Below are 120309 nucleotides of genomic sequence, written 5' to 3'. Positions count from 1 at the left end.
ACTGTGGTGATGTGAGTCCAAATACTCTTGGTACGTTTTGCATTGACACTGGACTGCCTTGTGATTTCAATCACAGTACCTGCAATGGACAAAACGAATTATGCTATGGCCGTGGTCCGGGGTATATACTATAGTACTGCTTCTTGATTTTTTTACGTTTTCTATGTGTCTTATTCTATCTATTGCACATTTTGATTAGCGTTTCTGTACTTTTTTTTTTTGGTAGCTACCCTGATGAATTTGAGAGTACACGTATCATTGGAGAAAAGCAATTCAAAATGGCAGTAGGACTTTTTAACAAAGCTACAGAGAAGCTACAGGGCAAAATTGGTTACCAACATGCGTATCTAGATTTCTCAAACCTTGATGTCACAGTTCCTAAAGCAGGCGGCGGTTCTGAGACGGTTAAAACATGTCCGGCTGCAATGGGGTTTGGAAGGAGAGAGACATTACGCTTTCTGTTTGTTTTCAAAACATAATCTTCCTTAAATCCTATGATATCGAGAGTGTTTGTTTAGACAGCGAGCATAATAGAAGTAAACTACTTCATTGTTCGATCTCTTCTTTTGCTTGCTACTACTAATTAAGAGTTCATTTAGTTGGGGTTGACACCAAAATGTGCATCAGGATGGATCTATAACAAAAATTAACAATACCCTTGTTGAGTTGTCTTCAAAAGCTTTTGAGCCTTTCAATTTGTAGCTCAGAACTTCAACCTGACTGACTCTTGTTTATCCTTCTTGACTTGCTAGCTTTTGTTTGTAAATTTTTCTTTCTTGTAGGAGGAATAGGATGCTCTTCTTGCACTTGCAGTAATCAGTACTCTGATGAATATTTCAAATGATTTCTCTCTTATTTTGTTCTAAAAATGACAGGTCTACTACGGCGGTGGTTCCTTTGAGAGATCGTCGTTCAAGAGTACCCGGCAAAGGAAACTTTATCTGATACGTCTGCTGATGAAGCAATTCATTGCGGTGGAAGAATTGATCAATGATTTCACATTTGCGCATCCCGAGGCCGAGTTATCTGCAAAGGAGACTTGTTCATGTGGCAGTGCAAGAAGAAGAACCTCTCCTTAGCTTGGATGATTATAAATGAGATTGTCAGCGAAGAGGAGCTAGCCGAGCTAAAAAAGATGGTGTTTCGTCTTCGACTTGGAGAATTGGCCATGCACAGACTGCGCTAGAACGATGAATCAAACAGAAAATTTTAAAAATGTAATACAGATATTATTAGATCATATGCATTTAAGGAAGATTATGTTTTGAAAACAAACAGAAAGCGTAATGTCTCTCTCCTTCCATTATTAGTTCGTGTTCTACTTCTTCATGTGTTTTAGGATCTCTTCCTCTCTTTTTTTTTTGTAAACAAACAGAAAGTATAAAGTCTGCCGAATTGGAGAATCTCTCGGTAAGACACAGAAACTTTGGGCGATTGGGGATTATGGAGTTTAGTCTTGACGGCCCAGGTGAGAATGAGTATTCAAAGTCTAAAAACCCTGATTAAAATAGTAAATGTTAAATATTAAATAATTAAATAAATCAAAGTCTAAAAACCAAACAATAAAAATCTATTAAATATTAAATAAATCAAATTTCAGTAATAATACTAATATTACTTTTAATGTATATATAATGAATTTTACATTTGATTGTAAATAAAATTTGTACATTAAATTTTAGATATTTCATATTAAATATTAATAATTAATATTAACATAAAATAAAATTTTAAGAGTAATTTAAAATATTTTTGGTTTTTATTTACGATATAAACATGAGTCTTTTAAATTTATTTTACTATTCATAGAGTTTTCAAATAGAGACTTAAGATTAGTTTAACATGAAATTCATATAAAAAAAAATTTCCTGTCAATACATTGTGAAAATATGAAAAATTTTATATTAAAAAAATTTATATTATTAATAAAAATTTATTTTTATTAATTTTAAAATTAAAAAAAACTTTAATATTTGTACCTTTTTTTGTTCCATTTGTTATTCATCAATTTTGGGGAGGAACATTTTTGTTCTATTATTCCTTATTTTTTGAAGAATGTAGGAAAAAATATTATTTTCAAATAGTACAAAATTTGTGGAAAAATGAAGAATATCACATTTCTCCTCATTCTTTTCCTAAATTGTGGTTACCAATTGAAGCCTAAGTCGATCACTTGTATCTCCCCTTCTTCTAGTTGTCTCATCGCTTCAGCCCATTCTTCACTCCGTTGTCTATCTACTTCATGCATTTCTCCAAGTTCTCTCGCTCACTCTGCCATACTCACCACCTCTTCCATAAATCTTTGTGCTGATACGATATATTCCTTTGCCTTTGCGATAGTCGTCCTTTCTAGGCTTGTCTCGCTGTTGGAAACAACATGTAATTGAATATGAGTATCACTATGATTCACAGATCTGCAGTAGGAGAGCTTTTTTTTTGCGTGATTCAGTCACACAATCTCTTGCCCTTTTCAACATCACACATGCCATCAAAACTAGAGAATTGGAAATTTTGCCAAGAATGCCACATTTGTAAAAAAAGTTTTCTACAATGCCACAATTGTAAAACTTTATTAGAAATGCCACAAACTTATTAAAGTGGTCACTTGAGTTGACCATTTTGCCCTAAAAAAATAATGGCGAGAATCTGAATTAATTTTGGAGAGAGATGATGTGACGTGTCAACAATATTAATATGGGAATTAATTGTGTTTGTGGACAACATTTCAGTTATTCATATTTTAACGATAATTGTCCACCAGTTATTAAAATATTTTTAACTTTTAGAAGTAGTGGATATGATGTGTTTTCATGTAATTAAAAAGAAGTCTACGTGAAATTTTGATTTAGAAGTTGTCCATACATTATAGTGATCTTGTGTATCGTAAACAAAAATGTAAATACGTTGTGGACATGTTTCGAATTATAACACTTTGTCCTTTGTCCACACAAATTGATCACATTTCATTCACATGAACCATATTGATCATAGACAACCTTTTTTATCCATGTATAAATGTAGTGGACAACTTTAAAATTTGGTAAGTTGTCCACATGACTTCAAAGTTGTCCACAAAAATAAAGATTAAGTTGTCCACAAAATGAAAATTAGGTTGTCCACAAAAACAAACATAAAGTTGTCCACAAACGTTGGCTAAATACTCGTCTCTTGCCTAATAAGCACCATCATTAGGTATTCTGTAAACCAAAACGAAACTTTTGTGGTCCACCTACAAAACATCTATAACACAACAACAAGACAAATCGAATAAGAACAGAGCCGACAAACCCAGATTTGCGAGTCACAAAACATAATCAGAAAAATTCAACCTCTAAGACCAGAGCGAAGAAGAAAAACAGATTCACCATGAAATATATCTGAATGTGAGCACCACATATCCTAGTAAAACCATCAGAGTCTGCCAATCGAAGAAGATGATGCTTTGACGGCTAGGGCGAACAAGAGAAGAGAGAGCATTTTTTGTTTTGTTTGGAAAACATCATTTTTATTAATAAATTATGGAGAGAGAAAGTGAGATAGAAAAAAGATAAATGAAAGAAAAATATAAATTGAAGAAAGAAAATAAAAAGGTTAGTTTAGTCAATCTACCAAACATATATGGCATCGGAGAAAAGGTTTTGCGAATGTGGCATTCTCGAAAAAAAAATCACGGTAAATGGCATTCCTGTTAATAAATTCTAGAGAATACCCTAGAAAAAACTGTACAACTAGAATGTCGTTCTGTCCACAATTCCTAGTAATGAGGAGATTGGCATCGAGATTGTCAACAAGCCCATAGATGTAAACCTCTGAAACGCTGCTCTGTTGTTTTCTCAACAACAATGGCGGTCGACTGGTCCGTAACTCTCAAGCGAGCTATCAAAGCTTTCAACAACATTTCACTGTACAAACATCTCGCATAGAGTCCCGATCTAGGCAAACCAGTCTCCGCCACAATCACCGGAAGATTCTCGTGGCCTGTGACGACTATGTCGAGATTAAAGTTGACTTGATTAATTATAGGTATAACTCTCTGTGTCTTATCGAGATTCTCTAATCGCCCAAATTCTCTCTCAAGACTAGTCTCCATAGTCCCAATCGCCCAAATTCTCTCAAGTTTCTATGTCTAAATGATTCACCATTCGGCCAAACTGTTAAAATAAGAAGACTATTTACACTTTGGGCATGTTCGCTTGTCTGTCGCCAGCGACATCGGCTAAAAGTTGTTTGTTTGCTTGTCGCTAATTCATCGACCAGTCGCCAACGACCGCAATTTTCAGTGATCAGTCACTGGATCTAGCAACAAGCAAACAAACAACATAGCGATAAAAAAAATTAAAAAAAAATTGATAAATTAAATATGATCAAAATTAAACTTAATTAGATTAAAATATAACTACAAATAGTTATGAAAATTAAAATCAATCTAACTAAATAAAATAAAAAATAATAATATGAATATATTTGAATGAATAATATTAAAGTTAATAAATTAAAAATAAAAACTCAAAATTAATTATTCAAAAATATGTAATTTTGTTTTTAATTTATCTTGATAGTGTATATGTAATTTACATTTTATTTAAAAATACAAATTATCAAAATTTAAATTTTATATGTAATTTACATTTGATAGTGTATAATAACATGTTTAAACAAATTTTAAATTTCCAAGAAATACGTTAAGTAAATAATTTTAATTTTGCAACCTAATAAGGCCGTGTTCGGCACCTAATCGTTGCAACATCGATCAGAACAAAAAAGGTAGAAGAAGATAAGAGAGGGAAATTTAGATTTTTTTTCAATTTAATCGCAGCGACTGGTTTTTGTTTTTGGAAAAAGCAACTTATCAGTCGCTATAAATAATATCGGCAGTTTCTCTGGAACTAGCGACGACATTTCTACTTTCAGCGACTGTTTTGTTTCAAAACAACTTGACTTTTGCCTTGATCAATGCCTTTTTTTTTCGATCGCTGTCGCTATTGCAGCGATTAGGTACCGAACAGGGTCTAAGTATGATACATGTTATGTTGTTTTGATTTAATAAGTAGACATCCAATAAACCAAACCTAGGCTTCAAGTATCTCCCCAGGAGATTTAAAAGCTTACTTAAAATTGAAGAAGTTGAAAGTATTAAGCTGAATAAAATTAGGCTGAATATTCATGTTATTCATCTCCAAAAAAGTGGATGAACAAGTTGAACAATTTTGCTATAAAATTACTTTATTTTTCAATTTTTAAGTTGAAAGGCTTAAATAGTTTTTTCCAACTTCTTCAACCCCTTGCATTCAGTGAAAGTTGGTTGAATATTTTTTTTCTAACTCTTTCAACCTTTTCAAATGTGCAACCATTTGCGACCTTTAAGACTAATATTACGCTCTGAGTAACCAGAATAACGTGTTGATTACAATAAGACTAATATTACTTACAAGAAACTGAAACTTCCAAAGTGAAACATGCGATTGCCAAAATATTTCAAAAATAATAAACATTATAGGGTTTTAAATACTCAAGACTAAAATTAAGGGTTTAAAATTAATGTTTTAAATAAAAGTCATGGGTTTAAAATTACAAAAAAAATAGTTTTTTTTTGTCAGCTATCCACTTTCATTGATTAATCCAACATGGGCAGATTACAAGAGAGATACAATGTTAATTTTCGGAGTCCAATAACCCAAATATAAAGCCCAAACATAAACTCATACAAATGATAAACTACCTATAAATTAAATTAAGACTGCTTCTTGACTTGTGTCGGACCTACTAAAATCAGCTTTTTTCGCCCGAGATGATGGATTCATCAGTGGAAGCTTTGGAGAAGATCTTGAACTACAGTTTCGTGAACAAGTCTCTTTTCAAGGAAGCCTTAACTCAAACATCTCCTTTATTCAATCGGCTTGAGTTCCTCGGCGACTCGGTTCTTGAAGTCGCCTTCACTAATGACATCCACCACACTTACCCTAATCTCAAACTCAAGGAGTTGCGTGACTTGCGAACTGCTAATGTAAGTAACGAGAAGTTCGCTCGTTTCGCCGTCAACCACAACCTCTACCAATCCCTTTTACGCCACAATCCTTCTCTTTCTACAAAGGTCATCTTTTTTTTCTTTTTTTTTTTAATTATCGTTTTGTTAGAACAGAGTGTTACTATCTTGAGTTATCGAATGGAACATGTTCTTACTAATAGTAAAGTTTTAATTTTCATGCATGTATCTTAGATTAAAGAGTTCTCAGAAGCAGTAAGCAAAGAAGATGATCCTGTTCCGTATGGTGGATTAGTGAAAGCACCAAAAATTCTTGCTGACATTGTAGAGTCCATAGCTGGAGCTGTGTACATTGATGTGGATTTTGATGTACAAAGACTCTGGGAGGTCTGTTTCTGATCTGTTTGTTGTTCACTAGATTTGTGTTTCTAAGTCTATGTTATATGATTAATAAAGAGAAGAGAGGAGATTTTTTTGCAGATCATCAGGGGACTTTTCGAGCCAATATATACAATGGATGATCTACGGCAGCAACCTAAACCACCGTTTCTTACGCTCTTTCGTTTGGCTGATAAACACTGCAAACGAATCGACTTCAGGTATTCGAAAGATGACAACAGCAAGAAAAAAGTTGCTGAGGTATATCTTGATGATGTATTTATAGCTTCTGGCTGTGCTAAACGTATAGATACCGCGAAGCTGCTTGCTGTCGAGGGAGCGGTGCAGAAGTTGTCAGAATTTATTATGCCCATTGAAAAGATTATTGGTGAGGTTAGTGTACTTGTTGAACCTGAAGATGCCAAAGGGAAGTCGTTTGAGATTTGCTCCACTGCCTGTGAGAGCCCTTTAGCCGATGAAATGGCACAAGAAGAAATGGTTATTGATGAGGATAGTCCACATGTTGAACCTGAAGATTCGAAAGGGAAGTTGTTTGAGATTTGCTCTAGTAGAAAGCTACAGATACAGACTGGATCATCTTCGTTGGCCGATGCCTCTGCCAACTTGTTAACCTATGAACTTACAACAAAACAAATGGTTGTTGATAAGGATTGTTTAAATGTTGAACCGGAAGATGTGAAAGGGAAGTTGCTGGAGATTTGCAACAAGAATATGTGGCCGAAGCCGGTTTATAGGTATATCTTGTTCCTACTTTTTTCTTTGCTTTAGTAGGACTTTTGTTTTACTAAGTACTACACACTACTTGACAAGGACCATGATTCGAAGTCAAACTAATATCTTTGTGTAGTCTAGAGTCTAATGCATTTGCTAATCCGTGGTTAAACTCCAATCTAGGGTAGAGAAGTCACAAATATGCTCTTAAAAACTATACTTGTAAGATCAATGTGAGATGGCTGTTTTTTACTTTTTGTGTTTCAATAAGCATGAGTGTGCCATATTAACTTGAACACTTTTCTTACTGTGTTTAACTCTTTCCAGTGTTGAAGAACAGAAAGGGCCCAAAAATGAGCCGAGATTTGTTTGTTCTGTTAAGATTGAGATTCCAACTATAGAAGCTACGTTTCACATGGAGGGAGATATAAAATCAAAGAAAAAGCAAGCAGAAAACTCCTCAGCGTACCACATGATAAGAGCCTTGGAATCTTCTTTTATGAGTCTTGTCATAAGTAATCTGCATATGTCGAAAAGTTTAGATAAGCAGATTCCATCTCTCGTCAGCTCAGAGATGGATTCTGATTCAGTAGAAGCACTGGAGAAGATCTTGAATTACAGTTTCGTGAACAAGAATCTTCTGCAAGAAGTGCTAACACACAATAATTCACCTTCATTCCAGCGGCTTATATCCGTCGGTGAGCCAGCTCTTTCTCTTGCCTTTATGAAACACATATACCTCACGTACCCTAAGCTCGAACCAAAGGATTTGTCTCTGTTGCGAGATGCGAATACGTGTAACGACAGATACGCTCGTGTCGCTGTTAAAAAAGGCATCAGCCAATTCGTTATAAAGCCAGAAAGAATGGTAAACTAAAATTCCATTTCTTGTGAATTGAGAAGATCTCGCTTCTTATGATATTCTCATCAGTTTTTTTTTTGTGTCATCTCTTAGATTATGGAGTTCATAGAGATGATGGGCAAAGAAGATGATCCTGATCCAGATCCATATAGAACAGTGAAAGCTCCAAAAATTCTTGCTAATCTTGTAGATGCTATAGCTGGAGCTGTTAATATTGATGTGAATTATAATGTAGAAAGACTCTGGGAGGTTTGTTGTGTTTCATTCAGTAGCTTTTGTGTTTCTAATTCTATGTTATATGATTCTCAATATTTTTTCTAAAAAGAAAAGAAATTTTGCAGGTCTTCAGGGGTCTTTTCGAGCCAATATATACACTTGATGATTTACGGCTGCAACCTAAACTACCATTTGTTACACTTTCTCGTTTGGCTGATAAACACGGCAAGCAAATCGACTTTAGGTATTCGAAAGATGTTGACAGCAGAAAAAATATCGCTGAGGTATATCTTGATGATATGTTTATAGCTTCTGGGTGTGCTAAACGTATAGATACTGCAAAGCTGCTTGCTGCTGAGAAAGCGTGGCAGAAGCTGTCAGAGTGTATGGCCGTTAAAAAGATTGTTGATGAGGTTAGTCCACATGTCGAACCAGAAGATGTCAAAAGGCAGTCGTTTGATATTTGCTCTACTGAAGAAGTCCAACTGCAGACTGAATTAGCTTGTTTTCCGGCAGCCTTTGATAACCATTTAACCGATGAAACGACGCAAGAACAAGTGGTTATTAACGAGGATAGTCCTCATGTTGAGCATGATGACGTGAAAGGGAAGTCGTTTGATATTTGCTCCACTGAAAAGCTCCAATTACAGGCTGAATCAACTTCTTTGCCCATCAGCTTTGATAACCATTTAACAGATGAAGTGACACAAGAACAAATGGTTATTGATGAGAATACTCCACATGTTGAATCTGAAGATGCGAAAGGGAAGTTGTTTGAGATATGCTCTACTAGGAAGCTTCAGACACAGACTGGATTATCTTTGTTGCCTACTGCTGCTGAGAACCCGTCAACCTATGGAATAACAACAAAACAAATGGTTGTTAATAAGGATAGTTTACATGTTGAACCCGAAGATTTGATAGGGAAGTTGTTTGATATTTGCGCAAAGAATAAGTGGCCAAACCCGATTTTCAGGTAAACTGTTTTCCAAACTTTTTTCTTTGCTTTAGCTGGAATCTTTCTTATCTAGTTACTAGTTACAAGTGTACCGTATTAACTTAAAACATTTTTTTTTTACTGTGTATAACTCTTTGTAGTGTTGAAGAAGAAAGAGGGCCAAAAAATGAGCAGAAATTTGTTTGTTCAGTTAAGATTGAGATCCCAACTATAGAAGGTTTCTTTCACATGAAGGGAGATGCAAAATCAAAGAAAAAGCAAGCAGAAAATTCATCAGCAGATCACATGATAAGAGCCTTGAAATCTTCTGTAATGAGTCTTGTCATAAGTAATCTGCAAATGCCGAAAAGTTTAGATGAGAAGAAGAAGAATCTGCTAATGCAGGAGGAAAGTTTAGATGAAAACAAGAATCTGCATTCAAGAAGAGGAGAACTGTTTAAGTTTTTTTTTTGGGGGGGGGTAAATTCTCTTTATTCACAGTTTACAACTGCTCATTGCATCTGTTAATATAGTGTGCAATGAGAGAATAGTCTCTAGATTCCAAAATTAGTTCCTCCATTCTCTCACACTTTTGTCATTCTGTGTCTACTTCACATCCTATGCGCTCGATCTTTCTTTTCTTTTCTTGTGCAAATCCATTTCTATTTCTCTAGACTGAAACACCTCTGCCTGTGATCTCTTCAAGTGCTTTTTTCATGTCTGACACGAGATTTTTTCTCTACCGATCGAGCGAAAGAAGGCATCATCTCTCGCTTGATATCATCTGTTAATTTATCGTTTTGTTGATGGAAACAATACATCGACTTCACAGTGTGTTAATTAAAAAATTTGGTCAATTAGTGGAGACGACTGCAGGATAAGTGGTGCTATTTTAATAGTAATCCTAACAAAAACATGTATGTGTGCGGTGTACTATTAAAATCGTCTTGCACACGGTGAGTTACCAATAAAATAGTTTATTACCCACAATATAATATTACCAATCGAATCTAATATTATTTTTATCATAAAAAATTCGAAAGTAATCCATAATCTCTGTTTCTTTTTTTGAACAATGTAATCCATAATCTCCTAGAAAGAGCCAAAAAAAGAAAAAAATCATTTTTTTTGTTAAGAAAAAAAAAGCAAAAAAGAGACACAAACTCGAGAAAGAGAAACAAGCAAAGCTTCGTATATTATTTTTTCTCGCTGCTGTTTAGGCGGTTCTATTGTCTCTTCTTCTTCTTCCTTCTCAATCTCTAATTCGGCTGCTACAGTGAAGTTCATACAAAACAGAACGATCGAATTTTGTAATTGACCTAAGAATCGGTAAGAAAAAAGAAAAAAAAAAAAATCCCCAAAGTAGTTTCCTTACTTGCTGATTTGCATGTGTGAGAAAGGCTTCGCAACATCATTCGAAAAGTTTTTGGATTTTTTCTAATGACGTTTTTAGGGTTTTGGTAGATCCGTCGAAGTTGGGAAAGCTATGGGGGAAAACGATGATGGTTGCTCGACTCAGCTAATCGATGGGGATGGTGAATTTAACGTCAAGGGTTTGGATAATTTCGTGAAGAAGACGAAGCTTTCTGATTGTGGTCTTTCTTATGCTGTTGTTGCAATCATGGGTCCTCAGAGTAGTGGTGAGTTTGCCTTTGTTCTTCTTTCTTTGATTTGATCTTCTTATTAGTAGTAATCAAAGTTACAGTTTTTTTTGGGGATAATAATGGAATCTGGGTATATGAATCTCTCAACGTGACTTAGATTATACTTTTTTCTTTACTTCAGCTTGAGACATTTGCAGAGTCTTTTGATTTGTTGAGATATTCAAATGCTTATTGTTGTATGCCATTTCAGGGAAGAGTACACTTTTGAATCATCTTTTTAAAACCAATTTTAGGGAAATGGATGCTTTTGCTGGAAGGTTAGCAAAAAATTGTCAATTGTTTTTTATCTGTTTGTGGCAATGCTATTTTTAGAGTTGAATTTTGTTTGACTTGGTGAATTGTCTTCTCTTTTTTTTTTTCTTTGCAGGAGTCAAACTACCAAAGGTATTTGGATAGCTAGGTGTCTGGGTATTGAGCCTTTCACACTTGCCATGGATTTGGAGGGTACCGATGGGAGAGAAAGAGGCGAGGTAAGATGACTGCTGGATGACACGGTTAGCTATACATATAGTTGTAAACAAAAATTATGTTTTTGGCTAACTACTATCTAAGAATTTAATCATAAATTTCGAAAACCTATGGATACTTATATCTTGCAGATACTTATATATATACTTGATACTTTTACTTTTCTTATGTGTTTCTATCATTTCTCTTCCTGTTGTCTTTGGTAACTGGTCCTGTAATTTTCAGGATGACACTACATTTGAGAAACAAAGTGCCCTGTTCGCTCTAGCTGTTGCCGACATTGTACTGATAAACATGTGAGTCTATATTTTCTTGGTTCTTCTTTGGATAAATTTTACTGATGTATTTGAAACTTAGGGCAGAAAGTTAAACAGCCATTGTTAGACGTTGACAGATATAATTCTGATTTATCCCTTGATACTCTTAAGGTTTACATCTTTTCTGAATCTTATTTATCGTGTTAGGTTTAAATTCGAATGAACTGTTAAAGATCTACCTACACAGGCATTATTGAATCTTAGGTATTAAAAGGTTTTGGCTGTAGATATACTGTTTATTAGATTACTAACGAAATAATGAACTCCATAGGTGGTGCCATGACATTGGAAGGGAACAGGCTTCAAACAAACCATTACTGAAGACAGTTTTCCAGGTATCACTATCATGATGTGCTTGCTTGCATACGGAACGTTCATGTTCAACTAATAGATTCGATAACTTGGTCATTATTGCTTTCGTAGGTCATGATGCGATTGTTTAGCCCTCGAAAAACAACTCTTCTTTTTGTCATACGTGATAAAACAAGGGTACGGTTTTTGCAATTGAATATGATTCATTGATTCTTGATGCTGAAATTATATTTCTTAGATTGACATATGATTTTCTCCTTAGACTCCGCTAGAGAAGCTTGAACCTCTTTTAAGGGAAGATATTCAAAAGGTAACATGCAGTGTCTCTCTCAAATTCTTTCTTTTAAAGTTTTTCTTCTCTGAAGTTTGGATACTGGTTATGGTTTGTTGCAGATATGGGATTTAGTTCGCAAGCCTGAAGCCCACAAGACTACACCTCTAAGTGAATTCTTCAATGTAAGGATGTCATCTTCCCGCATGGATGATGCTTCATATGATGAATTCCAGTCTGATTACCGCTGTATTATTGCTAAATTGTTCATGAATATACCTGACTATCTTTTCCTTATTTGTGAATCGCACGATATATGCTTTCAGGTAAAGGTTGTTGCATTATCCAGCTATGAAGAGAAAGAAGAAAAGTTCAAGGAAGAGGTATTCTTCTGATATGTAAAATACTTCTCTTTTTGAACCATCAAAGTAAACCTAAGGCCGATTCCCTTGATTCACGCAAACTTCTAAATATGTAGGTTGCTGAGCTGAGGCAGAGATTTTTCAATTCCATTTCACCTGGGGGACTTGCTGGTGATAGACGTGGTGTCGTTCCTGCTTCAGGATTTTCTTTCAGCTCCCAGCAGATTTGGAAAGTGATAAAAGAGAATAGAGACTTGGACCTTCCTGCTCACAAGGTCTTCTATTCATCAAAATCTATGTGGTCAAATCTATGTAGTTTTGATATCTTGTAAACTAATGTTGTTTTGTTTTACGAAGGTGATGGTTGCCACTGTTCGGTGTGAAGAGATAGCCAATGAGAAGCTGCGCGACTTGGCAACCGATGAGGTTTGCTTCCGTGGCCTCCTTACCTACTTCAATTTTTTCTTACTGATTTAAATGTTTTGTGAGACATAATGGGGTAAAATTTATTTAGAGCTGGTTGGAGTTGCAAGAAGCCGTAGAAGGTGGTCTAGTTCCTGGTTTTGGCAAAAAGCTTAGCTCGATCCTTAAAAGATACTTCTCAGAGTAAGCTCTTCCTTTTGGTTCCTGAAGTATATAATTCTCGAGCCAAGCAAATTTGCCTAATCTTTTTTTGCTTACCCCTTATTAGATACGACGCAGAGGCAATATACTTCGAGGAAGGCGTACGAAAAGAAAAGCGTCTACAGCTTAAACTGAAAGCTTTGGATGTAAGGCTTCTTCCGTCTTTGGGTTTGCATTAAATAGTATTGACTCTGGACCTGGTTATGATTATTGTATCTTTTATTTTCAACTTTTTTCTAAATTTCCAGTTCGTGTACTCTGCTTATGCTACCATGTTGGGCCATCTACGGTCCAATGCACTGGAATCCTTTAAGATCCGTTTGGAACAGTCTCTAAATCTAGGAGAAGGATTCGCAAAAGCTGTGCGGGACTCTCAACAGTCTTGTCTGCTTGTTTTTGACAAAGGATGTGAAGGTGAGAGCTCCTATTTCAGTTTGAGCTTAAAATGTAGTGCTTCCTTGTGAGAAACAAAATGTTTTGGCCAGAAAGACAATAGCATTTACATGGGAACACCACCTTTTATTAATTGTGTTCATCTCTTCAGATGCTGCGGTTGAACAAGCAACTTGGGATGCATCAAAAATCAAAGAGAAACTTTGTCGTGACATCGATTCTCACACTTCTTCTGCTCAGGATGCTAAACTATCTGAATTAATTGCCAACTATGAGGTTCGGCTTTGGTTTTCTCTTCATTTAATTTCTTAGATTTATAGGGTTCTTATTAAATATGTTTTTACTTATTGGTGGTTAACAGAAACGGCTATCTCAAGCACTTAGTGAACCTGTCGAGTCTTTGTTCGAAGCTGGCGGAAAGGATACATGGCCTTCCATAAGGAAGCTTCTCAAACGCGAGACTGAAACAGCTGTTACAGATTTTCTGGATGTGGTTACTGGTTTTGAGCTAAATCACGCTAGAATTGATACTATGGTTCAAAATCTAAGGGACTATTCTCAGAGCTTAGTGGAGAAAAAGGCAAGAGAAGAAGCGGCTAAAATTCTAATCAGAATGAAAGATAGGTAAGAAAAATATCAGAGTACACTCCTATTACTATCCTCTTTTTCAATTTTCTTTGCTTGATATTATTCCACACACATTTCAGATTCTCAACAGTCTTCAGTCATGACAAAGACTCAATGCCACGGGTCTGGACTGGAAAAGAGGATATTAGAGCAATCACAAAAGATGCTCGTGCAGAGGTAACTTCTCAATACTAATGGCGGATGGGGCTAAGTGATGTCATGAAACTCTCTTCATCTGTTGCTATCCTGCAGGCTTTAAGTCTTTTATCTGTGATGGCTGCAATACGTTTGGATGAAAGATCAGACGATATTGAGAGTACTCTTTTCTCTTCTCTCATGGATGGAACTGTTTCTGTTGCATCTTCTCACAACAGAAGCGTAGGAACTTCAACGGATCCACTTGCATCTAGCTCTTGGGAAGAGGTAAGCAGTCTAAGCAAGTGGTTTCTAGTATAATCTGATTGAAAAATGTGACAGTTATTAAGACATCATACTAAATTGAATACCAGATTAACCTAATTGGTCCACTTCTCCATAAATTCTTTATCTGTTCCACCAAAATTAGGACATATTTGGCATGTGTGGCTCATGGGATGCCACTTCCAGTTGTTGTCAAATGAGTTACCAATGTTATAATTTTGTGTGTGCAGGTTCCTCCAAAAAATATACTACTGACGCCAGTACAGTGTAAGTCACTGTGGAGACAGTTTAAATCTGAGACCGAGTATACTGTAACCCAAGCTATTTCGGCACAGGTGATTTTGCAAATCTACCTCAGAATTTGTGGCATAAACAGAATTTAGTCAATGATATGTTTTCATCTTTATTCTTCAGGAGGCTCACAAGCGAAATAACAACTGGCTTCCACCAGCTTGGGCGATTGTGTTGATGATTGTCCTTGGTTTTAATGAATTCATGATGCTTTTGAAGTAATATTAGTTTCCTTACATTCCTGTACTATTCTCATTCAAGATTCTACCTAAGTGTTTCAGCTATTTAAGATTCATTGGCATGTTTCATCTTATTGGAACAGGAATCCTTTGTATCTCTTGGGTTTCTTTGTGGCGTTTTTACTCTCCAAAGCCTTATGGGTGCAGCTTGACATTCCGGGGGAATTTCAACACGGCGCAGTAAGCTATTTGCTAAGCTTCCATTGTTCCTAACACAATTAGTTTTAGGGGATATTATCTTAACACAATGTTTCCTGCATCTATGCTAGCTTGCTGGAGTACTCTCTATCACGTCAAAGTTTCTTCCAACTGTTATGAATCTCCTAAGAAAGCTCGCGGAAGAAGCGCAAGGAAAAACAACTCAGGAAGCACCAGAATACTCAGCCTCCCAAAGCTACCGACAGCAATCTCCATCACATTCCATCTCAAGCACAGTATCTGAATCCGTCGCATCAAACGTATCAGCATCTGCTGGTGATGATGCTGAATACTCAAGCCCGGCACAGCTTCGGAGACGAAACACCAGCGATGTACAAGAATCAGAGATCTCTCAAATGTAAACTAACTTGGAAGTGACGATTTACCGTAGAACAAGCCATGTCAGTCCTGACAATGTTTTTCATAAAAATCGTACGATAGTTATATATGCAGATAGTGTCTTTGAGTTGAAATAATATTATCATGTTGAATAAAATGTTCTGGTTGAGGCTAGACTTCAAAAAATACAGATCTCTGAAAATTAGGGACATTAGTTTTGACTTTTGAGTAAGGTTTGTTGGTTTGGGAGAAATATGGATTTGTAACTTGGTAGTGTCTGGTATTTCCACACAAGTTTCCCCCGTCAATTTTTCCACAAAAGAAAGCTGTTTTTTTATGGAAAGAATAAAAAATTGTTTAAAAAATCACTTAAGTCTAATTTTAATGTATTTATTTTTTCAATTTTCAACTACATAAATTTATAAATTTATTTTCATATCCATGGTTATAAACGTATTTGGAGGACATTCAGGCAGATAAAGTGGAGTTCGCTTCTTTTTCTTTAGTTTATGTCCCGCGTTTTCAGAATCGTAAAGCGGATAATTTAGCGCGACGAGTTCGCACAGTCCCGCACTTAGTTACGTATGTAAACAATTTTCCTTGTATTGGCTTGTTTGAACCAATTTTATACTTTGTTGTAAAAAAAAAACATTTATATATTGTTTGTTTAAATTTAATGAAAAAATCTTTTTTTTTTTACAATTTAATATTCTTATTTTTTTAATAGATAGTTTTATATCATTTTTATTCTATAATATCATATTTATAATGTTATATGTTGTGACATCTAAACCACCTAAAATTGTCCACACCCTGACAAAATGTTTAGTGGTTAGGCGTTGTGTTACCACATACTTGCGGCCTTTTTTAAACATTAAAGAACATAGTTAAAAAGTTCGTTTTAAAGTTTATTTACAACTTAAATTGGAAAAATGGAATTTACGGAACATTTCTTGAAAAAACTGTCAAAAGTTCACAACATTAAAACGGAAGTAACAAAATGTTATATAAAAACAGAAATAGTAGTAATCTAATTCGTTTTTCTTTTTCCTTTGTTTGTTCTAAGTTTCTAACCCGATAGTTCGAGTTCAAACTGACGCATATGAAGCTGGACCACTGAGCGAAGACTTTGTTATCATACGGACAATCTCACACAAAACTCCAGTACATAAGAAGGGTTGAAAAAATAACAATTAAGATATATAAACTTAAAACTTCCAAGATTATAGGTTGGACCCTTTTCTAGTCGATACCATCTCTATCACCCATATAAATATCTCAACAATAAAGTATAATAGTATTTTTGAGATAGATTATTTTTTTTGGTAAAAATGTGTAAGTCGATTGTTAAATAACAAGTATAAAATGAATTCCTAATGAGTTTGTCAAATGAGAAACGGTTTCATTAAAAATTTAAAAGAGAGGTCTATATGAAAGACTCACACTAGTCACTAATCCTAAACAAAAGAACCAACCCGAATATACCAAACCAAAATTGATGTACTAACCGAATAGATATTATTAAATTTAGAAACCAAAACCGGATCATTATTAAACCAAGAATCGAATAGATATCCGAAAGATCCAAAATCTATTATATTCTTAAAATATTAATAATTTAGACTAAAAACTAAAAAAAATACCTAAATACCAAAAAATATCTGAAAGCCCAAACAAAAAAAACTCGAAAATTTAAGATATCGGTCTCGTATTCAAATCCTAGATTTAACCTTGATCTAATTTAGTATATATTTATATATTTTTTGTGAATGTGCATTGCAATTGCATAGCGTGGAAACAGGTCTTGAGAATAAATTGATAATATATAAGTAAACAACGACTATAGTATGAAAGCGTATGTTATGGTCATGCTTAATAATATAAACAACAATTTGGTCACTCTTATTAGAAAACATGGGGATGGGGATGGGGATGGTCCATATTTCGGTTATTTCGGATTTCGGATAATATTTGATATTTGATATCTTCTAGGTTTTCGGATAATATTTGATATTTGATATCTTCTAAGTATATAATATTTGATATCTTCTAGGTTTTCGGATATTTCGGTTAACCATTTAATTGTCGGTTCGGTTCGGTTCGGTTTCGGTTAGTTTGGATATAGATTTTTACTAACCATTCGGGTATTTGAAAAATTTCGGTTCGGTTCGGTTTGGTTTTTTTCGGTTCGGTTTCGGTCGGTTATTTGGTTATCGGTTATTTTGCCCAGCCCTAGGGATGGAGATGGGGATGGGGTTGCTTGTTTATTAATATGAACACTCCCATTTAGGAGAAGTGGGAGTGAAAAACAGAAACATGAATCGATCATAAACAAAGCAGCAAAAAGAATGCGCATAGAAAATTAAAGTACCTCCAACTATTCACCTTTTGGATTTGGACCATATCAAAACGGAAACGGCAAAAATATGGTCCAAGAGAAAGTATCTCCACCTCCTCCGCCCCCTCCACCTCCTCTACCTTTTGGGAATGGACGATATCAAAACCAAAACGGCAAAAACATGGACAAGGAAGAAGTAACTCCACCTCGACGAGCTCGAAATGGCAAAAAGATGGACAACGAAGAAGTAGCTACACCTAGACGAGCTCGAAATGGAAAAAAGATAGACAACAAAGAAGTAGCTCCACCTCGACGAGCTCATAAGGGAAACAACAAAAAGATGGAGAAAGAAGAAGTATCTTCATCTCCTCCACCTCTTGGAACTGGACGATATCATAACCAAAACGGCAAAAAGATGAACAAAAAAAAAGTACCTCTACCTTCTCGGCATCTTCAACTCAAAAAGAAAAACCACGAAAAGATGGACAAAGAAGAAGTATCTTCACCTCCTCACTTCCCTCTATTAATGAGAAAAAAAAACTCAAACACTCCCCCTCTCCCTAAAAAAAACCAAGATGTCCGGCGTTTCATCCAGCTTAGCCTCACACCCTCTGCCCTAGATTCGGTGGAAACACCAACTCTGGTTGTTTTTCATGTGGTGGTTATACAACTCTGGTTAATTATGAATCTTATTGCACCACATTTTTGTGTGGCTCCAACACGTCTGATCCTACGAAGTTCGGATCTATCGAATCTGATAAATGAACATGGTGTGGAAAAAGTATCCAATTCAATTGGTTCTATCGTTGCTCTATATGCAACTTTTGTTTAGATCTCCATTGCTCACAAACTATTCATGATGAGATCATGGCCAGCTCAACCAAAATACGTTCACAAAATTATGTTCATCAGTATTATAAAGCACTCAACTACTCAGCCTCAAACACAGTGGTTTGTTCACCTTTAAACGCTTTGATTAGTTTGATTGTATATATTTAATATGTTCCGTTCATTACAAGAAAGCTTCTTGTCAAACCCGATTCATATGTGTACTCTTACACTTTTTGTTTGGGTCGACAGTCCCTCGTACTCTTTTAGAATTAATAGCTCCGGTACACAATAGTAAATGTCAATGGACAAGGTCCAACCATATAACCTAACCGTATTAATTCTTACTTCTTAGGTAATTTTCTCTATATAAAAAACAAATGAAAAGCTTTCAGTTTACTCTTGTTGTTGATAACTAAAAGATGGCCACCACAAATCTCGTCGCCACAAGCAACGGGAGCTCTTATGAAGCTTTCATGAAGAGCAAGTTGATTCCAGTAATTGGAGACATTGGAGAAGACAATCTAGGGATCGAATCTGAAATAGCGGGCATGGTTAGTGATGAGATTGATGTCATTGTCAGTTGTGGTTGTAAAGGTCGTACAACATTCGACGACAGGTGTTTCCTCTGTTTCTTCTTGCTCGTTTTTTCATTTCGTGTAAATTATGACTGTAGTAATGGATGACTTTTCTTTTAATCCAAACAAACGGAAACAGATATGATTCTGCCCTAAATGTCAATGCTTTTGGACCTGATAGGCTCTTAAGCTTCGGAAAAGAATGCAAAAAATTGAAACTTTTCCTCCATTTTTCAATTGGTATGAGTTTTTAAATATTGTTTTGGCCGAGTATAAGGTTTCTGAAGAGAGCGTTATCAGAAACTTTTTTTTTTTTTTTTTTTTTTGGATATGTAGCTTACGTGACTGGGAAGAAAGAGGGGACAGTACTAGAGACTCCTCTCTGTATCGGAGAAAACATAAGTTCTAACTTAAACATCGAATCAGAGCTAAAACTAGCTTCGGAAGCTGTAAAAAAGTTCCATGGCAGCGAAGAAAACAAGAAACTGAAAGAACTCGGCTTTGAAAGGTGACAATACATACACGTGAAATTTTTACTTTCTGCAGCACCTACTATATGCTTTTATCTTATGTACCAAAATCTGAAATAATATGTCTGTTATGTTATGAGAAACAGAGCTCAACACTATGGGTGGGAAAATAGTTACACATTCACAAAAGCCATGGGGGAGACTATAATTCACAGCAGTCGAGGAGATTTGCCTGTGGTGATCATAAGGCCTAGTATTATCGAGAGCTCTTACAAGGAGCCTTCCCCTGGATGGATCCAAGGATGAAGGTTTAAAAATTTTTTTTTACAAGGGACTATAATAAATTAGCTTGTGGTTTTAACTGAAACTAACATTTGGCTTTTAATAACAATAAAAAAAACAGAATGACAGATCCAATCATAGTGGCCTATGCCAAAGGCCAACTTGATGACTTCTGGAGAGATTCTCGAGCTTTATTAGACGTTATACCAGTTGACATGGTTGTGAACGCTGCAATAGCAGCCATGGCAAAGCACGGTTGTGGTGTCTCAGAGCTTAAAGTTTACAATGTCACTTCTTCATCTCATTCGAATCCCATGCGATCGAGTTGGTGAATTGATGGACCTCTCTCATCAACATCTTCGTGACTCTCCACTGGAAGAAACAGTGATAGACTTAGAGCGTATGAAATTCCACAGTTCCTTAGAGGGTTTCACTTCCTCTTTTATCGAACACAATAACAAAACAGGAAAGAGTGATTGACAACGAAGGAAGAGGATTGAGCATGAGAGGAAAGAGGAAGCTAAACTATTTTTGTGTCATTGGCAAGAACATATGAGCCTTACACATTCTTTTGGTTTTGGTGATCCATTCAAAGCTCGACATGTTTCAAGTGATGATACTCATCAATTGTTGAGTATATTAAACCATCACCTTCCAATGACTGAATACCACCCAAAAAAAAAAAAAAAAGCAAACTCATGAACTCAACAACTTTGCAGATGTTATAAGGAGAAAGAGCGCACTAGAGCTTGTTCTTTGAAATCTTCAATTGCCGAACCATTTCATCAATGTGTATCCCCTGTTCTCTTGCACTGCAGTAAGCAAATAACAATAGTTAGGTGCTGCAACAGCCGCGAGTAAACTCAAACTCACGTGCCAGCAGGTTGCTTTAGAAACTCTTAAGTTGTTATTTCGTAGATATAGTGAATTGTTTCTCCTCTCTGGTGATTTGATATTTGTCTCAAAATCCAATTTTTTTTATATATCATTAATCTCTACGCAAAAGTCCAAGTTTAAAGATTTGTGTTGCATACCAAAATCAATCTTGAATGAATTAATAGTGTGAATTTCAAGTCAAAGAGTATATAAATTTTCAATAAACAATACACCCTTATGAGTACCTTAAAATCACCAGCACTATAACAATTGTGAAACCCCTAGCTAGATTAACTAAATTATCACTACTACAATTACACGTCTACAATCACAACAACAAAAATAAAATAATAACAAAAATTGAAACCCTAATTAGACTTCGGACACGAGGATTAACTAAATCATTACAACCACACCCAAAAAAAAAAAAAAACATGTTTTGAAACCCTAACTAGACTCTGTTTCACTCTGTTACGTGTAAACAGGTTGGCGACAGAGAGGGCATGGGTTTTTTTTGTCGATTCAACCACTCGATGACACATTCTTCATGAAAAAGATGCGAGCAATTAGGCATAGGGGTAGAGTCGTTCAACCTCGTATCCCGACTCCAACAAATTCTCCAAACAAATCGCACAAGTCTTCGTTTCTTCTGCTTCGCTCTCTTTGTCCACCAGATCTGTTGTACAAGGCACGACGATGTATTCCTTCTGTGTCAATGTGATGGTGACTATTATGTATAAGTGTTGTTGTGGTGTCAAGTCAGAACTTTGACTTCTGAGTTGTTGGGCTTTAACAAGAATCTGATCGGATATTTGTTTGGACATGACACGATCGTGGAGTTCGCTGAGAACAAGTTGGTAGATGTAGTTTGGTTCGAAGTTTTCAAACTTGAGATAGATGAGTGGGTCGGAAGGAGAAGTATCGTCTGGGTAAGATCTGAAACTCGTTACACTGTCATCGTTCTTGTCTATGATAAGTTCCTCGAATTCTCTGTCTCGACTGATTATTACATCGCTTAAGAACTCTGACAAGAGATGAGACCAACCCGATACATGAACATCAACGTCGACTGGTTTGGTTTCCATTATTATCGGAATGAATTTAGAGAAAGAGAGATGGATGAGACTTGAGAGTCGTAAAAGAGGATTGGAATAAGAGAGAGAGAGAGAGAGATTGTTGTGAAATATGAAATCGTGGAAAAGGGCGGTGTAATGTTATTATGTTTACTAGGGTTAGGGTATTTTGTTTTTTCCGTTCTTGTGTTTGAGTTTAGTGGTTTAATTATTGTGATTAGTAACTAAATTATAGCCGTTGTGGTCAAGTTAACATAGATGATTAGGGTAATACTATAATTACGATTTAGTCCCTATTTGGTATTTCCTTTTTCCGAGAATGAGAAGCGTAAAAGTAGTGAAAAAAAAATTTAGGAAGTTTCTCTTCATCTATATATTGACTCTGAGTAAGCCAGAGGCTTTGCTGGAGTCTGTTACTCTTCATCTACTGTATTTGAGATTTATGCTGGCTGATGAACGTGACGATGAGGTGTTTGTTGAGGTTTCCAAGTTTCATTAGGTCGATTGCAACATTGGAGTTTGATTTTGCTTCGATTCAAGCTAAAATATATCATCTGATGGTAAGCTGGACTTTAATGCCTACCAAGTGTTGGACAAAATGCTTCTGGGAGAAGAAGGAAGCAACACCGTAAGCAGAGAAATCGCCTTGAGGCATGGGGCCATTTAAGTTGGAAACAATCTCACGAATTCGACAACTCCAGGATTCTTGTTCTGCTTCTCACGTTGGATCCAATTGGACAAAGGAACAGAGTGGCTGCGAGCCTGCGATTATAGGACAATCACTATCTGAAACTCTGCAACTCAGCATCTTCTTTTCCTTACGAGTTCTTGAACAGTTGGTGGAATACGTGTGGATCCACCAACAAGGATCACCTTATCAATATCCAAGAGTGCTTCAGGTGTGTTCTGTTCTTGTTGACATCTAATCTTCACGTTTTGTAATAAGAATTTTTCATTGTACTTGGATGAGCTATATCACTAAAATGCTATTTGGCCTCTGATTTCAGGCTGGTGTTCTATCTGGAGATGTGAGGGACATTGTTCTTCTTGATGTGTCACTTGGTTTGGAAACTTTTGGTGGTGTCATGACCAAAGATCATTTTAAGAAACACCACACTTCCAACTTCTAAATCACAAGTCTTCTCAACTGCTGCTTGAGGCTAGACTTAAAAATTACAAATCTATATGAAAATTAAAGGGGTGGGACTTTAGTTTTGAGTAGAGGTTTGTTGATGATGTCGGAAAATTAATCGCACCAGTAGTCCAGTACATTACAAAGAATCAAGTTGTACAAACATGTAGTTATAGATATATATATCAAGTCGAAAACTTCACAAAAAATCTTCGAGAAGTGAGCATAAACTCGACAGTATTTTCCAGATTCTGAACTTTAGACAACTTTCTTGTATGGTTTCTTCAAGTCTTAAATTTGTTCCTAAGTTTAGGGATTGTAAGGTCTGCACCTCCAAACCCATCCATTACGCCTTTTGCTGATGGAAACTCACCTCTTGCAGTTAAACTACAAGCAAAAAGAATGGTAAAGAAACTGAGCAAACGAACAATGCTCCACAGAAGCACCTTTCAGGCTTTTTAACTGAGTAGAATAAGCAACAACAATCCAAAAAGAGACATCACAAACCGAACATCATACCTGCTTCGCATGACTACACACGGCATGCCTATCATCTTTGCAGCAGAAACTCCAGGTTGGCTACCAGCAACAAGTATACAGTTTTTTACAGGTAATCCTATGTGTTCCGCAGCAGCACGCAATGCAACAACAATCTTTTCCAATCTGGAGAAAGTAGAAAAGAAAATGAGAACACAACACTTATCTTGTCAAGGTATGGAATTGGAATTTTTATAGAGAAGAACAGAAAGTCCCACCTCTCAGATGAGGTTGTGTTAATATCAACACTGAGCTTTAGCATCGATGCAACTTCTTCTGCTATCCTCTGTTTCTCAGCGGACGCTAGTCAGACAAAAAATTAAGGGGATCAGATATCTAGTTATCTAGTATCTACTACAGTAACAAGGGGAGATTCTTAGATTTAAAATAAGAATTTGCAAATTTACTCTGAGATCTATACCTGCTTTTTTTACTTCCTTCACTAGTTGCTCCTCTAGACTTGAAGAAACTCCTTTGCCAAGAACAAGTTGTCCATACATACTCTGTTCGACCTCATTGTCTCCAATAACCTTCACATTTGGAAGTCTTTCTTGGCCAAGCATCTCGACAATGGATCTGTTATATAACCGCATCATAAAGATAAGGAACGATCAAACTTGTTTAGAAATAACAGATTAAATATCTACGTAGGATTTTACTTATGTTACTTTCCTCACAAGTACTACTTTTCACCTTGCATTATTTGGTCTTTCTAATATGTGAGATTATACAATCACAAGAAGGAAACAACATGAAACCTCAAGATTCTGAAGCTATTTCCTAGGGATACTGTTGTTTCCAACACATTAATCATTTGAGAATATCACGTCAAAATCATATGCATATGAACCCTAGCGATCACCAGAAGAACTGATATTTGTGCATTTTGAGCAGCCAGAACTAAAGGCTACTTTAACTACTTACAGGGCTACTTTGTCACCACTCTTGCAGTAGGCTGTCACGATAGCAACAGGTACTCTCTCCGTTGATGCATTATCGATAAATCTACATCTCAAAAAAGTAAGACTATGAATTTACAAGTACAAGAAGAAGAAAAAAAAACTCTAGTTCTTTGTTGTAGTCTACAAGAGAGATCCGCAGCCATATATCTAAAAGACTCACTCTTGGACTCCAGATTTCAGAGGTAAACTTTTCGACATTAGAAACTCATCCATTGCATTTTTCTGCCAACAAACAAGTTGGGAGTTAAGAAATCGATGGAGTTATCAGACCTTAACTTCAAAGAGAATAGCATTTTGTTCAAGTATGCATGCAACCTTTTCTCGCAGTACACTTTTTACAAAACTTGCTTTCTCACTGGTTGGCAATGACGAAGGCCAACCAATCTGAAAAGAGGGAGACAAACAAGTGAGAAAAAAAAAGAAGATGCCAGACTTTGATAACTGTGTGGAACTTGGTAATGATGTTTAAGCAAAAAGTTGACAACATACTTGGTTGAAATACAAAAGCAAGATTTTCTCTTCATCAGCAGCACCCTTTCTGGTTAAACAACGAAATGCAATTGTAAAATGAACTCAAACTAAATGTTGTCGAAGTTTGAAGCAAACTTCACAAACTTCAATGAACCAAAAACCAAGCGGAAAACACAAGTCACAAACTTAGATGGCATACCTTAAGAGGTCTGAATAAACTGGTTCAGGCCAATTTGCACAATCAAGCCCAAGTTTTTGAAAAGCTAGTATTCACAATAAGAAGCAACAACATCAGAAAAAACAAAAAAAAATAAAAACAATCTCTGAGCACAGAGCTCGTAGGTTATTCACTTTGTAAAATTCCTCTAAAAGAATGGGTGATTTTAAGACGCACCTACATTGAAAGCTTGGCGATTACTGGACCATGTATCAATCATAACCCTGAAAACAAACAGAACCAAACAAAAGAATCAAAAGTTAACTATCGCTGAACCAAAACCAAGAACTTGCTTCAAACCCATAACAATCTCATCAGAAAGTTTGAAGCTTTTTTGCTTAATCGGAACTTACTTACCCATCAACTTCAAGTATCACGGCGAATTCTTCAGAAGGGTTTACATCTTCTCGGCTCGCTGATAAGCAAACCGAAGAGTATCTCTGCAATCGCAAGCATGTTCCGAGAATCTGGGGTTTTCCTGGGAAATTGGAAAAAGACAAGAAATTGCGTCTTCCAGTGTCGTGTGAGGATCGCTCGCTCAGGTATCGACTGAGAAGAGAAGTCTTTGTGGTACAAGAAAGTTTAAGAATCGAACAAGAAGCAATTTCCATGGCTACTACGTTCTGCTGATTCATACCAAAAACGTCTCCATTGATAATGATCATTTATGCTATTACCATAAAGTAAAGTACCGAGCTTTTAGACTTTTCTCTCTCTCTAGATAGATACTGTAAATTTTTAATTTTTGGGTCCTTACGTAAAGATTTCAACTTTTTGTGGTTATGGTTTCTTATCTCTTCTTCTCGCCCCTTTTGGATTGTTTGATCGAATTATGTTTCTTCACAACTTACACATTTATTCCTATCGCTTTTATCCTCTTTTCAATTCAATGTTACTTCTGAGATGGTATAATTATGGACAAATAAGAACATGACTCATTCGAAAGAAAAATTAAAAAATAACAGAATCTTTAAGAGTTAAAGTACATAATTCACTCAATACCATACAAAGGTTTCTCTTTTACATCGTATGTAACTTTAGACAGACATTGTAATAACAAAATTCTGGAGAAGCCACAAAGAAGTAAAACTCAGTTGAACAATTACTGTAACAAGAAAGAGTTATTATATGAAGCTGATTTAACCACAATCTATACTTCCTATGACCTGACTCTAATCTTACCATAGTAGAGGAAACTTTTTCCCCAATGAGAAAATGGAAGCAAAGTGAAGTATAACGCACACAACAAAAAGATGGAAAGTATTAAGTTGCCTAGAAGAATCAAACCGTTGCCCGGTTTTAGATTAGACAGAGAAAAAAGAGCAGGTGTTAATGCATACTTAGAAGTAACCTAGCATGAAGTAGTTATTAAAGGGAAAACCTAATTATATATGCTTCTCAATATCCTTTTCGGATGATGAGTCCTTGTTCAAGCCGTTGGATAGTGCAAAAATGCCACATATATATATATATAATCAACATAAAATACACTGAGCATTGGTTCCAACGACTGAACCGACCCATGTAGAAGTCAAGTTCACATGGTTGGGCATCAAAGTGCCAAAGGTCTTTAAAAAGACCACAAGATGGAATATAAAGAGTAGCAGTTTTAATAATCATTACCTCTCTTATGAATGGTTATTCTCTTGTGAGTGTCTTCTGTGCTCTCTGTCACCATGGTGACTACTACCTCTGCTCGTCTTGTTGTGGCCTTCTTCACCATTCTCACTATTGTGGCGTCTCTTTCCTTCTGTCTGCTTTTCAGGAGGGCTTCCCATTTTTCTCTTTCTGCTATGCATCATCGGGGACACATCGTTTACCATTTCGCCTTCCTCTGTATGTTTGACTTCTCCTTTAACATCTAGAATCTCACCATGTTCTGTGCCCATGGTATCAGAGTTCTCGACCTTTGGTCTGCTCTGTACTTTCCTTTCCTTCGTCTTTTCATCTTCAACAGCTAGTTCCACATCTTCCAGTTCTCTTTCAATCAGATCATCCTCATCCATCAAATCCTTTTTCCTTGTCCTTTCACCTAGCAACTTCTTAGCTTTCTCTCGTTTAGCCTTCACCTTATCTCGAAGCAATTTCAAGTCTTTTGGCGATTGGCTGATTGGGACATCACCAGCTTCGACATTTCTAGATTTATGAACCGCACCATCATCTTGAAGCTCTCCACCCTCTCTTTCTGAGTTGTCTTTCCCAGGTCCCTGAACTAAAGGTCTAGAGTTATGGGGGGCTTCTCTCGCACTGTCCTTATGGGCGGCTGTATGACTTTCAGAATGTAGGCTGCTTTCTTTTGTTTCTCTCTCTATCACCTCTTTGTTATCGACACTGACGTTGACTGCCTCACCAACCCCATTATCATTGTTCTGATTCAGTACTCCTTTCGATGAACTCCCAGGATTATCAGAATTTGAATGTTCATGGGTTGAACGTACTGATGTTTGCCTAGAACCAACATGCTCATCGGTGGAAACTGCATTTCTGGAGCCTGGCCGCTGAGCTGACCCTCCACCTACACTACTTTCGACTTCGCTCCCTTGAGATGCAGGGACACGATTTTGCTCATAAAGCTCCAGCATTTGGTTGCTAACATCTGAAATCAATCCAAAAAGGGAATGAAAGTCAAACATGGAAGCAAGAGTTGTCAAATCAATTTCATCATGTAACATACCCTCCAATTGTCGGGGAGTGACATCAAATTCTTGCCACCAGACCTTCTCTCCATCTGATGGTAACTTCACTTTAAGGAACTTGGCCGCAAGAAATATTGCACCAGCCGCAATATGGTGAGGCTTAAATTGCAGGCAGAGCGATGTCCGTAGACTGCAAGCCACTTTCATTGTATGAAGACGAAAATACAAGGCACATAGAATTATTGGAAGCTTTAGTAGGAAATAGTACTTGAACGTACCCATCATTAACAAAATTCCATGCAACTTGGGCAAGAGCATTCTGTGCAACCTTAAATTTCTTTATTGCCTCTACAAGGGGTTTATAAGGATGATGAACGTTGAGGTCAAAGCCTAGAGTAGAAAGAACAATTTTTTCTCCGTTTAATATAAGCTCTTTATGTTGCTCATATACTTCCTGCAAAAATGATATACATCAAAATACATTTTTGATATGCTGACCAACAGAAAATAAATCAGGACTAAAGGAGCATGGTTCTACAAAACAACGAAGCAAAATCAGGACTAAAACCTCAATGTCAAATAAAACAGAATACTGTCTATGGGGAAAGAATGATACATTCATCTATAACTAGCTAAATGGAGGCAAGAGATTTGAGAAGGTTCAGTAGTAAGATGGAATACCTTTTGCTTGATTTTCTGCGAAGCACCAGGATCCTTCTTGTTTATAATCTCATAGGAGACAAAAATAACGTCTTTCAAGGGCCGTGGAGTTTCCTCAACCTTTCCAGCAAGGAACATGCATACAGTTGCAATGGTCTGTAGAAATAACATAAAGAGAGAGCTCAGTAAAGATTTAAGTACTTTTTCCACTCTAGAAGAAATAAATCAGTACCAACAATCACAAATCAAAGAAAAACCTCTACCAAAGTGACAGTAAAACTATCAGTGAGAATAGACTAGTGAGCTATCTATAACCACCAAGAAATATGGCAAAGAGATGGAGCCAATATATAAGAGAATACTAAGGAGCCAAGACATTTCAATACCTTGAATTCTATACTAGCCAGACTACAGCAAAGTGGTTCAAACAACACAGACAAAATTCATATTTTTTTTAAAGCATTCAATTTGTTCAGGTGCAAAACAATAAACTCACCCTTCTGTCGTTCTTTGCATGTGACTGGCGAAAGAAGAATCGATGACAGAAGATTATCGCTGTAGCTATTGTAACCTGGGGACTGATTGGAAAACTATATTAGCCACTTTCCAAGATAAGAAAAAAAAACTGAAAGCTTTGAACAATGCAAAAACCATGACTACAACGACATGAAGTAAAATTTAGACAGTGTGGCAGCAATGTCTTCACCACTAATAACTGTCTCTTATTTTGTAATCATGTCAAAGAAAGAAACATTGAGATAACATGAACAAAACTTTAACAACTTTCAGTACAAAGGTATGCCTAAAACCATCAGCAGCAAATCAAATTCCAATTATATAAAACCTACTGTAAATGTAGAGGGGAAACTATTATCAGTAGACAATGTTGATGGGACGGATTGGACAAATGATCATGTCAAGAAAGACAAAGCCAGCATGAAGCAGTTAAAATGGAAAAATGCACAGAAAGGAATCTAGGTTGAGGTTAAAAAAGAACTTACACTTTCAATCTCATGCCCAAGTCCTGCAAAAACGTACAGTAAGATTTGCGGAGGTATGTTTCCTTCTTTAAGTCAATACCATCCAACCTTGACGGCGAATTCTCTTCTATTTCTTTCCTTCCAAAATACCAGCGGGAAACCTCTTCTTGCTTTTCATGAGAATTCCTTGAGTGTGATGAAACTCCACTCTCACTGTAAGAACATTCCCCAGCTAGTACTCCAGCCATTAGTCTCTTCTAAAACCAAAAACTCTCCCAACCTAACAAAAGCAGAGAACCAAAACGTGCATCACTTTACAAAAAGATATAAGCCTGAAACTCAACACTAGAAAAGACACAAATCTAGAAATCACAAAAGACCAGATCGATTCCCCAGGAAACGAAGCTATCATCTTTAAGACAGATACACACTCAAGGACAGGAATCAACTGAGAAATATACTGATTTATGAATAGTGTCATGGCTCCACTTTACAATGTTAAGTAAAGCAGAGAAGCAAAATCTGCTTCACTTTATAACCATCTGCCCAACCTAGCAAAAGCAGAGAACCAAAACAGGGCCTCTCTTTACAATGGGTAATAAGCCTGATACTCGACACTAGATAGGATACAAATAAAAAGATCATAAAACAAAAGTATATAGCTATGATCTTCCTACTTGTATTCGAACTTGAGCTTTTGAATAACAATGTGAAATCTTACGAGCAATTAGAAAAATCTAAGAAGAGGAATCAACTGAGATTTCAAACAGATACACGGAAGGGCCACAAAGGGGGAAGAGACTGATTCGTCAATAGTGACACACAACCACATAGTCTTAACGAGAGTCAAAAGGGGATAAAAGTCTTCTACCAGCTATGAGCATGAATCATGGAAACGATGAAACCTTTACGAATTGCAAATCATGCAATCGAACTTATAGGGACAACTTGATTAGGCAAAAATATCATTGACCATCAGATACATTCGATCAAAAATCCCAAATTTTGCTCAAAACACGAAACGAGACCTAGAAAATTAGTAATTGGACCCGAAAAAAAAACAGATCCAAAGGGTTTGAATAGGAATTAACCGAAAGGTTGGAAATTTCGTTGAGAAATTCAACTGACGGTGGAGAATAAGACAAAAAAAAAACAAATCGAGAGAATAGAGAAATCAACGAGAATCCAAAGACAGTAATCGAACGAGGGGAAAAAAAAAAAAAGATAGATACTTTACCTTACCCTGCAACGAAATTGACTTCTCCAGTCGCGAATTGCAGAAGACGAAGAAGAATAACGCGTGAAATTGAACAAACCCTAACCCTAGAGAGTCTCGCGAGAGAAAAAATCGAAAGACGAAGAAGAAGAAGAAGAAAAAAGGGATATCTCAAGTACTCTAAAGGGAGAGTTCTGATATTATTAAAGCTGAAGACCAGATTCACTTTTTGCCTTTTTCACATTATAAGAATAATTTATTTTTTTCCCCTCATACATTATAAGAATAATAAAATACACAATTTTTCTTCTTCTTTTCATTCGTTTATATTCTTTGTTGACATTTTTAATAAAATAAAAATAATAAAAAAGGAAATGAGATAGGAAATAAAAATCAAGAGGTAAAAATAAATATGAAAATAATATTATATAATATATATGGGCTTGATTGATGTGGTAGGAAAATTTTCTATTGAAAACATAAAATCAATTTTTTTTTTATGAAAATTAGATTTTAATCCTACCCTGACAATATTTTTATATAATAGAATTTTAATTTTTATTTGTTTGTTATATTAAGTTAAATAATAGTTGGATTGTTCATTATTAGTATAAATAATAAAATATAATAAGTAATTTATAAGATAGTATCTGATTAACATACAATTTTGCTAATGATTTAATTATTTTACAGAATTTCATTAAATTACCTTGATTTGATATGTCTAATATTCTAATATTTATAGTGTTGACCAAATAATTAAATGAAAATTTACCTTTTCCCAATATAACCATATTATATAATATTTTAAACTATTTATAAGCAATGATTGTAAGGTTTTAATTGATAAAAGAAAATAGCAATGAAATGAATATATTATAAGGATAATACCCGATTCAAGATATAATTTAGGAATATGATGTTAAATGTACAGATTGTAAAAGTATAAACAAAAGTTGATTTAGAAATATAAAAATTAATTTAGAAGAGATATTTTAGGAATTAAATTGGCTTAACGATTTATTTATAGACATATTAATTGACTACTCGATTTTGAATTGCCATATTTTAGTTATTATTTTGTGTAATTTTGTAGGGATTAACTTTGTAACTAAATTTGTAAATAAATATAACTTAAAGGGTAGAACATAAAATAAACTTCAAAAATATTAATATATATGTGACAATTGTAATAAAGATGTATTTTGTTATATAATGTATTAATTAATATAACAGTGAATAGATCAAACAACTATGATTTTTAATTAAAATAAGTAATCTGAAAATTTCAAATTTGTAAAAAAAAAAAAAAGTAAATTAGAAAAAAAAATATTAGTAAATTATCTGATTAATAAGAATATTGGGGTTAGTTATTTTGAATATTCTTTAAAAATAATAATAATCTAACGCATTGCAATTATTCTTTGTATCTTTTCAATACTTGCCATGATTTTTTTACTTTGGTTCTAAATTAATTGCATTCTGATAACTTTAGTTTCTAGCATTGATAAATTTGATTTTTGCGGCACTGGTTTGAAGTTGAAACACCTTTAATAAACAAACAAACAAACCTGACAAACTGTAAAATCGGGGATTTAAAATAAACAATGTTGTTTGTTAAAAAGAAACACAAACTTGAGTTTTGTCACAATCCTTCATAAATTTAGAAAAAAAAAAAAAAAAAAAAAAAAAAAAAAAAAAAAAAAAACAAATTATAAAGACATGAGATTTTCGAAGTGTTCCGGTGAGAAAAGGACTTGACAAACACATTGCTCTTCACTTGTATGATTGCACCCAAACTCTTCAAATCCTTTAAGTTCAACCCTTCTGAATAACTTCACGCCTCCTATGTTGTAGTAGTAAATGTACAATGGCTCATGCTTGGGAGGAAACTTTAGCGGACCTATAACGACCTCGTAGCTTTTGTTCATCCCTAAGATTTTTAACTCAATATTCCCGGACAAATGCAACAACAAAGGGTGGACAGTTAGTCCTTTCCTATACCAGTGGCGTTTTTTGTCAAAGTCATCTAGAATCCACAAATCAAAACTACCGGGAAGATCACGTGGTAAGGGCCTAACCCCGGCTACCCTCCCATTGAAGTTGATCAATGATCCATGTTTTATGACTGGCCAATATGTGTTGATAGAACCTATGCACTCACCTCTAACGTTAAAACGAAAAATAAACAATCTCTTCTCTTGTCTTCGGGTAGTCGACACACCGTAATACACCATCCCATTGATGCATATTCCATTTGTTACAACTGTATAACGCGGGATTTTTCTACCTTTGATGCTTCTCCATGAAAGATTTCCTCCTCCAATTGTTAAAACCATGTGCTCTTGACAAGGTTGGCCATACCAAGACGTGCTACACAATGCTTTGCATACATTACCAACAGGATCATATCCCAAGAACATATATATGTGCTCTCTTCTACCACTAGAAGCTTTGATATCCGGCAATGTTATGACTTGTCTAGTGCTAGGGTTACATATCGTGAACCGACCTGGATCTGAAGGATTTGACAAACCGAACGAACAATCCATGGATGGAAGAGCAATGAACAAGGTCCACAGGGAAACCGGACAGTGTCATTTCGGGATAGATATGCAAAGAAGTATAACGAATAGGGTTCAGCCGGCAACCGCGTATTGGCATTGGAAGATTGGTAACCAAAGAAGTAGTAGGTACCTCTGTTTCATTGTGTGAAGTCGATAAGAGGATTACACGGTTCTCAGTAATACGAACAGCGACTAGAAACCGTGACCGAGTCTGGTACATTGAGCAGAACGAATCGATGGATACTTGGTTTTGGATGATGGATATCCATTCCTTGGATACACATTGGAACTTCTTAAGAGATTTAGCCGGCAATCTCTTCAGAATCTCAATCGTCAGATCAAGAGGGATATAAAGAGCTAAGTTGCTGATTGACCCGCTACATACACCATCCTCACCTCTCATGTCACTCTCGTCTTGCTTTTTATAAGAAATCTTGTCTGAATATTCCCTGGCTAATACTCCAGCCATTGATAAATCTAGGCTATCTATCCAAAACAGAACCAAATGTGCATCACTTTACGATAGTAAGTTTATTAAACTGATATGTTTTTATTCATACAAACTGCACCGGGAGGAAAATATAAATCGTGATAAGAAATTAATACTTATACCTCATAGAATCCACTTTTCCCAGTCGTGTATAGCAAAAGAAAAATAACCAACCCTAAATATATACTATACAGCAAGAAAGAGTGACAAGGTGATCAAACGAAGAGTCTAATTTGAAGAACAAACGTAAGAGAGATTCACTCCCTTTTTTAAGCCGGAAATAATGTGTTTAACACTTTTTTTCTAATGATGTGAAGGAGGCTACGGCATATATGTATGGAAATATTGAAGAGTCGGTTTTGTGGTCTAAACGGGCTTTTTAGAAAGGAAAAAAATTGTGACCCAATTGGGAGACTACATTATTCGATCCGATTCATTAAAGTCATAGGGTTGAGTTATTGGCTCATGCCGTCCGTCTCCGTCCGAAAAAAACGAAAATAAATTTTTAGTCTTATTTTAAGTGAACGGGAATATAACCGATCTAGTTGAATTACCCGATTATTACATATCTAAAACGAATTTGTCTATCTATACAGGGTACTGGCTTTAAATCTACATGTCAGCTCTAAGTCTAACGATCATAATCCCCCTTTTGTGAAATAACCAAGGAGATTTATCCCGCTTTTAGCTGTTGTTGGAGTTTCACCTGGATAATCACTAAGATCTTCTGCGGATATGAACGTGCTTGCTTCACCATTTATCCTCGTCCTTGCCGCGGAAACAACATTACTAACTTCATCATCAGGTTCATACACCAAACCAAACCCACATTTCACCACTTCACATTGTGCAATCTCTTCACCAGTCCCATCTGTCACAACGAATCTAAGCTTAGCTTTAGCAGGAACACATCCTTTCTTGTACTCTTCTTTTTGTAGCTTCTTGATGTTCAACCAACTTATGTAGCCGATAAAGACATGGTCTGACTCGATCGTACGCGGCTCATTCCCTGGTTCGAACCAACCACCAACAGGAACACTAAACTGGCTGCATGATGCATCTAAGTTTTCAAACTCACAGGTGCATTTAACCAGAAGACGGTTGTTTTGATCTTTGTAGTCATGGAACGAGACAATGGCACATAGATCTAGTCCAAGAAACTTATTGTCACACCAATGTGGAGGTAGCTTTGGTTCTAACACTGAATCAAAGGCTTGGTGACTGAACCATGGAGGTACTTCGTATCCAGGGTAGCATGTCCCGATCAAAGCTCGAAAGACAAAACTCTGCAATGAAATATATTGTCAGAAAATTGCAAAATTTGACACATAATGGAGCAGTTGAGAGTTGAGATGAGAAAGAGTAGAGACCCCATTGTGGTGATCATCTGAGATCAATAGGCATTTTCTCCGTATGTGGGATGCAATATCATTCTTTGCAGCATCACTGAGTTTGCAACAGTTGGTGAAGATGAACATGGAATGAATATCTTCCATTGGCATGAGATGGGCTAACGGACTCATGACCCTTTCCAGGGAGATACAATCGTGTGCATCTAAGCACTGGAGATTCGGTGGAAGTGTTGAAAGAGATATGAGATTCTTGCAATACTTCAAGTCCAGCCATTTGAGATGATACAGTTGACTGATGTCAGATCCTAAGCTGCTGATCACATCATTTCTGCTTAAAGATAGACGCCGCAGAAATAATAGGCTGTTACTACCGTGCATAATCTTTGGCACTTCTCCAATTGACGTTCCATCAAGTAGTAACACCCTGAAATTTTCCATGTTCTCTACAACATTTGGAAAACTCTTGAGATCTGAACAGCCAGAGAGAATCAGTTCTTGAAGAGCTTTAAGCTTTCCAATGCACTCTGGAAGACTCCCAAGCCTTCTACACTCTTTCAGATTCAATAAGATAAGTCTCTGAAGCTTCACAATGTCTGAAGGGAGATCCTCTATTGCAGTTCCATCTAAGTACAAATATTCTAGATTTTCTGAAATTAGCCGAAATTCTTGAAGGTTCGAACACCCGCTGAGGATAAGAGTTCTCAATGAACTCAGATTTATCTTTGGTAGATGCCTGAGACTTGTGCATCCTCTTAGGTTCAAGAAAACAAGACTTTCCATTGTTCCCATCTCTTCAGACAGACAAACTAGACTTGAGCAACCTTCAAGATTCAATCTCAAAAGATTTGGGGCCATCAAAAACCCTGACAATGTCTGCAACATTCTTGAGTTGTTAAGATCGACCCACTTCAGTTTCGGTGTATCCTATTAAAAATCACATAATTTTTTCCACCACCAGTCAGTAATCTACATAACTATAACAAGAAAGAGGAACCAGACATATCTATACTAACCTTGGAAACTTTCCAGACTTGTTTAATGTTGCTGTAAGGGAGCCTGAGATCAACAAGATTTATCGGGTTGAAGTCTGGTGGAAGTTCCTCCAAAGGAAATTTCAGCCAGTCAAGGTATCTGACCTCTTTCAACGGAAATGAAAGTCCATCAGGAAAGTTTAATTTGCAGTCGCTTTTACACTCCCGTGGACAGGTAGAACTGCAGAGTTTAAGGTAGCGGAGATTGCACATTTCTGTAAAGACCAACCTATCTAAAGGCATGTTCGTTACTTCAGACATGTCTAGAGAAATGCCTCTCACAGTTTTGGTTTCCTGAAAAAATAAGTTTAAAGGCAAAACCATAAATTCACTTATAACAAGAAAACTGAAAGCTTAAGCTACGTAATTAGTCTCACCATTTCGCCACGCAGTGCAGCCTTAATGGAGTTTTCATTCAACAGCCTATATTTCTCCTGATTAACTCCACAAGATGTTAATGAACAAATTTCCATGGCGAATGTATGTAGTAAATCATGCATCTCTACGCTTCCGCCAGAGATACTAATAAAAAACTTGTGGGAAAGATCCGTTATCTCCCTCGCAGCTTGGAAGGACTCACTATGGCCAGAATGCAGTAAGCTTCTCGCATAATACTCATCCTCTGATCTGAAGAAACATGCTATATCAAGGAACACATCTTTCTCCTGTTGAGTAAGTTCATTATAACTTATTTTCAAAATATCATGAATACTCTTGTTTGGAGTTTTAGCCAATGTATGAAGCCGCTCTCTCCATTGATCCTCACCTTTCCTTAGAAGATCCCTACCCAATACCCTGAGAGCTAATGGATTCCCTCTAGCGTAATCCACAAACTCTCTTGACATTTTCATATAATTTCCCATCTCGGGGTTGCAGATGTGATCTTCAAAGGCATAAAAGCTGAAGTACATCAACCCATCTCCAAGATTCAATCTTGGAACCACGTAAGGGTTTGGATCTAACTCAGTGATGAATGCCCTATCACGGGTTGTAATAACAATCCTGCTTCCTTGCTTAATCCAGTTTCGGTCACCAAGAAGAACTTCTATTTGTCTTTTGCTACTCACATCATCAAGAACAACAAATACTTTGTTACGGAGAAGTAGATCCGCAAAGCAATCATGCGTAGTCTCATCAGTTATGTCTATACTAGTGTTCTCTAGTAAAGCTTCAAAGAACATCTTCCTCACACGATCAGGACCATACTCCACCCATTTATCACGGATCTTCATAAAAGCCACACAACGAACGAACCGTTGTCGAGAGCTGTGGAACAACTCCGTGGCGAGAGTGGTTTTACCAATGCCAGGCATCCCAACGATTCCAACGATTCGAGTTTCGTCGCGGCGAGAAAAATCCAACTTTTCCTCGACTTGCTTGATCCGATGTTCGAGTCCAAACGGAGTAGCCATCTCAATCCCTTCTCCTTCCAAAGATGGAATGTCGCCGAGCCTTTGCATAACTTCGTTGACGATTGTCTTGACGAAATCGGCCTCGTTGCTGCCATAATTAGAGAAAGAGAGATCTTATCGAATGAGAGAATCGAAATCAAACTATTCAATCATGAACCATCAGGGTCAGAGAGATGATGATCTGAGATTTGGGGTTTAGGGTTTGGAGGATATTGATATTTCAAAGGAATCAAATTGATTAAACCAACTATCGAACCAAACTGAGTCAACCAAACCGAAATCAAAGTCAAGTTACTATTTCCCGGTCAGCTTCATATATCTTTGATTAACCATACCAAAAGTTTTAAACCAAAGAGGCAAATACGAAATCTGTTCCAAATACTCAATTTGAAATATACTATCATGTTATACTAATCACTAACATTAATCTCTTTGCCAAAATGTTGTCTTATTCGTTGTGGTGATTTCTTAATACTAATCAACTAGTAAATATTTCGTGCTATAAAGCACATAACAACATTTTTTCCAAAATTATAATATAATAAAGAATTATTGTTATATTTATTTAAATAATTATTTTGTTTAAGACAGTTTTTACATTTAATGTTACAATTGTTTGGTAAATCTACATATATATTTTTGAATACTAACAAAGAGTGTTTCAACTTGACATCTTCAGTGATTTATGTAAAAATTACAAATCTTATATTATTCAATCATGTATTTTTAAGAATCTACTTTAAAATCTACTGTTATTGAACTAATAATTTAAAAATCTACTTTAAGATCTACTGTTATTCAAAATAATTTTTGAATTTAGATTTTAATGATTTTAAGGATATTTTAGGATTTGTGAGGATGTGTTTAGTTAAAAAAACAAAAATCCAAATCTCATGGTTTTAGGTAGAATTTGAAAGAATTTTACAATAAATCATATCAACCTCTCTAAAATTATCAAAATCATTTAAATTCTCATGAAACCTCAAACCACTTGATATATTAGATTATATACACCCGTAATTACTTTAGATTATTATATTATTTAAATTTGTTTGATGTATATTATATTTTTATATTGTTTGTTTATTGTATTTGCATTATTATTTTGTGAAATATTTTAACGTAATAATTATAATATTATAATTATGAGCAAATTAAATTTATTAATTTATCAACCGCATAAATTTAGTTTTACCAATACGCCGATGTGGAACATTAAAACACAATTTTTTTTCATAGATTGAGTAGTATATCTTTGATTTTAAAAATTTAAAGCACAACATATGTAAAAAATTTACGCATTTATTAATCATATGTATTAATATTACAATTCAAAACAGTTTGTAAATGAAATAAAAGAAAGATGATAGGAGAATCATAATTTAAAATATTCACAAAATCTTGCAAATATAATTATGAAAAATGACAACATTGTATACCTAGATATGAAAACGTAGTTTTTAAAATTTTGATTGGTCTAAAATTTTTAAAAATTAATTAGTAATTTTTGTCCATAATTAAATAGAGAGAGATAATTTTTTTTTTGAAACTAATAATTATTTAAAAAAAAATTATTATCTAATATTAAAATTATATTTTTACCCTAACTGAAAATTAAACATTTTCTTTAAAACCAATGACATGAAACTGTAATTTTTTACACTTTATAAGATTAGTTTCATATTTGTACTTCTCAATTAATATAGTAGGATACTTTGTTTTCTCTTTGGATTGTTAAGAATACAGTATTTGATGTCATATTAGATTTGAGCAATTCTCATTAATACCACTAAAATGAGTTTTCTTCCAAAAATATCACTTTTAGTTTTTTTTTCTTTAAAAAATACCACTAAAATGCTTTTTTTTTTCCAAAAATATCACAAAATTGAACTAAAATTTTTATACTAGAAATGAATCCCTAAATCCTAAACACTAAACCATACCCCTAAAAACTATAACCTAAATCTAAATTTGTCAACCCAAACCTAAAAAAAATTATACCCAATGAAAAACCAATTTTGTGATATTTTTAGGTGAAAAACTTAAGTGTGATATTTTTGGAAATAAAACTTAAATTATAGTATTTAGAAGAATTCCTTTTTCCTCTATTAGATTTTTAACAAACTTAAAAGCGTTTTAAAACTAAAATTTCTCCCAGCCGGATCTCATTGCATCAAAGACTTCTTCCTTTAATCCCCTTTATAATAAAACGGAAGTACACAACATTGTTTTATATACTATATAATAGGTTGGTTAAAAATAGGTTATACATTAATTGATAGATTAATTAGTTACAAATAGGTTATACCAAAAATCTTAAAGAGAATACTCTAAAGAATCATATCATCTAACTTATCGTATTAATTTCCTTTATTAAATTATTCATCAAATAAAATCTTTTGATATCTAACTTAACATATTAATTTGTTAATTATCATTATACTTCACCTCTCATTTTTATATATGAGTCCATTTTGTGAAACAAATAACTTATCATATTATTTACTATAATTAAAAATAGTATTATTTCCAGATATACCATAAGTTGAATTAAAAAAACAAATATAAATTGTTCAATCTATAAAATATTCAAGCTTTAGTAATATTATTCTTTAAAAATAATATCTATTAAATTAAAAAAATTTACTAAGTAACAGGTAAAAATTTGAATATTTAAATTCAATTTCATATTTTTTTTGTTGAATTTTATAATTTTATATGATATGGTAAACTTTAAATAATTTATTTTGAAATATTTTTAATATATTGAAACTTGATATAAAAGTTAGAAACTATAAACACTCTAAATTGATTTGTTATAGCAATTTCAATAATATGTCACTATAGTATGAAAGAATTTCAAGAAACCAAGTATATTAAAACAAAAAAGTATAACAATGTATTAAATTACTCATAATATAATAACTCGCTTTTTAAAAACAAAATTTACAAAATTATGTTTTATAGTGACATTCAAGTCATGATGTAGAATATACATTGTTGAAATAACTTCACATATATAACCTAATACAACATATTAAAATCTTCTATATATCAATAGAGAAGCACTTTCACCAAAAAGTTGAAGTGTCGCGCTCATAGAGCTTCTGTACCTTTTTTAATAAATACTGTTACTTCTCATTATTATTTACATAAATATGTCATTGGAATATTATGAACCAATGTTTTTTCTATTAGGTTTTTAAAATGAAAGATTTAATCAACTATTAAATCCGAAAATGTATTTAATTATGATTTTCATAATCTATTTACTTATTAAAAGTAAACTACATTTCACAAACAAGAAGAAAAATTATTTATTTATTTACCACTTTTATCATTTTTCTCATTGTATTTTTAAACTTAGGATTAGTCTAAAAATCAAATTCACATTTTTTTATTTTTCACATTTTATCTATTTAATGTTTCACATAAAAAAATGTGAATTTGATTTTTAGAAACACAAAAAGACATCAAAACTTTCTACACCACCTTAAAATTCTTTTCCAAGTTCAAATATTTCACAGGTGAAACGTATTTTTACAGAAAATAGTTAAATTTGAATTAACAAAAAAAACTTTACTTACATATTTTGTTTTATACAAACGAATTTTAAATCTCAAATAATAATTTTATTCATAATATTTTATTTAAATCAATTTATCTCGCAAACAGTGCGGGTTGGTACCTAGTTTTATTTTTAAATATAAAATATACAAAATTTTGTATAAAATAAAATTTAATCAGTGTTATAGTACGAATATTTATCTAGAATCATTAATAATATAAAACTTACAAAATAAGTGTCTTTTTTCAAGCCATCATATTTAGCATATGATTTTATTGCATAATGTTTTATCCAAAAAAACTTTTTAAATCAATTTCATCATTTTTTTATATAAAAATTACAATATCAATAAAATGAATTTCAACCCGTGCTCTACCACGGGTCTTAATCTAGTTTTCTCTTTATTATGCTAACCATAACTAGAACATGAGAAACATGACTGTTGTTTGAAGTATATGTTATAAAATTTGGTATGCTTGACTGAAAAAAAATGAAAATAATCTCCATGTTTTAGTCTTAAACTTTTAGAGAGTAGCACGTTATAAGATATAAGGGCATCGAACTAAACTAATACCTCTTGTCCTTCAAGGGAAATCCTGTCTTTGACTTAATACACTCCAACGCCACCTTCCATTTGTTCAGAATGTGAGCTTTATGCAAAATTCCATGACTCTCACATGCTTCATCAAGAAGCCCTTTTAATTCAGTTGGCTTAACCTTAAAGAAAATGGGAATGACCAAAAGTTTCTTCTCATCAGCTCGTTCTTTGATCTTCACCAACTCGTTCAAACACCATATTGATTCCATGTACCTCCTCGAGAACACGACTAATGCGATCTTTGATTCCTCAATCCTACGGAAAAGAGCGGTTAGATCTTCTCCTCTTTTCTCGTTATTATCCACAAACACATTGATCCCAACGGTTTTCAACGCTGGCTCTAGATGGCTGATGAAGTTGTGGCGCAGTTCAGCTCCCCGGAAATTAACAAACACTTGGTGGCACGGAACCAGTGGTTCTTGGACAGCCTGTAGAGGGAAGCCTAGCGCCATTTTAGAGGTTTTTGATTGGATATACTTTGGAGACAGAGAGATAGTGAATGTGGAAGAAAATAAACATTGTCATATATATATATATATATATCATTTCTTGTTAAGTATTATAGGATAACATGACAAGGTAGCAACATGTGTGCTCTTCTCGTTCCAACTCTCAAGACTCCAAGGTCGAAGTAGTTCATTCCACGTACAACCTTTTTCTTAAAGGAATATTCAGACACTACATCTTCATTGTAATCATTTTTATCTGTTATAAGACAATATATCTTATCCTTTACAATTATACAATGGGAGAAGACTTAAAATTTTCGAAGTTACTTTTAATCAAACCCGTACAAAGTGGGGCTTTTCCATTTTTTCTAAGCAATTGGACAATGTAATGGACAAGTGCGTCTTGCAACTAACAATGTAATGGACAAGTGCGTCTTGCAACTAACAATAGCTTAAATTATAGTTTATTCTTTTCCAGGTATTGGCGAAACAGTCGTGAAAACAAAAGTTTGAAAAATGTTTGCTAGTTAATCCCAGACAAAATAACATTTACGTATTAGTTATCCAATCCAGACAGGAAACGTTTTCAAAAGAGACGACATCAGTGAATCTAGTTCTAAAGTTTCTTTACATATGTTTCAAATATTAAATTTATTTGTTTCTATATAATTTTGAATTGATTATTTAAAAATAAAGAAAAATCAATGTTTTAAGCTCAAGAAGAAGTTAAACTGAAGCTAAAGACTCTCGAGGACGCAGATGGTTTCAGCTTGGTCTTTGGAAGTCAAAGTCATGTGATACGCATGCATGTGAGGCTTAATGAGATTAATTAGGCTTGGTTATTATTGAGCCGCTTAGGTCGATCCGTTTAAACAAAACGATTTGTAGCACGAGCGTAATCGATTATAGAGAGGGGCTGAAAACTTGCAAACTTGTGAAACGTGAAACATCATTCGGATCCTAGTTAGTTGACATTTATAAATTATACAAATACAATTTGGTATTGTAAATGGCTAAATAAATGCCTACTAATCTGATATATTTATTTTTATCCATACGACAGTAAGCTGAACAATGGAAGAAATGCATAATCTATCTATATATACATTTTTGCAGCAGTTTATGAAAAAAATCCTGGAGTTCTAACTTATTTACAGGAATACTATTGTGTTAATTTTTGAAATTGATAAATTGGGTTCTACGATTAACAATAAACAACTGAAGGCCGAAACCCATTTCAGTTCTACTATTAATATTAATCCGAATAATTCCTCCCCCCCACAAAAAAAAATTTCAAAAATTTAATATTAAATATACAGAGATTTTATTACCTTCGACGATGATCTTAAGCGAGATTTGTGGCCAAACCTTTTGATTTCCAAATATCTTCTAAATCAATCAAGTGAAACAGAAATAAATGTCAGAATATATCATATCACACAAAGATACCATAACAAACTAATATAGTAATTATCTCCCTAATTACTTGCTTGATCGGATCTTTTTTGGTATCGTAACAGATGTGTTCGTCGACCTAATCGGTTCCCTATAAATAATACTAACCTAAAACTCGAATAATCCTAAGCAATCATATCTGTACAGCTTTCACAAAAATTCTTAAACACTTTTTCTCTTAATTCTCTATGGCTGCTACTTTTGCCTTCTTGAAAGATGTTTGAAAACCACATGGAGGGTCCAAGTGAAGGTCATTCATTCATGGCGTCAATATACCCAAAACACTGGTGAAACGCTAGAGTTGGTTTTCTCAGATTCAATGATAAGAAAATTTTCAAATAAACTTGCATAAATGAAACAAAACAACATATTAGACTTTTCTATTACTAATGAATCTTTTGGGTTTCATTATTTCAGAGTAAAATATTTGCCTAAACCCGTGTTTTCTTGTGGCCAACTTTTGTCTAGGGTTACATCCAAAAAAGGTTTGAGAATACTAATACTAAACAAAGAGGCAAAGATTCAGAAGCAAACAACTATTACTATGTTTAATCAAAAATGCAGGTACCTATTCAATTACAATAAGACCTCTCAATCGAAATCCATGACTCAGCCATATCATTATTGGTTGTAAGGAATAACATAACTCTATATTTTACTGAAAGTGTCTTGATTTTTTTTTTTGGAAAACACAGTTTCTTTACTTTACTACATTTATGTAAAACAGAGAGCCAATTCATTTAATCTGTTTCAAATTTTGTCAAATTTTAAAAGCTGATACAGCAAACACATCTACTACATATACTAACCTGAATATGTAAAGAACTGAAGACAGTTATTGTTGGCACCAGTAGTATGTTACATTTATGAGCTTGAACCTGAGGAAATCAAAAACAATTACCTATATATAACAATAACAATAAATCTTGATTATTAGAACTTTAACACCTTCCTCTATTACTCACCATTTTTTCTTTTCAAATTGCTGAATTATTACTGCCACTTATATTAGCTGTTGTGTAAAAATTATAAGGATTATATACACACCACAACTATATATTCCAAAGTATTTAATTATAAATAGATGAAACAAACAAAATTACAATGTCACAATAGAGTATACTCATATAATTTAAAATACTATTATTTATACATTGCAAACTAAATAGACACATACAAAAAACAGTAGATTTAATACTACATAAAATTTAATTAACACTATGATATCCGAACTTTACTATAACACACTACACCTAAAGCATACTACTTATACACTACATAATATATTGATGTAACATATTGCTAACTTACAATTTAGAAAACATTAATTACATATATACTTAGTATAATAAAAATTACATTTTACACTTTTAAATTAAAAATTAGTCCCGCGGTATACTGCAGGTGAATATCTAGCGTATTTCAATAAGTTTTGCACGATAATAGAAAAGACTTGGCCAATGAAACCTCTTATTTACTTAAGGAAATTTAGACCTGCGTAATTTCACAAGTAAACGTCTTTTATTATGTGCCACCAGTTTATTCTTGTTGTGTTTCTTTTTTTGGTTGTTGGTGGAATGTTATTTTGCATATTATATATTCCTAACTATTTATATAGTTGTTGCATCTATACCAGTATTTTTGTAGAGTCTAGAATTAAAATACTGCGAAACAATTTTTTTTTAAATAATAACATTTTAATTTTTTTTTGTTTTTTATATTTAGTTTGTTTTGTTTAATTAAATAATAATTTTGTTTGGATTGTCAATTATTAGAACAATAATAGGGGAAATACATAAATATGTAATTTACAAGCTATTGTCGGATTAAGTCACAATTTTATTTACCAATAATTTAATTGTTTTACAAATTTTTAGTTAAATTACTCTGATTTAATATGTCTAATATTCTTATATTAGTGGTATTGACCAAATAATTAAATGAAGATTTAACCCGTGTTTCAAAACCGAATTAATAATATTTTATATTTATACTAATGTTAATTCAAATCGTCATTTTAATAACATGTCTCGCTATATAACAATCAACCGTCATATTAGTGGTTTAACCTGTGTTTCAAAACCATCATATTAGAGGTTTTGGTTGTGTCTTGTGTTTCGTTTGTGAAGTTGATATTTATACATGGAAAATGCTTGATGAGAAAGGAGTTTACGATCCGTAGCAATAAAAGAGAGATTTTAGTGTTTTCCTATTTGAGTTGATAACATTATCGCAGAATAATATTCAGTTTCTTAACATGGTATATACTATATTAAATGTTTTTCTTGATGCTAAAGTTAAATATACTCAATTATTGAGTTTCTAAAATTTGGGTTCTCATTTATATGAACTTTATTAACGTTATAGTAAATATTGTGATTGTAATTATTTGTTACTCAAACTCGGCTGTGTCATTTAAATTTAAGAGACCATACAGTCTCTAAAGATTTATTAAAATTGGTTTGGAGATTTTTATGGGATTAAAAATTTAATGCGTAGAGTTGTGTTTGGAAACATCAGAAAGTATAGATGGTGTCAAGCTTATTATGGCTATAAATGTAAATAAATTTGTTCGATTAATATAGTTCCATTAAATGAGTTTCCAGGAATTGTTATTTTAGGAAAATAGTTAGGGGTTAATGTTGTAAATAAAATAAATTAAATAACCAAAACTTTAAGGGCATAACACAAAATGTACTTCAAAAATAATAATCTAGATTTGTTTTGGAAAATATTAGCATTGATTGCTTTAAATCAATATCTAGACAAGTTTAGTTAACTTTCTCTACTATTCTTATAACCAAACACAATTAAAATATTTTAAATATTCATATATTTAATGTTCTACAATTATTATAGATATTTAGAAGATTTTTTCCACATTTAAATTTTTTATTCTCCTATCATCTTTGTTTGAATTTAATTTTTAATAGTTATAAATCATCATATAATACATAAAGTTAATAAAATGTAGCTTTTTCTGCATATATTGTAATTTGAATTTTTTAAAACAGACATATCAATTAATATAAAAAGCTTGTGTTCAACATACATATATAATAAATTTACCGTATATAGTAAATTTTAATTTTTTAAGAAGTTTAAAATGTTTAACTGATATATCTAAACTTTATAAAAAAAGTTTCAAATTATCAATATTTAAAAATTTTAAATAACACAGACGAGTTATATTGCATGACGAGTTATATATATACAACGAGATGATTTTGAATCAATAATAATAACAAAAAACGGGTTAAATGTTCACTTTATATTTTTAACAACACTAGTGTATGTCAAACTTAATTAAGATTGTGTTAAACAAATATAGTTCCACGATATATCACAAGTTTAATTCGAGTTTTTAGTTGAACTGTTTAATTTAACCGTATATAGTAAATTTTGAACTTTTAAGAAGTTTATAATATTATAACTAATATATCTAAATTTGATAAAAAGTTTAAAATCATGAATATTTAAACATATTTAATTTTCAAAATAGCAAAAACGGGTTATATACTTATATTGCAGGACGAGTTATATGACATGACAAGATCGAATTGATAATACTGAAAAAAAAATATCATTAATATGATACTTCAATACAGATTAAATCCCCATTTTACTATTTTAACAACATTAATATAAAATATATTGAATCAAACTTATTTAATTAAGATTGTATTAAACAAAAATTGTTTTGCGATATATTTCAGGTTATATACTAAATCTGATTTAGGGGATTCGTTCATTCAGGTTATATACTAAATCTGATTTAGGGGATTCGTTCATTGTCTGTAACCCACATCGTCTCAATTTGGATCTATAAATTTCATTGTCTATTATCCAAATCAAATACATACCATAAATAATCTTCTTCTCCGTTCATTTTCATTTGCTTGTATTATGTTGATGTAGAAGAAAAAAAAACTTAGACGGGCCTAAATGAACACTATGAAAAACAACAAAGATAAATGGGTAGGAATCTAAACGGGTAGCATATAAACGGGTCTAAAGGGGTATATTATTAAACGGTCGGATTTTAATGGGCAGGGTTTTAATTGGCAAGATAGACTCATTTTAACATCAGTGCTAAATCATTAGAACTAAATACATTTTTGTAAAAAAAAAATAATAATAATAATTCATTAACAAAATTAATATTAAAATAGTATATTAACAAAAAAAATTAAAATAAACTTGTCATGGTATACCCGGCCGTAATCTAGTTGATAATTAAAACTTGAGAAACAAAGTTGCAATAACCGAAACTTCCAACGGAGGCAGTATCCACAATGTTAATATTAAAATGGGTGTTTCACAAGACTTGTTCAAGATGACAGAGTCTTAATCGTTGAAACTAAACACGCACCAATTCAAATCATTCAAATTGCTTTTAAATAATAGTATTATGATTTTGTTATTCGTTTTTTTAATTACTTACATTACATTACCAAGTTGCAGGCTACTCTATTATCACCAAGTTGCCTCAGAAAGACAGAAACACCTCAGAAACAAAGCATTTCCAAGAAGCTACCAAATCTACGATTTACAAGTCATGGCGGGTCAAACCATGGTCAGAATCAGCTTTGATAGGTCAGAAGAGACACTACGGTGGTCCTTTGTCCCCCATCTCTCTGCCGCCCTAGGCCGTAAAGGCATCTTTGTGTCTACGAATATGCATGATGAGTCTGTTGCTTCTGTCTTGGTTTTATCTAAAAACTACTTATCCTCCAAGGAATTGTTGGATGAAGTATTTAAGACTAACCAACGGAGACATGACAAAGGCCATGTGGTGACCACTGTCTTTTATGGAGTTAGCAGATCAAATGTGCAAGAGCTGAAATTGAATTTCGGCAAGACGCTCTTTGAGCATGGGGCTTCAGATCAAGTAACTAAATGGCGCAACGCTCTTACAGAAATATCATTACTTGGCTATGAAGCAAGCAATTGTCAAAGGTTAGAAATACCTTCTTTATTTTTTTCCTTAATACATCATATAACATAGCAAGTGATAAGGGCAATACGGTTTTTGTAGTGAGTACGAAGTTGTAGAAAAAATTGCCAGAGATGTTTATGAGAAGATATTTCCAAAACAAAGAATCGGTATCTACTCTAGGATGCTGCCAGATATAGAAAACTTGCTATGCAAGCAACCATGGGGAGTTAAAAGAATAGGGATTTGTGGTATGCCAGGCATAGGCAAGACAGTGCTTGCTGAAGCAATCTTTGACCAAATGTCTGGTGACTATGAAGTCACTTGCTTCGTCCACAACTTTCATGAAGCTTATCATGAAAGGGGACTTTACGGTTTGCTTCAGGAACATATCAACAACCTTCCAAACAAAACACTTCAACAAAGAGTTCTTGTTGTTCTAGAGTCGTCGTTTCATCATCTTTGTCTTGATTTACGTGTTTGAGTAACTCCTTCAGGAACACCCTCCTCAACTGCTCCAGGCTGTATTTTTTTGACATTGTTAAAAACAAGTGAGTTGGAAACTTCCACCCACGCTTTTCAAACAAAATTCTTGCAAGAGTTGTTTTACCAAAGCCGGGCATTCCAACAACTCCAAGAATGCAAGTTTTTCCTGGTGTCGAGAACAAGGCCTCTTCCATTTGCTTGAGTCGTAGTTCAACTCCAACTAAAGAATGCATTTTAAGCTTCTCTAAACTTCCTGAAGAAGATGTGTTGTCATGATAAGAGCTTACAATGATTTCTCTTCCTGCGTCTTCTTCTTCACTTGGAAGGTCAACTTCCTTGTTTTCAAAACTCTTCTCTAAATTTGGGTTAGCGTCAGATTTTGCTTCACAGAAGAAATTTGCATCCTTTCCCGGACATGGACCAGAGTAAGATTCATATTGGGTATCAACATGACTTCCAGAGTTTCCATAAGATATTGCTTTACCTAGGACGTTCTCAATCCTTTCTGGAATTTCAACAGTCTCCGCATCCCACCTTATATTCTCCCTTCCATTGGTTGCATAAACCAAACTACAGCCACACTACAGCACCTTGCACCCTTTTAACACATCTGTACCATCTGTCACTTGAAATTCAAAAGAAGCCTCAGCTTGACTACATCCCTCTTCATCTGCTTCCCCACCATATTTCTTGATATCTAACGTACTGGTATAGCCAACAAAGATATGAGACGGCTCAATCTTCCCCGGTGTGTTACTAGGTTCCCTCCAACTACCAATAGTGTAGATAAAACGGTTATGAGACCTGTCTTTGTAATTGAACACACAATTACATTTTACTAAGACACGGTTCCTCGGCTTGTGGTAGTCAGGAAATAGGATAACAGCGCACAGAGCTATCCCAGTAAACTGGTTGTCACACCAATGTTGAGGAAGTTTTTGCTTTAACACTGACCCAGAGGCTTGGTGACTAAACCACGCTGGTACTTCCCATCCAGGAAAGCAAGATCCAGTGAAATCTTCCAAAACCGAACCCTACAAAAAAAAAAAGAAAATACCAAACCATATTAGATACCTACAGAAGCTACAAGGAAGACTGGAAAATGACATAGAAACAGGCATACCCCATTGTATCGAGAGAATGCATCTAACACTAACTCACTTCTCCACCGAGTATAAGATATGATACTATCCTTAGCATCTTCATCCAACTTGTTACAGTTAGAAAAATTGAATGTGGCATGGATCTGCTCTGACAGCACTGGAAGAGCCAGAGGATTTGCAACTCTTTCCAGTGAATCACAGCCATGAGCATCAAAGTACTGAAGTCTTGGTGGAAGCATAGGTATAGAAGTCAGCAACTTGCACTGCCTCACGTCCAGCCAATTTAGATTGTAAAGTTTCCCAATATCAGTTTGCAGGCTGACAAAATCATTTCCGCTTAAACATAGACGTCGCAGAGAGCATACTCCATTAACACCACGAGGCCATTGCCTTGGGCCAAAAGGTTGTACGACCATATCTGCAGAAGCTTGGCCTTCTGATATATTTGCACACGATATGTTTGGCATCTCTTTTGCTCCTATCCTGTTGATAAGTAAACTCTGGAGATGTTTCATGTTTTCCCTTAAATCTGAAAGATTCTTAAGCCTTGAACAACCAGAAAGTATTAGCTTTTCAAGAGCTTTCAGCTCTCCTAAACAGTTGGGTAGACACTCCAGCACTGTGCAGTTCTTCAAATTCAATAAGACAAGTCTCTGGAGCTTTTTGATGGCTAGAGGAAGTCTCTTAATTGCGGTGCCATCTAGATGTAATACTTCTAAACTTTCAGAGATAAGCTGAAATTCCTCGAGGTTTGAGCAGTCACTAAGGATGAGAGTATTAAGAGATATTAATTTCATCTTGGGAAGATATGAAAGATGTGTGCATCCTCTCAGGTTCATGAAAACGAGAGATTTCATATTTTGGATTTCCACCGGCAACTCTTCCAAACTCGTGCAGCCTTCTAGATTTAATTTTTGAAGATTTTCAGCTCTTGACAATGCTGACAAGTCGAGCAAATTACTGGAGTGGCTTAGATCTACCCACTTCAAACGTGGTGTATCCTGTGAACCCGTCAGAAGGCAAACCAATTATAAAAAAAACTGCACTAGTTACTTAAGCAATCTAATGTAAAGATAACAGAAAAAAGATGGCATAAGAAGCCACACCTTAACACCTTCCCAAACACGTTCAATGTTGCTGTGTGGCAGCCTAAGGTCAACAAGATTTTTCGGTCTGAAATCGGTTGCAAGTTCCTTTAAAGGGAATTTCAGCCAATGAAGATATCGGACCTCTCCAAAACGGAATTCAAGCCCCTCAGGGAAGTGTACTTTGGATTCAGCTATACATTGCCGAGAACAACAAGAATCGTATATTTTCAGGTACCGAAGATTGTGCATATAAATGAAGGTTGAATCGTCCAAGGAGATGCTCTTCGTTAACTTTGACATGTCTAAGAAAATCCCTCTTACGTTATGGGCATCCTGATAGCAAAGCAGAAGAAAACATGTTAGCAAAGGATTCTGTTTAAAGTTAAATTAAAAAACCTTGTCTAGACCAAAGTATATATATTCTAAGTTTAAACAATTTACTATTGTTGTTCCCTGTTGCTCATATCCATTTCACAGTTCGTGTTTCAGGCAGAGCAACCATTGTTTTCCTTGCTTACTATGAAAAATTATCTGGAAATTTGTTTAGAAAACATGATTGGATTTTTTTCTTTGACATGTAAAAAACTTACCAATAGTTCCCTATTCTTTAGTTTGATGATGATATCTTCGTAGTTCCACAACCTATGCCGCAAAGAGAAATCAAAACCCCTGCTGAACCTATACAGTAGATCATTCATCTCTACTTGCCCGTCAGAGATTGTAATCAGGAACTTGTTAGCAAGATCTCTTAGTTCACTCACAGAGCCAGTGGTGTCAGGATCTCCTGAATCCAGTAAACTCCTAACAAAATACTCATCTTCTGATTTGAAAAAGTAGACAATGTCAAGAAACACATCTTTCTGCCGCTCATTAAGTTGATTGAATCTAAAGGGATCTTGGGTCCATGAATTGTAACGATCTGTCATAATTCCCAGCCTATGTTCCCAGTGAGCCTCATCTTTCCCATAAAGTTCAATACCTAGTAATATGAGAGCTTGTGGGTGACCTCGGGTGTAATCCACAAACTTTCTTGAGAGGCTCATCTGGAAATTCTGTGTGGCACTACAGATTTGATCATCGAAGGCATGAAAAGTAAAGAGTTGAAAAGCCTCTTTGTCGTTCAATAACGGGACAACAAATATATCATCAGCAAAACCCTTGAGCAATGACTGGTCAGACGTAGTAATAATGATCTTACTTCCCTTCTTAATCCAGTCAAGGTCACTGAGGAGAAACTCTAGTTGTTCCTTGTTACTCACATCATCGAGGACAACAAAAACTTTATTCTGAAGAAGTTTATCCTTCACGGATTCATGTGTTGTCGCTGGAAACTTTCCTTCGAGTAAGACTTCCAGGAGGGTCTTTTGTAGCCACACCGGCCCATATTCATCTGACTTCTTACGGATACCCCAAAGAGGCACACAACGTAGAAACTTGCAGTTCCACTTTTCATACAGCAGCATTGCGAGAGTGGTTTTACCAATACCAGGCATCCCTACAACACCAATAATGCGAGTTTCATTGCAATCAAAATCTAACTTCCTCTCGAATTGCTCCATGCGTTGCTCCATTCCAAATAGCTGACATTTGTTAAGATAATGCTTTTCTCCTCTTCCTGTGGGCAAATCAGGCCTTGTGCCTTCACATGTAGAAAGAAAGAGAGATGGAATTTCTCCTTTCTGCAGGATAAGTTTCTCTAGGACTTCCTTGACGGTGAGAGTGATGAACTCGCTCTCAGAACTGCAGAAAAAAAAAAAAAACGAGAGCCATGTAAGCCAAGGAATCAATTGAAGAGCGAAATAAAAAAAAAAAAAAAAAATTGCAATTTATATATATATATATATATATATACCAGTGTTCCTCGTTCAAGTAGATGCCCTTCAAGGACGCAACAGACTTTAAAGCTTCCTTCCATTCAATGATACGGAGATCCCGATTCCTTCTCCAGGAATTCCAAAATCTAACACCGAAGTCTCCCTTCAGTTGTGTAACCTCCGATTGCTCCACTTTGTAGAAAATTGGAATGACTAATAAGAGTTTCCTTTCTTCCATGAGAGCTTTGATCTTCAGCAGCTCGCTTAAGCACCATCTTGATTCTGCGTACTTGCTCGAGAAGATTACGAGTGCCATCCTGGATTCCTCCATCCCCCCGACGTTGACTCCATATTTTTCCAAGGCTCTCACGAGGTGGCCGACAAAACCGTGGCTCAGATCTAGCTTTTTTTCTTCGACAGCTCTCTTGTTCTCCAAACTAATAATAAAGGTCGCATCTGGGTTTGCTTCACCAGGTAAATCGTCATCTCTTCTGGATTTTGCTTCAGCTTGAAAATTGTCAGTGAGAATACCATCTCTTTCAACTTCCAAGTTTTTCATATATGATTTTAAAAAGTATGTATAGGCTTTTTCATCCGGCTCTTTGTAATCTATCTTGGGTGGTTCATATTTGTTTACGCTTACAATATCCGCAAAAGCTACTTTTTTCCTCAGACCGTTAACTATACCGACTATATCGATTCCATCACCAGTCACAACCATATGGTCCCTGTAAACCCCCTTGATTTCCACAGCTGACACGCCTATAAAACATTTGCAATAAACCTTCAGATTCACACAATAATCTTTAGATCTCTAGGGTTTGAATCTCTGTTACCTGCAAACTGTACCACAGTTTCCAGTGCTTTTGATCGGGTTTTGTCGTGTGTCATATCAACTTTCAACACGAAATTTTTCTGTATACAATAAGAAAAACCTCTTAGTATCACACGAGAGTATCCAAGTAAATTACTTGTTCGAGTCCACCATATATACCTTCATCTTCTTGTTTTATCCACGATTGCTGCTGGTTCTCAAGATGTTTTTAAAGATGGTCTTCTTGATTAATCACTCCGAATGTTTTGCTCAGAAATTTCTGTGTTTGCTGTTGTATTTTTGGTTTGGTCTCCATGAGTTGTTGGGTTCGTTGACTCATTTCTTTGTTTCAAGACAGAAGAAACCAAGATGCGCTCAAAGTCTTCGTTTATTTTTATTTTTATTTTTTTTTTGTCGGCAACAAAATTTTATTAAAAAACATTAATTTACATCAGTCCATGATGAACTTGACTTTCTTATTCTAGTATCCTTGGCTAAACTATCAGCAGTAGAGTTTACATTACAAGGAATCTTAACAAAATAAATCTTATCATAGGATCGACTAAGATTCCTTATATCCTTCAGATAAATAGCAAGAAGAGAGTGCTTTTTCTGATACTTCTGTTCATCATTCAAAAAAATAAATAAACTTTCGATATAAGATAAATGCATCTCCACAAAACATCACATTGTTGTATCCAAGCTTGTTAACTTTAGATAACGCTGATCTTAATGCTTCAGCTTCTACTTCAAGAGGTGTGTTCATTGGATTGATGGATGCCCTCCCTTGAAGAATAATCTGATCATTTGTGTTGCAAAGAACCCAGCCAATTCCTGCACATTCAGAAGGCTTGTAGCTCGTCTGGTCTGCAAAGGCACTCTCTAGTGCAAATGTGTGACAAGTTTGATCGATGCCTTGACTAGAGCATCGAGAGAGTCGAAGAAGATAAAGATTAAAAACAAACAAAAAGTCAATATTTGTGTTATAGTAATATTATGTTTGTAGTTTCCAAGAACATATTAGTACACTGACAATACTAGAAGGTGTGTTCCAACTCCATGTATAATTTATTTGAACTCCTTACCCGCATAATTTTGGGCCACTTGGCATTTATTTTTTTAGTTAGAAATATATTATTCTGTCATAACATATTAACATGTCATTTAAAATATCGAATTCAGTTGATTTTGGAATAATTATAATTTGGAACGAAAAACACAAAGAACAAACAATCCAACGAGCATAATTTTGTTGACATTGAGAATTATCAAAAAGAAGAAAACTAGGATTACACAGTATGCAATTGGACCTCATTATGGTCTCAGTAATTGATTGTCTCAGGCTGACTCGGCCATGTCGCTAGACCATGACATCGAATGCTCCCCTAATTCAATTCCCCGGTCCAACTTTACCGATCCATTGCCACAAAAAGCAAATCTGAACTCTTCTGACCAAAAAGTTCTGTCCTAAGATTTCTCTTTCTTCTTATTTCTGCAAGAAAGATCAAAACTTTTGTGCACTAATTAACACATCTCTGCACAAGTTTGAGTTGTCACTTTCAACTTTTCTTCTAAGAATAGAGCATGCTTGAAGTTATCCGATCTTGTTCAAAACGTTGATAGGCTCGTCTAGTTCTCAGAAACAAGACAACACTTGAAGCTAGACCAATCACAGACAAGCATCCCCACCACACAAACGTTAAGAAATAGCAGTCTCGTCCCATACATATAACCGACTCAGTCTTTGACCCAGCCATGCTATGGGATTCATAGACCAAAGCAGCTAAGAAACCATAGACCAACGATCCTATTGGTATGTTTGTGATGAGGATGTTGTGATTAACCCCAACGCTGTTGGGTCCAAAAAGCTCAGATGTTATGGAAACAGCTGCTGCAAATATGAAACCCGAACTCAGACCGATTAGAGCTGTTCCTGCTTGTAACGCTGCCAAGCTTCCTGATGATGCCAACAAGAAAAGAGCAATTGTGGTTGGTAAAAGAGCAACGGCTAGCCACCCGGTTCTAGCAAAATAGACCTTCCTGCATTATTCACATTATTTCAATAACATCATAATCTTCTCATAATGCGAGAATCAGAGAAGTACAAAGGCTTGTGTAAGGGACTTACGCTCTGATATAATCTGGTGTTGCTGAAAGTAATCGACCAAAGAATGAGAAAGACGAATAAAGCGTGACAAGAGTTGTTGTCTCAGAGCTTTGTCCTAAGGATTGTGCAATCTGCCCCAGGTTGTTGCTATAAACAAGTCCAATCGTACCACCGCAAAAATAGGCTATATAGTAAAGCCAGAAATCTGATCTGCATAAGAGCAAAGATAGAGGATGTTCCTCTCCAAGCCTTCCAAGCTGATTTCTTGTAACGAGCTGATTGCAACAACATTTGTCGTCGTCTTCAATGAAACTCTTCTGATCAGGAGTAATGATGGCTCGCGCTACATCATCGTTTAGCAACTGGTACCCTTCGCGGCTGGCTTCACGTGTCACCATTCCTTTATGCATCTCAAGCTCATCGACATCAACAAGAATGAAACCAGAACCTTCTAAACGGAAACTGGAGTGGATATTGTGCAGATACCAATTGCGAGCGTAGATTAGACCAGGAAGGCATAGAGGGAGAATCAAAAGAAGAATTGATCCACCAAAGAGAAGACGAGCCGAGGTTACATCAGAAGTCTTTGAACCAAAGAGAAGCAGATAAACACCATTCAATACCGCTAATATGTTGAGCAAGAGAAACATGAAAGAATCTCTTCGAACTCCATCTGGTGGAAGAGGTTCAAGAGGCGGTTGGCGAAGAATAGGAATAAGAGCAGCAAAGGAGACAACAAGAGGTATAAGGGAGTTTAAGAGAAGGTATTGTTGCGTAGAAACAGGATTAATTGCGTTGTAAGCAAGAGTGTATAAAGCAGCACTTACGCCATTAAAACTCACTGTGAGAGAAAGTGCAAGTGATCTGTTTGCTGGGAAATTTCTGATGCAGAGCACAAAACAGACTGTGTTAAACCAACAGATACTTAGCCCAGCTAACAAACAACACAGAAACACCTGCCATAACATCACAAAACCCATACTTTAGTCGCGCAAGTTCGGTAAATACAATGTTGTGTTTGATCACAATCTTCTCTCCAAGGAAGTAGTTATTATTCATTCTTCCTCAAAAACTCAAAAAAGTAATATTTTTAATTGACTAGGCTCAATGGAAGATGGTTAAAATAATCTCATATACACATAAACACATCTATCTGAAAATTAAATATTATATTAACCACATGACATGATGACAAAGATCCTCTAATGCGCCTACTCGTCCAAAAAGAATAATTCAGAAGAAAGGAACCCAACTGCAAAACTATTTAAATGCGACAAAGAGAAAGTATTTATATACACACAAAACTAAGATCCGATCACAAAGACAACAATAAAGATTCTCGAGACAGTCATCAAACCATGACAAAGCAAAACCAAAACACGTGCAACCAACCAGTCAGATGACTAATTCACTAACTGAACTACTAATCAACCATTCAACCATCACCGACTCTTCTCTCAAACCTCCAAATCTTGATTTCCATATTATTAATCAAGAAAATGTTTATACCAAAAAAAAATAATAATAATACAAACTTTAAAAATATGTCTTGATTCAAGAATCAAAGCAACAGAGACTAAGGAGAACATGTTAAAAAATGTTGAATTTTGTTTTTTTTGGTTTACCAGGATATAAGGCAAAGAGATAACGTTAGTGATGACAAGCCACTGAACACCATAACCAACGAAACCCATAATCGCCGCCGCGAAGAGAACCGTCCAGAGAGGGAAATACAAAAGTGCAAGTCCCGATGACCAACCGAACACTTTTCCGAGATCCGAAGCTACGGCGAGGTAGTTCAATTGCACTTGCGAAATCCCTAGAACCGATTTCAAATTCGACGAGTACGTCGAGAAATCGAAATTTGTACCGGTGAATGCTTGAATCCAGATCGTCGCTACCAGAATCATCCATTTCCGTGATTGTCCCGCCATCGTCTTTTAACAATCTCCGACGTACGGTTCCTGATTCGCCGGAGATTCGTTTTTGTTTTTTTGTGTGCTCTCTCTCTCTCTCTCTTTATCTCTGTCGCTCTCGTGTGAGTTGATGATTCGAGAGCTTCTTCACTGGACTACTAAATAGAGAAACGAATCATGTTGGTTTACGTGGCACCCTTCATGAGTAAACCGAATTCGAATCAATTTTTACCCGGTTTAGCTTTGTGTTCATTATGATTTCTGTTCGGTGTTGAGAACAATGTCAAATAATAAAAAGTAGTGCTATTATTACATGGGAAATTACCTATAATATTACGTAAAAGTTGCCTTATTTACTATATATAACAGTACGTTTCAAATCCTTCTTACTAAAACACTACAAAAAAGTTTATACATTACTTATAACCCAGGCTAACTTTGTTAGAACGAAGCCATGGCAGAAGTTGGACCTATAACTCAGGATTGGGAGCCCGTTGTTATCCGTAAGAAAGCCCCTAACTCCGCCGCCAAGCGTGACGAGAAAACTGTCAACGCCTCTCGTCGATCCGGCGCCGATATCGAGACCGTCAGAAAATGTTCGATTCTTCTTCTTTTTTTTCTTTCTTAATTGATTGTCTTTGTTCTGGTTTGATCCTATCTTAGAGCTTTCTTAGATCTCTCTCTAGATTATTTCCTTGATTGAGCTTCAATAGATGTAACTTAGCTTTCAACGCCTTGGGGTTATTGTGATTTTCAATTGAAATTTCCGATGTTTTTGTATTGCTGATTTGATTGTTGTTCATATTAGTTCGATAGCTTAACTACTTCTTCTGGTTTGATTTTGGTTCTTGAGTCTTTGTTGTTGTTGTTTCTATGTGCAATTTCCAGTTATGGCTTCCATCTGACATTTGATTTTGTGTGTGTGTGTGTTGTTTGGATTTAGTCAATGCTGGAACCAACAAGGCTGCATCAAGTGGCACATCTCTCAACACCAAAAGGCTTGATGATGACACTGAGAACCTTACTCGTAAGTCTTATCTTTAATCACTTGCTTTACTTATGGTGAATTGATTTTCCTAATGGCTGTAAAGATTAGATAGTGGTAGTCTCAGGCTCTGTAATCTGGGAAAATGAGGTTCTATGTTTGTCCTGGAATCATAAGAGTTTAGTTCTTCTGTTGTATTACCTGAGTTTTAGCTATGAGGAACCTTTTATGTATTGATATTTTATCTTGATGATAGAGCTTCATATATTGATTATGCAATTGTGAAATCCAGATTAACGTGTGCCAACTGAGCTAAAGAAAGCCATTATGCAAGCTCGAACAGATAAAAGCTAACCCAGTCCCAACTTGCTCAGGTATTTTATTCTTCCCTCTTGTTAATGCTCTATCAACGTGTGCCAACTGAGCTAATGAACGTGTGCCAACTGAGATAACCCAGTAATCTCCGGGCTTGTTCATGCTCTTAAGGTGAGTTTTTTTTTTAATTCACGATATGATTTGGGTGTTATGAGTCTTGTGACTATATGGATATTGGGTTTTAGGGATTGATTTGATTATAAGAGAACTTTGGTTTTATAGGGATTGTCTCTGCTTCTTAGTTTGATTGGTTTGTAAAGTTTGTGATTTCTTCCAGCAAATTGGAACTGGTGAGTCGACGAGTTTATCAATTGTGAAAGAGGTTTTGCTCAATCATGATAGGAATTATTTCTGATAAAAAATGTTTCTAGAGGAACAAGAGTTCTGACATTTTCTCATCATTTCTTTTGATTTATTTTTTTATTGCATAGTTTATGAGACGTATAGACTGGGAACCCATTTGCCACAGAGCCTGGGAAATCAAATGGAAACAGGCGCTGGAAGGTTATCCTCATCTGGATTTGTTCTGCTTGATTGCCCTCAATCGATGAAGATTGAAAGCAATAACACATTGCTTCTGGGATCTCAGCGATTATTTTCTGTCTTTGTCGCATGGGTGGAATGTGTGAGTAGCTATCTGAAGTCTTTATCAAAAGCGCAAACCAGAAAGAAGGCTCAGGGAGTCCTTGTATGGTAAGTATAAGTTGAGAAATACATATGTTAATTGAGATTAGTATACTTCTACCAAGTGTAGCTGTTGATACTTGTTGCCTTCTATTTCTTATAGGTAGTGTACATAGTATGTCCATTTCCTGAACCTTCAGCAGTTTTAAGGCGATTGTTGAATCGTCTATAGCACTTGGATCAATAATACAGTCAGATAGAGACAGGAGATCGATACTTAACAGTCATGTTGCAAGGGCGTTTGGTAGTTCTGCTGCTGTTGACGAAACATCAATATCTCACATTCTCTCATCCTCCCCTGACAATGGATCTTATAAACCCAGGGATTTTATCATTACACGCATTGGGAATTTTTTCGAGCTTGAATACCTTGGTAAATTGTATTCTTTTATACCTCTCTTTGACCCTTAAATTCTGTTCTTAATCTGATATTTCATCCCTCTCTTATTTCAATTGCGCCTGGGAATAGAATTCTCTAGTATTGTATGTGATACAAATTAACTCACAATCGCACAATCAATCAAGAAATCACCAAACAATTGATTGGGTATTCATAAAACACTAATCGATAAGCCAGCTCCCAGATTGGGAGAAACCCAGCAAATATTTTTAGAGAGTTTTACAATTTTTTGGTAAGATTCAATGATGATAGCAAAATGAAAACAATCACATGGTTTTTATGTTTCCTCCAACGGTTCCTTAGCCGCTTAATCCACACCCTCCACGTGTACCGCTTGAGATAAGCCGACTCCATTTGATTCCTTCTCACGTGCTACTCCACACGTATGGTTCTGTATCAGTATGGTACATAACCCTGGTATTTTTTTTCTTGCTACTGATATAACCGAGTGGCAAAAGGCAATTTATTCAACTGGAGGTCCTGAGATTAAAAAGTGGCCTATTCAACTTCGACGTTCTGCGCCTTCTGGAATAGCCTCCAATAGCAACGGATCTTCCTTGTAACAGCAGGATCTGAGTCTGATTCAAGAGAGAGCCTCATCAACTAGCACACTCTACAGCTCTCATTCAAAACCATCGACCTTTGTGAAAGGTAGTATGGGGCAATGTGCTGGAAGAAAGCAGATAATGGGTGGGCAAACCATTTCTGGTACTCCAAGGGGATTGTTTCAGTGGGTTCACAGCATCAGTTTTGCTGCTTTACTGCTTTTCTTCCACATATGGAATTTGTTTTAATTGTTTGCTTAGCTTTGTTTTGTCTGGTTATTTCGGGTTCCTCCTCTTGGAGTGTAAAAATTTTAATTATTTAAATAATTTCAGTTTACCCAAAAAACAAAAAATTGAGTCTTTGGTTTCCTGAGCAATCAAGACTTGACGAAGAAATTAAGAGTGTTTTATATCTGAAAATTTGGTTTTTTGGGTTTTAACTAAACCTATGATCTTTATAAGTTGAATTTTGAGCTCTAAGATTTGTTTGGTTGTAGTTAATAGAATTTTAGGGTGAATGTGAGGTTTTATGTACAACTAGATCACTTAGGTACAACTGAGAAAATTTTAGTATAATTTGAACTACTTAGTGCAACTGTACTAGAGCTATTAAAATAAATTTAAATATGGATCATGTGAAAACAAAAAAAAAAAAACTTTTGCAGCGGAATATTCATTTAAAATCATCATAAGTGTGGTAAAATGAACCAAAGACAACAGAATATTAGTAAAAATTTATTTGGTATACACATAATTATACATAGTTGTCCAGTTGTACTCTCATATTCATAGTTGAACTTTTGCATTTTTTTCGTATTTCCAGTTGGACTATAATATAAATTATTAATTAGCAGTTGACCACAAGATTTATCACTATTAATTAGCATATACAAGGTTTTCATAACATAATGTTCATAAAAACTTGGGTTTCACCTCTTTTGCTTCATTTGAGGTGATCACTTATTAAGTCTTCCTTATACTATAAAGAGTGTTTTATATGAAAACGATAGTATATATTAGAAAGTGATAAATTCTTGTATTGTTGATTAAACATGGTTCTTTAATAGTTCAATATGTAAAGAAATTCTTGTAAACCTTAATTGTCATTTTCATATTTTAAATATAAATGCAAATCTAAATATATATATAGTTGTACCTAGTTGAACTGAGTAATACAATTCGACAAATACTATTTATGTTATCTAAATATTACCCTCTATAGTTAAAATGTAATTTTGTGTGGTTATTATTCATTACCTCTCAGAAATATAATAAATAAATAAACAATTACGAATTACATAGGTTGTTCTAGTAACATTTCTTTCTTGTTCTAATAACATCTCTTACTTGTTCCATTTCCGGTGAACAACAACGACAATATTAGCTAGGGTTGCAGAAGAAGATATGTTGAAGATGACTACAAAATTATAATAATATCTTTCATTAAAACGGATTTATGGACGTACACTAAGCAAAAGAATGCTATGTACGTACATTAATCTCAAGAACATTATGTACGTACACCAAACTGCAACATACATTAAACAAAAGAACGTTATGTAAGTACACCCAAACTGCAACATGCATAGCTTATATTTTTGACACCTCTATAACTATGTTCAACGGTGGATTTGACACTTCTATAACTATGCTCAACGGTGAGTTTATTTGTAATTGTGAGAATATGGTGAGAGAATGTGTAGTTATACATATCTTTATGCGTGATTGTTTCATTTATCTCCCTAATTAGTCTCAAACAAGATTGAATGACATAGTTCGCTTTATGATGATTGCTATCACGTTTCTCACATAAGTACTTGTTTTGAATGTTACATTAAAATAACTTGTGTACGTACATGTTTTGAATGTTTTGTTTGTAAACAATTTGTGTGTTTCATATGTATGTATGCGTTCATAACTTGTGTACGTATGTGTTCATATGTACGTACACGTTTATATGTACGTACACGTTCGATTTTAGGTTTAATGACTTATGTCTATATTTTTTGGTTTCACTTGTGGGGTTTTTTCAATTTATTTTTCCCCTGCCTCAATTTATTTTTTCACGACTTATGTCTATTTTTTTGGTTTCACTTGTGGGGTTTTTACTCAACTATTATAGATTTTCATCTCAACATCTGATTTCTAACTTAAAAACCTATAAAAAAGTGAGTTATATAGATCCCCCTATAAGTCTATCACAACTCTATACTGTCTTTGCTTGATCAAACAAATTCGTATTATTCTGGTAAGACTTTACAGCTGTCAAAAATGGCTACTTAATCTACCACAAAATAAAAGTCTACCAGTACACTACTAAAACTATTTCAAAAAACAAAGAAAGTATACTAAAAATATCTGTTAAGGACTAAGTCTGTCACATATATCTGTCGCAATGTGCCATTAATCTACCATAAATATATTTCCTACCTTTTAAGTCTATCGTTCTACCCGCTCAAAACATAAGTCTATCATCAAAGGCAGTTCCTCTACCAACTTAATCTAACGCAATCATATATCTATCTAATTAATCTACCTTAACCATAAGTGTACCAACACTACAACTAAGTATACCAAGTAAATCTAATGTACCTCTTCAATCTGCCACCTTAATATACCAACTATAATTATCAACTTTATGTACCAGAAAAATGTACCGTCAAAGAACCGGTAGACTTTTTCCCAGTTCCCAATGTTTTTATTTTTTCCACTAATGGCATTAGGCGTAATTGCGTTTTTTTCTCAATACTAGTTTCAAAGGTATAGTGGATACATAATTTATTCTAGTAATTATCAACAATTGTGTGCTACTTTTGTAGTAAGGAAGTTTTTATGTAATATTATAGTAACTCTCCCTTATTACATTAATAATTGGTCTCTTTATTTGGATGAGACATTCATAATTGGTCATATGTTTCTTAATAATAGTAACAAATTTGGGAAAGTTATCATTGAATAATTACCAAGTTTTTTGGTATTCATTTGCAAACAAGAGTTTTTAGTGTTTTTTTTGTACAAAATATAACCAACTAAATTTGTCTTGCAGACACAGAATACATAAAATGGAGATACAACAAAATTCACCATATTCATTTATGTTGTCAAGACTAGGTCACACATCATGTTAGTGCTATCTCTTTTTTATTTTTTTTCCCTACACAGTAGAAATCAAATTGAAGGTATCCATAATGAATATGTACCCAATAAATTTCTACAAAAATAGTTACTTAGTAATATTTGTTATTGGTGCGTCAAGCGTTCCTCGAACCCTAGTCCCCACCCTTTAACAACCTTCCCACAGGACAAGCTGTCACCAATTGATCTGCAGGTCAATTGGTGACAGCTTGTCCTGTGGGAAGGTTGTTAAAGGGTGGGGACCAGGGTTCGAGGAGCGCCTAGCGCACCAATAACCTACTGGTGGATTTGGATGAATAGTTCCATTCCACGATGAGGGGTTAGGATCGATGCCCTGCAGGGCCAGCTTGGGGTCCGTTGGACGGCTAGCGGTGGGCTAGTGAGGTCGACGGACGATCCGTTGGAGCAGTGGGCTAGTGGGGTCCGCGGGACAGGTTGTCACATTTACTTTCTGAAGGGCAAGCAAAGCCTTAATAACATGTATATATACCTTCTTTTTTTTGAATGAAATGTAAAATTTTAGTGAAAATATACCAGTTTGACACAATTTTGACAATTAATTGCTAGATTAACATTTCATCATATCCAATAACTAAAATGACACAATTTTTATGTAAAAAGACTAGAAGCCCAAAAACTTTTTTTTTAAAAGTTTTTTTAAAAAAAACGAGAAAACCAAACAAATATAGTATTAAATATTTTGATTTAAAAATATGATTAATAAAAAATAAAGAATGATTAAAAAGATATGATGTTTATTTTTTTAAATAATTTATAAAAATAAAATATGATTTGAAATATAATGTATAAAAATAATATTCAAAAAATTGTTTATAAGTATTATGTATAAAGATATGATTTAAAAATATGAAGTTTAAGATTATATAGTTTAAATAAGTTTTATAAAAAATATAATGTATGAAATTATAACTAAAAAATAATGTATATAAAAATTATTAAAATAAGATTTATGAAAATATAATATAATATATAAAAATATGATGCTAAACTTTTTAATATGATTTAGGAAAATTAAAATGTATAAAATATGCTTTAAATATATGAGTTTAAAAATATAGTTCATAATATGATTTATAAAAAATATAATTAATAAAAAAATGACTGAAAAAATATAACTTAAAACAAATCTTTTGTCACTATATTTACATTTTACATCTAATAAATTTGGTATCAAACACCAGATTTTCGGAACCAAACAAAAAAACTGTCATAACGTAAACAAATATGCCATAACATATGGTGTTCACATATGTCATTTTAGTAATTTTTTAAAAGTGTTATAAATCTGTTATCAAACGACAGATTTTTAGTTAAATTCAAAAATCTGTTGTAACTTAAAAAAATCTATCATCACTAGAGAGCAACCTAGTAATTATTTCTGAAATAACTGTGGAAAATAAATCTGGGAGACATTATTTCAAATCTGTCATATATTGTGAAAGTTTGTGGTGTTTTTATAAATAAATCTGTTATAAAAAATAAATCTGTTATAACTGTAGTTAAAAAATCTGTCATCCAAAATAAGTATGTCATTAAAAATCTGTCATACAAAAATAAATCAGTTGTGCAAAAACAAATCTGTCATACACAAACAATACTGTCAGAACTAGTTCGACAGACTTTTGAAAATATTTTGATTTCTTAAAAAAAATCTGGGATGGTAAATTTGACTTTATTTTTTTTTCCAAACAAAGCAAAAAAGGTATTTTAGGTAAAAAAATAACTTATTTAACCCTCACATTTTATGAGTTACTTTAGTAATTAACCTCTTAATTTGGGTCAATCTAGTTTTTCTCTCAAAATTTTATTCATAAAAAAAACCTGTTCTTTACATTTAGTGTAACATTTTTTATAATTCTATGAACTTTCATACATTGAAAACAACATTATGTTCTGGTGGAGAACCAGAAAGTAAGGATGTCTTCATAGTGATGATGGCCTGAATTCAAAAGGAGGAGGAGCTTATTTATGTATATAGACCTTCTTCGACAAGCTACCACAAAACAACCCAAACCTACAAAGAAATATACAAGCAAGATAGTTCTATGCAGGTAGACAAAGCTAAACAAGCACCAACAGTAGAACAAGTCTATCAGACAAACAAGCAATATCGCTCTATGCAGGTAGAATGAAAGAGACCAACTTGGAACAAGCCTATTCATAAGCGTGAGAGAGAGAGAGAGAGAGAAACCTAGCACCAAGCTACCATATTGACTATCTAACGTTAGAAACTACCATTGTTTAATGGAGTCACAAAGGGTACAATCTCAAGTTTAGGAACCTGAAGACCACCAACCCTTTAACCTGAAGATCCACCGTTGGCTGATGGACTCGGTGCTTCAACAGAGCAATGAAGCACAGGTGGTGTTGAGCTTTCTTTCTGAAACACGAGTTTGGCAATAAGGTCTGCTGAAAGATCAATGTCAAGCTTATAATCTGCCGCAAGTTCAATAGCTCTCAATCTTCCAACATCTTTGTTACTAACCTAACAGATATACCAAAAAAAACATAGATTTGTAAGCTCTACATCAATGACCAAGATTAAACAAATGGGAACCAATTCTTACTTTTCCCTGCGCTGAGCGTCTTAACATGGATGACCTCTTTCGTTAAGATATTTTGAGCTGAGAAGTCTATAAGCTTGAACAAACATATAAGTCAGACTGCAGGAATATAATGCCGGTCATTTATGAGACGTAGTACTGGGAAAATCACATTTTAAAGCTTAAAAGTGTCACTAGGTAGTACTTTAAACCTCGAGAAAATTTTACTAGCACTATAAACCTTTAAAATGATTTCACTAACATTTTAAACCTTAAAACTAACTTTGCTGTTTGTACCACCATGAAAGATGACGGTACAGTAATATCCGTCAACGTGAAAAAGTTAAATTATGCTGGTTTGATTTATATATTTGTTTAATTAATTTAATTTAATTTAATTATTTATGACGATAGATAAAAGAAAATTAAAAATACATCAAAGCAAGAAAAAATGAAGAATCATAGATAAGGTTAAAACATTTGACAAATGCAAAATTGAAGAAGACAATATATTTAGAAGATTCATTGGTTTCCAATGAGAAGTCAATCGATTTGAATCAGAATCTAGTGGTGATGAATTTATTAAAAGGATTAATAATGTGAAGAGTAATGTTGTAAAAGTTTTGTCAATAATGAAGATGAACACAAATATATTTATTTATAAAAACTAAAACTAATTAAAATTTAAATTAAACCAACATAGTTTAACTATTTCGGGTTGACGGATATTATTATTCTGTTATTTTTTATGGTGGTACAAAAATAAAAGTTAGTTTTAAGGTTTAAAGTGTTAGTAAAATCATTTTAAAGGTTCTTACTGTTAGTAAAATCATTTTAAAGGTTCAAAGTGTTAGTAAAATCATTTGAAAGGTTTATAGTGTTAGTGAAATTCTGTCGAGGTTTAAAGTGCTACCCAATGACACTTTGAAGGTTTAAAACGATGATTTTCCCGAACATAATCTGCAAAAGATAGAGGAAGTTTAGTAAGATTTTACTTCATACTTATGTCTCTGTAAATGTTTTAGAACCTAACCTGAGATATTAAGTTCGAGACCAAGCGAATGAAATAGCTTTGGACCCTATTTGTAATGAGCAACGTATGTGACAAGTAGCGCAGTCTCTTCGTCATTAATCCCACTCTTTATTTCATATGCCACAATGAACAACAGAAAAGCCAAAACCTCAAGAGTTGATCTTGGAGCTTCAATTGTAATCAGATTTTTCCATATATTGGCTACCTGTGTAGCCTTAAACTGCAGACGAGGCTTCTCCAATCTTCCAATTTCGACTAGCTCTTCAAAAACAGAACTAAATTCTCCACTACTAACTCCCGTAAACCAGATTCTTTTCTTTGATGAGAATCCCTAACTTCTCCCTCCACTAGATCAAGAACATATTCTGCTGGATTAAACTTAGCTCTAAGAACATTGGAGACTTCATGGTGACCAAGAGAAGCTGATAAGATTTTATAACGCTGACCAAGAGGATCTCCAATAAACTGCTCCATCTCTGCAACAACGACCTGCTGCTCATGCTTAACAAACACAATGCTAGTCGACTTTCTCAACTCTTTCTTCTTCAACTCAAGTTCTTTTACTGATCTCCTAACCTCAATGAGTGTGTTTTCCTCTGACTTGATCTGGTTCCTCAGCGAATCAAGTACCTTACCTGCTTCAATCTCCGCTGCTTCAATCTGGTTCCTTATCAAATCAAGCTCCTTTCTCTTGTCACCTGCTTCATTATTCGCTGCTTTAATCTCTTTATCCTTTTCTTCAAGTGCATTGGTTTGTTTCTTCATCTGGTTTTCATCTGACTTGACCTGGTTCCTAAAGCAAGTCAAGTTCCTTTTCTTGAAAGAAAAAAAAAATTGAAAGATTAATGGAGCGAAGAGGAGATTTGTTTTATATTGCCTCTGAAATTGTAGCCGTTGCGATGGGCATAATAGAAAAATCACAAGGCCCATTGGGTATCTAATGTATTTTTTAAGTGTGTTTTTGTCCAGTGAGAGATATTTAATTGGTTTGACGTTGATAAAAGTCTACGTTCTTAGGGGGTTGATTGGTTGAGATTTTTACGGCAAACTGTTTCAAATTTGTGATTATAAGAAGTAAGAACAATGACTCTGTGACTTGTGATTTTTAGAAAAACAAAGTTACATTTCGTTGGCTTAAAAACAATAATCATTCTAAGAAAAAGTTAAAGAAGTTAGACTTTCAGAATTTTAGAAACACTTTTACGATGATAAAGCATAACGTGATTGCCTCACCTCCAAAGAACTTGAGTCTTTTTTGTCATTGCCACGGATACACTTATCCTAAGCGAGTCTTCAAGACTTTATAAATTTATATTAACATTTTTGCAGCAGTTTGTCAAAATAGTTTTGAAGTTGGAAAGTATTTACAAACAGTACTATTATCATTAAAACATTTTTCAAAAAATTCAAAAACAAAATCGAAATATGCAAAAATAAGGTATGTGAATTAAATATCCTTCTATCAATCCAGTATAATGTTCCTAAATTATCTTCACTTCCGAGCCTAATAATCTGGCAAAACTAAACAAAATTTTCGTCATTCCAATATATGAAACTCTATATTCACTCTAATCAATCATATTCAATTACTTCAAATTTTTTAATTTTTAAAAAAATTCCTCCAGATTTTCAGTCCTCAATATATAGATCTAAAAAGTTGCTATGCTAAATATAAAATATTTAATCTACAACGAGATTTGTGGAAAAGTAACACTACCAAATAAAATCTATAAAAAATACATAAAAAACAAAATATTAACTTCCTAGAGAGTCCGATTTAGTAATATCCATTGATATCTATATAAACACAGCCTCAAACATATGACACCAACATCTACTGCCAGAAACACAAACATAAAAAATTTATATTAATGAGTCTCACTTGCTTTTCAAAGTTGTTTTTTTTTTCCACACGCCCAAATACATATCTTATTCTTCAAAAGTACATACATTGACCTAACCAGTGTAATTTTTTGCTCTCTTTATTCTCAGGATAACTAAGAGAATGATTTTAAACAGGTTATTCTTCAAAGGTACGTTTGTTTTAGCATTGTCAGATGCCTTTCAAAATTATGTGTGTTTCACAAGTCAAAGTACATATCATATTTAAAACTTATTTCGATTTCTTACTGTAGGGTAATTCATAGCGAAGGCAATATTGACAAAGAAACAGAATCTGAGTTTAGCTCACCTTTCCCAAGTATCATCTTTATGTGTATTACTTCCATAAATATAAATTGTATATTCCATAACATAAGGTTTTTGTAATGCAAATATTCGAAGCCTAATCGCGGCGGACGACACTATGCTGGCAAAGTTATATTTGTGAAGGCCACGCATTTTAATTATGAAGTTAACTATCTTTTAACTTCTATATTATAGATTTCCTTTATATACAAATGGAATAGTAAATTATCGATTTAGGCCTTGATTGGAACAATTGTTAGTGGAGCATTAGCATTATGCAGCATGAGCAGTATGCTGCATAAGTTGTATGCTATTAATATATTAACAATGATATATGATTGGTACAGCTGTTAGCATTTAGACATAAAATTACAAAATTAGACATTTTAAATATACAAATGTAGATTTTGTTGCTAATGAAATAGTTTAAAATACTTATTTTGAAAAACAAATTAAAACATCTTATAAGCATAATATCAAATGAAACAATAACTTATGAATATTAAAATAAATGAAACAAATCATACGAAAAATAGTTTGTAAGCATAAAAACATATAAAACATATCTCAAAATTATTATTACTGCAATGAGTTGATCCCACCAGTCAGGGCTCATGTCAAGCTCTCCAAAATCATTGAATCCCACCCCTGTGACGTTCTTTGTGACACGTTTATAGATATCATATTGCTTTCTTAAATGCTCTAGCCGAGTTTTAATTTTTTTCCATTGCAAGTCCAAACCAAACCATTTCAAAAATCCTGCTCGTATGTTCTGTCTTCCCATTTCACTAAAACATGTACCTCTCCAGTATCCTTTATCTTTCTCACCACTGGCTAACACTAGCATCTCATGACTCATTTCATGGGTCCACATAAATTTTGGCTAAACCAACCCAAAAATATAAATAATACATAAACTTCAACCACCACACAAACCAAAAAAAAATCAACATGTACGTAAAACATATATGGTTGCACACGTTCTTCTTGATTCGACATGTTGAAACTGTTTACAATATTATTATATGTTATATTTCTGGCTTTGACAAAAAATGTTGTGAGACGTTGCATTAAAAAACAAAAAGGTAATAATAGATGAGAAACAATGAAAACCATCATCTTCAAGAAAAACAACAAGACATCTTCGTACCCTTTGCATCATATATGAATATACACAAGAAATTTGGATATACGATTAAAAAAATGGAAGAGTTGCTTTTCAACTTACGAGGTTTGCTGCTGCAGACTTTTCTCTGATGCGTTTTCTTTAGGGTTAGGTCAAAAATATTATTGTGAATTTATAGTAAACTCTAGGTGATTAATGAGGGTAAAATTGTATTTTAATAACTTTAAAACCATTATGCTTGGGAAATGCTTCATTTAGGAGCATTGGGCTATAGAACATTTAAAAGCCTTTTATGCTCCTTTTATGCTCCTTTTATGCTTTCTAAACAAAACATGATTGGCTTTCTAAAATCTATATGCTCACTTATATACACTACCAATCAAGGCCTTAGTATGAAGTTAAATGTTATGTTACCTATTTTAGTCTAAAATTTTAATGTTATTATCTATATAGCTAATTAATTTTTATAAAAGGTTTAAAATATATTATTTAATAAACTTTAATAAAATTAAATTATTAAAGGACTGGTTATGATCGATATTCTTATAAATTTAAAATGAATCTATCGCTACGACCATCGGTTTTATATAGTAAAAAGTAATAAATTTCTAGAGATATAATTTATATAGAAAATATAGGTCTGCGGTGTACCGTTGAAATAAGGTCCTCACAAGTCTATCGGGATTACGGATTTTAGCAAGATACGTCTTCGGTTGGCAAGTTGTCCCGAAAACTACAAATATATGATTAAAATAAATATATTATATATAAATAATACACTACAAGAAAACAAGCCTTTTGCGAGGACACATTGCGACGGAGTACAGCTCTCACAAATTTTCGAGGGATTTACTAGAAAATAAAAAACCATAGCACATCTCTCGCAAATTTGCGAGGAACTCAGTCGTCGCAAATCCGCTGCTCAATTGCGACGCATTTACGACAAATTCGCTGGGAAGGTCCCTTTCCTCGCAAATCCATCGCAATATTGCGACGATTTTGCGAGAACATACTCCATAGCAAATTTGCTATGGAATTGCGAGTGATTTGCGAAAGCCATAGCAAATCCATTGCAAAGTTAGGATAATAAGTTTTTATAAATATTACAAAACTTAATAGAATTATTCTGAAATATATTTGAATGTGTTCATAAGGTGAATTTACTAACTTTTAACATTATTTTGATGGTTTTTGCAAATTAGATATTCAAGATTTGCGACAAATTTGCGACTGATTTGCTAGAGCCATAGCAAATTCGTCGCAAATCCATCGCAAACAACACAAAACATAGCAATTCCCTCGCAAATAGAAACTTTAAACCCTTAACCCTAAACCCTAAACCCTAAAGACTTATTACATTACTATTAATGATTAAAAAAGATGAATCCAAAACTATTAATCAAAGATAGCAGTGCAACACAAAATTGTTAGAGAATTGGACAATTTGGCAAATATTTGTCTCAATGTAATGAACATATATGTGATATAGTGTAGAACATCATCATGTTTAGAGTAAAATGCAAAATTGGACAATTTTGGAAAGTTTGATGATAGAAAAGAGTATGATGACACCATTGGACCTTATAATATACTTGAAAGTTAATTTGACTAATTTGTTACAATTATTTTGATGGTTTTTGCAAATTAGATATTCAAGGTTTGCGACAAATTTGCGACTGATTTGCTAGAGCCATAGCAAATTCGTGGCAAATCCATTGCAAAGGACTCAATACATAGCAATTCCCTCGCAAATAACAACCCTAAACCCTTGAACCTTAACCTTTAAGACTAATTACATTACTAATAATTATAAAATTGATATAATTCAATATTTATAATATAAGATAGGGCACTAATGACAATTGCAAATCCTAAACCCTAAAGATTTTGCGAGGGATTTGCTACGTTCCCTCGCAATTTGCTCGCAAAAAACTCTAAATAAGAAAATTTATATTAATTATTGTTTGCGATGCTTTTGCGAGGGACTCTAGTAAATCCCTCGCAAATTTTGCGTTGGAATTGCGACGCCATTAATTTCCTATATAACTAAAAAACCTAGTTTGAGCGAAGCTCAAACCAACACCCGCAGCCGACAAACCCTAAACACTTCTCTTCTTCTTCCGATTTCATTCTTCTCCGGTTGTCATCTCCGGTTGCCTACAAACCCTCTCATCCTTTCTCTGGTTGTCTACTCCTCCTCTCATCTCTTCTTCGGTGTGTACTCCTCCTCCCATCCCTTCTCAGGTTAGTCTACTCCTTCTCTCATCCCTTCTCCGGCTAATCTCCTCCTCCTCTCTCTTCTTCTGTTGTTTTTTAGATGGGTTTTGATTTAGGGTTCTTCGATTTAGGGTTTTTATTTCAATTTTTGGGTTTCGAATTCCATTTTGGATTTTTATTTCAATTTTAGGGTTTTTGTTTCAGATTTTGGGTTTCAAATTCGATTTTGGGTTGCGAATTCGATTTTGGTTTTAGGATTCTAATTATATCAATTTTAGGGTTTTTACCTAATTCGAATTTAGGGGTTTAATCTAATTTGCTTTTAGGGTTCTAATTATATCGAATTTGAGGGTTTTAATTTTGTTTTTTTTGGACTTGTTTCTTAGATGTCTTCACAAGAGAACCAAAATCATTCTGGGAGCCAAAACGTTTACAGAAGATTTATATCTTCTCAAGGGTTATCTCCTCCCATCCCTTCTCGAAGGTTACCTTCTTCTGCCTCTGCTCTAAGGGTAGCTTCTCCCGCCTCCTCGCAAGGTACCTCACCGGTGATCCAAGAGAATCGTCAAGGAACCTCACCGGCGGTGGAAGATCATCTTCCACCACAGCAATCGACTTCGCTTGTCAACGATGAGTCTACTCAGATCTCTTTTTTTTACTTTGGAAGAGCTACTTGCAAGTCCCGCTCGTGCTAGCTTAAAGAAATTGGACCCTAAACGCTCTCCGGGTACTCTATGGTAAGAATGTAGTTAGGGTTGTCTAATTTTTTAGATATATTTTCATTGATCCTCATTCCTTTTTTTCTTGTGTTTTGTAGGTTTGACGAGGATCCTTCGGTTGCTTCTACTGTTCGGGCCATCTTTGAAAGAGATTTCAAAGGAGCTCATGCCAATTGGACCCAAACACCAGGTGCGGTTGTAAACCGGTGGTTTGAAACGTTTGCGGTAAGTTAAATGTTTGTTGATGTGTTTAAATTACAGATTTTGTTTTTACTTACTTGATTCTGATTTTGATTCATGTTATGTTTTTACAAGCAAACATATAACTGGGACCAGTCCATCAATGGGAGAGTTCGAGCCGAGTTTGAAAACAAGTTGAAGACCCGGATGACTGATCAAGTGTCTCGGTGGAAGTCTAAGTGGAGAGTAAAAGGTGATGATGCAAAGCCGCGGTGACTTGATCCGACAGTATGGGACGGCTTGGTCAAGTTTTGGTGTGAACCAAAATCTGAGGAAAAGAGCATCAATAGTCGAAATGCTCGATACAGTGATCCTGATGACACTGGAATGCATAAACTCCGGTCTGGTCAGACCTCCTTTAAAGCTCGTGCACGAAAACATGTAAGTATGTTTAGTTAGTTATTTAGTACAATTACTTATAAATTCTTGCTTTAGTCTAATACTTTGTTGTTTCATATCTTTGTTAAGTCGGAGATTACTGGTGAGGCACTTCCTGATTTCTTGAAAGTCCTAGAAGATACTCATAGGAAACCTGATGGGTCGTTTGTGGATGGATTATATGAGAAAGTATACCATGAAGTGTCATCGAGGATAACTGAGGCTGAAACTGGGCTATGCTCAGGGGACAACATAGAGAGTAGTGCTTCTGGCGGATTATCAGTTAGTATGAAGAACCGAATTTTTGCTGAGGAAAATTCTTGAACTTTACATAGTGTTTTGTTTTATATCTTTGAACTTTACATTGTGTCTCTGTTTTTTGTTGTTTGCAGGTTGCTCCGAAGAAGAAAAATAGGATATATGGAGTCGGTACTATGCAAACTGAAGCATCTTCAGCTCAAGTTGTTCTGACGCCTACTCCGACTGAAGATCCAGTCATTCTAGTTGGGAAGCTTTCTCAGGCCGAAGCTGTTCTTGCGAGTCAGTCTACTCAGCTAGAAGATTATGCATTGAAGTTGCAACAAAATACTCAGAAGATGCATTGCTACGATGCTTACTTCGATTATCTATCTGAGAAGGACCCTGAATTTGCTGCAAGATTTCCCCGACCTGAGACTGATGCCACCAATGAGACCAGAGCAGGAGATACCAGACCTGAGACCGGAGCAGGAGGTATCACGAGACAAACTTAGGATCTCTTGTTCTTCAATTTCAGCTTATGTTTATGTGTTTGTATCTGAGAACTTGTACTTGTGTTTGATTTATGTTTTGAACTTATGTGATTATGTTTATGTAATTTTAACAACATTTTGTATTACAAGTTTAATTTCAGTTTTCATTCAAAGTTTTTTGTGGCTAATTATGAATTTTAGTTTGCCTAATTAGAAATTAATCATAATTAATTTGTATAATTAAAAATAAACATAATTACAAAATAAATAATTCCTAATTCAAATTTCAGCTGTTGCGACGGACATAATTGTTGCAAATCCATCGCAAATTTGCGAGGGATTAGCTTGAACCAAATTGCGAGGAATCTGCTATTGATATTGTCCCTCGCAATTTGCGTTGATTTTGCGACGGCATTTTTTTCGTCGCAAAATTTGCGAGGGATTTGCGAGAAGCGATTTGCGAGGGAAGTGTGTTCCTCGCAATTCCGTCGTTTTTGCCTATTTGCGAGGGATTTGCTATGAATTCTTCCATCACAAAAGGCTTGTTTTCTTGTAGTGATATTTTTACATAGTTATGTATATATTATACGTGAGATATGTGATAATGTGAGGAAATTTTATGTATACCAATTAAGATATTTACAAAATATCAATACTAAAGTTATTTTAAAATTTCTTTTTTTTTCTTTGCCACTAAATTATTAAAAAATAATTAATATAAAATTTAGGTCGGGACATGTTTAGGCATAACTTTAACGACTACTGTCTTAGCGGGTTGATCCGCTGAGGTCCAAGAGAAAAGAAATATGGACCGACCTATTTGACACTTCTATATACATGATTATTATAAATAAACCGGTACAACTTAATAAAATAATGGTTTTTACATGTACAAAATTAATACTTTCTTTAAATGGAAGTCAATTTACAAAATATGTTTTATGCTAGGTAATAACGCGTGCAAATATCAATATATTTAATTTTATGTATAGTTTTATTAATTGTAAAAGTATATGCATTTCTTCAAAAAAAGTTATTATTATATGGTTTCAAACATAACATATAAATTATTGAAGCTCTTCAATTTTTTTTTTTTGAATATAACCCTTAGTGAAACAAGAATTATAAAAATAGCTCTTAAATTTCATTTTATTATTCATGAGAACAGCCGAAAAAGTATAACATACTTCATAAATTATTGAACCTCACGATGAAAAACTTGAGTTATGAAAAAAGAAGAACAACACAACGTAGTACTGTATAATCAACCAACGATTGGACGATTTAGGACAGGACCATTGGGACAATCGTCGGCTGGAACATAGAGAATGACACGGTTGCAACAATTGATGGATGGTAGATAAACACCTTCAGGGTATATGAAAGCTGTCACACGTGGATTGTCATTTTCTATCGTTGCCTTTGCTTGAAGTCCACTCACTCCTTTTAGCTCTGGCCACTCCACTTTCAATCCTACACACATGCACACCAACTACAAATGTTTAGTCTTCGGTATTAAAATTATACATGGTTAATGGTTTTCAAGTTTTCAAAGAAAAAAACATGTTTGGTCAATTAGGGTATTTTTAATTAGGTTTCGGATTGAAAATTTTTAACCTTTTTATTTTTTGAAATAGTCCACCGAAGTTTCGATCAAAACAAGTTAATTTATTTCGGTTTTTGTGGAACCCCAATCCAAAGGAAAAAGGGGAATTGTAAATTAATTTAGAAAAAGTAACAAGGATGTACTTAATCAAATCTATTTTTTTCAAATATAAATCGGAACATTATTGAAACTCATGAATTATACTACACTCGGTTTCTTTTTTTTTTTTTTTCTGAACTGAACTCATGAATTGAAACATGATTTAGTATGGTTGACAGCTTGACATACAAACTTGGTATTCAAATGAAAGAAAAAAGAAAAAAAAATCAATCTCGAGTTAATTTGAACACGATTCACAACTCAATCCACGTTATGATATGTAGAAAACTAAAAACGTTATAGATGAACATTACCTGGGAATTGAGATTGGCATCCACTGCCTGAGCAGTTACATAACTCACACTTGGGACCAAGGATCGGACAACTGTATGACATTTTGTGTGTTTCTCTTTCGCCAGATGTTACTTAACACGAAGATTGATAATCTTTCAAATGGTATTACATATTTCAATATTACGTATTGATCAACATATATATAGCAAATATATGTTGCCTTCTGAGCCTAATCATTACAAAGTATACGTTGTGCGATAAGGAAAGCTTTATTTGACTTAAGTCTAAAGATACAAATATTGTTTAGACAAATACCAAAATTGACGTTTTAGAATAAATGTTTTTTATGGAGTAGTCAAACTTTTTTTTTGGTCAAACGAGTAGTCAAACTTTAATTTTCATATATTGAAATAGTATATTTCTTATTTTTGTCAACAACCGAAACTCTTTATTTATAATTAATTCATCATAAGAAAATAGGCCAAATATCTTTATATTTACCGTTAGTCTCTGGTATTAAATGTTTTCTTTCATTAATGGATAACAAAATGATCTTCATAAAACATAAAACATAAAAACAGTATACAAATTTAATATTGAGCTGAGGAGGCTCTTTGACTAATCCCTAACCACCTAATTACATAGTATGTTATCTAGAAATTCAAGAGAGATTTTATGACTGGAATGAAAAAAACGGTAATATACAAATTTTTATAAATGGAAACGCCAATTCATAAGTTAAAAGTCAAAGCTATAAAGATAGTTTCAACATAAAATATATTTTTTAAGTTTTTTTTTTTGACAACAATATTTTTTAATTTTGATAGCTTAAATAATAACAAACTACTAATTATCAATAAGCAACTCATTTTTAACATAAGTAAATATAACATCAACGTATTTTAGTAGTATTTATGAAAACTACTATACTATATATAATTTTACTACGATCATCAGTACTAGCAAACATTCTTTGAAAACACTTCAATCTTTTTTTGGAAAATCTTTTATATTTTCTGCAAACTATTTCTAGTTGGATTTTTATGCATTGCTATAAAATTTATAAAAAAAATCAGGATGCTATTGATATATATGTTTTTTTATATAATGCAAAGTTTGTGCTTATTCGTATTTTTAAATGAAAACACAAAACAAGTTGTAATCAATACAATAAAAGAAAGATGTGTTGCATTCCTCGTGTGACACATCAGTCTCAACATTGAAGCTAGTGTTGACACATCAGTTAAAATTGATAGCCAATTAAAATATTTCGATTAATACAACTAAGATTTATTTTCTTCCGACATGATATACAGAAACGAACCCCTCTTATCTATTCCATTTCCTATCGAGTATCCAAAACTCTCCCGGGCACTAATATCGAGGTCTTCAATTCGCAACCCTTCTCCGACACTGGTCTAGCTATTGCTCGCCGGCATCAGGATTTCTTTCGTCGTGCTCTCTCCCCTGTTTGCACTTCCTTTGTTTTCTTAAGTTTGTCTCCGTTTTTTTGCTCTTTTGGTTACAATTCTCCCCGATCCCAGCGAGATATCACTAGACAGGGATAAAGAGCGCATGTGGTTTCCGGTGAACGCCCTCCTCTTCTCCCTAAATGCTTCAGCCGGTATAAAGAACCCACAAACAGGCGACATGCATACCTTAAGATTTGGATGTATATTTACCCCTGAGAAAGCCTATTTTGAGGCACCGAGTTTAGCAGGTGAGCTCCGGTTTGGACCATCTGCTACATCTCACCCAGTGGAGACATCGATGGCACACAACGGCTCCTTTTTCAGGCGAAGCTTGCAACCTTCCATTTTCGAAATGTCTTTGTGGTTTTCCGTCCCAACCTCCGACCTTACCTTTGGCTTGATGTTGTTGAAGCCTTGATCACCGGAGATGCTCTTTCTCTTGCAAATCTATCCACCATCTCCGGAAAGCCGCGGCCGCACGTTCACTCTAATTAGGTCAACCAACAAGGATCGAGGCTTTCTTCTGGTGGGCCTTATAGCTTTTGGTGGCCCATTAACGATGCAACAAAACAAGCCCACAACTACAAAATCCAGGTTAAGTTTTTTTGAATCCTTGCTAAGGCATTCCTCATCACTTCCTCAGTTTGATTGTAAAAGCAGAAGCCCTATACATTTTATCTCGATAGTATTGAGTTGGGTTCGAGAAGGTCATCTCCAATCCCTGGTTCAATGCAGTTCCTCGATAATCACTCTTCATCTAAGCATTAGGCTGGTGGGAACTTTGCTTCTGGTTTCAACCCACACCTTTGGATCGAGGAAGGACAGCATTATGACCCTTGCTCCACGGAGCGATGGTTACCGAAACTTCCTCGATCTCAGGCCTCCATATTCCGTGTTCACCGAGCCTAAACATATTCAACCTATCAATCTTCGGGAAGTTGTCCATACTCTGGTGGTTCTATCTCTAACACTATTCAAATCCAGGTACGGTTATCTATATCTTGTGTTGACGACAATATTTAGCCATTGGTGTGGTCGAGCTTACGAAATCTATGGTATCCATCTGAGAAGTAACTCATCATTGTTGATTTGGCGCCACTTGCTCTCCTTGAAAACCCTGATTTTAGTAACCCTTATTGTAACGCCCCCGAACCGTTCTATGACCACGCAGGCCATTGGACAGCCACGGGACGCTACGATGGGAACTGTACCGAGGTGATCCAGTCGAGGGACGGAAGCTGCAGACTTCCCGACCGGTCCTCCCTACCACAATTCCACCCGCGACCAAGACTACTTAGGCTTTGCAACCCTTGTGGCCTGGTGCGTTGTGTTGACCCAGACAAGGCCGAGTACCATTTGCAAACTTGCCATGCTTTTCCCGAAAACCGAATATATTACTTCAATAGTTTATTACATTTAAAATAAATCATTAAAGCAATATATAAAGATAGTCGGAAAATTTATCATAAATCACTTATGAAAATATAGGGTTTTTACAAAGAACACAAGAAAAAACCTATCCGGTACCCTAACGTTTGCTCCAGCTCTAGACTTACTTAGGCTTCCTGCAAAACAACAATATTATCATGAGTAATCTAAGATTAATCAGTGAGCCTGGGCACCCCTTTTTCCGAAACACAAGCGAGAGAGGTTAGATCACTACGACTCGACTCGAACGATCTAGACTCGCTACTCACAGAGAAAGACGACTAAAAGTACAAGGACTGCTTGTAAGCATGCTCACTTGGACACAGTAGACTCTTAACTCTTACACGACTCGCAAGGACGACTAGTATAAACAAGAAACACTTGAAATACCCTAGACTCCTTAACCTTACCACCGCACAAAGACATCTAGAATACTACAAGGATCGCTTGGAATACTCTAGACTCTCTTCACCTAAGGGCCCTCGATAATCTGTTCCGGTTCCATACCATCCCCCATGCCGAGACCACAAAGGTCACCAGCAATGAGCCCACAATTATGCTACATCGTCATGTAGCGGTCACTCTAGTAGCTAGCTAGCCGTGACAGTGTCTCGCGTGAGTGGTCGTCGGGAACTCACGCATGACAACCGCGTTTGGTAACAGATATCGACTCTACTATTCTAGCTAAGACTCGAGAAACGGATTCAAGAGACTAAGCTAAAATAAAACACACAATAATTCAAGCAATGATAGATCAAGCAAACAAGCATGAACTCAAGCAAGAATTACAACATGCAATAATCAACAAGGAGCAAGAACACAAATCAAGCAACTTAAGATTATTCTACATGCATGCAACCAATTTAAGCGACTTAAGCAAAATTAATGCAACAAGTCCTAATACGCATGCAACCATTTGATTTAACCGCTTTAAATCCTTAAGTCCAAAATTACACATGCAAGGCCATTTTGATTTAAATTCTTAAATCCTCTTAGTCCGATTAAACATGCAAGGCCATTTTGATTTAAACTCTTAAATCCTCTTAGTCCGATTAAACATGCAAGTTCATTTGAGTTAACCAATTAAATCCTTCATAATTCGCTAAGCATTTAAGCTAACCTCCCACGAATTTATGCAATAATAAATCAAATGAACTTCACCAATTTCAATCATGCATGCAGTCCTCTTAACCAAATTTTAAGTGTCCATCTTACTTAAAATGCATCCAAATTCATTCGCATGGTGATTCATGTTAGATGTGCATTTAAACATTTCACTAGCATGAATCCTACCATATTACGCATGCATCCAATTTAAACCAGTTCTTCATGCATCTAACCTACATGCATTACCGCAGAACTCACCTTTTCATGCGTTGATGTTTGCCGGACTTCACCGCACCACTCGATCAGACAATCTTCGCGACAACAGCTTTCCGCTTCCTTGTCGTTACTCAACCGTAAACCGCGTCTCGCTTCTTGGTCCGGAACCGCCGACTCGTCCGCGGCCTTCTTCGATCACAAGATACGTCTCGCTCTCGGTCTTTCTTTCCCGACACTACCTCCGGTTCTTTTCGACAATCTCTTCGACCAAACTCCGTCCTTTCTCAATGGATTTCTCGACAGGATCTCCTTCTTCCTCTCAAGATATCCTTCGACAAGACTCCTTTTCTTTGAAGTCTCGTTCTCGACACAAACTCCTTCTCTCCTCGGTCTTCTCTCGGCGAAAGCGTTTATGATCTCTTTCTCGATCTCTCCCTCGGTCTTCTCTCGACAATTACTCCCGGTCTCTCTCGACTTTGAGAGAAAAAAAAGACTTTGGTGCTTGAGAAATTTGAGAGAAAAAGGGAGAAAATGATCAAATGAAATCGCGAGCCTCTATTTATAGGCGCGATTCCTCTTCCTTCTTCATTAGTGCGGTTCGACAAGTGGCTTCTTCTTGGCTGCATGTGGCGCGTGTAACTCACCGCCCAATTAGCTTGCGACACTCCATATAAAACACCAAAATTCTCTCTGCATGAATGCATGCAACGCGATTGGTCAGTTTCGCAAAGCGCACGTCTCCTCCTTTCTCCGACAAACTCGTCCCTTCGTCCGGCTTCCTCGTCCGTCCTTGACATTTCTTGTCTCGCCCGGACGCTCCCCTCTCGGCACTACTCGGACAGTTCTCTTGACTCTTCGGGTACTATCGCTTGGTACGTCTTGTTTGACTCGGGCAGTACGTATCGGACAACACGGCCAGTACGTCCCGGTCAACATGGCCAGTACGTCCGGTGCTCGGCCATCTCTCGGTCCGTCCTTACTTTCTCAAATTCCCTTCGGCGTTCGTCTGGTACGTTCGGTGCACGTACGTCCGGTACAGTACATGGTACATGGTACGTGGTACATGGTACATGGTACCATCGGCCATCTTTCGATCTGTCCAGAATTTCTCGGACATTCCTTCTGTGTTTTTTTTTCTACCTTCCCTCGCCTTCCTTTTACGTCCTTTCCAGTCCTTTGGCCAGGGATTTTTATTTTGAAATTTAATTCTTGGTGAGGGTCATTACACTTATAGTCCTGACCTGTGAACCTTTCTGCTGGAGTTTCTATGCTTATTGGATCCCACTTCCAAGTGGTCCGAGCTATGTATACGATTTTGGTGTGGCCATGGCCACTTTATACCCTATGACAACTCTACCAAACACTCTCAATCGTCAGAGCATCCCAAACCTTGCTCGAAATCTTGTCAAGATTCTACTTCGTGTAGACCTTCTTAAACCGGTGAGAAACTCAATCTTGACCCCTTCACTAACGCCAACGAGTCTAATGATAGTAGCTATCTCTCATCCATTGACTTGTTCATGGAAGAGTTTGTCGACAATCTTGATCTCAGTTGTACCAAATCTCTTCCAAGAGTTTGGCTCACAACTCTCAAGAACCCATTGCTGATTAATGTTATCTTTGCTTAGTTTTATGTTGTTGTGGCATTGGGGACTGCCCTTGTATCTTGTTTTCTGACTTATGCTTGTAAGAACCTTACTTCCTTTTGAGTATTGAATGGAAGTTGTTTGACAAAAAAAAGAGTTATTTTCTTCCATGGCAATCTCTTTATTCACTTTCTCTCTCTCTAATCTTAGGAATCATGGTTGTTACAATTAAAAAAGAGGGGGTTGCAAAACGCGAGATCTAAATAACTAGAATAAGACAAATCAAAGATTTAGGTGTTTAATATTGTCGATGAGTACACAAAATCGAGCTCTGAAAATCTTTGATAAATAATAAAAAGGAGAGTATATCAGACACAAAGGAATCCATCATTTAATTAGACAAATCAGAGACTTGTTGTTGGAATCAGAATCAGACTCAGATAAAACAAGAAAGAACAAAAAAGCTTAAGTTGCAGAGTCGTAGAGAATCAAGTGCACTTGAGCGAAAAACCACCTAATCCCGGTGCAAGATAACCAAGAGGTCCAAGACGGTTCACTCCAGAATTTACTCTGCTCTCAATTGAACTGTGCACTCAATTCAAAAGAACTTCTTCTCTTTTCTACTTCTTCGTCTCCTTCTATCAGAGATTTCAGCTATCTCTGATCTCTCCGCCCGTTACAACCAACAAAGAGCAAAATCGTCGATCTTGACTTCTTTTAAGAAGAAATACTTTTGTCAAAACACAATTTATGACAACACCAAACTTGGTAATAAAGCCCAGTTATTTGATAAACATACCCAACACTTGCTTCACTTCAACGGTGGAGATGTCGGTGGATTTGCTGAAGTTTTGGCGGTGTAAGGGGTTTTGAGATTGGAACCCTCGAGGCTTTTAAGTCTATAGCCCTGATTCAGTTATTCTTTCGAGTAAAAGTCCAATGATGCTTTAATTGATTCTTCACACCTTTGAAACTCCTTTCTGTATTTAAGCATACTTGGGATATTTTTGGTAAAATACCAAGATAAATGGATAAGTACAAGACGCTGATGAAGCCTGAGATATTGGAGGCTTTGATTTGTGCAAAGGAATGGCTTCTGGAGGATGCTGCTTCTTCTTCTACAACAGCGCAAATGTCAAGTGCTTTCATAAATTACCTGACGCATAAGTGCGACTTAGATCTATTATCTCTGAATGTTGTTGTTTACTAAAAGTTTATTTGTTGTCTTTTGTGGTTAGTCTAAAACCAATCATGTGATTTGCAATTACGAATCGGCCTCTTTAAATATCTAATGCACATTCTGAGATGCTCCTTCCTAAATGAAGTCTACATAAAGTTCGTCAACTGATCTAATTGTCTTGATGAAATTGAAACCAATCTTCTTTTTTTTTCAACCAAACATTAATCTAGAAAATAACTCCAAGATTGGTTGCCCAAACCGGAGGATAAGAGTTTACAAAAGAAGTCTCATAAAATAAAGATCTCAAAGAACGAGCCAGACAATCTACCCTATGTTTGACGTCCATGGGATCCTTGACAGCTGGAAGGATGGGAAGGATGGTCGGAGTACGTTGAAATCGTCCAAGAGGTTGGAGAAAGCGGGTCATTGAAACCAATCTTTTAATTCCAAAAATTGAAATTTTTCATTCTTAATTTTTTTACAAAGTATATGAGTAACTAAAACTTTAAACAAGGAGAGTTTTTGAATAAATGTATCTACAATCATTTTTTTGAAAACTACCTAATGTGTTTTTTCTTTTTTCAAATGTAAATATGTATTTTAATTTAGGATATTTAATAGCAAAGATAGGACTGTCTTTTTACAAAAAAAAGAGTTAGTTTACAAAAAGAGAAAAAAACATAGGGTAGTTTTATTAAAATATATTGTAGATACAAAGTCTATGTTTCATATAAATTAGATGAAATTAATGTATAAATATAAAATTATAGATTAAGTTAAATAGAATTGATCTGGTGGGGTATAAAGTGAGATATAAATAATTCTATAATTGGGATGCGTTAATTCTATTTTGATAGGAGATTGATCATAGTAATCAAATTATTATGTAGTCGATGTAAACATTGTAACATCCTGAAACCAAATTTAGGGTAGGTGTCGATCGACACCAAGGAGGGTGTCGGTCGACACCACTAAATTGGTGGTTGTTCAGTTGTTTCAAAATCGTCGGTTTGATTTGGTTTGGTTTGAGAAAACCTAGGGCTCGAGTATATAAGTTATATTTTGATGCCCTTATTAAGGGGGGGGGGGGGTGGCCGACGAGTGGTTCTAGAGTAGAAAAGGAGAGAGAGAGTTGCGATGCTCTCACTGGGAATGGAGGAGAAAGGAGATTCATCCTCTTCATGTGTTAGGAGAAGAATTTGAGCTTGGTCGTGGATTGGGAGAGATAAGGAGGCTCTCTCATAGGTGTTATCCAGGTAAGTCGTTTTGTTTAATGTTGAATCGATTAGGGAATCTTTGGTTGTGAAGGATTAGGTTTTGCAGCGAGAAGGAGCTTGAAGAAAGGCTCGGATCGTGATTTCTGGGTTGGCGTCGTTCGACACCAACACCTGCAGATGGGCTGCGCAGACTGGTTCGAGATGGCTACTTTGGAGCAACGTTGGGAGGATGAAACTGAGTCCGATTTGGTTGAAATTTGAAGGGGAGCTTCGTGGTGGTACAAGCTTCATATCCAACGGTGGATTTGTGGAATGAACGGTTAGTTTGTGTTTTATTAGGAAGTTATTATGGACGGTTTCCATGGTTGTATTGTGGCAATGTTGGGGTGAATTGGACTATGAATGCGGAATTATAGTTTGTGGATGGACGAAATCAAATATTTCAGCCCACCTCTCTTGTTACTCGGTCGCTCAAGGTGGTTGGTTGTGCGACTCAGTAATAAGATGAGGTGGTGTTTGGTGTAATTGTGGGAGTTTTTGTAATGAGCGATTTCTACGCCGGTTGTCTCGTTGGAATTATGGGATTCCAATGAGATCGTTTCCCGTGGATTTTTTGTTAGGATTGGGAATCCGGGTGCAGTCTTTTCAGTTTGGTATCAGAGCGTATACGGTTCTAGGACAGACTCTATAATGGTTATAGACTTGTATAGGTCTTTTAGACGTGGTAAGGTCTACGGAAAAAGCACAAAGATGTTGTTGAGATATTTGATCCAGAAGTGATCAAGTAGGAAAGAAATGGTTCGGTGTTCGAGAAGTTAAGTCGGGAACTTACTTCATTGGAGTGGCTTGGAGTGCCACGGAATAGCAAGTCAGGAATTTGCATGCAGGTCAAGAGGGGGTATGAGATTTTGGCTAGTGTGGGTGCCACTTCAACGGGTGATGTGAGTGTGGCAGCAGGTTGCTCAGGACCATTGGACCGTATTGCAATTTTTTTTTTTGACAATGCTGGTGGGAGAGGATTTACTAAGATGATTAGTTCTTATGGAATCCTGATGTATAGTGGATCGAATGATTATGCGATTATGAAAATGGAAAGTTTCCTTAGTTAGGAAAAAATTCTAAAAATGGAAAGTCCTATGAATAGTTAGGAATTGTCTATTTTTGGAAAAGGGATGTGAAATGCCCGGAGTGGCCGGAATGTTTAGAGGTTGACCTGAAGAGTGGTCATAGATGAGATGATCAGTTCTCATGGATTTTTGGTTGGTCATGTGACGGTGCTAAGAGAATATACGAATTCTAAAAATGGGAAGTTTTATGAATAGTTAAAACTTACCTATTTTTGGGAAGTGGGTGGATAAACGGCCTTAGTGGCAGAGATGTTTGAGGTTTCCCTGAAGAGTGGTCAAGATGGTGGTGATATTCTAATGAGAGAATATGGTGGTTGGTAGGACACTGCGATGTTTTACGCAAACCACAAGAGATAGTTCCGGTCGGGAGATGCTTATAGACGTTATGACTAGTTTTCTCATGAGGAGATGATTAGTTCTCCTGAACGACGGTGTGAGAGTGCAGGCGGTGCAGTTTGAAGGTTGCGACCTGAGAATTTATGAGTGAGGGAGCAAACAATGTCTAGAACGTGGTTATGAGCATAGTAACTAGATGTAGACCTTGGAGGTGGGGATTGATCTTGGATTTTGGGTTGTGCTGACCAGTGGGGTCAGGATTGTGTGTACTAGTGGGGTCAGGAGGGTGTTGACTGGTAGGGTCAAGATGGGTTGACCAGTGGGATCAGGGTGGTTAAGGCCAGTGATATCCTGGTTGCGGTAGACCGGAGGGTTAGATGGTGCAAACCGTTGCGATGGTGGTTGGAGGAGTGTTGCGGATGAGTGGCGTTGTGTTCAAATTCGAGGACGAATCTTTTGTTAGAGGGGGAGAATTGTAACATCCCAAAACCAAATTTAGGGTATGTATAGATCGACACCAAGGAGGGTTTCGGTCGACACCACTAAATTGGTGGTTGTTCGGTTGTTTCAAAATTGTCGGTTTGATTCGGTTTGATTTGGTTTGATTTGAAAAACCCTATGGCTCAAGTATATAAGTTACATTTTGATGCCGTTGTTAAGGGGGTGGCCGACGGGTGGTTATAGAGGAGAAAAGGAGAGAGAGTTGTGGTGCTCTCAATGGGAAGGGAGGAGAAAAGAAATCCATCCTCTTCATGTGTTAGGAGAAGGATTTCAGCTTGGTGGTGGATTGGGAGAGACAAGGAGACTCTCTCATAGCTGTTATCCGGGTAAGTCGTGTTATTTAATGTTTAATCGATTAGGGAATAAATGGTTGTGAAGGATTAGGTTTTGCGGCGAGAAGGAGCTTGAAGAAAGGCTCGATCGTGATTTCTGGGTTGGTGTCGTTCGACACCAGTGTGGTGTCGGTCGACACCAACACCTGCAGATGGGCTGCGCAGATTGGTTCGAGATGACTACTTTGGAGCAACATTTGAAGGATGAAACGAATTCCGATTTGGCTGCAATTTGGCGGGGAGTTTCGTGGTGCTACAGGCTTCATATCCAACGGTGGATTTGTGGAATGAACAGTTAATTTGTGTTTTCTTAGGAAGTTATTATGGACGGTTTCTATGGTTGTGTTGTGGCAATGTTGGGGAGTCAAGCGACATCAAGGTGGTGTCGGTCGATACCAGTATTTTGGTATGTGTGTTGGATTACAAGGGGTATGATGGGTGATGATTGACATTAGGTGGATGTGTCAATTGACACTGGAGGAGCTGTTGGTTAATTGGAGTATGAATGGGGAATTGTTGTCTGTGGCTGGACGAAATCAAACATTCCAACCCACCTCTCTTGTTACTCGGTCGCTAGGGATGGTTGGTTGTGCGATTCAGTAATAAGATGAGGTGGTGTTTGGTGTAATTCTGGGAGTTTTTGTAAGGAGCGATTTTCTACATCGGTTGTCTCGTCAGGATTATGGAGTTCCAATGACATCGTTTCCCGTGGATCCTGTGTGAGGATTGAGAATCCATGTGCGATCGTTTCAAACATAATGAAATGTTTAACTCGGTAATACACATTTAATGGATTTGAAAGTGATGATAATAAACAAAAATATGTAGCAACAAATAATAACAAAAAAAAACTGAAAACAACAATATTAGCAATGATTTTTGATTACAAAAAACATACAAAATTTAGTCTTTGAGATAACATAAAACAAAATATTTTTAAAACTAAATAAAATAAAATAAAATTAGAAACAATCCTGCGGTATAGCACGGGTACCAACCCATTTATTACTAATAAACTGAAGATTTTAAGCCCTTTAAAAGTGTTCACATCAGCATTTTTATTCATCCTCCTATAACTGCCATGGCAGGTTCTATATTCGCAATAAAAGAAAAACAAAGAAAAACTTATGATGCCCCGTCAGCTGAGTTATACTTCTAGGTTTTCAAAGATGCCTCGTATTAGTATAACTGAAGACGATCCCTCTACCTATAACTCAATACAGTAAAACCTCTATAAATTAATAATTTATTAATTAATAAACACTATAAATTAATAAATTTTGATGGTTCCAAGTCGGACCAATGTAAAAAATAACAAAATTCGAGAAGATAATAAAATAATAAATTTTTTAAAATCTCCGTATAAAATATAGACTCAATAATATCACAAATTAATAAGAGGTATTCTAAAAAATACCTTTTTTAAAAAATACTCCTCCATATCCACTATTTTTAATACTATCCTTTTTTATGTACAAAATGACTAAATTACCCTTTCTTGGAGTGACACGAAAAATATACAATCATCAAAATCGAAAAAATTCCCGCCAAAAAATAAAAAATTTCCTGCAAAAAAATGAAAAAAATTTTGCGCCAAAAAATACTTTTTTTCCCCAAACTCGAAAAATTTTCCCGCCAAAAAAATGTAAAAAAAATTCCCGTAAAAATTACGAAATTGTATTTTTCCGCCAAAATTTTGAATTTTATATCTTATAAAAAGTTTTTTAAAATCATTTTTATAGCTTTTAAAAACATTTTTAAAGTCTTTTAAAAACCTTGTAAACGCTTTAAATTTTTTGAAAAACCTTCTAATGGCGTTTACAAGGTTTTTAAAAAAACTTTTTTTTATAAAAACCTTATAAAAATCTTGTAAACGCTTTTAAAATATTTTAAAAACCTTGTAAATGCTTTTACAAGGTTGGAAACCTCTTAAAAACCGTATAAAAGCCTTGTAAATTTTTTTTGGCAAAAAAATTTTTGTCTAAATTTTTGGTTAAATTATTTTTGTCAAACTGGCAGGAAAATTTTTTGGCCGAAAAATATGTCGAGAATTTGTGTGGTGGGAAAATTTTATTTTTCATTTAATTGATTAAACTAATTTTCATGTAAGGTTAAAATGGTCATTAAAAATTAAAGGAGAGCAAAAATTAAACTGGCAAAAAAAGAGGTATTTTTGAAAAAGGGTATATCAAAAAAGGTATTTCTAACAAACTCCAAATTAATAATCATGTATGTTTACATATATATATATATATATGTGCTGATATAATAATGTATTCTTTACAATTTTGAATTTTTTCCTAAAGCAAATATCTTTAAAACAATTGTTATGTTGTATTTTCAAACTATAATGCGATAAAATACTCTATATCATAGCTTAAAATTTATAAAGTTTTAAAATTTCTAGATATTTATTATTTTCATTTTGATAGTTTTATAGACTATTAAAGTACGACAGTTGATATTATTATTCATAAATTATAATTTATGTATATCATATGTATAAGTGATATTGTTTAGAGTATTTGTAATTTATCTTCAATAATATTTTCTAAATATTATATTTTTAATTCTAAAACTATAAAATTTATAGCATCCGTAAGTCTTAATTTTTTTTGCTGAAATTTGTTTTAATTCATAATTTTTAAGAATTTAAACAATCAAAATATATAACTATTAATTAATATTTATTATTTTATAGTGTAGATTAATAATTATTAATTTATAGATAAATTAATATCACTATAAACTAATAAAATGTCATAGTCCTAACATTATTAATTTATAAAGGTTTTACTGTATACTTTTTAGAGAGCCCGACAATTTTCTTCTATTCCGTTGCCTGGATCTTAAACGTAGGAGAATTTGAAGAGCATAGGTTAATACTTTATCTTCGTGTCAATGGAATTGTTTCAACTCTAATTTGTCATCATTTCTTTCAAACCATGGGGAAGAATCTGTCTCAAAATAAGTACGAATCAATGGGTTATCAACAAATCTTCAACAACATAAAAGTGCGGAAGTGTACCGGCCTCTAAACTAAATCTATTAAAAGTATCACTTTCCTCTGCTCTTCTATCTATAAGTTCAATCCCATTCAACCTAGGTAAGATGGCAACGTCTGATTCTTCCCCGAAAATGTCCCTCCTTTGTCAGGTGATTGTTTTCATTTTCCTCACCACAGATTTTAGTGACATTGGATCTCTCCATCGAGTATGTTCCATCTGTCTTCATACTATCCTTAAATTAGTGTTTCGTTCTTTGTTTCAATTGAAGCCAGAATATTAGGTTTGCTTAGGGAAATTAACAAACAATTTGTTTTCGTACACCATCATCTTTGCTAGGAATTTAGCATGGTTGCCAAGATTTGTACACATAACCTGTCAAGTGCTTAATTATTGACTAATAGTCATTGACTAAGAAACAAGGGCATGCAGGACTCATTGGAGAGTTGGTGTTCTTAAGCTGAGCAAGCGAATTGTTTTTTTTTTTTTTAATGTTCTTCAGACTTGCATAACAAAGACTGTTCTGACAAGACTGACATTAATTGTCTCTATGAGGCATCCATTAATCACCTTATGAAGAGACCTCATGTATGCATGTAGAAGATATATGTATGTAAAGAGACGCAGTTACCCTTTTCTTGAATCACCTTATACCCATGGATGGAATACAATTTAGGATCATATTTTTTAATCGAGGTGATTAAAAGAATGTGATGGTCAAGCCGTCAAGGATCTGGTTGTGCAAGTGAAGGAGGTGGCCACGCCAAACGAAGCAATGCTCTTATAAAGCATGTCGTCGATTATCTCTTTTCTAATTATTAATGGCGCAACTTTATAATCTTTGCCTCCAGTATTTGATAAATATGTAATTTTCTTTCTAACTATGACAAGGTCATAATTTAAGCTTTAATATTGCATCAGGAACGGACATTACTCACTATAGTTGAATTCCTGAAGGCAAGGTACGTACCCGGAGATTGATACTTTTTTTTTTTTTTTTTTTTTTTTTTTTTTTTGGAGATTGATACTTATGTGTAATTGTATAAGGTTTTCTTAAACAAAAAAAGTTGTAGGGCAAATTTTTGAGATCTTTTGTGTTGTGAGGTTTTTATATTGTTCTTCAGTGCCTCCATTCATGTATGTGTAGAGCAAAGGAGTGCAACAAATTGTAGGACAAATTCTTGAGATTTTTTGTGTTGTGAGGTTTTTATTTTGTTCTTTAGTGCCTCCATTCATGTATGTATAGAGCAAAGGAGTGCTTATATAGAAATCTAAGCTGAGCAACATGAAATCTAAGTAGTGACAGGAGGAAGTACCCAAGGTGAGCAACATGGAATGTAAAGCTGATGAATGATGATAATCAATTCATGAGACAAAAGAATATGAGGGAGGTGGTGTATTAGCAAAAGGTTGGCGATTCAGGAGAAAATGAAAGTGTTTTTTTATTTTTTTTTTATTTTGTAAAATATAGTAGATTAGAGCACTTACAGTGAAAATATTTCATTTACAAATAACCACGTGAATGACAAGAATACGAATGTGAGGGAGGTGTTGTGTTTAGCAATTCATTTGTCACCTGAAAACATGTACTATTATTATTCTCCGGGATAGTAAGTAATTGTACAAAGTTTAAGATGCCATACTTTTTATGTTTAAGCATAATTATGCATGTTACTCATACTTTTAATCAGTCACACGCACAATATTATCCAAAATAAATAATTTAATTTATTTCTCATCATGAAAAAAAATATTACCACCTGTATATAAGCTTTACAAGATATATTTTTGAACTGAATGTCTTTAATGAATATAGTGTAAATGCAGACTCTGGAACAACTCGCTGTGAAGAACAAGTCGTTGTACCGAACAGAGCGTTGTGCCAATCAGGAAGCTGCATCAGATCACAGATGTCTGAGTTGCTGACATGGATGTGTGAGCTGACGTGGCAAGACATGAGTGGATGTGATGATCTGTCGAGGAAAGTTGATGACTTGGCATTAAAGATAGAGACGAGATTTTTTTTGGAGATATGAAGAATATTATCCACAACAAATGAGGAAAGAATAAGCTTGAGCAGCAAGCAGTTTCATTATCCTTGGAGATATGAAGAATATTCTCTACAACAAATAAGAAAAAGATAAGCTTGAGAGCAATCAGTTTCCTTATCCCTTCATACTTGGAGATTTGCCTTCTAGGGTTTCTCAAGTCGTGTATATATATTCTAGGAGTAGGCCACAAGCCAATTTGAGCACTCTAGAATATTGATACAGTTGTAAACTTCGAAGCCACAAAAATAAGGGTTAGAAAGTGTGTTCCCAGTTCTCTATGACGTTAATCAATGAGGTGATTAAATGCGCAGAGAATTGTTTTTTTTTCTCTAGAATCTCACAAAGTAGAACTCAAAGATCAAAAAAAAAAAAAAAAAAAACTCTTGTTATTATTAAGGAAAATAACTCAAAACCTTAATCTCTCAAATCTCATAAGTTGTGCTACACCTTAGCACCTCCTTATATATAAACTATATTTCCAAAACACTTTTGGATAACTAACTTTAGATAACTCCTAAAGAAAGTAAAACTAACAAATTTGATATGTATATTTAGATCCTCATAAATATACTTTGCTTGATCTTTAAGCTACTTCAAGCATATAACAACATTTTCCCCCTTAAGCTTGAAGTCATACTTACTCACATCTTGAACTCCAATGAAGCTCCTCATTTCCTTGAACTTAATTCTTCCAAGTGCTTTAGTCAATATATCAGCCTTTTGTTCATCTCCTGGAATAAACTCAACCTCCACTTGTTCATTCCCAACAAACTCACGTATAAAGTGGTATCTCTTGTGTATATGTTTGCTTCGACCATGGAACACCGGATATTTGGTTAACTTGATTACTGACTTGTTATCAATCCGGATAGTGACCTTCTCACTTTCTTTTCCTGTTATCTTGGCAAACAATTCTTGAAGCCAAATAGCTTGTTTTGCTGCTTTTGTGGCTGCCATGAACTCAGCCTCACAAGATGAAAGAGCTAAAGTTTCTTGTTTTTGTGTACACCAAGTGATTGGAAACTCATCAAAATAGAAGATATGGCCTGTTGTACTCCTACCATCATCCTCATCGACATTGTGCGAGCTGTCACTGTATCCCACTAGCTTTGCATCATTCGATCGTGCAAAGACAAGACCATACGAAGTTGTTCCTCTCAAATACCTCAGGACCTGTTTTAGCGCTACTCCATGTGATTCTTTAGGCTCATGTAATATCTGCTCAAGACTCCAACACTATAGGATAAGTCTGGTCGTGTGTGAAGCAAGTAACATATACAACCGATGGTTCTTCTGTAGCTTTGTGCATCGATATTTTTTTCTTTTGGAGACTTCGACAGTTGCAGATTTTGTTCCATCGGGTCATGACAAAGATTACAATCTCTCATTCCGATTTCTAGTAAAATCTTCTTTGCATATCTCTCTTACTTTAAAACAATACCTCCTCCAAACTGATGTACTTCAATCCCAAGATAAAAGTTCAACTTACCCAAGTCTCTCATCTCAAACGTTGCTGCCATCTCCCTTTTAAACTCAAGTATCAATTTCAGAGATGAACCGGTGATAAGTAGATCATCTACATACACAGCCACGAGGAGGAAGTGTTCTGCTTCTTTCTTTTGATACAACGATGGCTCCTTTAGGCATCTATGGAACTTCAATTCTGTAAGGATTTTGTGAAGCTTATTATTCCAAGCTTACAAATCCTTTGTGTTGGGTGACATAGAATTCTTATTTCAATTCTCCATGGAGAAATGCGGTTTTTACATCCAAATGATGTATTTCCCAACCCCTTGAAGCTGCTAGAGCAATAATAAAACAGATCGTCTCCATACGCGCGACAGGGGCAAAAACTTCATCACAGTCAATGTTGTGCCTTTGAACGTATCTCTTTACCACCAAGCGTGCCTTGTACTTGTTGACGCTTCCATCGGAGTTGCGCTTTATTTGAAGACCCACTTTAGTCCTATAGGCTTAACTCCAACAGGAAGATCCACCAAGTTCCATGTCTTATTCTTCTCGATAGACAAAATCTCATCTTCACATGCTTCTATCCACACCTTTAACTCTCTAGCTTCATCGAAGTTCCATGGTTCCTCATTCATTGTCAATAAGAGACGTTCACCTTCATATTCTACAATGTGAACATAATCATTTAAGTAAGCTGGTTTTACACTAGCTCGTGTGGATCTCCTTAGTTGGGGTTGCGGTTCCTGCTCTGTTTCAGCAATGTTATGATCTTCATCTTCTCTATTTTCTATGTCAGAGTTCTCTTCATCCACCTCATTTTCTTCATCAATCACCACATTCTCACTCATATCTCGAGTGTGAGAATCAACTTCCTCTGTTTCTCTGATTTCTCTGATGCCTTTATTACCAAATTCTCCCAAATGAATAACAAACATTCCAGAGTCTTTACCTGTCTCTCTCTCTGAACCTGGTTCCATCTCCAGCTTCTTTCTTCATCAAAAACTACATCTCGACTCACGATTATCCTTTTTCTTGAAGGATCATATAAGTGATATGCCTTGGAGCCCGACTCTATCCCCAGATGTACTAATGCTCTCGTCATGTCATCAAGTTTTCTTCTCCTAATAGCCTCTGTTCTTGTATATCTGACACAACCAAACACTCTCAAATGATCGAGGTTTGGGTTCTTGTCTTTAAACATCTCATAAGGCGTGGACTTGGGCAATGATCTTGTTGATATCCTGTTGATCAAGTAAGTAGCGTGTCGTACTGCCTCTCCCCACAGGTAGTTTGGTACATCCATGTGTTTCAAAATGCTCCTTGTCATCTCTAAGAGAATTCTGTTACGTCTCTTAAAAACTCTACTTTGTTGAGGAGAGTATGGTGTCGTTAGATGTCTCTTGATTCCATACTTATCACAATATGCTTGAAACTCATGAGATACAAACCCTCCACCTCTGTCCGTTTGAAACGTTTTTATCACAGCCCTTGTTTCTTGTTCAACAAGTGTTCTTAAAACTTTGGAATTTCTCGAAGGCTTCACTCTATTCTTTTAGTAAAATCGTCCACATGTATCTTGAGTAATCATGAATGATCACAAAAACATACCTCTTATTTGCAGGAGTGGCTGGAGTGATCGGACCGCAAAAATCACCATGAATGAGTTCAAGACATTGAGTGGCTCGGTAGGTAGTTGCTTGAGGAAAATTTTTCCTTGTATGTTTTCCAGCGAGACATGACGCACAAATCTCCTTTTCCACTGTGATTTTTGGTATACCTCTCACTAGCTCGTGGTTGATCATCATCTTCATAGTCTGCAAGTTGACATGACCCAAACGGGCATGCCACTTTGATGATTATGTCTCAGTTGTCAGCTGCAACAAATACTTAGTGTCATCGACATCCCAAATAACCTTATACAGACGGTTTATGGATCTTGTCGTCTTCACCATCGGTTGTCCTAGATGATCATACAACATCAATAAGTCATCTTTCATTCTGACTTCACACCCTGCTTCAGTAGCTTGACAAAGGCTTATTATGTTGCTTTTTAACTCCGATATATAATACACATTGTGTAAGATCTTTTTCACACCATTCTTGAACACGAACCGAGTAGAACCTTTTCCTTTAATGTTTGTACGAGAATCATCTCCGAATTTCACCAATCCTGTCACACTTTCATCAAGATCCAAAAAAAACATTTGATTCCTACTCATATGGTTGCTCGCACCATTATCAAGATACCACACATTTTTGGTGTCTACACTTACTTCAAAGCCTTTCGGTTTCACCTTTTGCTCATTCAGATGAACCACCTCATGCATTATCAATTTATCAGCTTCATGTGTGTCTTCTTCCTCTTTGTCAACTACTTCTTGAAGCTTGAGCAGCCTTTCAGGAAAATTCGAGGCATAGTGGCCATGTTTATCACATCGATAACGCGTTATCATTGCTTCTCTCTCTTTATCATGTTCCCGTTTGTATGAACTGTTCTGGCTGTAACCGAAACGGCCACGACCTCTTCCTCGCCAATAAGATCGTCCTCCTCTTCCTCTGTTATTCCCAAAGAACTCTTGTCGAGGATTCATGTTTGCATACATGAGTTTGCCATGATCTTCTTAATTTCAGTGAAAATTTGAACTATTGTTATCTTCTTCTTCTTCTTCATTTATTCTTTCTTCGTATGCCTTTAATCTTCTGACGATATCTTCAAAAGTTGTTGTATTAAGGTCGAGGACTTGTTCAAGAGATGCAACAATGTGTATAAACTTCTTTCACGACAGAGTTTTAAGAAATTTATTCACTAGTTTTGATTCATCAATCCTCTCTCCAAGAGCTGCAGATTTTGATGAGATTTTAGAGAGTTTACCAGAGAAAACATCAATTGTGTCTCCTTCCTTCATCTTAAGCTTATCGAGCTCGGTCATAAGTGTTTGTAATCTAACTTCCTTTACTCTTTCAGCACCAACGTGTCTCGCCTGTATTGCATCCTAAACACCTTTCGAAGTACCATGTTCTCCAACTTGTAGTATCAATGATTCTGGTATGGATTGAAATAACAGAGCAATCACTATATTATTTTTCTCCTCATCTTTGTTCCCCGGATCGATTGTTTCCCATACCTTGTTAACTTTGAGAGCTATCCTCATTCGCATAGCCCAAACTGTGTAATTGACAGAGTTTAGCATAGGACACTTAACAGAGGAAGGTGCGGCATCCTTGATCTCGATCGTCTCGTCTTTCTCGTCGTCACTCATCTCTTTATTTCTCCTTCTTAACGTTTATTGTCTCTAACGATGGTGATCAAGCAAAAACCTTGCTCTGCTACCAAATCTAGAATCTCACAAAGTAGAACTCAAAGATCAAAAGAAAAAAAAACTCTTGTTATTATTAAGGAAAATAACTCAAAACCTTAATCTCTCAAATCTCATAAGTTGTGCTACACCTTAGCACCTCCTTATATATAAACTATATTTCCAAAACACTTTTGGATAACTAACTTTAGATAACTCCTAAAGAAAGTAAAACTAACAAATTTGATATGTATATTTAGATCCTCATAAATATACTTTGCTTGATCTTTAAGCTACTTCAAGCATATAACAACATTTTCCCCCTTAAGCTTGAAGTCATACTTACTCACATCTTGAACTCCAATGAAGCTCCTCATTTCCTTGAACTTAATTCTTCCAAGTGCTTTAGTCAATATATCAGCCTTTTGTTCATCTCCTGGAATAAACTCAACCTCCACTTGTTCATTCCCAACAAACTCACGTATAAAGTGGTATCTCTTGTGTATATGTTTGCTTCGACCATGGAACACCGGATATTTGGTTAACTTGATTACTGACTTGTTATCAATCCGGATAGTGACCTTCTCACTTTCTTTTCCTGTTATCTTGGCAAACAATTCTTGAAGCCAAATAGCTTGTTTTGCTGCTTTTGTGGCTGCCATGAACTCAGCCTCACAAGATGAAAGAGCTAAAGTTTCTTGTTTTTGTGTACACCAAGTGATTGGAAACTCATCAAAATAGAAGATATGGCCTGTTGTACTCCTACCATCATCCTCATCGACATTGTGCGAGCTGTCACTGTATCCCACTAGCTTTGCATCATTCGATCGTGCAAAGACAAGACCATACGAAGTTGTTCCTCTCAAATACCTCAGGACCTGTTTTAGCGCTACTCCATGTGATTCTTTAGGCTCATGTAATATCTGCTCAAGACTCCAACACTATAGGATAAGTCTGGTCGTGTGTGAAGCAAGTAACATATACAACCGATGGTTCTTCTGTAGCTTTGTGCATCGATATTTTTTTCTTTTGGAGACTTCGACAGTTGCAGATTTTGTTCCATCGGGTCATGACAAAGATTACAATCTCTCATTCCGATTTCTAGTAAAATCTTCTTTGCATATCTCTCTTACTTTAAAACAATACCTCCTCCAAACTGATGTACTTCAATCCCAAGATAAAAGTTCAACTTACCCAAGTCTCTCATCTCAAACGTTGCTGCCATCTCCCTTTTAAACTCAAGTATCAATTTCAGAGATGAACCGGTGATAAGTAGATCATCTACATACACAGCCACGAGGAGGAAGTGTTCTGCTTCTTTCTTTTGATACAACGATGGCTCCTTTAGGCATCTATGGAACTTCAATTCTGTAAGGATTTTGTGAAGCTTATTATTCCAAGCTTACAAATCCTTTGTGTTGGGTGACATAGAATTCTTATTTCAATTCTCCATGGAGAAATGCGGTTTTTACATCCAAATGATGTATTTCCCAACCCCTTGAAGCTGCTAGAGCAATAATAAAACAGATCGTCTCCATACGCGCGACAGGGGCAAAAACTTCATCACAGTCAATGTTGTGCCTTTGAACGTATCTCTTTACCACCAAGCGTGCCTTGTACTTGTTGACGCTTCCATCGGAGTTGCGCTTTATTTGAAGACCCACTTTAGTCCTATAGGCTTAACTCCAACAGGAAGATCCACCAAGTTCCATGTCTTATTCTTCTCGATAGACAAAATCTCATCTTCACATGCTTCTATCCACACCTTTAACTCTCTAGCTTCATCGAAGTTCCATGGTTCCTCATTCATTGTCAATAAGATACAGTTGTAAACTTCGAAGCCACAAAAATAAGGGTTAGAAAGTGTGTTCCCAGTTCTCTGTGACGTTAATCAATGAGGTGATTAAATGCGCAGAGAATTGTTTTTTTTTCTCTAGAATCTCACAAAGTAGAACTCAAAGATCAAAAAAAAAAAAAAAAAAAAACTCTTCTTATTATTAAGGAAAATAACTCAAAACCTTAATCTCTCAAATCTCATAAGTTGTGCTACACCTTAGCACCTCCTTATATATAAACTATATTTCCAAAACACTTTTGGATAACTAACTTTAGATAACTCCTAAAGAAAGTAAAACTAACAAATTTGATATGTATATTTAGATCCTCCTAAATATACTTAGCTTGATCTTTAAGCTACTTCAAGCTTATAACAACACTTTCTCTTAGATCTACACTGGTGAGAGTTTAGATAGAAAAGAGAGAGGGTTTTTTTATTCTCTTAGATCTACACAAGTGTGTGTTTAGATAGAAAAGAGAGAGGCTTAGATTCATTCTTAGTCGGAATCAATCCTATTGGGTAGAATAGGTTGAGTAAGGGCCGAGACAAAATTGTATCATTGTAAGAGATAAATTTTGTTAATAAGATTGAATAGAAAAGCGTTGGCTTGGCGCGTTTCAAATGTAAATCATTGTGTTGTGTGTCTCTATACCTTAACAATTGGTATCAGAGCACACGCCTCATAAAAGATTTTTTTATCTTTTCAACAGGTGAGGTCTTGAGATGAGGTATGGAGAATCCACAACAGTTCTTTGATGAGAACAATCCGCTGATGCTTGACGCTGAGCATTATGATAATTGGAAAGCACAAATCAGAGAGATGATTCAGAGTTGTGATATGGAAGCCTGGTTCACTGTTGAAGATGGATGGTCACTTCCAACACTTACGAACATGAGTGGAGAAACTGTAATAAAGCCCTATAAGTTATGGACGGCTGAGGAGAAGTTAAAGAGAAAACAGAACGCTGAAGCGCTATCTACTATTTTCAGCTGCTTACTGATGGATCTGTTCGCGATGGTGCAAGAGTGTATGTCGGCGAAAGAAGCTTGGGATTGTTTGGAAGTCTTCTTTGAGGAATCCAGAAGAGTGAAGAAGGAAAAATTTGATGTATCAACATTCTGTCATTTCAACAGTCAACTAAGCTCCCCTTGTCAGGAAGTTGTAGTGCTGAAGAAGGTATACAAGGATAAAAGGTTTGTCAAGGAATTTCTTAGAAACTTATCATATGGATATCTTTCTCACAAATCTGATGGTAAAGGTGCTTTAAGTTCTGATGAACGGAAGGTTGATCAGTGTGTGAAATTAGTTCAGACAGATGAACTGTAGATGAGAAAGAACGATCAGAAGGATGAGGAATCATTCACTCTGAAGACTGTAGAAACTCATACGTCTGTTCAAGGTAATAAGGAATTACTAATCAAGAAGCAGTTCAGAAGGCTGAAGGATATACAACGTCAGCATCAATCTTCATCATCCAGATATGATGCAAAGAAAGAATCTCAGAGTTCTGAATATCAAGGTAATGGACACTTCCAATCAGAATGTTCTACACTTGAAAGAAGAAGCGCGCTGAAGTGTTACAACCGTTAAGGTTGTGCTCATACGAAATCTTATCTGACATGGAGTGATATTGATTCAGCCAAAGAAGATGATGAGAATCAGAAGCCTGTTTTGAAGCCCAAGGATGATGTGGTTGGCTTATCTGTTGAGAAACAAGTCATCACTCTGTCTAAGGATCTGATTCTGCAGAAGAAGGAAGAGCTGCTTTGTAGAGTCTTTACTCTTGAGAAATTGTTGTCTGAGGAGAAAGTCATTTCGTCTTTGTTGAGACAACGTCTTGAGGATCAGCTAAATAATAACAAGAGGCTGAGTAAAGGAGCAAAAGATCTGTACAGGGGGCTGATCACTCACAAAGGTCATGGAACAAAAGTGCTGCAAAACGGAGGTGATGTGGTCAAACGGGTGTCTGAGTTCAACCTGCAGAAATCTAAACAAATGATTGTTGTTAACAACCTGAGAGGGAAACTACGTCATTGTTTGTATTGTGGTGTGATTGGTCATATTTAGGTTGATTGTTACAGATTTAAGAATCGTGTAAGTCAACTCATACGCTAGAAGAAGTTCCACAAGGTTGGAAGAAGAAGCAATCAGGTCTTCTTTAAGAAGAATTATATGTATTGTTATAGTGTATCTTCGAGTACCACAATTAACAATAGTTTACATCTCAAACCAATGAATGAAAGGACAAGATTAGAAGTTGGGGCAAGACTGTGGAGTGTCGAAGATCTTAACAAAAGAACATGTCGATGTTACTATGCAAGTCAGAACTTCCACAAAGCTGCCTGTTTCAAGTGTCTGGATTGTACTATACCAATCACGCATTTGAAGGAGTGTCACAAAGATGTTCGAAGATACAGGCGAGTAAACATCAAGAAGTGTGACATGAATTGTTATGTTGCGCACACTGTTGATGATCAACAGACTGTTGTGTTGAAGCACTGGTTCTTTGATAGTGGTTGTTCAAGGCACATGACTGTGAATCAAGGAAGGTTACACAACTTTGAAGAAGGCTTAGCTGACATGGTCACTTTTGGAGATGAAGCTGAAGGTAAAATCAGGGGGCAAAGGTATATCTCGTTGTAAAGATCAGCCCACTCTGGAATTTGTCTACCTTGTCGATGGTCTAAAAACCAATCTAATTAGCAGCGGTCGGTTGTGTGATGAGGGTTTAGATGTTACCTTCACTGAGAAATGATGTCAGGCAGTTGATGAGTGCCACAATATTCGAGTCGAAGGTCAGCGCTCTGATAATAGGTGTTATATATGGAAGTCGTCCAATCCACAAGCAAAATTGTTCAATAAGCAGTGTTGTATGATGCCTAGAGACATGATCTCAGAAGGAGTGCATTAACTAGTTGTTGTTAAGTGTAAGCTGCAGCAGTCAAGAAACTATGAGAACATCCATCAAGAAGCTGCTGGAAGGATTCAGGAGGGCAGAGTTGTTGTCTGCTGCTACTAAACAAAGTTGTTTGGGTGCAGTTAATGGCGTGGCAAGTCAAAGCTTTGCAAATGTACTGCAACAATGTGATTTATCTCAGACAGGCATAGCTACAGAGGTGGCTACTAGGTCTATAGACGTCGTTGTAGGTCAGACTTTGGCTGATAAAATCATTGTGCTTAACAAACTTAATTGTTTGTGGGTCTACAAAAACAGAAGAGACCAACGTGGACAAGTTGTGGAGAACAAGGCATGAGTGGTTGTACAAAGCTCTAAGGAGAGCTTGCTAGACGCAACACCTTCACTTTAACACGAGGTAATCAGAAACCTGATAGGGATTTTCTGTGTGCATAACTTCATGTTGTATCAGATGGTTGTTAGTGGGATTGCTAGGAATGACTTCTTCAGAAGACTGTTTACTAGCAACTGTAAGGTTTTGAGGTATTCATATGCCAATGCAAGTATGCCAAAGGTTTGATCAGTGCATGTGAGTAACAAAGAAGTGAAGATGAAGCCACACCTATGAGAGTTCGAAATGTTCTATTTTAGAAGATGATTCAAGAGATTGTATAAATTGTACTGGTACGGTGGGCTGATCAGTCGTCTGAAGATGTGTTGTACTAGCAAACCAGACATCTGTTATGTACTTGCAAGCTGTGTGTATTTTAGTGATAATTGTAAAGTATCACACATGCAAGCGGAAAGGATTGTCAAGTATTTCAAAGGCACATGCAACATAGGGTTGATATTGACGAAGGGAACTAGCAGAAACTTGAAGAGATACCGCTTTCTGAATCACCGTGAAGGATCTGGTGGCTATTGCCTTCTGGGAACAAAGCTGATTTTTTTGTTACGTTCAGAAGCTTGTTAAGGTACCTTGTTCAATTGTTGAATATGAGGTTAATGCCTTGAGAACCTATTTCAATCACCTGATGAAGATCAAACAATTGAGAACAGCGTATGGTACATTCTTAGACCATGCTTCAATTTTGTGTGATAATTGTTTGTTTGCTAATATTGTTGTAGATCATGTACAGGACCCTGAATATCAGTTTATTCATAGAGTAGTTGTGGAGAAACTAATAGTAATAGAATATTAGAGCACTGATTTGCAAATTGCTGATTTGTTTACAAAACTATTAGACTTGGATCAACACATAATTCTGAGAAAAGTCATTGGTGTTTGTGAGATCTAATATGTTTGGTGAGTTGTGTTGATCAGATACAGGGACATGCATCAGAATAGGCCATAGAATTCCTAGAATGTATAAAAGATCAACACTCTATCTAACAAAGATTCAGTGGAAAACAGCTGCCTGTCATGCCAATTCATATTGGGGATCTTGTAAAACGTTTTCTTGAAGGAGGAGGTCAAAGAGTTGAGGAGTGGCATTATAATGCATTTCATTCTGAAAGAAGTATCAGCTATTTGTAATTTAAAAATAAACAGAGTAATGTGGTTGGTATGTCTGCAACAGAGCCCTGAAGAATAATAACAAGGGAATGCAAAAATATATGCGGTTGAGAAGTCAAGTGATATCGCTGATAGAAATCAGGAGATTCAGCAGAAGATCGTTCATGTCTATTGGATCTAAGCTCTAAGGTAGTGTATCATGCAAAGTCAAAAAAAAAAAAAAAAGACTTGATACACTCCTGTCAATGCACTCTCCAAAGGAAATTCCAGCTGCCTATTTCACGTTGATGGTGAACCATGAGAATCAAAGGCATGCCAGAGCGACAAACTAGCCACATATCACAGAGCTGTTTCTTGAAGATTCACAAAAGGTTGTGGTAGTTTCTAGTGAAGTCCCTAACAAGTAGTTGACACACATCACGGAACGGAACTCAAGGTATGAAAATATTTTGCTTTAAGAAGTAAAAATTAATATTAGAGTGCTCTTAATGGTCTATTGCTTTTCCGGTTCCCTCATTTTATGTGTTTAACTATGTTTGGATGTTCGAAGTTGTGTATAAAAAGCTGAAAAGAAAAAATGTGTTATAAAATCAATGTTTTGTAGTTAAATTCATATGATTGATTACTGAAACACGAGGCTGATTGTAAATATTGTTGATGAGAAATGTTTGTATGTTTTCAACAAGTGTGCACTGATGTATGTGTTAAGTTTTTCCGGTTTAAGCTCATTTGTTTCAGCTCATAGAAATGATCATGACTCTCTAAGAGGTAAACTCTAGAGAGCAGCAATGAATCAAGGGTCTGACTTCTTGAGTGATGGAAGTAGGATCAGAGAGTTGCGTGTTCATCTAATTATTTAGGTGAAAATAAGTGTCCCATGAATACTGAAAAATTGGAAGTAGTTGTTACTGAAACTCACAACCTGGTTCAAGTGGTGAAAGTGCTTTAGAGAATTGTTGTTAAGCCATCATGCGTCTGAGGACGATTCAAAAGACTGATACTCAGTTTGTATCGATAAATGACTATAGTGTCAGTTCTATATACGAAGGAGTGGAGCTACGTGTTCCGGAGGCTGATGAGTGTTCATAGACAGAAAACTGTGCTTGCAAGTTGTTATTTCATGTATGTACAATAGGTGGTTGTTCATTTGAGTTTCATGTTTGATCAAAGTTTTGATGCAAGGGACTGTTACCAGAAGATGGATTGTGCTACGAAGCAAGTGTCTATGTCCCAACAGCTGTTTGACGTGTGCAGTATCGTCTGTATCACCAAGAAGACATCTTCTTGAGTTAAGAGAGAATCTGTAGAAGTGTGTTGATACTTCAAGGCCATGGAGTCAACAAAAGAGTGACATGAGATCATCTCACCCATGATGATCTATAGGTGCATATGATTGTGATGAGACATGTTATCTACAATGAAAACTGAGGTGTGTGATACCCTGTTTTAGGATCGAGATACATCCATTGAAGAACTAACATTTTTGTTTGGTTCCAATGATGATGTAAGAGGATGTTTGAAGCTGCTGGGCTGCTGAAAATTGTGTCTGAGATTAAGCCTTACATAACCAAAGGTATATGAGTTTTGTGGGCGAATCTGTCAGCTGTCAGGGTTTGATCAAGATAGTGAATGTTCTTGTGAGGAACTATGCATTTGGAGTCTCACATGTACAATCAACTCTCTGTTTGATTGTGGCGGAGTAAATGGCTAGGCTGGTATTAGACATGTGAGACTGATGATAGTTGAGTTAACAGATGATCATATGTTTGAGTTCCTTACAGATAACGAATTAGAGAAGTGATATGTGCTTAGCTCATCTGATTAGTTAAGGGCAACAAGACTCTGTATAGAATCGTTCAAAGAAACTGGTTTAGATGCAATAATGAAGGTTATCTAGAGTGAAGCAGAGGTTTGAAAGTGTAGAACATGATACACAAGGTGCTGTTTTTTTCTGCAAAGCTTGTGCATGGTCACATTCACAATGTGATTTGATCACAGAGCTACTTGCTGTTCGAATTCTCGACTATCAGCGTCCTATTGCCCAACATCCAGTTGTGGTTGCAAGGAGAGTCAAAATGCCTACAAACATGAAGCTGTTTTAATAGGCAACGAGACTGATCATCAAAGTGCTTAAGGATGTGAAGCACTGTTAGCAGGTAAGTGATTCTCATAACTCAGTATATTGTTGTGATATATATGTCTGTTTTTGACTTAGTTGATCACTCAATAATCACAAAAATAACATTATATAAAACCAAATAACCATGCCTCAATAACAAAATTTACAAACAAAATGTAGTCAAACACATTACATAAATTCTAATTAAACATATCTATATTAAAAAAACAAAAACTACAGAAAAAAATGAAAAAGTGAAAAAATAAAAAAAAAAAAATGAGAAAAAACATGAAAAAAGTATAACTATGCAAAAAACAAAGATTTACGATTAGTAAACCTGATTAAACCACTAAATCGCATTTATTGTTCCATGTTTGACTTCACCGCGGTGATAGCCCAACTTATTTGGCATCACGGTTTATCCTTCGTTACGTTTTGCAAGCTTCAGTAGTAGGCTAGTCTCTTTCATGCAACAAGGAAGAATGCTCAGCTTCCCTCATCCTCTAGCTCTGTTTTTGGTTCCAAGTTCTTTCACACATCTCTTTACAGAATTTCAAGCAACACCACAAGGAGCTTCTCGATTAGCTGAACTGTTTGACACTGAAGAGTACCTCATGATTTCAGAATTTGAGATGTCGATTCTGGGAGAACCCTAAATCCCCAAATTGATTTTTGTTTCTTATGTTTAGAGTCTCTAAATGACGTTGTATAGCTAGTCTTTAATCGAGTCAAACCGCGATGAAGTCAAACGTGGAACAGTAAACACGATTAAGTGGTTTAATTGGGTTTACTAATTGTAAATCTTTGTTTTGATTAGAGGTGTATGATTATTAATGTCTCAAAAAGTACATGTTGTTTTGTAAAGAATAAATAAAGTTTGTATTGTTTTATGAAGAGTTGGAAAGTTTGGGTTGGAATGTTGAGAATGGGATAAGTAGGGGTTGAAATATAGCGAAGACCCTTACTATAACTCAATAGTTTTGATGCAACTAAATGTGAAATAAACCCGCACGGTATAATTCCTAGTTGTGATTAAAAGTGTTCTGCCGGATGTAGAAAACATGATTGGAAGTCGATCCATCATGCTCCTTCGAACAAGTTATAGATGGCAAAAAACGTATGGTTGCCCTTACATCTTGTTGGTGTTCTAGTTACTTGGCATAAATCAGTCTGGTTTAAGGATCGTGTGCCAAAACATGCATTTATATGATGGATGGTTGTTGGAACCAGATTGCACACAAGGGATTGATTGAGAAGTTGGATCTCAATATGTGTGTTAGGCAATGATAAGGAGGAGTTTCGGGATCACCTTCGAATGTGGTTTCAGTTTTGAGGTGAAGATTCTTCACTTCCAGAGCTAGGTTGTGGCCTCCTATTCAATTTACGTTTTCACTTTTGTGGTTGATCTCAGCTTCCACAAACAATTGTTTGTGGTTGATCTCATTCTTGCAAGAATGTATCTTTGATCACCAAACTCATCTATCAAACCTCCATTCTTTCATTTAGAATAAAAGAAACCTTAGGATTCACTCTGTTAACTAATACTAGATCTCCTACTTTTAATAAGATATCCAACTGATTATTAGAGTTTTTCTTGGTCCTCTTGCGAGGGCTCAGCTTGCTGTGCAGCCTGAAATATCCATATTGGCTATCTGATTTAGCGTTTTTAAGAACATGTGAGTTTTCTTTACACTCTCGGGCTCCCTTTAGCCATTTGTAGGTGGTTTCCTAGTTTTTTGTTCTAGCATGTATAAGTTATATTTGCTGTTTTTTGTTGTTTTTGGGTTTGCGGCCGGCTTCGGTTTTTAAGCCTTCTAAGAAAAACTTTTATATATATATATATAGTAGAAATTTTTTAAAAAAAAGTTGTAGACTTGTAGTTGTGTAATGATATAAATTTTGGATTATTGTGACAATGAAGAATTTCATTAAACTTTGTTTAAGACTACAATATATATACTAGTTTCAGAATACCATGTTGAAAAATAACCATGCAATTCAACGATATGATATTTTAATGTGCTCATAAATAAACAAAATTGTTAATCGTGCGTTCTAAAATATGCAAATTTATTGTCTTTTGTTCATCTCTTTAACTGATTTAAAATTGTTATCATTTTTGCGTTCGCTTTAGTTTTTTACTTAACCGATCTTACCGTTACATTATGATTATGTTAATTTTTATGGATTTATTATTAAAAAAATTTACATCAGTCTCTAACAAAAATTTACTTAACCGATCTTACCATCATCATAATGATTATGTTAATTTTTATATATTTATTATTAAAAAAATTACATCAATGTCTAATGAAAATGTGAAATTGTATAGTTAATAAATGAATTAGACAAATATGTATGCTAGTGTGTGTTTGTCAATTGTCAAGTAAAGGTTGACAGGCATCGTCCCAAAAAATCGATGATGATTTAAGAAAAATAGAAACACGCAAATAGGATCTCCAACATTCATTGTCTTATAATTTTTTTCTTTTACGTTAAATAAACACCTAAGTCGATGATGATTTTCATTTTGTTGCTTTTTTTTCTTTGCACTAATAGATGATTTTTAAATGATAATTTTCTGTTACAAAATATAAAATTTTTTAGCTAAAAATATGTAGATTAAAAAATGTTTACTTTAAAAAGTTCAATCAATTATAAACAAAATTCATAGAAATTTAATCTAAAAATTGTATAAAAACTAATATTTTATACTTTAAAACAAAAAAAAAATTAAAAACATCCTATTATATAACGGAACCAAATCAATTATTACTAGTCACAAAAGTTATATAATAAATGTTCTAATCGAATAATAGAAAAAAAATTATGAATTTAGGATAAATATTGAAAACTACTGATCTTTTGTTGACACAAAATTTGTGATAGATTGTAATTCTCTACTATACATTATATTTCTTACTTCATACAACTTCACAAAATACAAAATTCAAACCTCATTTTTTGTAAATAAAATTAATGTAAAGTCCTTTTTGTAACCAAAAAAAAATTGGTAATTTCTATTTTTAATAGAATTCTTTTTATTTATAATATTCTCATGCTAAAATCCAGCAAATCATTTTGTACCTTAGTTAAAATTCGTTAAATAACTGAATTAAAAACATTGTTGTTTATATTGAACGTGTGAGTGCACTAGATCAAAAATAATAAGAGAAAAAGGCGAAACAAAAGACTTTTATTGAGATTGTCAAAGATCGGCGAATTACAATATTTTCTGTGAAAAACCGATCGACTAATTACAATATTGTACTCTCGCAATAAGACTATTAGCACTTAGAACTAGAATCTATCCTTTTCCAGATTCCTCTTCCAGATGTCCTCTTTGTTCACTTGGAAGTCCTCTATTTATAGTTGATGGGACGTTTCACATCCATGTCTCGAGATCGATGTGGTACCGCCTTAGTGTATGAATGGCAGTCGTCTTTGTTCGGACCGTTGTTTAACGGGCTGGACTTTCCGACAGGTCCTTTTAGAAGCTTCGTCGGTCTAAGTGATTTTGTCTGGTCGGTCAACGCTTCCAGAAACTGTGTTGACTGTTTCATAAATAAACCAAATGGAAAGCCTGTTAAGATAGGGTGAAATCCATGCCCAACAGTTTAGTTTAACAAACAAGGAACTACAAATTTTGAGAAATAAGAATAACCTTTTGCCACTATATTGAAATTCATGTTTACAAGAATTAATTATACATAATCATTATTTATCAGTAAAATACAATAAAAAAAATTTAGAATTTAAATGGTACACAAAATATAGATAAGTATACATGTTCTGGTCACATATTCTGATTATTTAAATAGAAATATCATGTGATATTATTATTCAAATAATAAATGTAACAAAGTCGTGATAACTCAAAAGTCAAAACCCATATGCTAACTGTATCATTCATTCATGGCTATATTATTAAAACGCGTTTTTGGGTGTAAGAAACATAAAATAATTATTTAATCTTTCCTTAGAGAAAAACAAACATTTTGAAATTGCAAGTTGTGGGTAACAGAGATCTTCCGGGCCACTTCCTTATCCCATTTTCCTAGTCCCACGGCACTGACCCTACTCACTCTTACATCATTAGTAAATGATGTTTCCAAAATTCATTTCCTTTTTATTAGTTAGATATACTAGTACATCAAAATTCATACTACGAACTATAGTAAATAGACCTATCACCTAGACATTATTCTTTTTTCTTTTTTTTTTGGGCCACAACCATCGCTTATCATCAATCAACTCGCTGTTCATTAGCCAAATTCCTATATTCGTAGAAAGTGGGACTCAATTCATGATGTAATAGTGTTTTCTACAAATGGACTTACCTTCTGCTACTGTATTAATGTCACTTCACATCTAGACATTATTCTATATGAGATATTTTTCTTCTTTTATTGCAGTAGTCTACTAAAGGGATTAAAATAAATACGAATAGACCTATAAACTTGTAGGATCTAATTGGTACCATCAGAAATTATTCAGCCAAACTAAAACAATTAATTTTTATTTTCTTTTATCATAAATTTATCATCAAACAATTCATTATATCACCTACAATATGAAACTGTTTTTGACGTCTATAAAATGCGTTTACTATGTAAACAAAATGAGATTATTTATGATTCAAAATTTGCTTTTGTTTTATTATCTACTACATTATCATTATATATTTCTGATATAACTATTACACATAATTATGATTTATTTCATATCTAATTACATATAACATATGATTATAATTAACAAGTCTACAAAGAATATACTGTACACAACTCTCTTAGTACCACTCAGAATTTTTTAACGATTTTTATTCGGATATTCTATTAACTAGTAAAACCTTAGTATTAATTTTGTTGATAATTAATTATCAATTTATTATTCTTCCTGTTTTAAATTACTTGTCATTTACGATTTTTTCATACAAATTTACAAAATAATTAAACTTGCTATTTTTTTGGGAATATATTTATCAAACTTTTATTGATTAATACATTAAAACAATTAAGATAAAATAGATATTTTTACCGAGCATTAACTATTATAAAACAACAGCTAAAAAATATTGAAAGGAGCACAACTATGATTTCAGTGAAAAAAAAGTAATTGATTTCTTTTAATAAATATAAATTTCTGTTTGGAACGTACATTATTAAATAGAATAAAATAAGTTAATAATCGCATTTTAATTCCAAGACCTCGGACCAGAAAAAAGAATAAACTGCCCCCCGCCAGTTCAAGGATTATTATAGTTACAACAAGCTATTCTATGATTTGACTTGGACCATAATATCGACCAACTTGTTTTAATAATATAATGAAGGGATCTAAATCCGTTTAGGTGAAAGTTTTAAAACTAATGATTCATTTAATCAAGTTATTGGAATACAATATGAAGATGAGGAAGACAAACAAAAAAAGTCAGAATAATATAAGTAAATTACCATTAGGTCATAAACTTTTGGCATTCCGCATTAACTTGGTTCGGTGCATTTGGAGGACCGACACGACACTACACGTGGCGAATTATTTCCCTTTTGCAGAAATAAATTAAATGTAATGTAGTTTCAAATTTTAAATTTTGAAGATAATAAAATCATCTCAGCAGAACTGATATGGACGTTAGTACAAATGTACAATAGTTTCGTAGATTCCGTCCAGACATATAAGTTTTTGATTTCGATAATAGGTCATATACTCGTGTATACCTTACCTAATAGTGCTACGTTGAAAATGACAGTTACGACGAGTCTCGTAGTCGTAACCTAACAAAGAAAATAATAATTCATGTTCAGTTTGTATATCGTCGTTTTTTTTTGTTACATATTTTTGTTTTGGTTGGTTATCCACAAAACGGTAAAATGATAGGTTGGTAGAACAGTGAATAAATAAATAGGTAAATGGTCTAACAAGATGTTACTAGATATTCTCGATTATTTGGATTTCGGATATGATGTAAAGAACAAAATAAACGATGGTGCTTCAGTTAAATCATTTATTTTATGTTTAATGATATCATTTCTGTACTTTTTGTATAATTTATTAGGCAACAAACAAATTTTTCTTATGAAAAATAGTTCAAGTTCAATGTATACGAATATTCCGTGAAATAACTTGATTTAGAATTTAAAAAATTTCATAAATGAGAGTTAATTAAAAAAATTTCATAAATGAGAGTTAATTAAAAAAAAAAAAAAAAAGAGCTCCTCAGCACCCATCATCTTGTGTCAAAGAGAGCAAATTGTCATACTTGCAGTCAAATCACTTTAAAGAGCATACGATAACGAATTGCTTTGTCGATGGAAGAGATGATCTGGTTGATCCAACCAAAGATGTAGATGTAGGTGGTTGCATGTGTTTTTCCTCTCCATACGTGGATAGATTGTGATTTGTGATGTAGAGAAACGACCATCTACAAGAAGATCAAACGTCCATTGTTTTCTAGTATTCCACGGTATTACCGTATAATTACCATAGACTATTTTTAATAGATATAAATAAATATTTCCAAATTAATCTAGACAACAATTTACAATAAAACCCCAAAAATAAAAATACATACAATTTACAACATGTTGAACCATTTATAAATTGCATTCATAATCTATATTTATATTATAAAATTATATTACAAAAATTAAATGTGCTAACTGGTACTACTATTAATTAAAACAAAATTTAAAAGATTCTGAATAGTCATATAGTACGAACTACGAAGGTTGGTTTCTTGAGACTCTTTAACGCTGAATGTCTCGTGACCTGGCGAATACACGAAAGAAACAAAAAAAACTTTATATTTATTTAATGAAAAAAAGAAAAGAAATATGAAAAGTTTTTTTCTTTCAATGTGTGGTATTATCTGTATCCATCTATATAACAGAGAAGACATCAATGGCTTTCTTTCAACTTCTAAAACCTTACTCTCGAAGACTCCTCTCTTTTTACACATTTTACATTCACCAAAAGAAAAAACCTTTTGTTTCCTCTACGTGAATAAGAAGAATCTCAAGAGCTAATTTATCAAGGTAAAGCTTCTTGTTTACAATAAAATTGAAGTTTCTATCAGAAATTTTTTAGATATATGCTTTTCAGTCTTTCCATTTTCTCTTTTGGATGAGAAAATTTTCCATGTTGATCTACGAAGAACTAAGTTTTTTTATGTTGAGCAAAACTGAGATTTTCTTAGCCAACCATAGCTTTTTAGATATGTTTTCGAAATTGCTCCATGTTTATTGAGCTTCTTACTTGTTAAATGTGAGTAAGTTTATGGGATTTACCCAAATATTATAAAAACATTGAAGGTCGTCTTATATGCGAAAGATCTTGCAGTTCATTGTTTCAATCCTATTTATTGTCAAATTTTTGGGTCCAAGAAGTGATTTTTTTTTTTTGTTCCAAATTATTTGGCGGTCCAAATATCGTACTACAAACATCTTTCAATTTTTGGTTGTAACCAAATTATATTTAAATTTAAAATCATATAAATGGTATAACTCATTATGTTCATGATTCTCATTTTGCCCCTCCCGACGGCGACAATTGCGGTCACTTTAACTGTTTTTAAGTTTGGTCGAGAAGGGTATTTTCGAATACTCGTATATTTCAATTCGTTTACAGGTTCATGGAGCTACCATCTAAATTGCATTCAATACAAATGTTCTAATAAGTAAATATAGGGACGTGAGATTACTAATTAAATATTGCAAGTAATCCATTTAATAGTTCGTGTCTAGAGGCCTGACTAATAAATAGTAATGATAAATTGATAATATATAGTATTATCTTTCGGTGGACTACAACCATCGAGGTAAATAGTGATACTACTACGTACAGCTAACTACACACATGGACTGGTCATTTTTGTTCCCCGACTTTTTTGGTCTCCCTATGAACCAATGGTGATATTCAATCTTCATTGAATAAATTATTATTTTGAGACACTGTTTTGTGCATTCAGAAACAACCAAAGTTAAACCTTATTTTAACACCATTTGTTGACGACTTTTCGTTTCTTATTTTTTTTCTGTACAAAAATAGATAGATTACAAATGTACGAATAAGATCCTATCACATCTCTTTTATCTCAAGCTTTTGCTAGAGGCCACCCCTCTACATTATTTGGGATTTTAGCCAATATGTTTACTGCGGATTACATTATTCTACCTAATTTTTCACTTATTTATTTTATTTTGTTACAGAATGACGAGGCTCAAGCAATTGTGGTCAAGTGTTTTAGTGCTAGCCGTGGTTGTGATCGGAGCTAGAGCTGTGCCCATCACATATCTTGAATCCGCGGTGGCCAAAGGAGCTGGTAAGCAATAATATTCCTCTCGACCCAAAGTCACTGAAAATAATTTCCATTTTTGTCCGAATAAAATCTAATTTTTTCTATAAAAAAAACTTTATTTCCTTTTTTTTCAAGATAATAAAATTTTCGAACCAGACATTTGTTTATTACTAATTTGTTTCGGAGCAAAGTCATACCAAATTTAACTAGCGGACTTGTTAAAAAAAATCAATTTAGTAGATAAAACTATGTTGTTATAACTAAATAGTAAATACTATGTTTCACAGAAGACAAAAAAAACTAATTACTCTATCTTTTCTAGTGTGTTTGGATGGTAGTGCACCGGCGTACCATTTCGATAAGGGATCTGGCTCAGGAGTGAACAATTGGATCGTTCATATGGAAGTTAGTTTACTATTATTTTTCCTTTGACTAAATATATATATTATCCAAAATTATGTGCAAAATATAATGAAATTAATATATATATTTAATTTGAATTTTAGGGAGGAGGATGGTGCACTGATATAGCTACATGCGTACAACGTAAAAGTACTATGAAGGGTTCTTCTAAGCTTATGAACAAAGACTTTGGATTCTCTGGTATCTTGGGCGGCAAGCAAAGCACCAATCCAGGTTCATAATTCTTCTTTCTTACCATTTTGTTCAACGAATCAATGGTTTGTTTTGTCATGTTTTTTATGCAATGAGACTGAGTTGGATTTGGGTATTTTTGTAGATTTTTACAATTGGAATAGAATCAAAGTTCGATATTGCGATGGTTCATCTTTCACTGGCGATATTGAAGCTGTTGATCCGGTAATTCATTAGACCATTACCTTACGGAACTATTAGTTGAAGTTCCAAATTTTGAAGATTAGAACATGAATATTTTCAGGCAAATAAGCTGTTCTTCCGCGGTGCTAGGGTATGGCGTGCAGTGATCGATGATCTTATGGCTAAGGGAATGAACAACGCTCAAAACGTATGAAAAAATCATAATTTCAAAAAATGTATATCCATTTTAGTTTCTGAATTTTGAGCTGTTGGAATTAATAATGTTTGGTGACATGAATTTTCAGGCAATACTTTCGGGTTGTTCAGCCGGAGCATTGGCTGCGATTTTACATTGCGACCAATTCAAGTCCATCCTCCCTAAAACAGCTAAGGTCAAATGTGTTTCTGATGCCGGTTACTTCATCCACGGGTAACATTCAATAATCTCTAAAGAGTCGCTTATAAAATTGCATATTCAAATAGCATACTAGAAAACAAAATAACACATTTATTAATCTTGTGGTTAACAGTAAGGATATCAGTGGAGGATCTTACATCCAATCGTATTACGGCAAAGTTGTAGCGACCCACGTAAGATATATATCTCTTTTACGACCATGTTTTCTCTAGGTATATTAGATGTATCCCACAGCTAATTTTGATCACTATATACAGGGATCTGCAAAGAGTCTGCCTGCTTCTTGCACCTCAACCATGAAGCCCGAATTGGTAAATCTACTGACAAAGGCATTTTTTTGTGATCGCGCGTTATATTATATTAACGCTATGTTTGATTTTTTTTATAGTGTTTCTTCCCTCAATACGTTGCAAAGGCCTTGCAAACACCACTTTTCGTCATCAATGCTGCCTTCGATTCTTGGCAGGTTAGATTTTGTTCTTGCTATTCATTTTCTTTCGCAGAATTATTGACCCGAGAGAGATCAAGAATTAATTTGGATTTGTATTTTTTTTTCTTGACAGATCAAGAACGTTTTGGCGCCAACCTCTGTTGATAAAAGCAAAGCGTGGAAGACTTGCAAGCTTGATCTCAAGAAGTGTACGGCCGCTCAGCTTCAAACTGTTCAAGGTATATTTTGTCTAACCGGAATTAATAAACAAATACTATGTTTTATTTGTCCAAAAAAAAATAAATAAATAAATACTATGTTCTAATGTCTTCTTGACTAAACCGATTGTTGGTTTTAAATGAAATCTCAGGATATAGAGACCAAGTGTTGGCTGCGTTGGCACCTGTTCGAGCAGCAACAACAAGCGGATTGTTCTTAGACTCGTGCCATGCTCATTGCCAAGGTGGAAGTGCTGCCACTTGGTCCGGCGATAAAGGTCCCACTGTCGCCAATACGGTAATCATTTGATTCTATTTTACAAAATAATACTATTGAAGAATATTTAGCTTGAGAATAAATCTTTCTATTTGTTCATTATTTTTTGGATTTGTTGTTTCAGAAAATGGCTAAGGCAGTTGGAGATTGGTTCTACGAGAGGAGTACGTTTCAGAACATAGATTGTTCATCGCTGAATTGCAACCCTACTTGTCCTGCAGTATCTACTGAAGACTAGAATTTTATTATACACTGATGTTTTAAAATTGAAAAAATTTATTCATCTTTGGAATATTGTTCTTGAAATTTAAAAATACAATTTTTATTACATTCGAATAAAATGAATTATTTGCAATATAATACTTCTACAATCATGTAAGCTAATTTTATATCATCAATCTTTTTTTGAATGTCTTTGCAGTTTTTTAAAACCTTTTTAGTAAAGAATTAAATCTTACGAGGTAAGGGTTCAAGTGTTTGGGAACATATTAGCTTCTAGCTTGTGACCACATTGACATAAATTACAATAGTAAAACAAAAAAAAGATGCTCATGAAACGTACAACATCATCAATGGATTTACTGAGTTTACATGTGTGGATCAATTTGGTTCATATGTTTACATGTTTCAAAAGTATGAATTTGTCTTTCCACTGTAAAGCTACAAACAACGAGCAAAACACAACATTTTTGATACAGCTGCAGACAAAAAAACCCATGACTGTTCTTGGTCTCTAGTAGAATCAGAATCTTTAAGCATCATGTATGTAAGACTGTTTGTTATCAATGTTGTTGAGATGATGGATCATGTCTACAAATATCTCCTCGACATAACGGACATACTCTGCATCACCGTAAAAGCATCATCAGAATCATCTCGAACACCGAAAAAGCGAAAAGTTCACATTCATCATACCTGTGAATCTCCTTGAGCCATTTATCCACACAGGTTTTGTGGAATTCATGACGACATGGAAGTGTCCTTATAGTGTCTGCTTCTTCATACTCCACAAGGCATATGTAACATCTAAACATTACAATGGGACAAGACAAAACATGTTTGACCATTAGGTCTGCACTTTTGAGGACCACAATAGAACAATAAAACTATGAGAATTTAGAAGGCATTACTGTGACGGATCCTCGCTTTGTGACTTAGTATAAAGTTTTGTCGGTAATAAATCCACAACGTCATTAGGTGCAGGAACAGATCCTATAGATGATACTGATGGTTGTTGAGAGGATAAGACAACAGATTGCTGATGAATTTCATCAAGTACCTAAAATGAAAATACACTTGAAACCCTTAGGATACAGGAGAAAGATTAATAGAGTGGCAAAAAGCTGTTAATGGGAACCTCAATGATTGACATGTATTTACCTCGAAGAGAGCTTCAGCTAGCAATACTATCCTTGAGATGCTAGCTCTTGCATTTGTTTCATCCGTAGTAACTGGTGTGGTAGTACCGGCACGGCATGTGCAACGACGACCTGCTTGATCTTCACCTGATAAGACACAAGATCTATCATGATGGCCTGTGACATTCTCAAACCGGCTTCCTAATCTTTGAAGAGCGCGAACCTGTGGAATCAGTTATATCGGTTAGTTTAGTTCTTCAGTTGATCAGACACATTAAGGAAGAGATAATCGACGAGTTTCAAACCTGCGATCTTATTCTCCTCCTCCTTTCAAGGAAATCTGATCTGTGTTCTAATAAACCTTGATACCTCCCTTCTCTCACAAGAGGAGCTGGTGTCTCGTGATCTTGAAGGCCAAATAAAGTCCTTCGAATTGTAGAAGCAGAACGATTTAGTATAGACGTTGAAGTTACAGGAGTATCCTCTGCTGCTGCGGTTCCAGCAGAGAAGAGATCAGTATCTTCTTCTCCCTGATGTGGAGAAGCACGGAATGTGAAATCAGAGAGTGAAGATCGGCGAAGAACTCTGTCACGGAGTCTTCCAACACTTAGAGTTCTGCTAAATCTAACATTCCGCTCAATGGAAGGTTCTCGAACAACATGTCTTCTATCAAGAAGACCAGCATAGGTAGTGTCCATACCATTAACTACTCCTGGAGACCGTAGTAAGCTACCATCTTCCCCAAATCTCATGGCATCAATATCCCTAACTACATTGTCAATCACAGGAATCCTCGGAGACTCGACTCTATCATTGAGCCTAACAGCAGATTCGGAAGGTGAAGTAATACCTCCTTCTCGACGATACGAAGAAGATACAGGATAAGTAGTGTTGAAGGATCTTGAGCTTGAAGCTCTGCTAAGTCTAGAGCTTATGTTACCAGGAATGAATTTGAAATGCGAAAAGACACGACCTGGAGTAGATGATTCTGGAATGGAACCACTAACATTTCTCATCTGTACATTGCTTACACTAGCTTCTTCTTCTTCTTCTTCCTCTTCAACACCACACTCATCATCAAGCTCAATTCTTTCGTTTTCAGATTTCTTCTCATCTGTCAATTCTTTATCATAGCAATCTGAATCATCTCTTTGATTCCTTGCTTCCATTCTACGCCGTGAAACACTTCCATGACTCTTCCTCATCCATCCATTACACACCTGAAGAAATCAAAGACTCATGAAATGACCTAATTTCATAGAGCAATTGAAATTACATTAAATAATCAAAACCAGACCTGGTCAGCATTATTATCATCGTCACTGTCGTGAGAAGTAGAAGATGAAGCAAGACAAGAAGAGTGAAGACCACAAAAAAGACTCTTTGATCTTCTCCTGCTTCCACCACCACCACTAGAAGACGGAGGAGGTTGAGCCACGTCGATATCATCATCTCCTCTCACCACAGACGAGCCTCGACATGATTTGCTCCGCCCAGATCCCATCTTCTTCTCAAAAAAAAGCAAACACTTTTATGCTAAAATCACATCATTGCCACACGACCCACAAGTTCTTATCCCAATCTTGTTCTATCTAATAACCCACACAATCGAAACCCTCAAAAGATCGAAAATTTATACTCAGATCTTAACATTGACGAATTCGACATTGACAATGCAGAATCAAAAGCCCTAATTATTGAATCCCAGATCTGAAACTCGATGGAGAAGGGGTAAAAAAATTGCAAGAATACCCTCAAAATTAATGTAGGAACTAAGTTATGTCATATGTGTGGTATCTTTTAATCAAAGAGAGATGCTTTGAACAAAAGGAAAGAGTTTTTAGGTGATCGGAGTTATCGAAGAAGGAGACAAAGCACCTACCTATCTGCGATAGAGAGAGAGAGACTTTTACGGGAAGAGTGTGTTTTTGATGTTCGAACGAGAGGGAACAATTAACCAAAAACTCTCATTTCTTTATTTTTTTTTCTCTTTACTTTTCTTTCTTTCTTTCTTTTCAAATTATTATAACAGTTTGAGTTCAAATTTTTTTAATCTACTTGCAATCATTAATAGGAGGACTTCATTATGGACTATAATTGAATTTTATTTTGAAACGGTCAAAAACAAACAAACACACACACTGTGAACCACTAAGGTAGAACACAAAAAATGGTATTCGAAAAAAAAATTGTTGTAATGTAAATATGTAATAGTAGATATCGATCATATATTTGATCATATATTGTAAAAAAATTGTTTGTTGTTGTCTTTCGTATTTTTATATATGATCCATATCTACTTTTATGGTTTTGCATTTATCTAGACGTGAAGTATCGCATTGTGTACAATGTCGCCGTATAATCCTATAGTGAAGAAAATGTGAGGAAACTATGATTATGAATAGTTCTATCTTGTTAGGTTATCAAGATTAGCATAGGAGTTCTC

At 34.9% G+C, this 120309-nt stretch overlaps 12 protein-coding genes, 3 long non-coding RNA genes and 5 pseudogenes across 20 annotated transcripts; 9 read left to right on the top strand and 11 right to left on the bottom strand.

The window, feature by feature from the left end:
* The first annotated feature begins 5750 nt into the window (after positions 1-5750).
* On the top strand, positions 5751-9781 carry LOC104724902 (ribonuclease 3-like protein 3). Of its 2 annotated transcripts, XM_087471835.1 has the most exons (8): positions 5752-6091; positions 6218-6370; positions 6464-6582; positions 6672-7116; positions 7421-7961; positions 8049-8204; positions 8297-9147; positions 9270-9781. In XM_087471835.1, exons 2-8 carry the CDS (start codon positions 6339-6341, stop codon positions 9634-9636), a joined length of 2511 nt encoding a protein of 836 aa, XP_087327961.1. In that variant the 5' UTR covers positions 5752-6091; positions 6218-6338; the 3' UTR covers positions 9637-9781. The 2 variants fall into 2 exon arrangements, with proteins under 2 accessions (XP_010441770.1, XP_087327961.1); XM_010443468.2 differs by having other exon boundaries at positions 5751-6091; positions 6464-7116.
* Positions 9782-10110: 329 nt separating this feature from the next.
* Positions 10111-15819, top strand: LOC104724901 (protein ROOT HAIR DEFECTIVE 3 homolog 2). 2 transcript variants are annotated; one of them, XM_087471867.1, is made up of 23 exons: positions 10111-10437; positions 10573-10748; positions 10963-11029; positions 11140-11242; positions 11466-11536; positions 11829-11892; positions 11981-12046; positions 12132-12179; positions 12263-12325; positions 12467-12523; positions 12619-12777; positions 12860-12928; positions 13017-13108; positions 13194-13272; positions 13375-13540; positions 13671-13795; positions 13881-14143; positions 14227-14323; positions 14399-14569; positions 14797-14901; positions 14981-15075; positions 15180-15276; positions 15366-15819. In XM_087471867.1, exons 2-23 carry the CDS (start codon positions 10595-10597, stop codon positions 15654-15656), a joined length of 2502 nt encoding a protein of 833 aa, XP_087327993.1. In that variant the 5' UTR covers positions 10111-10437; positions 10573-10594; the 3' UTR covers positions 15657-15819. The 2 variants fall into 2 exon arrangements, with proteins under 2 accessions (XP_087327993.1, XP_087327994.1); XM_087471868.1 differs by having other exon boundaries at positions 10183-10437; positions 10562-10748.
* Positions 15820-18059: 2240 nt separating this feature from the next.
* On the top strand, positions 18060-20713 carry LOC104728561 (fatty acyl-CoA reductase 6, chloroplastic-like; annotated as a pseudogene).
* A 763-nt stretch (positions 20714-21476) lies between these two features.
* Positions 21477-22090, bottom strand: LOC147934781 (uncharacterized; annotated as a pseudogene).
* Positions 22091-22480: 390 nt separating this feature from the next.
* On the top strand, positions 22481-23476 carry LOC147934780 (uncharacterized). The gene is made up of 2 exons (XR_015571508.1): positions 22481-22977; positions 23086-23476. It is a non-coding gene; the product is annotated as an uncharacterized LOC147934780 (long non-coding RNA).
* Positions 23291-26236, bottom strand: LOC104724900 (CBBY-like protein). The gene is made up of 11 exons (XM_010443465.3): positions 25755-26236; positions 25575-25621; positions 25380-25443; positions 25199-25247; positions 25025-25093; positions 24870-24931; positions 24672-24752; positions 24169-24323; positions 23966-24050; positions 23730-23873; positions 23291-23597 (listed from the first exon to the last, which is right to left on the bottom strand). The coding sequence occupies exons 1-11, from the start codon at positions 26060-26062 to the stop codon at positions 23495-23497; spliced, it is 1167 nt and encodes a 388-aa protein (XP_010441767.1). The 5' UTR covers positions 26063-26236; the 3' UTR covers positions 23291-23494.
* Positions 26237-26765: 529 nt separating this feature from the next.
* Positions 26766-31151, bottom strand: LOC104724898 (cyclin-T1-5). 2 transcript variants are annotated; one of them, XM_010443463.3, is made up of 7 exons: positions 30911-31151; positions 29695-29953; positions 29190-29271; positions 28715-28849; positions 28312-28487; positions 28072-28223; positions 26766-27993 (listed from the first exon to the last, which is right to left on the bottom strand). In XM_010443463.3, exons 2-7 carry the CDS (start codon positions 29919-29921, stop codon positions 27026-27028), a joined length of 1740 nt encoding a protein of 579 aa, XP_010441765.1. In that variant the 5' UTR covers positions 29922-29953; positions 30911-31151; the 3' UTR covers positions 26766-27025. The 2 variants fall into 2 exon arrangements, with proteins under 2 accessions (XP_010441765.1, XP_010441766.1); XM_010443464.3 differs by having other exon boundaries at positions 30916-31147.
* A 1450-nt stretch (positions 31152-32601) lies between these two features.
* LOC147934779 (F-box protein At1g30790-like) lies at positions 32602-33925 on the bottom strand (annotated as a pseudogene).
* A 509-nt stretch (positions 33926-34434) lies between these two features.
* On the bottom strand, positions 34435-38029 carry LOC104724897 (disease resistance-like protein CSA1). Its single transcript, XM_010443462.3, has 4 exons — positions 36707-38029; positions 36312-36623; positions 35317-36222; positions 34435-35232 (listed from the first exon to the last, which is right to left on the bottom strand). The coding sequence occupies exons 1-4, from the start codon at positions 37787-37789 to the stop codon at positions 34585-34587; spliced, it is 2949 nt and encodes a 982-aa protein (XP_010441764.2). The 5' UTR covers positions 37790-38029; the 3' UTR covers positions 34435-34584.
* A 3796-nt stretch (positions 38030-41825) lies between these two features.
* Positions 41826-42412, bottom strand: LOC104728560 (disease resistance protein RBA1 pseudogene; annotated as a pseudogene).
* A 5957-nt stretch (positions 42413-48369) lies between these two features.
* On the top strand, positions 48370-48849 carry LOC147934778 (Toll-Interleukin-Resistance (TIR) domain family protein). Its single transcript, XM_087472790.1, has 2 exons — positions 48370-48702; positions 48820-48849. Exons 1-2 carry the CDS (start codon positions 48370-48372, stop codon positions 48847-48849), a joined length of 363 nt encoding a protein of 120 aa, XP_087328916.1.
* Positions 48770-54471, bottom strand: LOC104724895 (disease resistance-like protein CSA1). 2 transcript variants are annotated; one of them, XR_757794.3, is made up of 8 exons: positions 54233-54471; positions 54075-54153; positions 53277-54000; positions 52015-53164; positions 51443-51757; positions 50357-51337; positions 49358-50267; positions 48770-49269 (listed from the first exon to the last, which is right to left on the bottom strand). XR_757794.3 is itself a non-coding variant. In XM_010443460.3 (7 exons), the coding sequence occupies exons 1-7, from the start codon at positions 54236-54238 to the stop codon at positions 49815-49817; spliced, it is 3708 nt and encodes a 1235-aa protein (XP_010441762.2). In that variant the 5' UTR covers positions 54239-54471; the 3' UTR covers positions 48770-49814. The 2 variants fall into 2 exon arrangements, 1 of the variants encoding a protein (XP_010441762.2); XM_010443460.3 differs by having other exon boundaries at positions 48770-50267.
* On the top strand, positions 53288-55204 carry LOC109127704 (uncharacterized). Its single transcript, XR_002034246.2, has 2 exons — positions 53288-53712; positions 54794-55204. It is a non-coding gene; the product is annotated as an uncharacterized LOC109127704 (long non-coding RNA).
* Positions 55205-55238: 34 nt separating this feature from the next.
* Positions 55239-58235, bottom strand: LOC104724896 (protein NUCLEAR FUSION DEFECTIVE 4-like). 2 transcript variants are annotated; one of them, XM_087473620.1, is made up of 4 exons: positions 57785-57924; positions 56987-57115; positions 56181-56832; positions 55239-56092 (listed from the first exon to the last, which is right to left on the bottom strand). In XM_087473620.1, the coding sequence occupies exons 3-4, from the start codon at positions 56807-56809 to the stop codon at positions 55624-55626; spliced, it is 1098 nt and encodes a 365-aa protein (XP_087329746.1). In that variant the 5' UTR covers positions 56810-56832; positions 56987-57115; positions 57785-57924; the 3' UTR covers positions 55239-55623. The 2 variants fall into 2 exon arrangements, with proteins under 2 accessions (XP_087329746.1, XP_010441763.1); XM_010443461.3 differs by having other exon boundaries at positions 56181-57115; positions 57785-58235.
* LOC104728559 (multiprotein-bridging factor 1b-like) lies at positions 58201-59488 on the top strand. Its single transcript, XM_087473621.1, has 3 exons — positions 58201-58671; positions 59019-59102; positions 59353-59488. Exons 1-3 carry the CDS (start codon positions 58530-58532, stop codon positions 59355-59357), a joined length of 231 nt encoding a protein of 76 aa, XP_087329747.1. The 5' UTR covers positions 58201-58529; the 3' UTR covers positions 59358-59488.
* Positions 59489-59866: 378 nt separating this feature from the next.
* On the top strand, positions 59867-60566 carry LOC147934777 (uncharacterized). Its single transcript, XR_015571685.1, has 2 exons — positions 59867-60128; positions 60223-60566. It is a non-coding gene; the product is annotated as an uncharacterized LOC147934777 (long non-coding RNA).
* Positions 60567-66444: 5878 nt separating this feature from the next.
* LOC147934776 (uncharacterized) lies at positions 66445-70842 on the bottom strand (annotated as a pseudogene).
* A 5674-nt stretch (positions 70843-76516) lies between these two features.
* On the bottom strand, positions 76517-77551 carry LOC104724894 (inhibitor of trypsin and hageman factor-like). The gene is made up of 2 exons (XM_010443459.2): positions 77414-77551; positions 76517-76867 (listed from the first exon to the last, which is right to left on the bottom strand). The coding sequence occupies exons 1-2, from the start codon at positions 77493-77495 to the stop codon at positions 76659-76661; spliced, it is 291 nt and encodes a 96-aa protein (XP_010441761.1). The 5' UTR covers positions 77496-77551; the 3' UTR covers positions 76517-76658.
* A 35276-nt stretch (positions 77552-112827) lies between these two features.
* LOC104771742 (pectin acetylesterase 11) lies at positions 112828-116862 on the top strand. The gene is made up of 13 exons (XM_010443458.3): positions 112828-113123; positions 114297-114409; positions 114708-114790; positions 114892-115021; positions 115125-115204; positions 115284-115370; positions 115468-115592; positions 115693-115753; positions 115838-115891; positions 115969-116046; positions 116144-116249; positions 116381-116526; positions 116630-116862. The coding sequence occupies exons 2-13, from the start codon at positions 114298-114300 to the stop codon at positions 116741-116743; spliced, it is 1176 nt and encodes a 391-aa protein (XP_010441760.1). The 5' UTR covers positions 112828-113123; position 114297; the 3' UTR covers positions 116744-116862.
* A 189-nt stretch (positions 116863-117051) lies between these two features.
* Positions 117052-119932, bottom strand: LOC104724892 (uncharacterized). The gene is made up of 6 exons (XM_010443457.3): positions 119161-119932; positions 118169-119083; positions 117886-118086; positions 117636-117784; positions 117421-117531; positions 117052-117348 (listed from the first exon to the last, which is right to left on the bottom strand). The coding sequence occupies exons 1-6, from the start codon at positions 119365-119367 to the stop codon at positions 117288-117290; spliced, it is 1644 nt and encodes a 547-aa protein (XP_010441759.2). The 5' UTR covers positions 119368-119932; the 3' UTR covers positions 117052-117287.
* Positions 119933-120309: the final 377 nt, after the last annotated feature.

Source organism: Camelina sativa, chromosome 11 (genome assembly GCF_030686135.1).
Source record: "Camelina sativa cultivar CO46 ecotype springtype chromosome 11, ASM3068613v1".
Lineage (NCBI taxonomy): Eukaryota > Viridiplantae > Streptophyta > Magnoliopsida > Brassicales > Brassicaceae > Camelina > Camelina sativa.
Note: the sequence above shows the minus strand (reverse complement) of the source record. Positions and strands in the feature narration are given on the sequence as shown.

What these genes read in the sequence shown, in the direction of transcription:
- LOC104724902 (XM_010443468.2), top strand. Translation starts at nt 5,789, where the DNA reads ATGATGGATTCATCAGTGGAAGCTTTGGAGAAGATCTTGAACTACAGT. An exon ending in ATCCTTCTCTTTCTACAAAG is followed by an intron (nt 6,092 to 6,217) that starts GTCATCTTTTTT and finishes CATGTATCTTAG; the next exon opens with ATTAAAGAGTTCTCAGAAGC. An exon ending in ATGTACAAAGACTCTGGGAG is followed by an intron (nt 6,371 to 6,463) that starts GTCTGTTTCTGA and finishes ATTTTTTTGCAG; the next exon opens with ATCATCAGGGGACTTTTCGA.
- LOC104724901 (XM_087471867.1), top strand. Translation starts at nt 10,595, where the DNA reads ATGGGGGAAAACGATGATGGTTGCTCGACTCAGCTAATCGATGGGGAT. An exon ending in TAAGGGAAGATATTCAAAAG is followed by an intron (nt 12,180 to 12,262) that starts GTAACATGCAGT and finishes GGTTTGTTGCAG; the next exon opens with ATATGGGATTTAGTTCGCAA. An exon ending in AAGAAAAGTTCAAGGAAGAG is followed by an intron (nt 12,524 to 12,618) that starts GTATTCTTCTGA and finishes CTAAATATGTAG; the next exon opens with GTTGCTGAGCTGAGGCAGAG.
- LOC104724900 (XM_010443465.3), bottom strand. Translation starts at nt 26,062, where the DNA reads ATGATCATTATCAATGGAGACGTTTTTGGTATGAATCAGCAGAACGTA. An exon ending in GTGATACTTGAAGTTGATGG is followed by an intron (nt 25,622 to 25,754) that starts GTAAGTAAGTTC and finishes GTTTGTTTTCAG; the next exon opens with GGTTATGATTGATACATGGT. An exon ending in GAAGGAAGTAAAAAAAGCAG is followed by an intron (nt 24,051 to 24,168) that starts GTATAGATCTCA and finishes TTGTCTGACTAG; the next exon opens with CGTCCGCTGAGAAACAGAGG.
- LOC104724898 (XM_010443463.3), bottom strand. Translation starts at nt 29,921, where the DNA reads ATGGCTGGAGTACTAGCTGGGGAATGTTCTTACAGTGAGAGTGGAGTT. An exon ending in TTGGGCATGAGATTGAAAGT is followed by an intron (nt 29,272 to 29,694) that starts GTAAGTTCTTTT and finishes TTTTCCAATCAG; the next exon opens with TCCCCAGGTTACAATAGCTA. An exon ending in ATGCAAAGAACGACAGAAGG is followed by an intron (nt 28,850 to 29,189) that starts GTGAGTTTATTG and finishes TTATTTCTACAG; the next exon opens with ACCATTGCAACTGTATGCAT.
- LOC104724897 (XM_010443462.3), bottom strand. Translation starts at nt 37,789, where the DNA reads ATGCAAAGGCTCGGCGACATTCCATCTTTGGAAGGAGAAGGGATTGAG. An exon ending in CTGCACTGCGTGGCGAAATG is followed by an intron (nt 36,624 to 36,706) that starts GTGAGACTAATT and finishes TTATTTTTTCAG; the next exon opens with GAAACCAAAACTGTGAGAGG. An exon ending in AAGTCTGGAAAGTTTCCAAG is followed by an intron (nt 36,223 to 36,311) that starts GTTAGTATAGAT and finishes GATTTTTAATAG; the next exon opens with GATACACCGAAACTGAAGTG.
- LOC147934778 (XM_087472790.1), top strand. Translation starts at nt 48,370, where the DNA reads ATGGCGGGTCAAACCATGGTCAGAATCAGCTTTGATAGGTCAGAAGAG. An exon ending in AGCATGGGGCTTCAGATCAA is followed by an intron (nt 48,703 to 48,819) that starts GTAACTAAATGG and finishes CATATAACATAG; the next exon opens with CAAGTGATAAGGGCAATACG.
- LOC104724895 (XM_010443460.3), bottom strand. An exon ending in AACTGTGGTACAGTTTGCAG is followed by an intron (nt 54,001 to 54,074) that starts GTAACAGAGATT and finishes AATGTTTTATAG; the next exon opens with GCGTGTCAGCTGTGGAAATC. An exon ending in TACTTGAACGAGGAACACTG is followed by an intron (nt 53,165 to 53,276) that starts GTATATATATAT and finishes TTTTTTCTGCAG; the next exon opens with TTCTGAGAGCGAGTTCATCA.
- LOC104724896 (XM_010443461.3), bottom strand. Translation starts at nt 58,093, where the DNA reads ATGGCGGGACAATCACGGAAATGGATGATTCTGGTAGCGACGATCTGG. An exon ending in TCTCTTTGCCTTATATCCTG is followed by an intron (nt 57,116 to 57,784) that starts GTAAACCAAAAA and finishes ATGTTATGGCAG; the next exon opens with GTGTTTCTGTGTTGTTTGTT. An exon ending in ACACCAGATTATATCAGAGC is followed by an intron (nt 56,093 to 56,180) that starts GTAAGTCCCTTA and finishes TGAATAATGCAG; the next exon opens with GAAGGTCTATTTTGCTAGAA.
- LOC104728559 (XM_087473621.1), top strand. Translation starts at nt 58,530, where the DNA reads ATGGCAGAAGTTGGACCTATAACTCAGGATTGGGAGCCCGTTGTTATC. An exon ending in TATCGAGACCGTCAGAAAAT is followed by an intron (nt 58,672 to 59,018) that starts GTTCGATTCTTC and finishes GTTTGGATTTAG; the next exon opens with TCAATGCTGGAACCAACAAG.
- LOC104724894 (XM_010443459.2), bottom strand. Translation starts at nt 77,495, where the DNA reads ATGTCATACAGTTGTCCGATCCTTGGTCCCAAGTGTGAGTTATGTAAC. An exon ending in ATGCCAATCTCAATTCCCAG is followed by an intron (nt 76,868 to 77,413) that starts GTAATGTTCATC and finishes GCATGTGTGTAG; the next exon opens with GATTGAAAGTGGAGTGGCCA.
- LOC104771742 (XM_010443458.3), top strand. Translation starts at nt 114,298, where the DNA reads ATGACGAGGCTCAAGCAATTGTGGTCAAGTGTTTTAGTGCTAGCCGTG. An exon ending in CTGCCTTCGATTCTTGGCAG is followed by an intron (nt 116,047 to 116,143) that starts GTTAGATTTTGT and finishes TTTTCTTGACAG; the next exon opens with ATCAAGAACGTTTTGGCGCC. An exon ending in GTCCCACTGTCGCCAATACG is followed by an intron (nt 116,527 to 116,629) that starts GTAATCATTTGA and finishes TTGTTGTTTCAG; the next exon opens with AAAATGGCTAAGGCAGTTGG.
- LOC104724892 (XM_010443457.3), bottom strand. Translation starts at nt 119,367, where the DNA reads ATGGGATCTGGGCGGAGCAAATCATGTCGAGGCTCGTCTGTGGTGAGA. An exon ending in ATGATAATAATGCTGACCAG is followed by an intron (nt 119,084 to 119,160) that starts GTCTGGTTTTGA and finishes TGATTTCTTCAG; the next exon opens with GTGTGTAATGGATGGATGAG. An exon ending in GGAGGAGAATAAGATCGCAG is followed by an intron (nt 118,087 to 118,168) that starts GTTTGAAACTCG and finishes CTGATTCCACAG; the next exon opens with GTTCGCGCTCTTCAAAGATT.